The 144,179-nt window shown below is 39.9% G+C and overlaps 1 protein-coding gene across 3 annotated transcripts; it reads right to left on the bottom strand.

The window, feature by feature from the left end:
• Positions 1 to 50,304: 50,304 nt before the first annotated feature.
• On the bottom strand, positions 50,305 to 140,845 carry ppargc1a (peroxisome proliferator-activated receptor gamma, coactivator 1 alpha). 3 transcript variants are annotated; one of them, XM_061913545.1, is made up of 14 exons: positions 140,521 to 140,845; positions 137,603 to 137,782; positions 102,194 to 102,391; positions 98,431 to 98,562; positions 92,208 to 92,499; positions 90,410 to 90,455; positions 90,182 to 90,258; positions 81,242 to 82,301; positions 74,937 to 75,029; positions 70,510 to 70,630; positions 68,447 to 68,568; positions 60,438 to 60,589; positions 53,718 to 53,817; positions 50,305 to 51,268 (listed from the first exon to the last, which is right to left on the bottom strand). In XM_061913545.1, exons 1-14 carry the CDS (start codon positions 140,569 to 140,571, stop codon positions 51,229 to 51,231), a joined length of 2,664 nt encoding a protein of 887 aa, XP_061769529.1. In that variant the 5' UTR covers positions 140,572 to 140,845; the 3' UTR covers positions 50,305 to 51,228. The 3 variants fall into 3 exon arrangements, with proteins under 3 accessions (XP_061769529.1, XP_061769531.1, XP_061769530.1); XM_061913547.1 differs by having other exon boundaries at positions 81,242 to 82,205; XM_061913546.1 differs by having other exon boundaries at positions 102,194 to 102,388.
• Positions 140,846 to 144,179: the final 3,334 nt, after the last annotated feature.

The raw sequence follows: 144,179 nt of genomic DNA, 5'->3' as shown, positions 1-144,179 counted from the left end.
CAATTAATATTGGAGAAGTCACAGTAGAAAGATGCAGTTGGGAAGCTTTAGCCTTTAGCCGCACAAACACATGGTGATTCATTGTTTAAAATTCCTGGAGGTGAAAATTTACTATGGATCAGACCGCGGTCAAGAGAACATGAAACACGACGGAATGTCAACCAGCAGGTTTCGGTGAGAAAATTGTGGTTAAAAAGTCAGTTTTTACCGGAGAAAAGCTGAGCTTGTGCCGTCCTTAGCTGCCGTCGACTTCCCTGAGACATTGGCGTCAAGACACCCGTGGACACACCCCTCCGACTATCAGGTACTATTTAACTCACTAAAACACTAGCAACACAATAGAAAGATAAGGGATTTCCCAGAATTATCTGGGAAATCCCTTATCTTTCTATTGTGTTGCTATTGTGTTTTCTATTGTGTTGCCCAGAATTATCCTCCTCTCTGAGCTGCTACCTTACCGTGGTAGAGGAGTTTGCGTGTCCCAATGATCCTAGGAGCTATGTTGTCTGGGGGTTTTCATGCCCCCTGGTAGGGTCTCCCAAGACAAACAGGTCCTAGGTGAGTGATCAGACAAAGAGCAGCTCAAAGACTTCTATGGAATTACAACGAAATGAACCCAGATTTCCCTCGCCCGGACGTGGGTCACCGGGGCCCCGCTCTGGAGCCAGGCCCGGAGTTGGGGCACGATGGCGAGCGCCTGGTGGTCGGGCCTGTTCCCATGGGGCCCGGCCGGGCACAGCCCGAAGAGGCAACGTGGGTCATCCCTCCAATGGGCTCACCACTCATAGGAGGGGCCATAGAGGTCGGGTGCATTGTGAGCTGGGCGGCAGCCGAAGGCAGGGCACTTGGCGGTCCGATCCTCGGCTACAGAAGCTAGCTCTTGGGACGTGGAACGTCACCTCACTGGGGGGGAAGGAGCCTGAGCTAGTGCGCGAGGTAGAGAAGTTCCGGCTGGATATAGTCGGACTCACCTCGACGCACAGCAAGGGCTCTGGAACCAGTTCTCTCGAGAGGGACTGGACCCTCTTCCACTCTGGCGTTGCCGGCAGTGAGAGGCGACGGGCTGGGGTGGCAATTCTGGTTGCCCCCCGGCTCAAAGCCTGTACGTTTGAGTTCAACCCAGTGGACGAGAGGGTAGCTTCCCTTCGCCTTCGGGTGGGGGGACGGGTCCTGACTGTTGTTTGTGCTTACGCACCAAACAGCAGTTCAGAGTACCCACCCTTTTTGGGTACACTCGAGGGAGTACTGGAAAGTGCTCCTCCGGGTGATTCCCTTGTCCTACTGGGAGACTTCAACGCTCATGTTGGCAACGACAGTGAAACCTGGAGAGGCGTGATTGGGAAGAATGGTCGCCCGGATCTAAACCCGAGTGGTGTTTTGTTATTGGACTTTTGTGCTCGTCACGGATTGTCCATAACAAACACCATGTTCAAACATAAGGGTGTCCATATGTGCACTTGGCACCAGGACACCCTAGGCCGCAGTTCCATGATCGACTTTGTAGTTGTGTCATCGGATTTGCGGCCTCATGTTTTGGACACTCGGGTGAAGAGAGGGGCGGAGCTTTCTACCGATCACCACCTGGTGGTGAGTTGGCTGCGATGGTGGGGGAGGATGCCGGACAGACCTGGCAGGCCCAAGCGCATTGTGAGGGTCTGCTGGGAACGTCTGGCAGAGTCTCCTGTCAGAGAGAGTTTCAATTCACACCTCCGGGAGAACTTTGAACATGTCACGAGGGAGGTGCGGGACATTGAGTCCGAGTGGACCATGTTCCGAACCTCTATTGTCGAGGCGGCTGATTGGAGCTGTGGCCGCAAGGTTGTTGGTGCCTGTCGTGGCGGTAATCCCAGAACCCGTTGGTGGACACCAGCAGTGAGGGATGCCGTCAAGCTGAAGAAGGAGTCCTATCGGGTTCTTTTGGCTCATAGGACTCCGGAGGCAGTGGACGGGTACCGACGGGCCAAGCGGTGTGCAGCTTTAGCGGTCGCGGAGGCAAAAACTCGGACATGGGAAGAGTTCGGGGAAGCCATGGAAAACGACTTCCGGACGGCTTCGAAGCGATTCTGGACCACCATACGGCGCCTCAGGAAGGGGAAGCAGTGCACTATCAACACCGTGTATGGTGCGGATGGTGTTCTGCTGACTTCGACTGCGGATGTTGTGGATCGGTGGAGGGAATACTTCGAAGACCTCCTCAATCCCACCAACACGTCTTTCTTTGAGGAAGCGGTGCCTGGGGAATCTGTAGTGGACTCTCCTATTTCTGGGGCTGAGGTCGCTGAGGTAGTTAAAAAGCTCCTCGGCGGCAAGGCCCCGGGGGTGGATGAGATCCGCCCGGAGTTCCTTAAGGCTCTGGATGCTGTGGGGCTGTCTTGGTTGACAAGACTCTGCAGCATCGCGTGGACATCGGGGGCGGTACCTCTGGATTGGCAGACCGGGGTGGTGGTCCCTCTCTTTAAGAAGGGGGACCGGAGGGTGTGTTCCAACTATCGTGGGATCACACTCCTCAGCCTTCCCGGTAAGGTTTATTCAGGTGTACTGGAGAGGAGGCTTCGCCGGATAGTCGAACCTCGGATTCAGGAGGAACAGTGTGGTTTTCGTCCTGGTCGTGGAACTGTGGACCAGCTCTATACTCTCGGCAGGGTTCTTGAGGGTGCATGGGAGTTTGCCCAACCAGTCTACATGTGCTTTGTGGACTTGGAGAAGGCATTCGACCGTGTCCCTCGGGAAGTCCTGTGGGGAGTGCTCAGAGAGTATGGGGTATCGGAATGTCTTATTGTGGCAGTCCGCTCCCTGTATGATCAGTGTCAGAGCTTGGTCCGCATTGCTGGCAGTAAGTCGGACACGTTTCCAGTGAAGGTTGGACTCCGCCAAGGCTGTCCTTTGTCACCGATTCTGTTCATAACTTTTATGGACAGAATTTCTAGGCGCAGTCAAGGCGTTGAGGGGTTCCGGTTTGGTGGCCACGGGATTAGGTCTCTGCTTTTTGCAGATGATGTAGTCCTGATGGCTTCATCTGGCCGGGATCTTCAGCTCTCACTGGATCGGTTCGCAGCCGAGTGTGAAGCGACCGGAATGAGAATCAGCACCTCCAAGTCCGAGTCCATGGTTCTCGCCCGGAAAAGGGTGGAGTGCCATCTCCGGGTTGGGGAGGAGACCCTTCCCCAAGTGGAGGAGTTCAAGTACCTAGGAGTCTTGTTCACGAGTGGGGGAAGAGTGGATCGTGAGATCGACAGGCGGATCGGTGCGGCGTCTTCAGTAATGCGGACGTTGTATCGATCCGTTGTGGTGAAGAAGGAGCTGAGCCGGAAGGCAAAGCTCTCAATTTACCGGTCGATCTACGTTCCCATCCTCACCTATGGTCATGAGCTTTGGGTCATGACCGAAAGGATAAGATCACGGGTACAAGCGGCCGAAATGAGTTTCCTCCGCCGGGTGGCGGGGCTCTCCCTTAGAGATAGGGTGAGAAGCTCTGCCATCCGGGAGGAGCTCAACGTAAAGCCGCTGCTCCTCCACATCGAGAGGAGCCAGATGAGGTGGTTCGGGCATCTGGTCAGGATGCCACCCGAACGCCTCCCTAGGGATGTGTTTAGGGCACGTCCAGCTGGTAGGAGGCCACGGGGAAGACCCAGGACACGTTGGAAAGACTATGTCTCCCGGCTGGCCTGGGAACGCCTCGGGATCCCCCGGGAAGAGCTAGACGAAGTGGCTGGAGATAGGGAAGTCTGGGCTTCCCTGCTTAGGCTGCTGCCCCCGCGACCCGACCTCGGATAAGCGGAAGATGATGGATGGATGGATGGATGGGATTTCCCAGAATTATCCAACTAAATGTGTCTAAAAACATCGGAATCCGTCCCAATGCAATTGTGTTTGTTTTTGTTTTTTTCCTAGTCCGTCGCTATCAATATCCTCAAACACAAATCTTTCATCCTCGCTCAAATTAAAGGGGAAATTGTCGTTTTTTCGGTCCGAATAGCACTTTTTGTTGAAGGCTCCCATTATAAAAAATGTGAATATGTGAGGAGCCCCCACACTTGCGACGTCATCGTCTGCGACTTCCAGTAGAGGCAGGGCTTTTCTCTTAGCACCGAAAGTTGCAAACTTTATCGTGGATGTTCTCTACTAAATCCTTTCAGCAAAAATATGGCAATATCGCAAAATGATCAAGTATGACACATAGAATGGACCTGCTATCCCCGTTTAAATAAGAAAATCTCATTTCAGTAGGCCTTTAAATGAAACTGAAAAATCAAACTAGAGTCGTCGTAATTGAACCCTTGCAAACCAAAAAGCTTCAAAGGACTGATTAACTCCCGGAATTCGGCATAAAGTCAGAAATGCTGCAGTTTGTTGCGGCTGGTAAAAACTGCAGTGCAAATTGAGTCGATATGCTAGGAGACGCATTAGCATGGCTGGAAGACAGTTTTTATTTTTTGTACCTCGTTCTGGACAAACCAAGCGTGGATGCGGCGCACGTTAAATATTAGCACACCCTGGCTTTAAAAATGGTCGATACAATTCATTGTTTAAGTACGCCTCCGTGACCAACCATTTGTGTGACAAAATACTATTAATATGCTTATGAAGGGCCAAAAGGCATCTTGCAATTTGAATAACAAGCCGCAAATTTAATGTATTCAGCATCTTTGAAGTGAGAGGGTTAGATAAGGATGTTTTAATCATACTGTATGTAAAGAACAGTGAGATAAACTTCTCTGTACTCCTGTTTAGAAACAAACCAGTATCCACACAATGAAGACAATGTTTTGGTTTTATCACTGTTTGTTTACCATCAATCCTTGCAAATTAGCCTTACTCTTGGGCTCTTGTTAGACATTTACATGACATCAACACTCACCTGGCATGCGTTAACTAATGGCATCCAAAAAGATCGCCTCCAGTGTCACATTTGTCTGCTTCCCGGACTGACCCATGCAATCGATGCTTTTCTAAAAATGTTCAGACCAGAGAGGATCAATTGGCATTTTCCTCCCACATGTACACAAATAGGGCCATTGATGCTATTAAGTGCCCTCAGGACGCACTATGCTAATGTTGCTATATCTGCTTCCTTCTTTTACATCTCATAATGCAACATGGAGCTACTTTGATGGAACATAACACCTCAGGCTTTCGCACACACGACACACGCATACATATATATATATATATATATATACATATATATATATATATATATATATATATATATATATATATATATATATATATATATATATATAAAAACTCTGTTTCCATATGAGTTGGGAAATTGTGTTAGATGTAAATATAAACGGAATAAAATGATTTGCAAATCCTATTCAACCCATATTCAGTTGAATATGCTACAAAGACAACATATTTGATGTTCAAACTGATCAACATTTTATTTATTTTTTTTGCAAATAATCATTAACCTTAGAATTTGATGTCAGCAACACGTCACAAAGAAGTTGGGAAAGGTGGCAATAAATACTGATGAAGTTGAGGAATGCTCAAAAAACACTTATATGGAACATCCCACAGGTATGCAGGCTAATTGGGAACAGTTGGGTGCCATGATTGGGTATAAAAGCAGCTTCCATGAAATGCTAAGTAATTCACAAAGAAGGATGGGGTGAGGGGTCACCACTTTGTAAGCAAATTGTCTAACAGTTTTAGAACATTTCTCAATGAGCTATTGCAAGGAATCTAGCGATTTTACCATCTACAGTCCGTAAAATCATCAAAAAGTTCAGGGAATCTGGAGAAATCACTGCACGTGAGCGATGATATTACATACTTTTGATCCCTCAGGCAGTACTGCATCAAAAACAGACATAAGTGTGTAAAGGATATCACCACATGGCAAGTTAAAACTCTACTATGCAAAACTAAACTCATTTATCAATAATATCCTGAAACGCCGCCGGCTTGGCTGGGCCCAAGCTCACCTAAGATGGACTGATGCAAAGTGGAAAGGTGTTCTGTGGTCTGACGAGTCCACATTTCAAATTATATTTGGAAAAATAGGACTTGGTGTCCTCCAGAACAAAGAGGAAAATAACCATTCCGATTGTCATAGGCGCAAAGTTCAAAAGCCAGCATCTGTGATGGTATAGGGGTGTATTAGGGACGACGTGGCGCGGTTGGAGGGTGGCCGTGCGCAACCCGAGGGTCCCTGGTTCAATCCCCACCTAGTACCAACCTCGTCACGTCCGTTGTGTCCTGAGCAAGACACTTCACCCTTGCTCCTGATGGTTTGCTGATTAGCGCCTTGCATGGCAGCTCCCTCCATCAGTGTGTTAATGTGTGTGTGAGTGGGTAAATGTAGGAGTAGTGTCAAAGACCAACATTATCATGGACGCCCCTGCTTATTTCAGCAAGACAAGTGTTACAGCGCTGCTGACTTGTCTCCACCCAAGACGATATCCAGCTGGCCCCACTATGGACTGGACTCTAACACTATGATCTAGATCCACTCGACGGCCATTGCATCGGTTCTCCTCCAAGGTTTCTCATTGTATCCCATTGGGTTGAGTTTTTTCTTGCCGTGATGAAACACTTGAGAGTTAGGGCTGTATAAGTGAACTTTGATTAAATGATGATTGATATATAAAAGGAAGTTTGACTTGATTTGACTATAATCCGCTACTTTTTCCCCACACTTTGAACTGTGCATTTTATACAATACTGCAGCTAATTGGTGGATTTTTTCGTGTTTACAAGCTTCACATGCTGCCAATAAATTTAGCTTCGCCACATCAGACCAATAAAATTGCAGAACAGGTCACGATGGACCAATAAAATTGTTCACATTGAATGATTTGTGAGTGTGTTTTTATTTAGTCAGCCATTTTCCACGTTACGGACTCACCGTTAGTATGGAGAAGTAACTAGGAAATGCAAATGATGCAGCCTCAAAACCGAAGACAGTCGACCCAGCCATCGAAATAGGAAACAGCCGCTGCATGGAAGCAAAATCCACCACCTAGCCCTGAAAAGGCTCAATGCGTAAAATGAGGCCATGTTATAGGCACTGTCTTTTGTTAAATGTGTGACTGAACACAAGCACGTGTATAATTTCATGTTTCATTGTGTACACCTAACGCTTGTCAATGTTTGTACAAAATAAAATGTGTCCAAAAATGTAGGTACGTGTTTCATAGAAGTCATGATCCGTTGCACGGATCATGTTTGTTTAGTTTTTTGACTCCCTCATTTCTTATTTTGTGCACCGCTCGGTTTGTTTTAGTTGCCATGGGTGCAAATTAGTTTCACCTGCCTCTGATTAGTGTTCAGGGCGCTCACCTGCTCCCAGGCACTAATCAGAGAGCTAGTTATTCCTGTTTTTCGCCACACACTGTCTGGCTGTCTTATTTGCTCCCACGCAACAGTTATATCGTCTTTTCCTATGATTCTTGAGCTTAGCTTTGCCTTTTGTTTGCCTGTTTTTATGCTAAGCTTTCGCGCTAGCTATTTCTATAGCTTAGTTGTATTTATTTGGTATCTTGTATAATTGTCTCACCTGCACCTTGCCTCGGCAGTTTCCATATGCGACCACGTCTTTACATTATACTTAGTTTTGGTCTATAGACCAGAAGTTACGGTAGAATTTTTTTTTTTTTTTCCAACATTTTTATGCAACTTCAGTATTTAGTTTTTCATTTTTAACACACAAAAGTTTGTATGATTTCAAACACATAGTTAACATTTTAATTTTGACTATAATAATATATAATAATAGCAACATCATGTTCAGGAAAATGTAATCGATTTCTCATTAAAAGCGCAATTTTCCAAAGATTTTTAGGCCAACTCCAAAGTTTTGTGCAGCTTTACAGGCAAAGTATTTTTTAACCAAACTGAAGTTTTATGTCACTTGACAAAAACAAAAATATTTCACAAGAAACATGTAGAACATTATCAGTGATGTACAGCCTCCTTTACACCAGGGGCCTCTTGTAATAAGAGTGTTGTGGCTTTCCTACTAAAAATACATGTCCTTTCAAATCTAGAAAACATTGTAAGCAAAACATTTTTTTTTTTTTTAATGCACAAGTGTCAAAATTAAGGCCCAGGGGCAAAATCTGGCCCGCAACATTATTTTATGTAGCCTGTGAAAGCCTGGAAATAATGTGCGTTAATAAAATGCTTAATCTTTTCTTACTAAATATATTTTTTATTTCCCTTTGGACATTAAAAATCATGTACTGCATGTAATTGCATATCTTTTAAAATTCCATACTATTAAAATGTAAATATTATATCAGCATGTATTCCAAAAAATATAATTTTTTAAAATAGAGATAGATACCGTACTTAAATATTTGCTTGAGTTATGATTTCAAAACAAATTGTCAATCAAATTGTAGACTGTAAAATTGACAATAGATTTTACAGTTAAATTCCACCGATTGAGTTTTTTTTCCATATACAGTAAGACATTAAAACATTAAAGAACTGGCAGCTCGTTCTTGAATTTTATCGCTAAAAACAGTGGTACTATTTTTCCATTCCATTTATTAAAAATGTTTTATATGCTGTAAAAAAAAACCAAAAAAACACTGCTTTTACTGAAAATTTGGGTGACTGAGCTGCCAGTTTTTAGAGTAAAATTTAAAAAAATGTTTTGCAGCTTATGTAAAACATAAATTAATGTTTATTCATATATTACTCATTGTTAAAAACGGCCCTCTGAAGGCAACCATAACTAGGATGTGGACCTCAATTAAAACGAGTTTGACACCCCTGTTTTAAAGTTTGTGCAGGCACAAATTAAAGCATTTTTTTTTTTGTTTTACACCACAATTAAATTGGAAATGAACACAGGAATTAGCTTGGCAACAAACACAACAACATATACATTGATTTGTGATTATTAGCTTTTTTTCTTATGTTTAGGTCTGTGTCCTAATCTCCACCCTCGCTTCTTAAGGTTGCCACGGACACTAAATGTTTGCACCTGCCTTCAGTTTATTGATTAGTGTCCTCACCTGTTTCTGCCCCTAATCACTCCCCTTTATATTCTGGTGTCTCCAAGCCTTTAGTTGCATTTTCAATGCTCACTTCATGCGACAGCTTGCATTAGTTTTATCATCCTTTGATTCCTGGACAAATATGTTCCGGGGTCAGTGGTTTAGGGGTTAGAGCAGTGGTTCTCAAATGGGGGTACGCGTACCCCTGGGGGTACTTGAAGGTAGTGATGGGTCCGGCAACACCGATACATCGGCACATGGGTCGAGCTCGTAGAGCAAAACCCTGTGCCGGTGTGTGTACCGCTTTTCGAAAGTCACGTGACCGATAATGAGCTTTTTCGGTCACGTGACCGATACGCGAACTGTGTTTATAAGTAAGCGCATCTGTCAACAAGATGCTGCTGCCAACATAATCGCCGCACTTCTATCGTTGGTCATTTGTAATTTATCGTCGTGGGAGATCATTTCCGCCGTGTGGGAATATTTTGATCATATATCGGAAAAAAAGGTATTTGTGTTCATTTGCTTGTTGTTTCATCCTGTTTTCTCAAAGTTTCCAGCATTGTCCCACCCACACAACCATCCGATTGGTTACATTAAAAAGTGGTGACAACCAATCTCTTCGATAGCTCAGCTGGTAGAGTGAAGAACCGAAGTTTTTCATGCTGAGTTCTTTATGGCGCTTGTTCAAATGCAGCTTAAACCCTTTACCTTTTTACCATGAATTTATTAACGTGGACCCCGATTCAAACAAGTTGAAAAACTTATTCGGGTGTCACCATTTAGTGGTCAATTGTACGGAATATGTACTGTACTGTGCTATCTACTAATAAAAGTTTCTATCAATCAATCATGTTCACATTATTTATTGACTATCTAATAAAGATAAAAATATATTTTTATTTAAATGAAGATATGAAATAATCCTGAATGAAATACAATGACTTGGTTTAACGAAGGTTCTGCAGTCCTGGGTTCAATCCCAGGCTCGGGATCTTTCTGTGTGGAGTTTGCATGTTCTCCCCGTGACTGCGTGGGTTCCCTCCGGGTACTCCGGTTTCCTCCCACCTCCAAAGACATGCACCTGGGGATAGGTTGATTGGCAACACTAAATTGGCCCTAGTGTGTGAATGTGAGTGTGAATGTTGTCTGTCTATCTGTGTTGGCCCTGCGATGAGGTGGCGACTTGTCCAGGGTGTACCCCGCCTTCCGCCCGATTGCAGCTGAGATAGGCGCCAGCACCCCCCGCGACCCCAAAAGGGAATAAGCTGTAGACAAATGGATGGATGGATGGGTTTATATTATTGTATATACTAGGTCATAAAATCAGTGTCAGTTGAGTCGGTCCATAGATTGTCTGTAGGGATTTTTAATGTCTAGCAGATGTCAGTATTTAGTGACATAGTATTGACACAGTATCAATACAGTTTTGGAATGTGTCGAAACAATACATAACGCCTCATCAACCCATCACTACTTGAAGGTATGCCAAGGGGTACGTGAGATTTTCTTAAAATATTCTAAAAATAGCAACAATTCAAAAATCCTTTATAAATATATTTATTGAATAATACTTCAACAAAATGTGAATGTAAGTTCATAAACTGTGAAAAGAAATGCAACAATGCAAATTCAGTGTTGACAGCTTTATTTTTTGTGGACATGTTGCATAAATAATGAGGTTAAAGAGTTATTTTTTTGTGAAGCTGATGATATAGTGCTGTGTTTTACTTCTTTATCTCTTTTTTTTCAACCAAAAATGCTTTGCTCTGATTAGGGGGTACTTGAATTTAAAAAAAATGTTCACAGGGGGTACATCACTGAAAAAAGGTTGAGAACTACTTGTTTGGATCGGTAGGTTGTAAGTTCAAACCCTACATATTAAAGACTATACAAATGTGACCCATTACCTATCTGCTTGGCACTCAGCATCAAGGGTTGGAAATGGGGGTTAAATAAACAAAAATGATTCCCGGGCGTGGCCACCGCTGCTGCTCACTGCTCCCTTCACCTCCCGGGGGTGAACAAGGCGATGGGTCGAATGCAGAGGAAAACATTCACTACATCTAGTGTGTGTGTGTGTGTGTGTGTGTGACAATCATTGGTACTTTAACTTAACTTTGATGCTGCTTTTTCATAACTTCCTGTGTTCTCAGCACATAAATCTTTAGTACGTTTTTGCTTTTGTTATTGGAATAAATATCAATTCCCACCTGCTTGTCCTCGGCGTGTATGAGATTCTGACCTCAACGCAACACCCACATCAGACGGACAACTTTTCTGCAGAACTTTGTTGAGGAAAATCCGCCTCGCGTCTCAGGCTTGCTGCTCTGTAAACGAACCCCACCCACTATGCTTCGTGCCTCATCTGCATGGAGCTGCTGTGACATCGTTCCTATGGTTACCGTAGGAACCCGCAAGTCACACAAAAGTACAGATTCTAACCAGCATCTGAATCATTTCTATAGTTTGGAAACCTCCAGCCGGCTGCATTTCAATGTTAATTATATTGTATTATGCCAAGGTAGCCAGGTGACTGCCTTTTTGCTGCTTTGCAGGACCTGTCAGTGGCTTCAAACTTGACACCTCATTGGCTGATTCTGAGACAGGATCAATTGCTTTAGTCTAAGGCTATGTCTACACTAAACCGGATAACCCCTTAAACTAATGATTGTTTAGCCTAAGCCCCTTTTCAGCCACGCTAAACCATTAATTAGGATTGCCCTTCTTGGATAATTTTTTAGACGGGTAAGTTGCACCGTGTATTTCCTGAATCTCCGGCTCTTCGCTTTGTATGGATTCATTAAATTGTTTACAAGCTGTGTTCGGAGAGGAAGTGAAGTCAGAAAGAACACGCCAAAGCCAGCTTCAATACAACCAGAACTAACCACTGGAAATATGGAGGCGAGTCATCCAGACATTCTTCTACATGTACAAACGCTTGTGGAAATCACACATGAATACCTTAAGTGAAGGAAACGTGCGATTGCAGCTATTTCGGATAAAGCACATCTCAGAACTTTCGAATATCCAGGTCAGCTGTGATTCTACTTAACGAAATACCATTTGTCAAAAAAGAGACAACGAGAATGCGGGCTCCCGTGGATGTGATTAAAAAAAAGGTAGCGTGTGCTTTGTATTACCTGGCTGACGAGGGAAGACTATGGAAACCATTGAAAGCATTTGGACTGGCAAAGCAGACTGTATCAGTTATTTTCCGCCATGTCTGTCGCCGACTCAACGTCCAGGTCCAGAGTATATAAAGTCGCCAAAAAGGAATGGACAATGAAGGTGAAGGCAAAAGAGTGAGGAATGTCCTGACCAGATATCTACATCCCTAGATTGATTGATGTAAAATGTTCTGTATCACATTATTTACTTTCTCATGTCCATTAAAGATTTGACTAATTTATGATGGCTCAGGTGTGATTCACTACAATAGGGCCCCACAGCACACTGGATTCCAGTTAATTCCGGTAAAGATACCACAACACTGGATATTGTTCGGATAAATTTTAATCTAAGAATATGCACACAAAGCAACACTGGAGGTGACTATGACGTGTGCATTTCCGCGCATGTGTGCTAGGTTGCTTTGCGCCGGCGGACGGAGAGGGCAGGGGGCCTTAAATGACCATTGTGGGTGTGTGTGTGTGTGTGTGTGGATAAGGTTAGGTGGGATTTACCCTGGATAACCTTAGTGTAGAAGGGGCCTTGATTTATGGGTCTTGCGTTCTAAAGCAGCAAACTTTTCTACGCTGAATTTTAAAGCAGGGGTCTCAGACATAATAAATAAATAACGTCTCGGAGGGCCAATTGCGGCCCGCGAGACGTTGTTTTGCGGCCCCCACCTTAATATGAAAGTTTAATTTTAGTTCGGCCCGCAAGTTTTATATGAATGCCGCTTGACAGCGTTGTGCTATTTGGGTCCAAAATGTCTCTCACCGTTCTGGGTTGCCTACCCCTGCGTTGGTGGAAAAGCTGCAAATGAGTGAAAGCGACAGAGACGTTGTTTTTTCTACATGCCTGGCTGCAGTTACCTGTCCATTAGTAATAACAGTCCCCGAAAACCTGGACCATTTGGTGGCGCATTGGGAGAGTGGCCGTGCGCAACCTGAGGGTCCCTGGTTCAATCCCCACCTAGTACCAACCTTGTCACGTCCGTTGTGTCCTGAGCAAGACACTTCACCTTTGCTCCTGATGGGTGCTGGTCAGGGCCTTGCATGGCAGCTTCCTCCATCAGTGTGTGAATGGGTAAATGTGGAAGTAGTGTCAAAGTGCTTTGAGTACCTTGAAGGTAGAAAAGCGCTATACAAGTACAACCAATTTATTTATTGTTTAATTTGTAATATCTCACACGATGAACACTACATATATTTCTATATTACTAATTGATTGATTGAAACTTTTATTAGTAGATTGCACAGTACAGTACATATTTTGCTGTAGGGAGGAGAAGCGGAACGACACACATTGCGGAAATAGATTTAGATTTAGATTTAGGTTTATTGGTCCCTGTTGGGGAAATTAATTTTCACTGCCGTACATTTATACATATAGACATTACACATCACAAAAATAACAAAAAGACATCATACATGACCAACACATTTACAGGCTTTATCAGACGGGTCGGCTGGGCCTGCTGTTAAGGGCCGCTATAGCACAAGAGTATTGTGCAAATGTAAAAACGTTACAAAAATGATGGTCAAATTTTGCTGTTTTATAAATGACTTACTTTTCCTTAAATAACATTATTCTCCGTGTGTCTGCAAAATACAAATATATTCCACAACCCCAAACATGTCTTTTTCAAACCCTGCAATGAAGAGAAAGGTTTGTGATGAGCAAAGACAATTCCAGCAAAAGTGGGAGATCCAATATTCCTTTGTTGATACCCCAACATGTCTTGTTTGCACAAGGAATACAATTTAAATAACATACAATGACGTATGCAAAATCATTTTTTTAGAAATCTTTTCTTGGGGCTCAGTCTCACCCAGACTCTGCATCCAGTGGCCCCCAGGTAAATTGAGTTTGAGACCCCTGCAAAAAATATTTTTGTACAGTGATTTGTTTTTAACAGGAATTTTGCTCACCAACTTGTATTGAATGAATTTGTCGACATCATTCTGTCCACAAAATTTGAAATGCAAAATATTCAGTTACATGATTCACTGTAAAGAAAAACAACAACTTCAGTAATCAGGACGCAAAATGACTTCCATTGCAAACATTTTAGCGAAATTGTGCAAGCAGACCAGAAAAAAGCCACGGCCCTTTCCTCTTACACGCACACACTATATATATATATATATATATATATATATATATATACAGTCAAGAAAAGAAGTATTTGAACACCCTGCTATTTTGCAAGTTCTCCTACTTAGAAATCATGGAGGGGTCTGACATTTTCACGGTAGGTGCATGTCCACTGTATGAGAGATAACACACACACACTATATTTATTTATATATATATATATATATATATATATATATATATATATATATATATATATATATATATATATATGGGTGTGTGTTTATATATATATATATATATATATATATATATATATATATATGTGTGTGTTTATATATATATATATATATATATATATGTTTATATATATATATATATATATATATATATATATATATATATATATATATATATACACACGTTCAGCCTTGGGATTTTTTTTACTCAAGTAGACGTTGAAGCAATTTTAATCATATAGAAAATACATTAATAATACAGTTTTGTTTTTAATGGAAAAATATCATTATATAATTGTATTGTTTTTTTTTTTGTTTGTTGTTTTTTTTCCCCATTCTGACAGGTGGGGCTCTGCCTCACCTGCCTACCCTGACCACATGTCCCTGAACGCCATCCTTCATCGAAAGCCAAAGGACACACCTGATTGCCAGTCAGGGACAGGTGAGGGAGCCAGCACTGATAAATGGTGGCAAAAAGGAAGAAAATAGGAAATGGAACTCAATTCAAAACGCTTGACAGGAAATAAAACACCAGAAACTAATAATGATTGGTATGAGAGGTTTGGGCAACTTTTAGTCAGTTTTTCATAAGGTATGTTTTCCTCCCAAAAAGTGGGTCTTTAGAGACACATACCTTAAGGAAAACTGCATATTCAGCGAAAAAGTTGGAGCTGTATTCGTCAACAAGAGAATTGAGCAAATGTAAAAACGTTACAAAAATGATGGTCAAATGTTGCTGTTTTATAAATGACTTACTTTTCCTTAAAAAATGGTGATAAAACTCAGAATTTAGCAAACTCAATGACCATCCAGCTTTAGAGCAGGGGTGTCAACCGTAAGGCCCGCGAACAGGTTTTATCCGGCCTGCTGGATGAGTTTGCTAAGTAGAAAAATGAGCCGAAATTTTTGATTGAAAGAAACTTCTGTTCTAAATGTGTCCACTAAATGTTGCAATAGCAATTATTTATATCTTTGTAGATTATGCTACATATATACAAAATAAACCACATGTTAGTTCACCAGTCGAGGAAAATGAGCAAACTGCATAAATAACATCATGTTTTTAAATTTTTATATACAAACCCAGTTTCCATATGAGTTGGGAAATTGTGTTTGATGTAAATATAAACAGAATACAATGATTTGTAAATCCTTTTCAACCAATATTCAATTGAATGCACTACAAAGACAAGATACTTGATGTTCTAACTCAGAAACTTTATTTGTTTTGCAAATAATAACAAACTTAGAATTTCATGACTGCAACACATGCAAAGGTGGTTGGGAAAGGGCATGTTCACCACTGTGTTACATCACCTTTTCTTTTAACAACACTCAATAAACGTTTGGGAACTGAGGAAACTAATTGTTGAAGCTTTGAAAGTGGAATTCTTTCCCATTCTTGTTTTATGTAGAGCTTCAGTCGTTCAACAGTCCGGGGTCTCCGCTGTCGTATTTCTATGGGAGACAGGTCTGGACTGCAGGCGGGCCAGGAAAGTACCCACACTCTTTTTTTTACGAAGACACGTTGTTGTAACACGGGCTTGGCATTGTCTTGCTGAAATAAGCAGGGGTGTCCATGAAAAAGACGGCGCTTAGATGGCAGCATATGTTGTCCAAAACCTCTATGTACCTTTCAGCATTAATGGTGCCTTCACAGATGTGTAAGTTACCCATGCCTTGGGCACTAATGAACCCTATACCATCACAGATGCTGTCTTTTGAACTTTGTGTCAATAACAGTCTGGATGGCTCGCTTCTCCTTTGATCCGGATGACACAATGTCGAATATTTCCAAAAACTATTTGAAATGTGGACTCGTCAGACCACAGAACACTTTTCCACTTTGCATCAGTCCATCTTAGATGATCTCGGGTCCAGATAAGCCGGCACCATTTCTGGATGTTGTTGATAAATGGCTTTCGCTTTGCATAGGAGAGCTTTAACTTGCATTTACAGATGTAACGACAAACTGTATTTTGTGACAGTGGTTTTCTGAAGTGTTCTTGTGCCCATGTGGTGATATCCTCTCTAGATTGATGTCGGTTTTTGATACAGTGCTGAGGGATCGAAGGTCACGGACATTCAATGTTGGTATCCGACCATGCCGCTTACGTGGAGTGACTTCTCCAGATATTCTGAACCTTTTGATGATATTATGGACCGTAGATGTTGAAATCCCTAAATTTCTTGCAATTGCACTTTGAGAAACGTTGATTTTAAACCGTTTGACTATTTGCTCACGCAGTTGTGGACAAAGGTATGTACCTCGCCCCATCCTTTCTTGTCAAAGACTGAGCATTTTTTGGGAAGCTGTTTTTATACCCAATCATGGCACCCACCTGTTCCCAATTAGCCTGTACACCTGTGGGATGTTCCATATAAGTGTTTGATGATAAGCATTCCTGAACTTTATCAGTATTTATTGCCATCTTTCCCAACTTCTTTGTCACATGTTGCTGACATCAAATTCTAAAGTTAATGATTATTTACAAAAAAAAAAATGTTTATCAGTTTGAACATCAAATATGTTGTCTTTGTAGCATATTCAACTGAATATGGGTTGAAAATGATTTGCAAATCATTGTATTCCGTTTATTTCCCAACTCATATGTAAACGGGGTTTGTATTTTTTTTATCTTGATGGATTGAAAATTAACACCAATGAGTTCACTGAACATGATCACATCATTTATTAAAAAAATATGAATAACGACCAATAACGAGAACAGTATTAACCGCAACATTTAAGTGGAAATAACCCCAACAACATTATGATTTGTACATTCTCAGAAAGCGCTTCTTCTATTTTTAAACAAAGAAAACAATCTGAAGTTGTCTTTATTTTTAAGTTATCGTGCCGTGATTTTACCAGTCCGGCCCACTTGGGAGTAGATTTTTCTCCATGTGGTCCCCCGATCTAAAATTAGTTTGACACCCCTGCTCCCGAGGAACCACTGACTTAATTGGCATTGTTTATTATAATGGTTGTACATTGCATGGAAGGTTACTTCTAGGTACATGTTCACTGTTTTTGTTTCCGTTGTGTGCTGTGAAAACATACTGTAGCTGACACACACACACACACATTCACGGTGCAGATATCTGAGCAGCGTACTGGAGGTAGTAAACCAGCATTGAGCAGTAATGTTGCACAGCCTCGGGGGCTTATTAGGAGGCATAAAATCTGTTCGCTGCCTTCATTCATATTCCCCATAAACACACCATGGCGCCACCGCTTCTTTTGCGGGCCAAAACATAAGCCAGTGTTTTGTGCTGCATGATTGATTTGCAAAGTAGGCCGGCGCTGCGAAGACGGCGAGGACTTGCCTCTTCTGTGTGCAAACGCAAATTGCAGTGTCAGATCGCCGCATGGATATTGTTTGTCTGGCACAGACCCAGCGTGGCACCACTCTTTTTGGGGGGGGCCAATTTCTGTCCGCAACTGACGTAATCTGCAAAAAATTGGAGCTAGCGTTGATTAAAGCAGTCAAAGAGGGGACAAAGGACTGGGGACATGGACACTGCCAAAGTGGAAATCATGACCAGTCATGAAAAGCACAACAAAATGCAATTTAAACGCAGAAGAAGGGAAGTACTAGTGAATCTCAAGTGCTCCCAATGACAATTCACAACAGGTTTGGACTACCAACATCACATTCATATTGTTATCGGCGTAATATTCACACTGCAAAAAACAATCCTACAAAACATACAAAAAATATAACAGTTGTTTCCGATTGTTGTCTTAAAGAGGTTTAATTATGATTTTTTTTTTTGTACATATAAAAAACGTCTTTGTGGTTTCCATAACATGTAATGATGGTTATATGTTACAGACCGTTTTCAAGCTGCTTTTTCACAGTCTCTTCAGAATGCTATAGTTATATGTATGTGTGTATATATATTCATATGTATGCATATATGCATGTGTGTGGATATATATACATATATATATAGATACATCTCTTATTTCTATCTTTTTTTACTATTTATATTACCATATTGTATATGCACCTTAGGGAATCTGCTCCAATTTCGTTGTTCTTTGAACCTGTTCACTGCAATAATGACAATAAAAACTCCATTCTATTCTATTCTAAATGCGCCTTTTTCTGATTGATTTAATACTGCATTCCTCAGCGTCAATACTAATAATTGGTTAATATGCAGTATCGTTGGCGGCTTTTGGAAGGTTTTTTTAGAGGGATTTTTGGCCACAATGGACAACTCCCTTTACCTTCATTTTTAGCCATCTCGTACTTGCCGTATAATACAAATCAGAATGCATAAATAAGAGGGACATACGTGTTCCTGTCTTACATAATGATTATGAATGATAGGCAAAACGTGCAGTTCCCCTTTTAAAAGGCCTACAAGGATAAAATAGTACACAATAACAAACTGAATAATTTGCAAAAAGGAGTAATTTCAAAATTAACTTAAAAATTCTTGAGTGTCAGAAATACAATTTTATTTGGATGCCGTCATTATTTGCGTTTTTCGGCATCCTGTAATAGTTAGCATAATGCTCCATAAGTATATTTTCAAGTTGTTAGAGATTAAAGGTCAAAGGTTTGATAGCAAAAACCTGACGACAGCAATCATTACTATAATTGCACAGTGGTAGGGATGAGTATCGTTTACAGTCAATCAATCAATCAATCAATGTTTATTTATATAGCCCTAAATCACAAATGTCTCAAAGGACTGTACAAACCACTACGACTACGACAGCCTCGGAAGAACCCACATAGGGGCAAGGAAAACTCACACCCAGTGGGACGCCAGTGACAATGATGACTGTGAGAAACTTGGAGAGGACCGCATATGTGGGCAACCCTGCAATGAAGAGAAAGGAGACCGAAATCAATGGATGTCGAGCGGGTCTAACATGATACTGTGAAAGTTCAATCCATAGTGGCTCCAACACAGCCGCGAGAGTTCAGTTCAAAGGGGATCCAAGACAGCAGCGAGAGTCCCGTCCACAGGAAACCATCCCAAGTGGAGTCGGATCAGCAGCGTAGAGATGTTCCAACCAATAAACAGGCGAGCGGTCCATCCTGGGTCCCGACGAGCGGTCCATCCTGGGTCCCGACTCTGAACAGCCAGTACTTCATCCATGGTCATCGGACCGGACCCCCTCCACAAGGGAGGGGGGGACAGAGGAGAAAAAGAAAAGAAAATAAGGGGCAGATCAACTGGTCTAAAAAGGAGGTCTATTTAAAGGCTAGAGTATACAAATGAGTTTTAAGGTGAGACTTAAATGCTTCTACTGAAGTAACATCTCGAACTGTTACCGGGAGGGCATTCCAGAGTACTGGAGCCCGGACGGAAAACGCTCTATAGCCCACAGACTTTTTTTGGACTTTGGGAATCACTAATAAGCCGGAGTCCTTTGAACGCAGATTTCTTGCCGGGACATACGGTACAATACAATCGGCAAGATAGGATGGAGCTAGACCATGTAGTATTTTATACGTAAGTAGTAAAACCTTAAAGTCACATCTTAAGTGCACAGGAAGCCAGTGCAGGTGAGCCAGTATAGGCGTAATATGATCAAACTTTCTTGTTCTTGTCAAAAGTCTAGCAGCCGCATTTTGTACCAACTGTAATCTTTTAATGCCAGACATGGGGAGACCCGAAAATAATACGTTACAGTAGTCGAGACGAGACGTAACAAACGCATGGATAATGATCTCCGCGTCGTTTCAACCATTACTAGTATCAAATTAGTTATTTAAAAAGTACCGGAACCTGTTGTTTAAAAATGGATAATGTGCAAATTTTTGTAAAAAAAACTGTCTTATTTTAATGTAATTTAACGGTATTCTATTTAAGTAATTGAAATACTCAGGTACATGAATTAAATGATAGCTAAATAAGACATTCTTAATAAAAAAACACTACTAATTTTAGAAATATTGCATAATTGATTAAAGCTGTCAAGGAGGGGACAAAGGACTGAGGACATGGACACTGCCAAAGTGGAAATCATGGCCAGTAATGAAAAGCACAACAAAATGCAATTTAAACGAGAAGAAGCGAAGTACTCAAGTGCTCCCAATAACAATGCACAACAGGTTTTGACTACCAACATCACATTCAAATTTTCATCAGACATAGAAATCAAACATCAACAAACATAAAAAAAAAGATAACAGTTGTTTCCAATTGTTGCCTTAAAGAGGTTTACTTATGATTGTTTTTGTATATGTCTTCATAACATGTAATGATGGTTATTTTGTCAAAATTTTGCATAGATTGTTTTACAGACCGTTTTCAAGCTGCTTTCAGGCTCTTCAGAATGCACCTTTTGGTGAGAGATCTAACACTGCGTTCCTCAGCGTTGATATTAATACTTGGTTAATATGCAGTATCGTTGGCAGTTTTTGGAAGTTTTTTTTAGAGGGATTTTTGGGCACAATGGACAACTCCCTTTAACTTCTTTGTCAGCCATCTCGTACTTGCCGTATATTACAAATCAAAATGCATGAATAAGAGGGACATATGTGTTCCTGTCTTACATATTGATTGTGAATGATGGGCAACATTTGAAAAAAAAGTGCAGTTCCCCTTTAAAAAGCCTGCAGGGCTAAAATACATAGTATAGAATAACAAACTAAATGAAATAAAACAAATACATTGCAATATGTAATCATTTCAGACAGTTACATTTTTGAGTGTCAGAAATACACATTTTTGGGGCGTTTTTCGGCATTTGCTAATAGTGGCATGAAATAGCATAATATGTTCAAGTTGTAGAGATTAAAAGTCAAAGGTTTAATATTAAAAACCTGACGATAGCAATCGGTACTATAATTGCACAGGTGTAGGGATGAGTATTGTTTATATTTCAACCAATACCAGTACCAAATTGGTACTTTGGAAAGGGTGCCGGAACCTGTAGTTAAAAAAATGGATAGCGTGCAGTTTTTTGTAATAAAACAGTCTTATTTTCATGGAATTGAATGACATTGAATTTGAACGGACTAGTAATTGAAATACTCAATTACATGAAATAAATGATAACCAAATAAGACATTCTAAATAAAAAACTAAAACCCACAAATATTTAGCATAATTATTGCATCAATACACAACATTTAGTGTGCAATAAAGATGCGCGGATAGGCAATTATATCACCCGCAACCGCATCACCAAAGTCGTCATCCACCCGCCGTCCACCCGAACCAACATTTTATCAGAACCGCAACCGCCTGCCACCCGTCCGCTGAAATACATCAGAGGTCAGCCACCTTTACCACTCACAGAGCTAGCGGGGTGTATAAAATAGTCAGGAATTGTCATGGATACAAAGGACTCTGGGTATTTGTTGTGTTGCGTTTATGTTGTGTTACCGGGAGGATGTTCTCCCGAAATGTGTTTGTCAATCTTGTTTGGTGTGGCTTCACAGCGTGGCGCATATCACTAAGAGTGTTAAAATTGTTTATATCACAACCATTAGTGTACTCTGTGTCACCCAGTATGCCTTGCAGTCGTGTGTGTGTCGGTGCGGAAGCGACACACAACATGATGTTGGACAGATAAGCAGATTGTACATGTTGTAGAAGGCGACAAAGTCAATGGCTTCATAGCACGCCCTAATACTTATTATCTGGTTGACTGCCGGCAGTCATTCTAGAGAATATTAACGTTTCCTAATGTCTTCTTCGCTTTGTGACATGGGTCTTAAATGGCTCTTTGAATGACAAAGGATACCGATCCCAGAACCATGTATATCAAATGTCTCCGGATGGTTCAACCGCCACCCGCCCGAATCTAATTAAAATCTATTTTTTCATCATGTCACCCGCCCGACCCGCGGTTTATCCGCGGTCTCCGCGGATGAGAACGCCAGCCGCGCATCTCTAGTGTGAAACAAACATCTTGGTGACCCTTTTTTCTGTGTAGTTGTCACTGTGGAACTGGGTTTCGGTGCCCATCCATACACAGGTGGCAATGTAAATTGTGTGAACCATGTCATGACTCAATGTCCCGGGTCATGTCTTGTTTTGTGTTTTGGTTATTATTCACAGTTTAGTGTTCTGTTTTGTCCTTTGCGCTCCTTCCTCTGTTTACTTTTCTCGTTGTGAGGTGCGCTGATTAGACACTCCCGTTTCTGTTTATTGTTCCCACCTGTCTCCTTAGTTAATCATTCCCCTATTTATTATTTGGTTAACCAGCCTTAGTTGCTGGATCAATGTTCACTAATTGTTGCATTTTTTTGTTTTTGCCACTCTAAAAGACTTTCATGCTGTTTGCCCTTAGCAACTGTTTGTGTTTTGCTTCATGCTAAAATGTTGTGTTTTTTAAGTCTTGCCTTGTGATATTGAAATGTTTATCTGCATGCTGCTCCTGCCGCTACCTGCTTGTTTTTCTGCATCCTTGACAACGCAACCATCGCAGTTATGCGTCCCCACGATCGCAACAAACCAGACCAAAACACTAAGACATACAGTCGTGGTCAAAAGCTTACATACACTCGTAAAAGACATAATGTCATGGCTGGCTTGAGTTTCCAATCATTTTTTATCTCTTTATTTTTTGTGATAGAGTGATTGGACCACATACTAGCACAGAACTTTCCTCCAGAAGGTCTTATTTTTGTCCATGTGAAAATACAAATTGAGCTGTTTGGCCACAATACCCAGCAATATGTTGGAGGAGGAAAGGTGAGGCCTTTAATCCCAGGAACACCATGCCGACCGTTAAGCATGGTATTATGCTCTGGGCCTGTTTTGCTGCCAATGGAACTGTTGCTTTACTGACAGTAAATGGGACAATGAAAAAGGAGGATTACCTCCAAATTCTTCAGGACAACCTAAAATCATCAGCCCGGAGGTTGGATCTTGGGTGCAGTTGGGTGTTCCAACAGGACAATGACCCCAAACACACGTCGAATGTTGTAAAGGAATGACTAAATCAAGCTAGAATTAAGGTTTTAGAATGGCCTTCCCAAAGTCCTGACTTAAACATGTGGACAATGCTGAAGAAACAAGTCCATGTCAGAAAACCAACAAATTTAGCTGAACTCCACCAATTTTAAATAAATAAATGATAAATGGGTTGTACTTGTATAGCGCTTTTCTACCTTCAAGGTACTCAAAGCGCTTTGACACACACACTGATGGAGGGAGCTGCCATGCAAGGCGCTAACCAGCACCCATCAGGAGCAAGGGTGAGGTGTCTTGCTCAGGACACAACGGACATGACGAGGTTGGTACTAGGTGGGGATTGAACCAGGAACCCTCGGGTTGCGCACGGCCACTGCGCCACGCAGTCCCAATTTTTGTCAAGAAAAGTGGTCAAAAATTCAACCAGACGCTTGCCAGAAGCTTGCCAGAAGCTTGTGGATGGCTACCAAAAGCGCCTTATTGCGGTGAAACTTGGCAAGGGACATGTAACCAAAAATTAACATTGCTGTATGTATACTTTTGACCCAGCAAATTTGGTCACATTTTCAGTAGACCCATAATTCATTAAAAAAAACCCGTCATGAATGTTTGAAGTATGTGCTGCAATCACTTTATCGCAAAAAGAAAGAGTTGTAGAAATTATTGGAAACTCAAGACTTCCATGACATCATGTTCTTTACAAGTGTATGTAAACTTTTGACCACGACTGCAGGTGCATCATTTCGGTGCTCAGATTACTAATGTCATTAAAAAATTATGTGAGAAAAGCAGCGTCCCGAAAGAGGCAAGCAGAGTCTGACGCCCTTTTAAAACTTTGACAACATTACCACTTTAATAGCATAGCAGTTCCAAAACTGTATTCAATCTCGCACGTTCCTCCATCGCTCTCGACGCCACACTTACTCATCAACCACCAATCACGCTCTCACGACCAGGTGCAATCACAAACACAGGAATTACGACCATCAAGATTATAACACAAGCAGGCCGTTGCACTAATTTTTATTTTGCTCAATTATTTTGCAACTCTTCCATGTCATTGAACTAATAGACACTGATCATTTAAAATTCCCAAAAGTATGTAGCAGTAGCAATTTCTGCTTGAATTGTGCAGAATGTATACACAAAAAAAAATAAATACAAATGTAGAGATGTCCGATAACGGCTTTTTTGCCGTTATCCGATATTCAGATATTGTCCAACTCTTAATTACCGATACCGATATATACAGTCGTGAAATTAACACATTATTATGCCTAAGTTTGTTGTGATGCTCCACAGGATGCATTAAACAATGTAACAAGGTTTTGAAAAGTAAATCAACTCAAGTTATGGAAAAACAATGCTTTGGAATTTGGGACATGCTCTCCCTGAGAGACCATGAGGAGATTGAGGTGGGTGGGTTTGGTGGAGGGGAAGTAGAGTTAGTGCTGCAAGGGGTTCTGGGTATTTGTTCTGTTGTGTTTATGTTGTTGTGGAGAGGCGGAGCCGACGGTCCGACGGAGCGGAACCAAGAGGGCCCAAAATGGCAATAAGGAGGCAGGTAATGCAAGCGAGCGACAAGGCGGGGCATGCTGGGAGCGATGCCGCAGTCGAGTTCAGGTGCGTGGATCGTGCACCGGTGCACAATTAACATTGCTCCTCACGATGTATAAAAGGGGAGAAGGAGTAGAGATCGGGGCAGAAGGAGGTGGAGAACACGCAGTGCCTGGAGAGCAAGAACGACGGAGACACGGCCGACTAAAGAGCAACACGGATGAGCGAGCAGCGGGAGCGGCGATGGCGCAAAATACTTTCTTTATTGCAAAATAAACAAGAGTCAAACCTGCTGATCGAAAATGTCCTTCCTGGGTGGTCCATTGAACCTGCACGACAGCGAGCAACTGCCATAGTTATGTTACGGTGATCATCAATCAATCAATCAATGTTTATTTATATAGCCCCAAATCACAAATGTCTCAAAGGACTGCACAAATCATTACGACTACAACATCCTCGGAAGAACCCACAGATGTTCTCCCGAAATGTGTTTGTCATTCTTGTTTGTTGTGGGCTCACAGTGTGGCGCATATTTGTAACAGTGTTAAAGTTGTTTTTACGGCCACCCTCAGTGTGACCTGTATGGCTGTTGACCAAGTATGCCTTGCATTCGCTTGTGTGTGTGAAAAGCCATAGATATCATGTGACTGGGCAGGCACGCAAATGCAGTGCTTTTAAGGTTCATTGGCGCTCTGTACTTCGCCCTACGTCCATGTACACCGCTGCGTTTTAAAAAGTCATAAATTGTACTTTTTTTTAAAAACTGATACCGATCATTTTGAAACCAAAACCGATTATTTCAGATATTACATTTTAAAGCATTTATCGGCCGATAATATCGACGTGCCGATATTATTGGAGATCTCTAAAAAAAGTGCACATTTTGTTGTCGTATTGTTAAATTACTTATGATTTTATTTATATTACATTTTTAAAACTACTATTTTGTTCAACTTGCAATTCTGTAAAAATAAACATTTGTATGCTTTCTATTTAATTTCAGTGCTTTTTAAGGAGTTGTTTTAGAAGTAAAGATTTGGCACCGGTAAAACATGTAAACGATGCCATTCAATCCCTGATAGCACTACAATGACAGGCCATTTTTGTGATGTGCATCATCATCAACAGTTAAATGAAACCAAACCAACCACTTTGAAGCATCCCAAGCTGCAATTACGAAATGGCGTGTGGGCTGAGCCTGTCTCGTCCACGGCCTGATGCGCTTTGCTGTTACAATTGGAGCAAGCGGAGACTGTGAGAACATTCATGCCTTGTTAAACATGTGCCCCCACCCCCTCTGGCAGCCAGCAGATACTGTTAGATGACAGATATCAAAGTTTTTTTCTTGGCCCTTCTTGTCACGCAGAAAATGAAATGAAAAGTTTACCTCTTGACAAGCAATGCAGGGAACAAGTTGGCGTCATTCCTGGATGTCGGTGACAGGACGCCATGGGATGCTGCTGCCCCTCGGCCTTGTGGAAGAGCTCCAAACATGGAGGGTTTGACAACTTGGGAAACAAATCACAAACGTGTGGTGCAAATGTTTGAATCAACTATGACAACTAAAGTTGTTGTATACTAGATAAAATTCTGCATTTATAAATTATATTAGAATAGAATAGAATAGAGTTTTATTGTCATTATTGCAATGAACAGGTTCAAAGAACAACGAAATTGGAGCAACTCCTCCTAAGGTGCATTAGCACTTGGTTTGCATTGTCTCAGGGTCACGATGATTGTTACGAGCATAACAAAACTAGCCAATCACGCGATTTAACTAATAAGAAGTAATAGGATAGGATAGGTCTTTATTGTCATTGCACAAGTAAAACGAAACGTGTTTTTCAGCACAAACCTGTTCAAGATTAGACAAACAAACAGAGTACAGGGTAAAGGAACAGGCACACTGATGGGTCGCCATTTTTCTCGCCCCGTAAAAGATGGGGAAAAAAAGCTAAAACGCTGGGGAAGGATGAGTAAAAAAATACAATCTAAGCTGGGCTCCCAAGGGGGCTCAGTCTGGAGTGGGAAAAAACCTCCGTAGCAAAGCCCATATGGGGCGGCATGGCGTAGTGGGTAGCGCGGCCGTGCCAGAAACCTGAGGGTTGCAGGTTCCCTTCCCACCTATTGACATCCAATTCGCTGCCGCTGTGTCCTTGGGCAGGACACTTCACCCTTTCCCCCGGTGCCGCTCACACTGGTGAATGAATGATGAATGAATGATAGGTGGTGGTCGGAGGGGCCGTAGGCGCAAACTGGCAGCCACGCTTCCGTCAGTCTACCCCAGGGCAGCTGTGGCTACAAATGTAGCTTACCACCACCAGGTGTGAATGAATGATGGGTTCCCACTTCTCTGTGAGCGCTTTCAGTATCTAACAATATAAAAGTGCAATATAAATCTAATCCATTATTATTATTATTACTATTATATACATATTACAACATAAATCTCGAGATATTTAGCAACAGAGGGAAGGGAGTGCGGGGTCGTGGTAGTAAGCCGCAACTCTCAGGCGCTGACCATCCTTCCATCCCCCCTATGGGATTTGCGTAGAGGGCGTTGGATTATGGGGTGTGGGGTATGTACAGTATGTGTGTGGCGTATATTTTTGTGGATGCATGTTTTTGTGTAAGCCTGCAGTGTGTCTCTGTTCTGCCGCCTTTATGTTGTGCAGTCGCTAGTCCAAAGTCAACAACAACAGGTGTGTGTCCATGAGAGACAAGAAGGGAGTTTGTTGTGTCTTCGCCGCACTGTCCTTCGGGAGAGTCTTGAAGCCAAGGAAACAATCCAAGTTAGAATGTTTTGTACATGAGTGAAAATAAAATTTGCATTTCACTCTAAATTGTCTATGACTGGTCCTCAATAATTACAATATTAATAATAATAATATTAATGGATTATTTTAACATTGACCAGGGGTCAGCAACACAAAATGTTAAAAGAGACATATTGGGCCAAAAAAAAAAAAAAATAGTCTGTCTGGACTGCAATGAGGTGGCGACTTGTCCAGGGTGTACACAGCCTTCCGCCCGATTGGAGCTGAGATAGGCTCCAGCGCCCCCCATGACCCCAAAGGGAATAAGCGGTAGTAAAATGGATGGATGGATAGTCTGTCTGTAGCTGCAAAAAATGAAAAACCGTATATAAGTCTTAAAATGAAGGCAACACATGACTTAAGTGTATCATAGCCTACTATCAACATGACTGTGTGTTGCAGGCTCAAGCAAAGCTTCGTTGACAGAAATATTGAAATTTTATATTTATTCTACACATTTTAACATTAGAAACCATTAGTAAATCTGAAGCTACACGGGTGAGATAACGTCTGGAAATGGGAATATAGATGTGTGTGTCCAAGTTAAATACTGTCTTCTTTTAATAGACGTATTACAATATTTGCCAAGCTAGGTAACATTTGCTGGGGTCTGGAACAGCATGTCACACAAACAACGTTTTGAAATGCAGCCAATATTGCATACAGGTAATGTGTCATGAGACATGCAAAACTAAATTATACACAAAGAGGATAAAAAAAAGAAAATTAGCTCAAACATACCAACAAATGAGCCATAATGATGCAATATGTACATACAGCTAGCCTAAATAGCCCGATTAGCACTCCAACAAGTCAATAACATTTGTGCATTCGCGCACAGCATAAAATGTTTGGTGGACAAAATGAGATAAAGAAGAAGTGGAAGATTTCACATGTACACAAACTGTTATGTCACAGTCCACACTATGGTGAGTTCAAAAACCGCTGTAATTAGTAGGACAAAACAATGTTTACCAAATACTCTCATCGAAGAAGCAAACACACCAACATATTAAACAGTGGGCTTTCCAACAATTAGGAAGGATTGTGTCATGTTTGTCCTCAAACAAAAAAACATACTAAAACAAAAAAATATATTTGTCCCCCATCTTTTTTCATTTTCAATCATTTTTTTAATATGCTCCAGGGAGCCACTAGGGCGGCGCTAAAGAGCCGTGCATGTGGTTCGCTGACCCCCGACATAGACCTTTTCTCGACACTTAAAGCGCTTTAGAGTGAGAACGGAGAACCTGTAATTCATTCACTCCACATTCACATTTTGATGGTGGTAAGACACATTTGTAGCCACAGCTGGCCTGGGGTAGACTGCCAATTTGAGCCCACAGCCTCTCAGACTACCATCAGGGAGTCCTTCACATTCATACAAAAATGTTAGCGGCACTGGGAGAAAAGTGGGTGAGGTATTTTGTCCCTGGATTCAAACCAGAGAACCTTCAAATTGCTGGATGGCTGCTATACCATATACCAATGGGAGACACACCCTGACCCAAGTGGAGGAGTTAAAGTACCTAGGAGTCTTGTTCACGTGAGATCGACACAAAGAAGGAAGTGACATGTGGATGTCTTCACGGCGACATTTTCATCAAGCACACCAAATGTAATCATAGTCTGGCCTTGTGGAGCCGAGCTAATTGAAGTTTTGTGCTTTCTTTCTGGCGAGTCTTCAGGAACTTGGGCCGCTTGTTGCGGCTGGCTTTGACCGCAGCGTCTTAAGTAATGCGGACGTTGTTCCGATCCGTTGTGGTGAAGAAGGAGCTTAGCCGGAAGGCAAAGCTCTCAATTTACCGTTCAATCTACGTTCCCATCCTCACCTATGGTCATGAGATTTGGGTTATGACAGAAAGGATAAGATCACGGTACAAGCGGCCGAAATGAGTTTCCTCCGCCGGGTGGCGGGGCTCTCCCTTAGAGATAGGGTGAGAAGCTCTGGCATCCGGGAGAAGCTCAAAGTAAAGCCGCTGCTCCTCCACATCGAGAGGAGCCAGATGAGGTGGTTCGGGCATCTGATCAGGATGCCACCCGAACGCCTCCCTAGGGAGGTGTTTAGGGCACGTCCAACCGGTAGGAGGCCACGGGGAAGACCCAGGACACGTTGGGAAGACTATGTCTCCCGGCTGGTCTGGGAACGCCTCGGGAACCCCGGGAGGAGCTGGACGAAGTGGCTGAGGAGATAAAAGTCCGGGCTTCCCTTCTTAGGCTGTTGCCCCCGCGACCCGACCTCGGATAAGCGGAAGAAGATGGATAGATGGATGGAAGACTTACGGAATCATATAATGTCGACTTAAATGATCAGAAGTTGTTTCCATGTAGGGGACTGATCTACTAAGATCCTAAGTAACAAGTGCTAAATAGCGATCAAACCACGGAGAAGTTAGTCACAATAGTTATACATTTCCACCAGTTTGTGGCCCCATTGGAGTCAATATCAACCAATCAATGTTTACTTATATAGCCCTAAATCACAAGTGTCTCAAAGGGCACATCCTCGGCTCAGATCCCACATCAGTACAAGAAAAAACTCAACCCAATGGGATGACAATGAGAAACCTTGGATGGGACCACAGATGTGGGGGACCCCCCCCCCCCCCCCGCCCCCCTTGAGTAGAGTGGATCTAGTATAATATTGTGAAATCAACATGTAGTTATGACTAGACCCTAACCTTTAACCCTTGTATCATTTTGAAAGGGGATCTGATCATATGAAATGGGGTAATGACAGTTTGATGGTTAATGGCGAGGAGCAGTCTTCGCCGCCATGTAATTTAATCATCATGCTAAACATCTTCTCTGCGTTCAGTGTCCCCTGCATGAATGTGAAAGTGATTCAATAAAATACAGGTTCGTGTGGGGTCTGTAATTTGGGGGGGACTTCCTGTCGCCATCGGACTGTCACCAATGAAGGAAGTGACATGTGGATGTCTTCACGGCGACATTTTCCTCAAACACACCAAATGTAATCATAGTCTGGCCTTGTGGAGCCGAGCTAATTGAAGTTTTGTGCTTTCTTTCTGGCGAGTCTTAAAGACTCCGCCCACATTCTAAAGCATACGCTTAAATTGTTCACAATTTATCATCGGTCTTTCATTTTCATCGGTGCTTGTTTGGTCGAAGTCCCAAGGACTAGTTTGTTAAATACGACGCCTGGTTTTACACCAGAATGGTAAATACGAACCAAGACTTATTAAAGAAAACAATTCTAAAGGGTGCTTCCAAATTAATTTTTTTTTTTTTCACATGCAAAATTCAAAAATTTGTCAAGAGTTCCGGATAACCTGGGTTCAAGGCTTCCTATCCAAGGGGGCTAGTCACTGATAACAGACAAACATTTCCCAAGTAGAGCAAAGTAGTAATATGTGTATAGCATGGATTGTAGTCAGCTGAAGGTGTGTCTTAATGAAATTAAACAACTTAACTTTTTGCAACTCAACGCTAACAAAACGGAAATGCTGATTATCGGTCCTGTTAGACACCGACACCTACAAACCCCGTTTCCATATGAGTTGGGAAATTGTGTTAGATGTAAATATAAACGGAATACAATGATTTGCAAATCCTTTTCAACCCATATTCAATTGAATGCACTACAGAGACAAGATATTTGATATTCAAACTCATAAACTTTATTTGTTTTTTGCAAATAATAATTAACTTGGAATTTCATGGCTGCAACACGTGCCAAAGTAGTTGGGAAAGGGCATGTTCACCACTGTGTTACATCACCTTTTCTTTTAACAACACTCAAACGTTTGGGAACTGAGGAAAATAATTGTTGAAGCCTTGAAAGTGGAATTCTTTCCCATTCTTGTTTTATGTAGAGCTTTAGTCGTTCAACAGTCCGGGGTCTCCGCTGTCGTATTTTACGCTTCATAATGCGCAACACATTTTCGATGGGAGACAGGTCTGGACTGCAGGCGGGCCAGGAAAGTACCCGCACTCTTTTTTTAAGAAGCCACTGTGTTGTAACACTTGTCTTGCCAAAATAAGCAGGGGCGTCCATGATAACGTTGCTTGGATGACAACATATGTTGCTCCAAAACCTGCATGTACCTTTCAGCATTAATGGTGCCTTCACAGATGTGTAAGTTACCCATGTCTTGGGCACTAATACACCCCCATACCATTACAGATGCTGGCTTTTGAACTTTGCGCCTATACCAATCCGAATGGTGGATTTCCTCTTTGTTCTGGAGGACACCACGTCCTCTGTTTCCAAATATAATTTGAAATGTGGACTCGTCAGACCACAGAACACCTTTCCACTTTGCATCAGTCCATCTTAGGTGAGCTCGGGCACAGCCAAGCTGGCGGCGTTTCAGGATATTGTTGATAAATGGGTTTGGCTTTGCAGAGTAGAGTTTTAACTCGCGCTTACAGATTTAGCGACCAACTGTAGTTAATGACAGTGGTTTTATGAAGTGTTCCTGAGCCCATGTGGTGATATCCTTTACACACTGATGTAGTTTTTTTTTTTATGAAGTACCGCCTGATGGATCAAAAGTCCGTAATATCATCGCTTACGTGCAGTGATTTCTCCAGATTCTCTGAACTTTTTGATGATTTTACAAACCGTAGATGGTAAAATCCCTAAATTCCTTGCAATAGCTCGTTGAGAAATGTAGTTCTAAAACTGTTCGACAATTTGCTTACAAAGTGGTGACCCTCACCCCATCCTTGTTTGTGAATTACTCAGCATTTCATGGAAGCTGCTTTTATACCCAATCATGGCACCCAACTGTTCCAGATTAGACTGCACACCTGTGGGATGTTCCATATAAGTGTTTGATGAGCATTCCTCAACTTTATCAGTATGTATTGCCACCTTTCCCAACTTCCTGTCACGTGTTGCTGGCATCAAATTCTAAAGTTTATTATTATTTGCAAAAAAAAATTATGTTTATCAGTTTGAACATCAAATATGTTGTCTTTGTAACATATTCACCTGAATATGGGTTGAAAATGATTTGCACATCCTTGTATTCGGTTTATATTTACATCTACCACAATTTCCCAACTCATATGGAAACAGGGTTTGTATTTAATAAACCCACCTTAACATTTGACAACCAAACTGTCAGGTTTGTCACTGACAGTTTATCTTTTGGTTTTTACTCTGTCTTTGTTTCCTGTCAGCGCTCTTATTTTGGTTATTTCCTGCTTTTCTCCCCCTGAGCGCTGTTACCGCTCAGCTGCGGCTGATTGGCACCAGGCCTCACCTGGTGTCAATCAGCTGGCTGCTATTTAAACCTGCTTTGTCCTCCAGTCAGCGCTGGAGTACTGTCGCTACTACTTGTCATCACTACCTGTCATGCTAATACTTGTCGATGTCATTGTCTACTACTTGTCGTTGTTTGCGGTAAGCTGTTCCTGTTTGATAGTTCCTAATAGCTATTTGCTGTTTGCTGTCTCCAAGCTCTTTTGTTTCGTGTTTTCCTGTTAGCTAGATTTTTTTAACCATTAGCTGTTTCCAGTTTTTCTGTTTGCTGGTTCCTGTTTTCAGTTTGGCTATTCCTAGTTCCTGGTTTGTGTCTGCAGGACCTCCAACTCCAACTCTGTCTTTCCTCAGGGAGAGTGCTTATACAGAGTGACAGGTGATTAGATAACAAGGCCCAGGTGGGCCAGCTACGCCTGTCGCTGACTTCGAGGCCGGTCCTGACACAACCTGTTCCGCTGCATGCCCGCAGGCCACGCCCCCTTCCACAAACGTGCTAGCATATTTACTAATGGTAACTTCATTACATTCCGATAGCCTGTACAAATATGCATGAAAACCTCACTAGAGACGTCACACATGGGACGGTTTAGTAAGTATGACTTGTTTTAGTTACATTGTAAACGTAGAAACGTTGCTTGGAGTGATGAATGAAGAATCCATAAAAGTAGAAACGCTATAACGGAATACTTCCGGTTCAAGGAACAAAAAGTACATTTCCAAACGGCAGCACCTGCAGTGAGTGAATTCGCCTAAAAGATGGCGCCATAGCCAGAAATCGCTTTAATGCACAGGCCTACCTGGACTGAAGGCCAGGGGCCTCGCCCAATCAGGGCCCCCCTAAATGCAATGATTGGTATTCATAGCTGTCAATGACAAACAGTTTAGCTTCGTGTAGCGATTATGTACTCTCTCTTTTTCGGCTGTGTCATTTTTTCCTACTCCACATCACCTTGTGAGAGATCAGCATACTACTGTTGAGCTAAAAAACACAGTTTGCCGGATTGTCAGCACTTGAAGTTGACTAGCTTCTATTGCACTCACACAGGCGTGAACAAAATCATTTTAATATAAGTGATATTTTTGCATTGTTGCTGTTCTGTTGAGTGAAATCTTATTTTTTTCCCAAAGTGAGGTTTGGGGAGCAGGGGGCATAGCAGAAACAATAAAACACATTTTCAGTGTCTCTGTCTATATTCTATTAAAACTATTTGGCGAATAAAAAACATTATTGTCACGTCGGGGTTGATTGTTATAGCGCGTATCGTTTTCCCAGGATGCATCCGGAACTCTGGAATCATTGTCTTACCTGTAGAGGTAAGACAATGATTTATTTACCATCAATCCGTCAAGATCCAAAAATACAGAAAAAATTGCAAACAAACACAGGAAAAGTGTGCCGATTGCCTGGGAAGCTAAAGGAATAGCTATCAGGAAGACTTGTCACTCAATCAGAAATCAAACAGTGTACCCACATAACTTGTTGCATAACGCAAGCAAGACAGCCAGACTGAGTGTGGCGAAAAAGCATGAATAAATAGCTCTCTGATTAGTGCCCGGGGGCAGGTGAGCGTCCTGAACACTAATCAGAAGCAGATGAAAATAATTTCCCCCCATGGCAACTAAAACACAAACTCAGGGGTGCTGAAAACAGAATCAATCAATCAATCAATCAATCAATGTTTATTTATATAGCCCTAAATCACAAGTGTCTCAAAGGGCAACGACATCCTCGGTTCAGAGCCCACATAAGGGCAAGAAAAAACTCACAAACCAGTAGGATGTCAATATGAAAGACTATGAGAAACATGCAATGGACGTCGAGTGGGTCTATCATAATATTTTGAAAGTCCAGTCCATAGTAGATCCAACATAAAAGTGAGAGTCCAGTCCATAGTGGGGCCGGATCAAAGATGTCCCCAACCAATGCACAGGCGAGCGGTCCACCCCGGGTCCCGACTCTGAACAGCCAGCACTTCATCAATGGCCACCGGACCTGTGCCCGCTCCTCCCCCCTTCCACAAGGGAGACGGGGGCAGAAAAGAAAGGAAACAGCAGATCAACTTGTCTAAAAAGGGGGGTCTATTTAAAGGCTAGAGTATACAAATGAGTTTTAAGATGGGACTTAAATGCTTCTACTAAACTAAGGGAGTCAAACTAAAATAAAACATGATCCGGGCAACGAATCATGACAATTATGGCCGTGAGCAAAGAAAAATACATCAATTAGCTGGACCATTTTATAGGCCACAGGGTTCAAAGCATGGGAAAATACTATAGTTCGGAAAATACAGTAATACAGTAATCTGGATCATCTTGGTCAATTTGAAATCCAATCCTGTTTATTTGTATAGCACATTTAAACAACATAAATGTTTCCAAAATGCTGCACAACAATATTAAAACCAATATTCAAATATCCTTAGCTCCACCAATGGCTGAATAAAAAATAATAAACAATTTAAAAACAATATAAAAATAAATATTATTAAAAAACAAATTCAAAGGGTAAAATCTTTTTTTTTTAAAACACAGAAAACAGAGGACCACACAACTCACATACTGTTAAAAGCCAAATAATAAAAGTGGGTCTTAAGACGAGACTTAAAACATACTATTTAAGGCTATTTACCCCGCATAAATGTTCCTCTCTTTGTAGGTGGTTAAAAACCATATGGCTTTTGAGTCATTTCCGACTAAAGGTGGCTGAGGTCAATTGTCATAGATCAGAGCTTCAAAATCAATAGGGTGAAAGGGTTCTAGTGAGGGTTCTTATACATGCATCTTCAGTATATTTGCTCAATGTATGTCTGATCATATTGGTGAAGTCAACAGTTGCTAAAATATTCCTTTTTAAAATAATGTATGTCCACAGGGAGTGAGAGCAAGAAAACCTGTTGATTTTATGTACCAACAGAATACAAGTGTTTGAAATGTAATTCATTATAAACCAACCAGCTTTCAAGTAGCTAAGTGGGACATTTTCCTATTAATTACAATTTCCAGCCGATATTTGTTTGTTGCTTTGAAGTGTCAAAATAATAAAGATGTTGCTTGTTTTCCGCAAATTAAGACATGTTTTATTTTTTCCCCTTTCCTGTTTTCTCTGTTTGCCTCTTTTGGGACAAAAATAATGCCTATTAAAAATCGCAACCTCCCCGTGCGACATTCTGCTTGCAACACTTTCTGCCGTTAATGAGTAATAAGGAACAGAAGGAGCGTCTTCGCCGTCTTTCTAAACTGTTCTAAACTTTGGGGACTGCATGTTTTCTGCACTGGATAATTAATGGCTGCAGACAAATGGCTGCTTGATTGAGCGACTCATCCTACTATTTTCAATCACCATCTGCTGCATGGTTCAGCAAAATACCCCTAAAAGAACGTTAATTACCTCGAGTATGCCCGCAACGTATTAATTAGAGTCACGGCAACACAAAGGATTGTCTTAGGGATGATGTCTGTAGGTTTTAGATGGATTAGCATTCAAGAGCCTTGCTGATGGGTTGTTTTGATGCCATACACACGTTTTCATACCTCGCCGACTCCAGGCCAATGACAATGAGCCTTTTTGACCACATGCAAAGATGGGGTCCATGTCTTTGCTTTTCAATATCATTGTTTTTTTTTTTCAATCCACAACAATTAGAACGCGTTGGTAGTTTTCGTTCAACACCCCGACAAATATGCTTAATTCCGTGATAGAAGTAGGTCAGTGGTTCGCCACCTTTTGTCAGTGATGTACTCCCTGTGAATATTTTTTTAATTTAAGTATCCCCTAATCAGAGCAAATCATTTTTGGTAAGTTTATGAACTTACATTCATATTTTGTTGAAGTATTATTCAATAGATATATTCATAAAGGATTTTTGAATTGTTGCTATTTTTAGAGTATTTTAAAAAAATCTCACGTACCCCTTGACACACCTTCAAGTACCCCCAGGGGTACGCTTACCCCCATTTGAGGACCACTAAAGTAGGTCATTAAGAGTTCATTATGCAGTGGCTTGAAGCTTGCGTTTGATGAGCCTTCTTACATAAACATGTGACTTGTGTTTTTGAATGCAGGGGCAAACCTTGAATAATACCACGCTGACCCGGCAATAACACAACCCAGAATATATCAAGATGACCCTTCTTTTTTTATAAACTGTTTAAAAATAAAAAAAGGTTCTAATTATGTCCCGGTTTGCTTATAAAAGCAATAATTCAATTAAAAGTACCACCATATACTTTAAGACAACATTTATTTTTTCATTAGGCCATTGAAAGGTTTTACAAAAAAGATTATTTGATGACTCCAACATCAGTCATCGTCACCATTATCTTGAAATGGGCATAATCATCACAGATGTGTGTGTGCGTGTATTTGTGTGTTCTAGTATTTCTACCCTTCTTGACACATCATGAAGGAAAAGTACCTTCCATATGAGGACCTGTGAACAAGTTAGGACCGAAATCATGGTCCCCATGATCATTGCATCTGATCGAGAATGTCTTATGTTGGTGAAATCTATCAAAATTAGGGTGGTCCCAAAAAGGAGGGATTTTTCAAATTGACTGTGTCGGTTTTAAAAGTGCTCCCCCTCCGGTCAACATATGAAATAACAAGCGTGTGTAAGAATTTGAATTGCACCCCCTTTGGGCAAAATTAATAAAATAAATATGTATAGAGAGACATACTGTAATAACTTGACATAAATAATGAAGATTAAGAACTATCCATCCTTCCATGTTCTACCGCTTGTCCGTTTTGTTGTCGCGGGGGGTGCTGTAGACTATCTCAGCTGCATAAAAAAGTTAATCTTTGAAACTGGACTCACTGGTGACGGTGGCAGAGAAGAGGACTGTTGACAAACTAGTGAGCATCCTGAATGATGCCAGTCACCCTCTGCATAGCGTTATCAGTAGCCAGAGGAGCCTGTTCAGTGCTAGACTGCTTCATCCCAAGTGCAGGACTAATAGACTCAAGAACTCCTTTGTCCCACACGCCATTAGACCGTACAACTCCTCTCTGGGACGGGGGGCGAGGGGTATTAGGATGACAGGGGATGCAAAACATTAACAGTGCAATACGTTTTCATAACATGGTCACTACTGCCTACTTTGTCTTGTTATATTCTTATTTTACTGTTATATTGTTATTCCCATTGTTTTTATTCTTTTTGTAATATTTGTCTATTTTGTTTCCTTTTAAACCCCCATTATTTACTTTTTACTTTTTTTCTTTAAATTGATCTCAACTCTGTACATGGCTGCTGGAATTTTAATTTTCCTGAAGGAACTCTCCTGAAGGAATCAATAAAGTACTATCTATCTATCTATCCATCTATTAGGTTAAAAACTAATCACAACAAATTAAAGGAAAAATGTATTCACTAAAAGCTTAACTTTTTTAAATTTGTTTAGTATGGATGGATAATTAATTATGTAAATACAAATCTTCATATTTTTCGAAAGGGTGGTTCTAATAAGGCAGGCATTTTTCGGAGGTCACAAGAAGAAAACAAATACAAGAGTGTATGTGGGTGTGTTGTATTTCTACCCTTCTTTGTAGTCGTTTTTCACATGTTAAAAATCAATAAAACATAACATTAAATTTATACAACGTTGAACTGTCAACATCAAATTGCTGACATCGAGTGTTCAACGTTTTTCCGCATTATAAGCCGCACTTAAACTCCTTTTTTCCCCTCAAAACTCGACAGTGCGTCTTATAACCCGGTGCGCCTGATGTACGGAATAATTCTGGTTTTGCTTACTGACCTTGAAGCAATTTTATTTGGTACATGGTGTAATAAGTGTGGCCAGTAGATGGCAGTCAAAATTAAGAGATATGTGTAGACTGCAATATGATGGCAATATGACTCAAGTAAACACCAACATTTTATATGTTCCATTGAAAATAGAGAACATTACACAAATGAACTATTAAATCGCACCGCTTGATGGATTTTCGGCGCATTAAACATACAAGTATTATAATGGTGAGTGGATAAGGTAAGACATATTATCTGGTGTTTTTTTTCGCAATATTATGCAAAAGCAACTTTTCTTACCTTCTGGTACATGCTGATCTGTATTTGGGATCTGCATAAATCCTGAAAAAATTGCGCCGTCTGCCTTTTGTAGTCCGTGCCGAAACCGTAGTCAGTAAGTTTCTTTATTTTCTTTACCTTCTTGTTATGGGACATTCATCCTTCTCTGTTGCCATTTTTGATATAAAGTAGTGTAAAGTTCTAACTTAAATCTGTCAGTAAACTCGCCATGAAAGCGCTAAAACATACTGGTATGGTGAATGTACACTATTCACCCAAGGAGCTTGAGTTATTAGAGTTCCGGTCGGACGGTTTTTCAGAGGACACATTTCCGGCGATGTTGTTGTTTCCGGATGAGGAAATGCTGCTACGTTATTGATTTAAGTTAAGTCTGATTGTCTTTTAAACAGTTAGCTCCATCTTTTGACAATTCTTCCACTCCCGTGTTTGCACGCCACACCGCTTGGGACGGCGTGGCGCAGTGGGAAAGTGGCCGTGCGCAACCCGAGAGTCTCTGGTTCAATCCTGACCTAGTACCAACCTATTCACGTCCGTTGTGTCCTGAGCAAGACACCTCACCCTTGCTGCTGATGGGTGCTGGTTAGCGCCTTGCATGGCAGCTCCCTCCATCAGTGTGTGAATGTGTGTGTGAATGGGTAAATCTGGAAGTAGTGTCAAAGCGCTATGAGTACCTTGAAGGTAGAAAAGCGCTATACAAGTACAACCCATTTATCATTTATTTATTTACAACAAATATGATGGAGAAAAGACGCTGCCGAAGGTGATCCACGTAAATAAGACCGCCCGCAAAACGGCGCATCTGCAAGCGACTGTCAGAAAGCAGCTTGAAGATGATCTGTAAAACATAATCAATGCAACATTTTGAGCAAAGAACCACTATAATATGTTATGGAGACCACAAGGAAGTGTTTTCAATTAAGAAAAAAAAAAAAAGAATAACAGGACTCCTTTAATGCGGCCTATAATCCGATGCACCTTATACATGCAAAAAGATAAAAAATAGACCATTCATCGGCAGTGCGCCTTACAGTATAATCCAGTGCCCCCTATGGTGCGGAAAATACGGTACATACCTTCTGTAAATATTTAAATAACATTGAAATTTCAACGTAACTAAGAATCAATGACATTTGAACAATACTACCAGAAGACACGGGGCTAATTTAGCTTCCTCCTCTTCACACTGCTGACCTACGACTGCGCCGCTGAATAAACTATATATATATATATATATATATATATATATATATATATATCTTGATTGGATTATTCAGAGATTTTACCCCACACATACATACTTATATATATATATGTAGGTGTGGGAAAAATCACAAGACTACTTCATCTCTACAGAAGATTTTAATGGAAGCATTCACATACAATGGTTTATATAGGGTACAGAGTGGGTGGGTACAGGCAGGCGTAGGGGCGTGGTGATTGGCTCATGTGTTACCTAGGAGGTGTTTCCGTCTGTGGCGGCATGTTGAAATGATTTCACTGCACTTGTTGAGGGATGATAGATCTGGATGATATATAATAAACAGTTTCTCTTTTAAGCATAGGTTGCATCTTTTATTACCACTGTTGTAAGGTGTGCTGGATGCAAGAATTTGCCATGTTATTGAACATTATTGTCTTTTTGAGGTTCCAAATGTGTTTGCTGAGTTCTGTAGAAGTCCGCAAAGTCTGGTTTCTAAAGGAGGCCTTGTGACCTACGCCTGGCTGTACCCAACCACTCTGTGCCCTATATAAACCATTGTATGTGAATGCTTCCATTAAAATCTCCTGATGATTGAGGGAACCCCTCATGAAACAGTTCTGTAGAGATGAAGTAGTCTTGTGATTTTTCCCACACCTACATATTGCGCTCTACCACAGTATCGAGCACTATTCTCTGGATAATCCAATCAAGACATATATATATATATATATATATATATATATATATATATATATATATATATATATATATATATATATATATATATATATATATATATATAGTATATGAATGTAAAGTATGTATATTATTTATGACAAAATAACTATCTCTTGCTACTAACTATTGTATATCATTTAATGTTAAAGTCATGTCAGTGAATGAATGTTTCTCAAAGACATATTTTGAGTACTTTTGAAGCATAAAACCACTCATAGGGACCTCCGGCTTCAAACCACTTCCTTTGAAATGCCGAAGCTCGCAATCCCGTGCCGTTTTTCGCATATTTGTCGGATCAAGGCGCCATAATGGCTCCGTTCAAGCATTCCTGATGGCTGCAAAAGAGAGAGGAGCTGAGTGCTCTCTCCTTTTATTTTCCATATCCCAGCCCCGCTCTCTTTCGACAGACCCGAACTTGAACCCGCGACTCGCACACAGCGAGCCATCACTCCGTAATAGACGCTTCCACATGGACAGTTATTGTTTGTTTACTACTATTTATGTCAATGTACAGTCTGTGGAAAATGGCTCCATAATATAATCAGTCATCCCCCTGCTGTCCCTTTCTGCCGTCCATCAGGCTAATGACCAGCAGGAATTGTTTGTGCGTCCTTCCCGCCGTAATGAGGCAGTGATCTCATTCTTATGTCTGGAAAATGAAAGAAAAAACATTGTAGTTCCTGGAAAACGGTGCTACTTTTAGTTACAACGACCACTATCAAATTTATTGGCGAAATCTTTTAGTTCAGACTCATACTGCTTCTGATCTGTCCTCCCACTGGTGAGAGACCATTAATGTTGTATCATTTGATACAACATTGTATCAAATTGTTGTTGTACCAGGATGTTGACATTTTAATCGGAGTACCTTCCATTACTTCTGTATTATTACCATAACTTATTATGTTTGTTTTAATACCACGCATTCACGGGGAGGACATGCAAACTCCACACAGAAAGATCCCGAGCCCAGGATTGAACCCTGACTACTCAGGACCTTCGTATTGTGAGGCAGATGCACTAACCCCTCATCCACCGTGAAGCCCGTTGGGAAATTGTGTTAGATGTAAATATAAACAGAATAGAATGATTTGCAAATCATTTTCATCCCATATTAAGTTGAATATGCTACAAAAACAAAATATTTTATGTTCAAACTGATTAACAATTTTTTTTTTGCAAATAATCATTAACTTTAGAAGTTAATGATTATTTGCAAAAAAAAAAATTGTTTGGAAAGGTGGCAATAAATACTGATAAAAGTGAGGAATGCTCATCAAACAAAGTATGGGGTGAGGGTCACCACTTTGTAAGCAAATTGTCGAACAGTTTTAGAACATTTCTCAACGAGCTATTGTAAGGAATTGAGGGTTTCAACATCTACGGTCCGTAAAATCTTCAAAAAGTGAAGAGAATCTGGAGAAATCACTGCACGTAAGCGATATTACCGACTTTTGATCCCTCAGGCTGTACTGCATCAAAAACCGACATCAGTGTGTAAAGGATATCACCACATGGGCTCAGGAACACTTCATAAAACCACTGTCAGTAAGTACAGTTGGTTGCTACAACTGTAAGTGCAAGTTAAAACTCGACTATGCAAAGCCAAACCGATTTTTCAGCAATTTCCTGAAACGCCGCTGGCTTGGCTGTGCCCGAGCTCACCTAAGATGGACTGATGCAAAGTGGAAAGGTGTTCTGTGGTCTGACGAGTCCACATTTCAAATTATATTTGGAAACAGAGGACGTGGTGTCCTCCAGAACAAAGAGGAAAATAACCAGATTGTTATAGGCGCAAAGTTCCAAAGCCAGCGTCTGTGATGGTATGGGGGTGTATTAGTGCCCAAGACATGGGTAACTTACACATCTGTGAAGGCACCATTAATGCTGAAGGGTGCATACAGGTTTTGGAGCAACATATGTTGTCATCCAAGCCACTTTACCATGGACGCCCCTGCTTATTTCAGCAAGACAAGTGTTACAACAGTGTGGCTTCGTAAAAAAAGAGTGTGAGTACTTTCCTGGCCCGCCTGCAGTCCAGACCTGTCTCCCATGTGTGGCGCATTATGAAGCGTAAAATACGACAGTGGAGACACCGGAATGTTGAATGACTAAAGCTCTACATAAAACAAGAATGGGAAATAATTCCACTTTCAAAGCTTCAACAATTAGTTTCTTCAGTTCCCAAACGTTTATTGAGTGTTGTTAAAAGAAAAGGTGATGTAACACAGTGGTGAACATGCCCTTTCCCAACTACTTTGGCACCTGTTGCAGCCATGAAATTCTAAGTTAATTATTATTTGCAAAAAAAAATAAGTTTATGAGTTTGAATATAAAATATCTTGTCTTTGTAGTGCATTCAATTGAATATGGGTTGAAAAGGATTTGCAAACCATTGTTTTCCGTTTATATTTACATCTAACACAATTTCCCAACTCATATGGAAACGGGGTTTGTAGTTGTAGTCAATAAGTTCCTTATTTTTCTCTTTCCTTTTGTTTTGTGGCAGACATGCATGCTAAAATACTCAATTGTTTGGCATTACTAATAAAAAGTAGCGTATATTTCTCTATCTGTAGACTATATGGAAGTGTTAAAAACTACAACACTTCTGACAGGGTGGAGATGCTTTCGAAGGGGGCTTAGCCTGGAGGAGGACTTTGGCACGTAAATAAAACCGCCAACAAAACGGCACATTCCTGAAGAGACGGTCAGAAAGCATCTTAATGGTGGTCTGTAAAACAAAATACATGCAAACATTTTGAGCACAGAACCACCATTACATGTTATGTAGACTACAAGGAACTGTTTAAAATGTGGAAAAACAAATAATAGTATGACCCCTTTAAAGCACCACTACTTGATATGCTTAGATTTGTTTCATTGTATCCATTATTGTATTTACAACCAGCAAAGTATGTAAAAATACTGTCTAAACATCACAAAATGCCACAAATTCAGTCGGCCATTTTGAATATTCTGCTCCGGATATCTTCGGCAATTTCAGTAGATACTACGTCACTGGAGTAACCCTTCTGCACTCCGACGATAGTATCAGATCAGTCATACTAGAAATACCCACAAATTGGAAAGAGATGTGCCGTATATCATTCAGAGTCCCCACAGGTATATATGACAAAAACACATTTGCATGGCTTTGTTATGCATTCGAAATTGTAAATAAATAGCGAACAATTGAGTCAACAGATCGAGCATCCTCTGTACACTCCCTAAAAATACCCAGAAACCGCCAACAATACTCTACTTACGTGTCGTCACCTGAAAATTAACCAAGTAGGAGTGATATTGTTATTACAAGCGCCAATGCAGAAGGACTATTTTAGCGGCAAATTGATAGCCGTGAGCTCATGCTAGCCTACTTGGTTATTGTTGACAAATTTGAGGCGGCGGCTGCTTCTGCTTCGTCTCAAACTTTCTACACCTTTTCTTGAGATTATAATTTATGCATCGCTCACCTGGTAGTAGACAAATGTGGCCATGGACCGAGAGGCTCGTCGACTTTCATATCCCCTGAGATGGTGAAAAAGACGCCAGTAGCTGCAGCTTTTTTGTAATGCTTTGTAACGATTGTCCATGATTCTTCATCCAAACGGAATTATGTGAGCATCCCATCGGTCGGCATCCAAAGGAGAGAGGAATTTATACAGTAAATGTTTTATTATGGTTAGTTTGTATGTTTAGCACCATTCGTACCAATGCTGCTGATCCCACAGCGTCACAATAAAGCTACATCTGCTTAGCACTTGGCTTCTAAAACTTATTGCTCATACTCTTTGAATTCGGGCTCAAAATTATAAGGTTCTGGATGAGAATCTTTTCTCAAACTAATTGTTGTTGGCTCTCACAAAGTCTACTTGATTAGCATTGTTGTTGATGGAGAAGGGCTCTGTGGTTTCTGACGCTACATCATGGATCACGTGACTGGATCCTGATTATCTCTCAAAATGGCTCGGGAATCTCTGTGAGATTGATACTATTTTGAGGAAAACTATTTATCCGCAAACTTTGGAAGTCTTTTGGTTTTATACATCAGACATATATGATATTAGCTTAAATTTATAGGCAGCTTGTTTTTTTATTCTGCTACTTTAGATGGGATGTCTGCAACCTTTTATGCGGATGCCTAGAGGACGCTAACTTTCCAATGTATTTTAAACATTATTGCCTGCTCTTTTCCAGCATGCAATGACATAACTGCACCTTTGCGTAACGCATGCATGCACATTAGAGATAAGTAATTTTTAAGTCAATATATTTAGAAATTGTATTAAAAAAAGACACTGTTAAAATGTATGTTCTGTTACATGAGCTTATAATTTTTGGTGTTGAAAAATGTAACTGAGCAAGCAACTGCCCATTTAAGTGCAATATTTTATAAAAAATGATATACTGTGTATATATAAGATGTAAATATTACATATGTTATATTTTATATTGCTACTATGGTACATGTTTAGTCTACTTAATACCTGCATTATCCTTTTCATCCTTACCCTTTCCATCCTTTGAAACTGAGCTACTGTGTGGAACAATTTCCCTTGTGGATCAATAAAGTTCGTCTAAGTCTAAGTCTAATCTTGGATAAAAGTCTGAATCAAATCTTGGACAGGCTGCTATGCAAAATTAGTATGGCTCTTGCTTTGACAAAGACAGGCTATTAAAAATGTCATGGCAAGCTGCTTTCACTTATTGGATCATTCAAAAATCTGGAAGCTTTTTATTTTGACATGCTTTTGCATAAACAACTGTAAAGCGGTACAATCAAAAAGCAGTACTTTTCTTGTTATTACACAGACAATGTGTTATTAGCTGTAGCCTTATTATTGTTTATACTGATTTTGCTTCTTGCATTGACGTTGAATCAATTAAGTGCTGACATTTTTAAAATCAATATTATACAAGTTACCTTAACCGAGCTAAGAGGAAACAAGTAAACAGCGAAAACGAAAACACCCGAGACTCTACCTTGAATGAAAGATCAAAGAAAAGCACCTGTGTCTAGAAAAGTCCTAGAAAATCACATATTTTAATAACAGTGATAACATCTGAGATGGCGCTTCTGCTTCTATGTCAATCTCCATCGGAATGCCGAGGCTGTTCGAAGACGAGCCACACATGCTCGTAGAGGACCACAATGTAGTCCACAAAACATCTTCCAGTTGTCAATAATACTTCATATAAACGATATGACCTGCCCAGCAACCCAGTTTTCATGTTGTGCTTCAGTATGTCAGAGTACTGTAGCAGCACTGTGCAGTCAGAGACCGTGGTTCTCCCAGGATCTTGCTCGACTGTTGGCAAGACAGACTTTGTTTTTGTATTCCTCGTCTTCTGGTTGCCTCCACACACACTTAACACCATGCTATCTGAACCAATTACGTTTATCTCGGTTTTGTCAGACCACAGGAAACGTTCCAGTTATTCATGTCCTCAGTCTGCTGGTCTGTTCCTGGCTTTCTTGTTTGCCGTTCTGCATCTCATTATCAGGACTCTGGCCATCTTCTTACAGTTTTCGACATCTTTATGTAGAAGTGCAATTTTTTTTTGTGCCATTCTAAGGACGTTCTTTGCCATGTTGAACATCCGGCGACATTTACACTATTAAACAAGCCTTACATTGACTTATTTATGTTGAATAATTTTTTCACTGTTTCCCCATTAAGATATTATAAAGTAAGGGGTACATCATTTTGTGGAAGTAGTGTCTGTGTAGCATTAAAGTTCAACAAAACAATAGTAATAATGAATCAATGGCATTAAATCTCTGAGAAACGGATATAAAAATATAGTCCAGTGACTGTGATGGAAAGAGGGGTGAGATTCTGGGGATGTTTTCATTGTGCCAAAAGGCCAAGAAGAGTGAGACCTCCCTCTGAAATGAAATCTCTCCGGAGGGTCTTAATAAAAAAACCAATCACACACATACTTCCCCTCCTTCAAAGTTTAATGCACATTTTCACATATTTACTCTTGAAAGAAGAGTGCTCCATGGCAGACTGCAATTTTCTTTAAATTCAAATAAATCTTTTAGATATGTATTGAACTGTCTGTAACATATATTGAAACACTAGGCCTTTGCTTCTTTAAGGGGTCAACTGGCTTTTATGTGTCTTTAAGGGGAGCTTCAATTTTTGGGGGGAATTTGGCCTATCACTCACAATCTTCATTAGAGACAAAACATGCGTTTTTTCTTTTTAAAGGATTCTAAAGATTAAAAAAATGCTTGCCTTAAAAGCCCTTTAAAAAACTTTAATATATATATATATATATATATATATATATATATATATAGCCCTGTGATGAGGTGGCGACTTATCCAGGTTGTACCCCGCCTACCGCCCGAATGCAGCTGAGACAGGCGCCAGCAACTCCAAAAGGGACAAGCGGTAGAAATGGATGGATGGATGTGTGTGGATGTGTGTGTGTATATATATATATATATATATATATATAACGCCTCGGGATCCCCCAGGAAGAGCTAAACAAAGTGGCTGGGGAGAGGGAAGTCTGGGTTTCCCTGCTTAGGCTGTTGCCCCCGCGACCCGACCTCGGATAAGCGGAAGATGATGGATGGATGGATATATATATATATATATATATATATATATATATATATATATATATATATATATATATATATATATATATATATATCAGTGATTAAAAATCCCTCATTAATATTATCATTAGACATTTATACATTTTTTTAAAAAAGAACAATAGTGTCACAGTGGCTTACACTTGCATCGCATCTCATAAGCTTGACAACACACTGTGTCCAATGTTTTCACAAAAAGAAAATAAGCCATATTTTCGGTTCGTTTAATAGTTAAAACAAATTTACATTACTCCAATCAGTTGATAAAACATTGTCCTTTACAATTATAACAGATTTTTTTTTTAAAATCTACTTCTCTGCTAGCATGTCAGCAGACGGGTAGATCCTGCTGAAATCCTATGTATTGAATGAATACAGAATAATTTTGAATAGGAAAAATATCGTTTTTGAATCGAGAATCGAGTTGAATCGAAAAAATAGATATATTATGGAATCGCGACCCAAGAATCGACATTGAATCGAATCGTGGGACACCCAAAGATTTGCAGCCCTAATATATATATATATATGTATATATATATATATATATATATATATATATATATATATATACGTATATATATATATATACACACGCATGTATATATTCACACACATATTCATATATACATATACAGTATATGCGTGTATATATGTGTATATATACACATATACAGTATATGTGTGTGTGTGTGTATATATATATATATATATATATATATATATATCCAATTTTTCACGAATTGAACTGAAATATATAAAACTGACTATATATATACAAAATACCAATTCCCCTCAAATAATGTTCACAAATCTGTCTTAGCCTGTGTTATTGAGCATTTCTTATTTACTTAGATAATCCATCCCACCTCACAGGTGTGGCATATGAAGATGCTGATTAAACAGTATGATAATTGCACAGGTGTGCCTTACACTGTCAGCAATAAAAGTCGCTTATGAAATGAACAGTTTTGCTTTACTGGAGTCTTGGGGGGTCAGAAAAGCAGTCAGTATCTGGTGTGACCAACATTTGCCAAATTTTGTGCAAAACAACTCCCTCGTATAGACTTAATCAGGTTGTTGATTGGGTGGCCTGTGGAATGTTGGTCAACTCCTCTTCAATGACTGTGCCATGTTTCTGGATATTGGCAGGAACTGGAACACGCTGTCGTACACGCCGATCCACAGCACCCCAAACATGCTCAATGGGTGACATGTCCGGTGAATATGCTGGCCATGTAAGAACTGGGATATTTTCAGCTTCCAGGGATTGTGTACAGATCCTTGCAACATGGGACCATGCATTATCATGCTGCAACACTAGGTGATGGTCTCAGGTGAATGACACAACAATGGGCCCTCAGGATCTCGTCACGGTATCTCTGTGCATTCAAAATGCTATCAATAAAATAACATACACCTGCCCAAACCATAACCCCACCCCCACCATGGGCCACTCCATTCACAACAATGACATTAGCAAACCATTCTCCCACACACCCTGTTTGCCATCTACCCTGAACAGTGAAAACTGGGAATCATCTGTGAAGACAACACCTCGCCATCGAGTGTGAGCATTTGCTCACTCGGGTTGGCTATGACAATAAACTGCAGTCAGGTCGAGACTCCAATGATGACGACGAGCATGCAGATGAGCTCTCCTGAGATGGTTTCTCAAAGTTTGTGCAGAAATTCTTTAGTTATGCAAACCAATTGTTACAGCAGCTGTCCGCGAGGCTGGTCTCAGACAAACATGGATGTTCACCTGCTGGATGTGGAGGTCCTTGCCTGGTGTGGTCAAACGTGGTCTGCAGTTGTGAGGCCAGTTGGATGTACTGCCAAATTCTCTGAAACACCTTTGGAGATTGCTTATGGTAGACAAATGAACATTCAATTCACGGAAAACTGCTCTCATGGACATCCCTAGCAGTCACCGTGCCGAATGCACGCTGCCTTGAAACTTGCGACATCTGTGTCATTGTGCTGTGTGATAAAACTTCACATTTTAGAGTGGCCTTTTACTGTGTGCAGCCCAAGGCACACCTGTGCAATAATAATGCTTTTCAATCGTTATCTTGACACATATACATATATATATATATATATATATATATATATATATATATATATATATATATATATATATATATATATATATATATATATATATATATAAATAAATATATATATATACATATATATCCATCCATTTTCTACCGCTTATTCCCTTTTGGGGTCGCGGGGGGTGCTGGCGCCTGTCTCAGCTACAATCGGCCGGAAGGCGGGGTACACCCTGGACAAGTCGCCACCTCATCGCAGGGCCAGCACAGATAGACAGACAACATTCACACTCACATTCACACACTAGGGCCAATTTAGTGTTGGCAATCAATCTATCCCCAGGTGCATGTCTTTGGAAGTGGGAGGAAGCCGGAGTACCCGGAGGGAACCCACGCATTCACGGGGAGAACATGCAAACTCCACACAGAAAGATCCCGAGCCTGGATTTGAACCCAGGACTGCAGGACCTTCGTATTGTGAGGCAGACGCACTAACCCCTCTGCCACCGTGAAGCCCTTGTGTATATATATATATATATATATATATATATATATATATATATATACATATATATATACTCTGCTTGTCTTCGTGAAATGCTTCCCTTGGACTTCCGGCTGGCAAAGAGTCAAACTGTGAATGCCAAAGACGGACGGACGGAAACTTTCAAACACATTTTCCCTTTATTGGCATTGTGAGGCGAATGAGAATTGCACATTTAAAAAAAAACAAAAAAACATGAAAATTGACAAGAAAAGTGGAACAAGAAAAGGTAGAACCACAAAAGGCATTGGTAAGAACTTGGCAGAAGGCAACGTGGATAAAACACACACATCTCTCAACACACGCACACACACACACACACAAACATATTGTCCTTCCCAAACAAAACATGGACACCAAAGCAGTGACTTAGTCCTCAAAAGTTCTCAATAGTACAAATTAGAATCTTGATATTGCTACTCTACACCATTTACAAAGCGGTTTTTTTTATTTATTATTAATACATTTATTTAAAGCCAAATCTACACAATGGGTCACGATACCCATAAACACTATACAAGATATCAACAAAAACAACACAAGAACGTTTTCTTCCTCTTTTTCTTAACGTTCTTACGTCTGATGGGAGCCTCATTACTTTCTGAAATATTGAAGTTTTTTTCAAGACCAACTTTGAAAGGTCTTAAAACAGGGGTGAGGAGCTACCATTGGTTGCAATTTTTTTGCGTTGTTACTTTTTGGGACCGTTTTTTAAAATTGCACGACGGGCCCACTTAAATGCACAAGCGTACCATATTTGGCCCAAGCTTAGCAGCTTCCTCACCCCTGACTTTAAAGGGAACAGCAATGTGGTCTTGAATAAGAAACCAAATAAATAAAATAAAAATAAAAATCAGCGCTTAAAATACACTTTTGAAAAATAATTATTGCTTATATATATATATATATATATATATATATATATGCATATATATTCCCCCATTTGTATTATTACCGTGAATGATATTACTATTATTTTTATTATTGTACATCAAATACTTTGTAAAAAATTCAAGAAAAAAAATTGTAAACTTTTGTTTGGCATTCACAGAATCAAACGCGAACAGAGCAATGTGGAAAAAGTCCTGCAAGAAAAAATTAAAAATATTTATTGCTCTTAAGTGAAAGAAGAGGAAACCAAACTGGCACCAAAATGAGACTTGATTGTTCCAGAAAAAAGGCATAGAAGGTTATATTATTCCCCCCCCCACCACCACCACCTCCACCACCACCACCTTCTGTTTGTTTATTGTACACCCTGTCTCGTAATTTTCTTTTGAATAAAATTACAAATAAATAATGACCAACGGCAGTCATAAATATTGCTGATTCCAAAATAAATACATAAAATAAATAGTCCACTTGCTCTCCCTGTTGAATCAATGAGAAACTTATCAAATAAATTGCATATATGTGTTGTACACAGTATATAAACACAATATAATCGTGATTGCTTTGTGTTTTTATAGAAAAAAAAAATTATTAAAAAAATGGGGTATTTTTTCTTTAAACATGATGAAAAGCACAAACTGAACAATTGTTCATGTGCGCCCTCAGAAATAAGCAGCGTGTTCATCTGTTTTGTTGCCTTTTTTGTTTACAATCATCAAATGTCCCAACATCAAAATTCCTGTTTGACAGGAGCGCACTGTTATTTTTTTTAGGATCTACTGCAAAAAGTCAAGAATCTTCAGTGACAACATGTTGCTGCTGTTTTTGGGACGTACTGCAAAAAGTTCAAGATCCTTAATGTGACAGGAGTTCTCTGACTCGCAGTAGGGGCTAAAAACCAGTGCATGATCACCATACTACAGGAGTTGTCTGTTGTTTTTAATGACATTTTGCAAAAACGCTGGTCGAAGATCCTCTATATGACAAGAGTGGTATGACTAGTGTTCTATTTTACATCAGTGAACCTGTAACCATGTGACTACAACCCTTGAGTTAGGAGCGATAAGCCAAATTAACCCGCTTCACACTCTATGCCAATGATGTGTGCACACTCTCTTTTTTATCCTCCAGTTCACGTGTGTACATTTGTAAAGGTGAGGTCACCAAGTATTGAATTGGGTTCTGGTACTGGCCTGGTGTCCAATATAATCTATTTAGTTTTTCTGTTCTGTATTTTGAATTGCCTTATCTTATTGGAAAACATTAGCATGGTTTCTATTATTACTGCTGTATTGTTGAATGTGCTCAAAAAGTAGTGTAAAAAAAATAAAAAAATAAATAAATAAATACAAAAAATATATATATATATATATATATAAACACACATATATACGTATATACACATACATACATATATATATATATATATATATATATACACATACATACACACACACAGATATATGTATATATATATATATGTATGTGTATATAAATATATATATACATATATATGTGTATATAAATATGCATAGGTATATATATATGTACGCATATGTATATGTGTATGCATGTATGTGTATGTATATACATACATACATATATAAATATATATATATATATATATATATATATACACATGAATATATATATATATATATATATGCATATATTTATACATATATATATGCATATGTGCATATATATATAGACATATATATATATATATATACACATGTGTGTATATATATATATATAACCACAGGGGTGCTTAATTTGGCATAATGCTCCAGATTCCAGGGTTGTAATCACATGGTTACATGTTGACGTTTGTTCCTAAAAGTGTGTGTGTATATACATACAAATATGTATAAATGTATTTGTAAACATTCAGTAGGTCCTTCGAAATAGCAGCGCATTCCTGGTATATAAAAGGTATGTTGACTGACTTCTTTGCAGTAGGTCCTTAAAAACAACAAATACCTTCTACAGCATGTGACAGGAGTGCTCTGCTGTTTAAAGGACCTACAGGCGCAAATGTAGGCAAAACATATATTTCAGTTGTGTCATTACTATCGACCGACATTCTGAATTAAGAAAAAATTGACCCCCACATTTGTTTTTTCTTCTTTAAAAAAAGGCTGCGTTTTACAGTGCATAGCTGTAACAAATAAAAACTATTTTCTTATATATATTTATATATGTACATTAAAACAAAAATAAATTTTTTATAGTTATTTGTAGATACATAACTACCTTTTTAAAATGTAGACAATAAGAGATTTCCTTTGTTTGAAAAAAAAAATGTAACAAAGATTTTAAAGGCAAAAAAACAACATACATCTTTTTGAACAAGCTGTTTTCGCCCCCCTTCACCCCAAAGGATTATGGGTTTTGTAATGCTTGGAGAAGATCGTCTTTCATCGTCCCTTTTTGCATCCTCTCAGCAGCGATTGTTCATGTAAACTTCGTAGTAGATTATTTATTCTCCTAGCTCCACAGAGAGTGCACAGACTTCTTAGCGTCTCATCGTCAACGAGAGACGTTGAGGTAATCGCAAAGTCACCCCCAGCCGCCACCGCAACCCCCAGGCGGGCCACCGAAAGGAAGGAACAGAGGCAGGAAGGCAGGCGAGCAGGTTACCTCCTCAGGCTGCCCTGAGCCTCCTGCAGCAAGCTGTCGAAATCCAACAAGTCATACTTGCTTTTGGTGGAGGCCGGATCGAAGTCGTCTGAGTGGGAGTCTACAAGGGAAGAAGGCGGAATGCACTCAGCTTATATTATTTTCTTGCAATGTATATTGTATACGGTAGGACGGCGCGATATAGACAATATCTGATACAAATAATCTAAAGTTGGTCGACGATACAGCTTTTAATACTATCGATATAATGCATGTTGATGACAAATCCTAGCAAGTTTGACCAGGGGCGTCACTAGACCTAATACTGTACTGGGGCACACCTGGGGCACAAATAATTAATGCGAGCGTGCAACGCGCGCAAGCAAAAACATTTTTAGCACTTATTTATCATAAAAAATACATAAATAGGGCTTTAAACTATGAAATCCTATCAGATTATGTTGTATGGATCTTTGATTAACCACCTGAAATTAACTAATGCATTTGACCTACTTGTGCACTTTTTGACTCCAGACTTCTAAACTGCTACTGGTAAAAGCAAAAAGGAAGAGCAATGAATCTTTTTGAAATATTTATTGCAGTAATCATCTGCAAATTTAACATCTACAAAAGTAAAACAAAAAATAAAGCACCTGTACATCTCTGGGTTCTTTTATATTATTTAATTTCCATTTATGGCAATGTGGCTAATCCTATTTCAGATACACTAAACTATAAAATATACACAAAACAATAAAGCCACAGTAGTAGAATAAATGAACAACTGTTGTGTGTCTGTTCAGGGAATCATTTTCTGAGAAGTAAACTGTAACGTGTCGTTTTCATTTTTGCAAAGTGGTCAATCACTCTGGACAGACATGGAAATATTACAGTAACTGTTATATAGTTGACCAGTGGTTCCCAACTGCTGGGTCGTGACATAAAAGTGGATTGTGTGTCATTTTCAGTGAGTCGCAGTCAGATGTGAGCATGAAAAAAAAAAGTTTAGGGAGAAAAAAATCAAATTGTGGCAACAAAACCAGATATTTTTAGCCATTTTTCTAGTGACTATTCGTGAGTATTTTAGCAAAAGGCAAACCGACTAACAAGTTGGAGGAGGACTCAGGACAGACATGGAAATATATATTTTTTAAATCTAAATGGGGCAACAAAACCCGATATTTTCACCCATCTTTCTGAAAACAAATACAGAAATGTTACTATTTTTTCTGGAAACAAAACCAGATGTTTCAGCTGTAGCCATTTTTCTGGTGACAAAACAAGGTTATTTTATTTAAAGTCACACCGATTAACAAGACAAGTCTACTGTGCTATTTTTCTGTGAAATAAACTTGAATGATTTAAAAATTTGGCTCACGACTTGATGATATGGAAAAATGTTTTTCTTCCTGAAGATAAACCATTTGAGAAGCACTCAACTCACACATGCTTACTCCAAATCATCATTGATGCAGAACCAGCAGACAATAACCAACATTATGTTTCATGTTCATTGGAAATTCCCCCGACAGCTCGTACAGCAAATGAATATGTTTGTCTTGATACAAGGAATAACGTTAGCTAACTTAGCATCAACTTAAGACAATGATGTTGCCTAGCTAGCTAGGACTTCACTTACATCTCTCATTCCTCGCTTCTTCTCTGCTGCAGGCGAATAACTTTCTTAAGTCCATCAAGGAGTTACAGTTTGAGTCAAATCAAAATCAAAATATTGTAATTAACAAACTGTTGTTGGCTAACGTTACCTACCTCACGCAGTGATTCGAATCCCCCCCCCCCCTCTCTCTCTCTCAACTGAAGTCTCGATCCACACGTGAATAAATTACCATATTAAGTAGCCATGAGCTCAGTGTTTCGTGGAGTGAATAGAGTAGCGATCAATTACCATACTAAGTAGTATGTGCGCTGTTGTCTGTTATGTCGACTTAAAACTCTGAAGCGTTTTTTTTTATTGGTGAAATTTTTACTGGGGCACTGCAGATCAACAGTGGGGCACGTGCCCCAGTGAAATATGTCTGGCGACGCCCCTGAGTTTGACAGCAACAAGCGAAAAAACACGTCTTCAACGCAATGCAGCATCCTTGCTAGCGTTAAGCGTTCGTCCACAGTGCAAAGTCGCTCCTAAATCAGTAACCTTAGCCTCCATGGCCGCAAGTAAACTGTTTCTTACAAGTATAATCTACAGAGGACGAGAATAGCTAAACATGTTAATAGTGTTGTCCCGATACCAATATTTTGGTACCGGTACCGGTATGTTTCAAAGGGGTTACAGTACCGAATATGATTCATTAGTATCGTGGTACTGTACTAATACTGATATACCGTACAACCCTACATGCTACATTGAACACCGAAAGATATGCTCATCGCAAATTGAATGTAAACAAATATTAACCATGACGGAACCAAGTAGTATACAGTAGTATCAGGACAATAGCACAGTGGTTAGATCGATATTTTTTACTTAACAAAAAATATTTTGTTGTTTTTGTTATTGTTTACAAACTCAGAAAATACGTCCTTGGCTATAGAAGGGCTTTAAGGGCAAACAAACCAAAGGTTTTGTATCTGAGCCAGTATTAGGAAATAAATATAATATGTAATTGATATTCTTACATTGTATTGTGTTTTTGTCTGATTATAATGTTCAAAATAATATTCAAAATATGCATCGTTCAATGATTTTGGACAACTTAGGTATTAGTATTGGTATCAGCCTCAGCCATCCCGGTAAGGTCTATTCGGGTGTACTGGAGAGGAGGCTACGCCGGATAGTCGAACCTCGGATTCAGGAGGAACTGTGTGGTTTTCGTCCTGATCGTGGAACCGTGGATCAACTCAATACTCTCGGCAGAGTATATGGCAGTTTGCCCAACCAGTCTACCTGTGCTTTGTGGACTTGGAGAAGGCATTCAACCATGTCCCTCGGGAAGTCCTGTGGGGAGTGCTCAGAGAGTATGGTGTATTGGACTGTCTGATTGTGGCAGTCTGCTCCCTGTACGTTCAGTGTCAAAGCTTGGTCCGCATTGCCGGCAGTAAGTCGGACCCGTTTCCAGTGAGGGTTGGACTCCGCCAAGGCTGTCCTTTGTCACCGATTCTGTTCATAACTTTTATGGACATAATTTTTAGGCGCAGTCAAGGCGTTGAGGGGATCCGGTTTGGTGGCTGCAGAATTAGGTCCCTGTTTTTTGCAGATGATGTGGTTCTGACGGCTTCATCTGGCCAGGATCTTCAGCTCTCACTAGATCGGTTCGCAGCCGAGTGTGAAGCGACTGGGATGAGAATCAGCACCTCCAAGTCCGAGTCCATGGTTCTAGTTCAGGAAAGGGTGGAGTGCCATCTCCGGGTTGGGGGGGAGACTCTGCCCAAAGTGGAGGAGTTCAAGTACCTCGGAGTCTTGTTCCCGAGTGAGAGAAAGGTAATGCGGACGCTGTATCGATCTGTTGTGGTGAAGAAGGAGCTGAGCTGGAAGGCAGAGCTCTCTATTTACCGGTTGAGCTACGTTCCCATCCTCACCTACGGTCATGAGCTTTGGGTTATGACCGAAAGGACGAGATCACGGGTACAAGCGGCCGAAATGAATTTCCTCCGCCGGTCGGCGGGGCTCTCCCTTAGAGATAGGGTGAGAAGCTCTGCTGACATCCGGGAGGAACTCAAAGTAAAGCCGCTGCTCCTCCACATCGAGAGGAGCCAGATGAGGTGGTTCGGGCATCTGGTCAGGATGCCACCCGAACGCCTCCCTAGGGAGGTGTTTAGGGCACGTCCAACCGGTAGGAGGAGGCCACGGGGAAGACCCAGGACACGTTGGGAAAACTATGTCTCCCGGCTGGCCTGGGAACACCTCGGGATTCCCCGGGAGGAGCTGGATGAAGTGTCTGGGGAGAGGAGCGTCTAGGCTTCCCTACTTAGGCTGCTGCCCCCGCGACCCGACCTCGGATAAGCGACGAAGATGGATGGATGGCATTGGTATCAAACAATAACCATGCGGTTACTTGGTATTAGATTGTCCAAAACTAATGTAAAGTGTCCAAACAACAAGAGAATAAATGCTTTTAACATTTTAACAGAAATATATGTGGAAACCATGTGAACAGTGAACAAGATATTAATAGTAAATTAGCAAGTAGATTAATAATAATCTAAAAAAAATAATGCAATCATATACAACTGCATACTGTATGTTAGCAGCTAAATTAGGAGCCTTTGTAACCCATTTTGTAATTGTTATTATAGATTTTGGCCCATATTGAGCATTCCGAGTATACGGGGGTGCTCGGAAAATAGTATACACATATTTTTTATAGACAAAAGCAAGATTCATTTCACACAATCAACATACTTTCTAACACCAACAGTTATGGTATAAGATATAAGATAGCAGCCCAGTAACAAATTGTGATGCATTTTCTTTTAAAAATGTCTATTTTTATACTGAGATGCCTCTCGTTCTATCTTCCTGTGTCTCGTATGTCCTATTTCTCCTGATCAGGGTGATAATACATAGGCTATCTTATCTCTGCCAACAGACAGCTCCAACAAATGGAGGCCCTAGAGGGACCCCGGGCGGCAGCGCACTGAGAAATTGAACTGACCATGGCAGCCTAGGAGATAGGGGGCGTGATCTACGCTAATGCAATAGCCAGCGGCTGTATTGTGTCACGCCGCGCACCTGGAGGGGATGACCAATACCCCCCTGCTCTATTTAAAACTAATGGACAGGATGCTCGGAAAACAACAGCAACACTCACAAAAATAGACTACTAGACAACACGATCAGAATAACTTCAGCTCGCTAAAATACAAATTCATTAAAACTACAAATGGATGGTGGGCATTATCTAAACTATTACAGTAATACATTATTTTATACCTTAAAACACAAGCAAAATGTTCATGCAAGTCCAAGACACACTACAGTCCATGGTAAGGCTGCTCTGCTGTTTTTAAGGACGTACTGCAGAAGCACTAGTCAGAAATCCTCTTTATTACAGGGTGGCACTGCTGTTTTTGAGAACCTGGTAGTTAAATATTTTCTAAATTCAGGGGGGAGTGGGGGCACTGCTGTTTTGGATAACCTACTACAAACAAAGACTAGCCTAAGATCCTCTATATCAGGCCTGGGCAATTATTTTGACTCGGGGGGGAGGCACCATTTAGAGAAAAAAAAAATATTTTTAGAAACACAAATACAAAACCTCCCAATGATGTCTGATTAAATGCTAAACACGGTATGACAGACCGCCTTAAAAAACGGAATGGTATTAAACAATTTTTTTACTGATTGAGACACAGAAGGTACAGGAAAATAAAGAATGTGGGATTTATAATATTAACTATAAACAATAAAACACTGAATATAGACAAGATATGAACGCCATTAACTATGAAAAATAAAATACAATAAACGATAGAATATATGTAGAATATATTTATATTATTCATATATTAGATATATATATATATACTGTAAATGTTATATATTATTTATCATTATTGTCTATTGTGAGCGAACTGTGGTGCTGAATTTCCCCCAGGGATCAATAAAGTACTTTCTATTCTATTCTAAAAACTGAACATATGAACGTCACACCACCTCTCGATCGATAAGTTTTACAATCAGGCGAAACGCAACAAAAATGCAACTAACAGCAAAATATGAACGCGAAGAGTAAAAAAAACACTTCCAATCTGATATATCACTAAGCTTTAGAACTTGTTGTAAAAATCTCCTTCCTTGGCTGTTCCTGACAACCACATTTCAGGCTGGCGAATCTGGAACCATTCAGTGGAAACACTCCCCACCCACACTGTGAAGTGAATTAGTGAAGTGAATTATATTTATATAGCGCTTTTCTCAAGTGACTCAAAGCGCTTTACATAGTGACACCCAATATCTAAGTTACATTTAAACCAGTGTGGGTGGCACTGGGAGCAGGTGGGTAAAGTGTCTTGCCCAAGGACACAACGGCAGTAACTAGGATGGCACAAGCGGGAATCGAACCTGCAACCCTCAAGTTGCTGGCACGGCCACTCTACCAACCGAGCTATGCCGCTATGCTTGGTGTTCGTCTGAGCTGATGTGACCATAGTAACTAAATAGATTACCATACTAACTAGTATATCATGCAAAAGCGCAGATTCAAACCATTGAAATACTTTGCATAGTTCAAGACTTAATGGTCATTTGTAAACATCATTGCACATCATAATGGCAGCTACGGTTTCCATCTTAAATATCTAAAAAATATATTTGGGAATGGGCGGATTGAAAAGCCTTAATTTGCCCCAGGTCTGGTCTATATGATCAGAGCCTTCTGCTGTTTTTAAGGACGTATTGCAAACAATTCAAGTCAATTGTCCTCTCTATGACTACCTTTTTAAGAAAAACACTTGTCAAAGATTCTCTACATCTCTATGAGATGTCTGCTGTAAAAGGAGTAAAATATTCTCTATATGACAAGAGGCACTCTGCAAAACCACTAGATATAATTCAACTGGCTCCTACAGCTACGACTACAGAAGCTCTGTGGTCTCAAAGTCACCTCTGAACTCCAGCTGATCTTTGCGGATGCCCGGTGGACACGTCCATGTTGCCAACAACATTTTGCATCACTTAGTCGCGCCTTTTATTTCCTCTGTGTTACCTCATCACCAGACCAAATATAACAATACTACATTCAGGGGATTGCTATTGTGAGTCAAAAACACAGCCGTACTTACCCAAGTCAGTGTAATGGGATTTGCCCAACTGCTTTTGTCCGCCGAAGCATAGCTCGAGGCGGGGCTCGTCAGACTGGCGCAAGGTGTGTCCGTTGTCGAGGGCAGTGAGGGCGTCACACATGTAGCGGTATGTGATGAAGCCAAAATTGTCCCTGGGCAAGGAGAGATGAGGGAAATGTTTGATTTTATCATTTAATGTACAAGAATCAAAAAGACGCAAAAGACGATCAATGAAATGTTTCTCTTTCTGAGTCGACTCAAATATAAGACGGCAGGAAGAACTTAACAAGCCTTACTGCACAAGTCAAATTGCAATATTTTTGTCAGGCTTGTGCCTGATAGTTTGGTATTGTTTTAGTTGTTTCTCTGTGTTTGTCTTTATTTCCTGTCAGCACGTTTATTTTGGTTGTTTCCTTCTTGTCTCCCTGAGCGCTGTAGCCCCTCAGATGCAGCTGATTGGCACCTGGCCACACCTCTCCCGTCCAAAGGCAATACCAAGTAACTCAATTTTGGTCAAAACTGAGCTGATAATAATTTTGGAGTTTCTAGGTGATATGCTTTACATTAGTGTATGCGATATTGTAATATGTTCCGTAAGTAAGCTGTTACGCGCATGGCAGGATCTAGCAACTACCACATAACCGCGTAGATACAACAGAAAAACCTAGTATCTCAAGGGACCAATCGGAGCTTCTTTTTTTAGTCGCCTTATTGTCTTTAATGAGACATTTGCACGAATGCGGGCCGACGGTCAACCTGATTATGTGATATTATGGCACGAAGGGATATTTGGAAGATTGGCCCAGGACGTTGCAAGCACCTTCATTAAATGTATTGTTCTTGATTCTTCCCCTTGCATACTCTTTTGGGCAGATAACTGTGGAGGTCAAAATAAAAACTGGACGCTGTAAACGGCTCTTGCCCAATGTGCAAACGCAGAATGGGGCCCACCCGAGATTGTAATAAAATATCTGGAGAAAGGGCACATGTTCATGAGAGCAGCTTCAATCCATGGCTCAATCGGCAAGAAAATGAAAGCTCAAGAAAACATCTATACGTTTGATGACTTTGTAGATCTTTGTAAGACAGCATCAAGATAGATCGGTTTTCTTTTGTTTTCTCAAAATCAGCTAGAAGTGAGTTACTAGGTTTTGCCTTTGGATGGGAGACCTGGTGTCAATCAGCCAGCGGCTGTTTAAACCTGCTTTGCCATCCAGTCTGTGCTGGAGTATTGTCATTGTCATCACTACCTGTCATTAATTCTTGTCCTTGTCGCTGTCGTCATAGCGATAAGCTGTTCCTGATAGCTATTTATAGTTTGCTGTCTCCAAGCTTTGTGTTTTCCTGTTAGCAAGATCCTGTTAGCTGTTAGCTATTTCCAGTTTTTCTGTTTTCTGGTTTCTGTTCCTGGTTTGTTTGTTTGTTTTTTTCTTTATTGTGGACATTAAATTATGTTTTCCTGCACCAAGCCTGGCTTCTCTGCATCTTGGGGTTCGTCACCAACACCTTGTGACAATTTTGTTTTTAAACGGGAAAACATTTTAAGTCTCAGTTTTTGACCGAAATATAAGACAGCCTTGTCTATTTCAATTAAAAAAAAAAAAACAATCAATAAGTGCCCTTCGTTAATAATGTATTAATCCAAATATAAAACAACAGGACACATTTCTCATGGCAGAAGTCAAAACTAGCTCTTTTTTTCTTAAGCGGAGGAAAACATTTTAAGATTACGGTTTTTACCCAAACAGTTCTTGGGGAAAAAAAATAATTTAAACTACAGTGAATCTCAAATTGTGGTACACGGGTTCCATCTAGTGTTACACCAAATAATCACTTAATTAAAAAATCAAACACACTGTTACTGTTCAGTGTGTAATGTTAAAGTGGACAAAATTTTAAATATACTTTTTTAAATATAACATCTACTTTCTTTTAATGAATATTTAGTCTTACTACGCTACTGTATTTTACTTTTGGTCATAATGGTACTTGAGGAGCCAAATGTTTTCTGAGGTGGTACTTGGTGAAAAAAGTTTGAGAACCACACAACTAATCGTTTATTTAAAATGTCAGTGACATAACTGGTAGGTTGTAATAGCAATGATTTATTTGATGACTATGCTTCATTTGACCATTTATCCATTCATCCATCCATTTTTTACCGTTTGTCCCTCTTGTCGCAGGGTCAACATAGAGACAACATTCACACACTTGGGCAAATTTAGGTGCGTGTCTTTGGAGGAATATTTAAAAATTGAGAATGAGTGACAAAAATAAGTTGTTTGAAGCCAAAATGCAATATTTAGCTTTTAAATGCAAGAAACAAATGTTAATTGTATTGTTTTGACCCAAATAAATGACCGACCTTAATACCAATAAAACAACCAACTGTGTGTCAAAATATATATATACATACAACACAGGGCAACATTTTGGACACTCCTTCTCATTTCAATGTGTTTTCTTTATTTCCATGACTATTTACATTGTAGATTGTCAATGAAGGCATCAGAACTATGACACCTGTGAGGTGAAAACCCTTTCAGGTGACTACCTCTTGAGCTCATCGAGAGAATGCCAAGAGTGTGCAAAGCAGTAATCAGAGCAAAGAGTGGCTATTTTGAAGACACTAGTATATAAAAAATGTTATTTCACCTTTTTTTGTTAAGTACATAACTCCACATGTGTTCATTCATTGTTGTGATGCCTTCAGTGACAATCTACACTGTAGATAGTCATGAAAATAAAGAAAAAGCATTGAATGAGGAGGTGTGCCCAAACTTTTGGCCTGTACTGTATATATATTCATCAATACACAACATTGATAACAGTGTGATAAAAATTTAACAATTGCAGTTAACAAAGTGCTTGGATAATGTTGTTTTATTAATACTATTGAATTTGTGTGTGTCCAGAAGAAAAGCTCTGACTTGCAAGGTAAGAATCAGTTTTTTCGCCATTTGTTGATTTGTATGCACATGCGTCTCAAGCCCCGAATGTAAGAAAACCCTTCTTTATATATTCTGTATTTATCTAAGACAAAAATCAAAGACAAATCGCATGTGTAAAAAGTTCGAAACCATCGGGAATAAGATAACACCTCTTTCTTAAAGGCCTACTGAAACCCACTACTACCCACCACGCAGTCTGATAGTTTATATATCAATGATGAAATATTAACATTGCAACACATGCCAATACGGCCGGTTTAGTTTACAAAATTACAATTTTAAATTTCCCGGGAGTTTTTTCTTGAAAACGTCGCGTAATGATGACGTGTACGCGCGACGTCACGGGCTGTTAGGAAATATGAGCGCTGCACACACACACACAGCTAAAAGTCGTCTGCTTTAACGGTATAATTACACAGTATTTTGGAGATCTGTGTTGCTGAATCTTTTGCAATTTGTTCAATTAATATTGGAGAAGTCAAAGTAGAAAGACGGAGTTGGGAAGCTTTAGCCTTTAGCCACACAAAAACACGGTGATTCCTTGTTTAAAATTTCCAGAGGTGAAACTTTACTATGGATCAGAGCGCGGTCAAGCGAACATGGATAACGACCGAATGTCAACCAGCAGGTTTTGTTGAGAAAATTGTGGTTAGAAGTCGCTTCTTACCGGAGAAAAGCTGAGCTTGCCTCGTCCATAAAGCTGCCGTCGACTTCGCTGAGACATTGGCGTCAAGACACCCGTGGACACACACCTCCGACTATCAGGTACTGTTAAACTCACTAAAACACTAGCAACACAATAGAAAGATAAGGGATTTCCCAGAGTTATCCTAGTAAATGTGTCTAAAAACATCAGAATCCGTCCCAATGCAATCGCTTTTTTTTTTACCCCTTTTTTTTTTCCTTTTTTTTTTTCTAGTCCGTTGCTATCAATATCCTCAAACACAAATCTTTCATCCTTGCTCAAATTAATGGGGAAATTGTCGTTTTCTCTGTCCGAATAGCTGTTTTTGTTGGAGGCTCCCATTAAAATCAATGTGAAGATGTGAGGAGCCATCAACATGAGACGTCATCGTCTGCGACTTACGGCAAAGGCAGGGCTTTTCTCTTAGCACCGAAAGTTGCAAACTTTATTGTGGATGTTCTCTACTAAATCCTTTCAGCAAAAATATGGCAATATCGTGAAATGATCAAGTATGACACATAGAATGGACCTGCTATCCCCGTTTAAATAAGAAAATCTCATTTCAGTAGGCCTTTAAGACTCATGTTTGGACAAAGAGAATCAATGAAAATTATAATACACATTTATAGTATGTACTGGATATACTTTGGCATCTACCAGGATTTATGTCACTACATATCGCACGCCACAAGTAGATGGAAATAATAATTAATCCTACTTTATTTTATGGTTCATTAAACCAAATAGTAATATCGTACCGGCGCTGTCTTTTTCGGCTGGAGTTTAGCAGCTAATCCAATTTTGTGGAAAGTGGAAAGTTTCTGCATTCATTTTTCAGACATCGAAGCAGGCAGCGGGTCATGGGACAAGAAAGAGGCTCCAGGTCGTGGCCAATAGTTTTACAGCCTGAAGCAGAGGGAAAGGAGGGGCCATGCAGGCAAAGAACTAGAAATGCCCACATAGGTACAGTACTTCAGGCAGACTGTGATGTCACACTGTATCGACTGTTCAAAATAAGACTGCAAAACACGGCGTTCAAAGACATCCAAAAGCTGCTCAGTGGCCTTGTGGTTAGAAGGTCCGCCCTGAGATCGGTAGTTTGTGAGTTCAAACCCCGGCCGAGTCATACCAAAGATTATAAAAATGGCTGCCATTACCTCCCTGCTTGGCACTCAGCATCATGGGTTGGAATTGGGGGTTGAATCACCACTGCTGCTCACTGCTCCCTTCACCTCCCAGGGCATGGAACAAATGGGATGGGTCGAATGCAGAGACTAATTTCACCACACCTCATGTGTGTGTGACTATCAGTAGTACATTAACTAACTTTAAATGCATGAACCTCATCATTGGATGCGTTGGCATTGTTTATCGAAAGTATCCAACATTGTAACAACATCAGAAAATCTTAATAGGTCTGCTTTAAGACCACAAACTAGTGTGTGACAGGAAGATAAGCTCTGACTTACTTGGGGAGAAGCGCATCCTGTTGGTTGGTGGGTACAGACAATATATCTCTAGACCCCCTAATGTAAGAGAATGGTCCTTAATTTTAGATTTTTTTTGCTCAGTAGCAAAGAACGATGTCTTTTATTTTGGTCAAAGCAGTCTTTCTGTATTCATAAAATCTCCCTTACCCATCGTCTCTTAAATTGATGGCACATTCTTTAATCTCGCCAAAGAACCTCATCATTTGATGCTTTGCCATTGCTTATCGCCAGTATCCAACATTGTAACAACATCAGAAAAGAGACAAATCTTAACAGGTCTGCTTTAAGAAAACAAACTAGTGCGTGACAAGAAGATAAACTCTGACTCACTTGGGGAAAAGTGCACCCTGTTGGTTCTCCCGTCCAAAACCAGAACCTAGTAACTCACTTCTAGAGATACCCTTGAGATCATGGCCTGCTCTACGCACGGGCAAGAGCGGGCAGAGCCCCCTTAAATAAATGTTTTGCCCCCTCAAATCAAAATTTGAGAAAGCAAATTTGAATAAACTCACAAAATTACTACATTATAAGTTGACAAAATTATCTGCACTAGCGGAAAAATCCGCCGAAAAAGGGACACACACGATATAGTAGTGTCGGCTTCCCTCTCATCCCTCCCTCCGCTGTGCGTGTATTCAACATTCCACAGGCTGAGCAGCAGACACACACCCGCACACACCCCTCAGCCCTCAGTAAACATCCAATCACTTGCAGTATGAAAGTAAAAGAAAAGGAAAAGTTGTCTACATGTATCATATACTTGTTAGGATGGGTGTATTTGTGTAGTCTTATCCGTCATAAACACGTTTATCGTCGCGGACTTTCGTTTCTACGGAGTTCCGTTTTTTTTTTTACAACTTGACGAGAGCAGTGACAGCAGAGGCTCTGAGCAGCAGTGGTTTGGAAGGCAGAGAGCTTCCACTGTCCCTGTAACAAGCTATAAGTAATTTATGATGCTGTTAATGATGGTAAAAATGAAACATAAGGTATATATCCTGCTTAGCAGTCCTCCTCTGCTGTCCTCTGTTCAGAGCGGAGTCCCTAGCAACGGCCCGTTTTACTTAACAACGGTCTGGCAATCGACTGCTGGAATTCTTTTTCTGTTGTTTTTCTTGTAATTCTACATAGTCAACCTTTAATTTTTCAATCTACATTTTGTAATAAACAAATTATAAGTTTCATTTGATTAGACCAAGACACCTAAAAACAAAAACACTGCCATTTTCATCAATTTACAAGCAAGTGGGCAACACACATACATTGGAGTGAATGCATTTTGTGCCCAGATGAGTGCCCATGTTTTGTCTTATAAATTAGTTTGAGATTCTTTTTTATCATTATTCATTAGACTACCTTTCAGTTTTGTAAATATTGACTGTAGTGTGTGAAGTCCTACTTTGGGTCAAAATGTATTTGAGAGTTAGGCCATCCAGTTAGGATAAACGTTATGTTGTTGGTTGATAAAATCTGGATGAAGGATGTTTTATTTTATTTTATTCATTTATTTTTATTTTTATTTTTATTTTGCAGTTTCCCCTCCTGAGGGATTGCCACCTTATTGTGGTCAGGGGGTTTGCGTGCCTCAGTGACCATAAGAGCTATACCAGCAGGAGCTTAGTTTTCAGGTGGGACAACCAAGTTGGACAGGTTTGAAGGTAGAGAGAGGCCTGACAAAGTGCAATCCACTAATCCAGGTTGGGGTTGGACACATAGCTAAAGACCCATTTCAATGAAGAAAGCATCGTTACTATAAGCACAGAAAAAAAGTGCTGGAGTATGATGTGTACACATGATGCCCCCTTCACATTTCTGACTGCCCCCTCATATAAGCATGCCTAGAACCGCCCCTGCTTGAGATACTAGGTTTTTCTGTTGTATCTACGCGGTTATGTGGTAGTTGGTAGGTCCTGCCATGCGCGTAACAGCTTACTTATGGAACAAATTACAATATCGCATACACTAATGTAAAGCATGTCACCTAGTATCTCCAAAATTATTATCAGCTCAGTTTTGACCAGAATTGAGTTACTGGGTTTTGCCTTTGGACAGGAGGGTTGGTGGGACATACTATATATCTCTAGACCAAATGTAAGAGAACCATCCTTTTTTTAGACGTTTTGTTCAGTGGCAAAGAATGGCTTCTTTTACTTTGGTCAAAACAATCAAGTTTTTCTGTATTTCTAAAATCTCCCTTACCTATTGTCTCTCAAGTTGATGACGCATTCCTCAACCCTCATTCCTCAATCCTCAAAAAGAACCTCATTTGATGCTTTGCCATTGTTTATCGCAAGTATCCAACATTCAAACAACATCACAAATGAGAACAATCTTAATATGTCTGCTTTAAGAAAACAAACTGGTGTGTGACAGGAAGATAAGCTCTGGCTCACTTGGGGAGAAGCACCCTCTTTTGGTTGGTGGGTACATACTATATCCGGACCCCCAAATGTAAGAGACCCGTCCTTTTTTTAGATTTTTTTTTGCTTCGTGGCAAAGAATGGCTTATTTTATGTTGGTCAAAACAGTCAAGTTTTTCTGTATTCCTAAAATCTCCCTAACCTATTGTCTCTCAAATTGATGGCACATTCCTCAATCTCACCAAAGAACCTCATCATTTCATACCTTGCCTTTGTTAATCGCAAGTATCCAACATTGTAACAACATCAGAAACGAGAACAATCTTAAAAGGTCTGCTTTAAGAAAATAAACTAGTGTGTGACAGGAAGATAAACTCTGACCCTATTGGTTGGTGGGCACATACTGTGTCTGGACCCCCAAGTAAGAGAACAGTCCTTTTTTTCAGACTTTTGGTTCAGTGGCAAAGAATAGGGCCTTTTATTAGGGTTAAAACAGTCTTTCCGTATCCCAAAAAATCTCCCTTACCCATCGTCTCTCAAGTTGATGGCACATTCCTCAATCTCGCCAAAGAACTCAAAGCGGTGCTTCAGCTCGGCGCGGGTGCAGTCGGACCTGAGTCGTCTCACGTACACCACCCGTCTCTCGTCCTGAAAAAGACACCAGATTAAAACGGCAGCCATTATTTTCCTCCCCCGTCTCATGGACTCGCCTGGGCCCGCTACCCGCGGACGTCTTCCGTGATCGGTCGGCCTGCTCGGCGAAATCTGATGGAGGGAAGCGCCTGCGGTCTCCCGCGAGGGGCTGCAATCCCTCTACCTCTTGGGACAACACGCCAACCAGGGGCGGGGCACTGATTTTTATCAAATGATGTGACGTCTTCCTCCCGGTCTAAAAATAAAGCTTTGAGGTGACTCAGCGACACAGGCAGTCTCTAAGGTACTTTTAGCAAAATCTTAGCCTTTTTTAAAGGGGTCCAGGGGGTATTACTTTAACCTCAATAGCACAATATAGAATAATTAAGCAACATCCACTAATCATTTTCTAAAGCCTTGAGGTATATCATTTACTTATTCCAGATGGTAAGTTCCGCCTTGACAGTTCTGCTGACATATGCAAACGGGGTGTCACCTATGACCCCCAGAAACTTTTTTACACTCCATGCTTCTGTTTTCAAGGACCTACCACAAAAATGAATTACTAATAAGGACCTGTTGTAAATTGCTAGTCAAAGATTCTATATGTAAGAAAAGCTCTTATCGTTTTAGGTATGCAAATGAGCCTTGTAAATATAAATTATTTGCCGATTCCTACCCTTTCTTTTTTGGCTTCTGTCCAGAGTTGTGGACAAGGAAACGCTGAACGAAGACTTTTACTTGCTGACAACTGATAAAGAGGCAAAATCTTATTTGACTGCCCCCCCGAGGGCTGCCTGTGAGTGGGAGAGAGAGAGCGAGAGAGAGGCGGCCAGACGGAGGACGGAGACAATTTTTCCCGTCTCGCAAGTCTTTGTTTGACAGTGTCGGTACTAATTGTTTGTCTGCGCGCCGGGCCAAGTTTCAACGAGGACGGAATTGTTTCATGCGGTCCCAATATGGACGGACTGGGTCGTAGAGGCGTTGGGTAAGAATGGCAGCATCAGCACCAACGGAAGACCATTCTAGCCAAATATTTCCTGTGGGACGGGAGCGGCGATGGGGAAACTACTTGCAAAATGTGGATAAACTAAGCTACAAATGACTCTGGATGAATTGTAGCGAGCTACATGGCAAAAGTAGCTTGCTACATCAACATCCATTTTCTACCGCTTGTCCCTTTGGGGATCCCAGGGGGTGCTGGAGCCTATCTCAGCTGCATTCGGGCAGGTCGCCACCTCATTGCAGAGACGATATTCACATTCACATTCACACACTAAGGACAATTTAGTGTTGCCAATCAACAGAAAGATCCAGAGCCCGGGACTGAACCCAGGACTACTCAGGACCTTCGATTTGTGAGGCACATATATGTGCCACCGTGCTGCCCGCTACATCAACACTACACTCATTAGCTCCACTGACCTAACCTGACTCTCGCCAGATCCTTCTTGTAGTTTGCTGAGCTCCACACAAGGATTTGGGACTTCTCAATAGGAGATGTATTTCAGAAGGATTGTAAAAAAAAAACTGACTTAAAATAGTCATATTTTGTAGCTCCAGACAAATTTATTTTTTGTATTTTTGGTCCAATATGGCTCTTTCGACGTTTGGGTTGCCGACCACTGTCCTAACCTTAGACAGTCGTGAATCATCAATTGTAAACAAACCCATCATTAGGGATTTTGTACGTATTTCTTGTCCCACTTTGGATTTGCAGTCCATTTTCCTTCTTTGTAGCTTTTAACTTGGATGTAAGCTACCTCGTTAAACGGGACTGAAAATAGCTAAACTCCTGGAAACGCTAATGGTTGAAAAACGAACGACGCAGTGAAATGTAGTTAAACTACGCAGCGTCGCTACTTGTAGTGTTCTGCTGTTTTTTAAGAAGCAAAGGGATGCTAACCTCTTCTAATTTGACTGACACATGTTTTCGCTCACACACAAATTACTCACAATAGCTTTTTGGTGTTGCCTGTCCCTCTGCTCGGCCCTTTCGAACTCCCGCTTCTCAAAGTCCCGTCGGTACTCCTCCCTCTTCAGTCGGTCGTGCTGATAGTCCTCGTAGCTGTCGTACCTTGAGGATGGACGGGGGACAACACACGGATGTTTTTACAGCCAAGTCCTAAAGGGACCAGCATTTGTCAGCAAAACTTCACATGCCATTACGTTGTGCACAGGAAGTGCAACATCGACTGATGAATGACTCTCAGCCTTGTCAGGTGTCATTAGGACACATGAGTGCCAAATCAGCTGGGAGCTCAGAGACGGTCTCACGCTACTTTAACCACAACTGACACCCCCACTCAAAATTCGGTGCTGTTTTTACTGAATTTCAAACGTGTCAAAAATGATGACATAACAAATATGTTTTTAAAATACTGTAGATTAAGATCAGGATTAAACTCTGTCCAAACTACATCCCAGAAATCACAATTTTAACAATAAGATTGGTATGTGGTATATACCCTCTTGTGGGCGACAACAAAACCAATGTTGATGACCATGAGTTACGCTTGGAAGTGGCCAGAGAACATCATAGAATAGAATAGAAAGTACTTTAATGATCTCTGGGGGAAATTCAGCACCACAGTTTGCTCACAATAAACAATAAACACATATATTTTCAATGTATATTAAAGTTAAAGTTCCAATGATTGTCACACAAACACTAGGTGTGGTGAAACTTGTCCTCTGCATTCGACCCATCCCTATGTTCACCCCCTGGGAGGTGAGGGGAGCAGTGAGCAGCAGAGTGGGCCGCGCTCGGGAATCATTTGGTGATTTAACCCCCAATTCCAACCCTTGATGCTGAGTGCCAAGCAGGGAGTCTTTGGTCTTTGTAGTCTTTGGTATGACTCGGCCGGGATTTGAACTCACAACCTCCCAGTCTCAGGGCGGACACTCTAACCCAGGGGTAGAGAACCTATGGCTCTCGAGCCAGATGTGGCTCTTTTGATGACTGCATCCGGCTCTCAGATAAATCTTAGCTAACAATGCTTAACACGATAAGTAATGAATAATTCCGCTGGTAATCACAGTATTAAAAATAATGTTCATATTAGAAAAACATTCTCATGCATTTTAATCCAACCATCCGTTTCTACCGCACCTGTTCAAAATGTCGCATTAATGGTAAGAAGTATTATATTTATTGTTGGTTAACTTTAGAATAACAATGTTGTTAAAAAGAATAAGAGACTTATTATACATCAAAAATGTTGGTCTTACTTACAAATTAACGCATTTAGTTGTATTCAATGTTAAGAAATATTATGTGGCTCTCATGGAAATACATTTTGAAATATTTGGCTTTCATGGCTCTCTCAGCCCAAAAGGTTCCCGACCCCTGCTCTAACCACAAGACCGCTGAGTTAGTATATCATCAATATATATAATTAAATAAATAAAAAAAAAAAATAAAAAAAAAATCCTACTAATGGTATAAACTAACTATAACCAACCAACTAAATCAACACACAGTCACACATAAACACTTGTCCTGCTCATTGAACCTTTTTGGACACTATTAAATGGGTTCATGCGTTAAATATAATTTTAAAATTACAAATGTATAAATCCATTTAAGTGCATGGTGGGTCATATACAAAAACACTTCCTCCTCACGTTCCCATATGTGGCACATTATAGCTGCTTGGTAATTCCGATTGATTTCAAAACTTTAAGGAGGTTGTCAGGTAAATAAACAAGGCACGAGTCAAACTTTCACATACTCTAAATATTCAACGGTTTATCGTTTATACTTCATATTGCATTGTCGTCAGGGTCTGATGTGGGAGGGTGTTGTTATAGCCTGCTTTAATTAATGCAAAAATGTTTGTACAAGTTATTGTTGTTACGTCAAAATCAACGCTCTGCTGTGTGGCAAAAAAAGCGTCGTGATGTGTGTATTTCTGTATGCATATCTGTGTGTGTGCACGCGCATCCTAGTAACAGCGTAATGGCAATTTACCCTCGAAAATATGGCTTTAACGCAGGTTGTACTGTATTCTTACATATTTGGTACATTTACCTCCTCAAATTGGTATTAAATTAATATGCAGACTCACAGTATTGCATTCGCAGATTACGTGTAAAAACAGCTGTGTAAATCTGATCAGAGATCACTGTTGGAATAAATAATAATAATAAAAAAACAAGTCAAGTTAGTATAGTGATTTCGATATAACATTTAATTAGATGCTTATGTAATTACATTACACATATATTTTTTATCTCTATAAGTACTGTAACTTCAGAACTGTATACACATATTATACTGCATATACATTTTATATATATATATATATATATATATATATATATATAAACTCCCCTGAAGAGCAGGGAAACCTGCGAAACAGGCTTGTAGGGATGAAATAGCCTGTTTGATGATTTTAGGTTGTCCTGAAGAATTTGGAGGTAATCCTCCTTTTTCATTGTCCCATTTAAAGCACCAGTTCCTTTGGCAGCAAAACAGGCCCAGAGCATAACACTACCACCACCATGCTTGACGGTAGGGTGGTGCTCCTTAATTCCTTGATTAAACACCTCACCTTTTCTCCTCCAAAAATATTGGTGGGTATTGTGGCAAAACAATTGAATTTTTGTTTCATCTGACCACAGAACTTTCCTCTAGGAGGTCTTATCTTTGTCAATGTGATGTCAGATGAAACAAAAATTGAGCAGATTAGCCACAATACCCAGCAATATGTTTGGAGGAGAAAAGGTGAGGACAATAATCCCAAGAACACCAATCCTACCATCAAGCATGGTGGTGGTAGTGTTATGCTCTGGGCCTGTTTTGCTGCCAATGTAACTGGTGCTTTAAATTGTTCAGGACAACCTAAAATCATCAGCCCGGAGGTTGGGTCTTGGTCCCAGTTGGGTGTTCCAACAGCACAATGACCCTAAACACACATCAAAAGTGGTAAAGGAATGGCTAAATCGGGCTAGAATTAAGGTTTTAGAATGGCCTTCCCAAAGTCCTGACTTACACGTGTGGACAATGCTGAAGAAACAAGTCCATTACAGAAAACCAACAAATTTAGCTGAACTGCACCAATTTTGTCAAAAATTCAACTGAAAGCTAGCCAGAAACTAGTGGATGGCTACCAAAAGCGCCTTATTGGAGTGAAACTTGCCAAGTAACCAGATATTAACATTGCTGTATGTATACTTTTGACCAAGCAGATTTGGTCACATTTTCAGCAGACCCATAATACATTTATAAAAGAACCAAACTTCACGAATGTTTGTTTTGTGACCAATATATATGTGCTCCAATCACTCTATCCCAAAAAATAATAGTTGTAGAAGGTATTGGAAACTCAAGACAGCCATGGCATTGTGTTCTTTACTTGCATGTAAACTTTTGATCGCGACTGTGTACATATATATATATATATATATATATATATATATATATATATATATATATATGTACACAGTCGCGATCAAAAGTTTACATGCATGTAAAGAACACAATATATATATATATATATATATATATATATAGATATATACATATACAGTATATATATATATATATAAAGATATATATATATATACATACATATATATATATATATATATATATATATATATATATATATATATATATATAAATGTGTGTATATATATACAAACCCCGTTTTCATATGAGTTGGGAAATTGTGTTAGATGTAAATATAAACGGAATATGTGTGTATATATTTTGTTACTTTACATAAAGTCAGCTTTTGGCCCCCAGCCAAATCTTTTTAGCACGATGCCGCCCCCAAGTCAAAAACGTTGAGACACCCCTGCTCTGTATAAAGGAGAGCTTTGCTGTTTTTAACGCGCTACTGCAAAAATGCTAGTCAACTTTATTTTGTGATAGGACTGCTCCGCTGTTTGAAAATATGTACTGATTGTCATAAGTCTGGAAAGACCTATAGAGCTCCCCTGGCCAAAAATATTTTTTTTTTACCAAATGCCACTTATAATTTGAAAAAGTGAACAAAGCCACAGTTATGACTTGAACGCCTGTATTATGTTTTACTAATACTTTTTTAGCTCTTAACTTATCTTTACTTGTATTTCTATGTTTATCTAACCTCTGTTGTTATTGTGTCTATTATACTTTTTTATATATGTCAAGGTTTGTATTTTAGTGCTGTCCATCTCCCGTGTTGATGAGCCAAAGACAATTTTCCTTCTCAGTGGGCAATAAAGATTTTATTCTAAAGCTTTATTATAGGATGAGTGCGCTGTTGTTTTTTATGATTCTTGTCGCGTCCAACTTTAGACCTGAATCTGCTCTAGATTTGTCCTGTGGGCCACCGGTTGAATATCCTTGGCTTAGTATATATTGTTGAGTACAAAATAAGTGAAACGCTCACCTTGGCCTGCGACAGAGAGGAGACTGAGACTGAGGCCGGGGGCTCTTTTGGCTTCTGGAACGAAAACTGCTGAAGTCATTGCTGTGACGAGACCTGCGGGGGAGATAAAGACAGCTGATGTTAAAATAGTCCCACCTTTTGTTGGAGACCAGTTACATTTTCGAGCAGAATGTCACCTTCCTTTGACTATTCATGCATGTGCTGTTGGTGCCGCACTAACTGCAGGGCAAATAACGTCACGCTTCGTGATGCTTCATTATTGAAGCCCTGCAAAGGGACTTGAATTATGGAAGAACAGACGCAAAAGGATCGGCGCAGCATCTCAAAGTGGGATTTTAAGAAAACATCAAGCTTTCAGTTCCTGTGGCCTCCCCCCCCAAACTTCAGCCCGCAATGTCGTATTTTTCAAAGAGGTTGTTGGGCCTGTGATTGAATGTCGTAAAACTCTTATGTGAGCGAGTTAGCTTTGAGTTGCAAGCAAAACAGACTAACAGAATCAAAGTGATTCTGCGGAGTAAACTGACCTTTAGGTAATCTGCCAAACAAACCGCACCGAGGAACTAACTTCATTCAATCAAAGATCCTCTCGGTGACAGAAGTGCTCAGCTGTCCACAAGGGCCTATCGCAAAAACTCTACTCAAAGAGCCTCTAGATCAGAGGTCCCCAACCTTATTTGCACCACAGCCCGGTTTAATGGAGGCATTATTTTCACGGACTGGCCTTCCACATGTGGCGGATGAATACATATATAGCAAGTAAGTGCATGAAAAATGAATGCATGAAAAAAGTCACCATAACGTTGAATTAGTGGAAGCCCCTGGACTTTTACCTTTGCAAAAAAGCTCTCCATAGACTTTGGTTTTGTACTCATTTTTGCTAGTATTGAGCTTTTTTTGGCTTTAGTATCTGATGGGTTATATGTGATACATCACATTCAAGGACAAGAACATAGATATATAATAAAGCTTGATATATATGCCATTAGTTACAATAGATTTCTGTCTATTTCCATTCTAAAAGTTATGTATTCATATTCTGTGCAATATTTCATACATAAATACTAGGGGTGTGGGAAAAAATCGAATCGAATACGTTGTGCGATTCAGAATCGATTGTCATTTTTTAAAAATCGATTTTTTTTTTCTCAATGAATCCAACAAACCACTACACAGCAATACCATAACAATGCAATCCAATTCCAAAACCAAACCTGACCCAGCAACACTCAGAACTGCAATAAACAGAGCAATTGAGAGGAGACACAGAACAAACCAAAAGTAGTAAAACAAAAATGAATATAATCAACAACAGTATCAATATTAGTTATTATTCAAGCATAGCAGTGATTAAAAATCCCTCATTGACATTATCATTAGACATTTATAAAAAAAAAAAAAAAACGAACAATAGTGTCACAGTGGCTTACACTTGCATCGAATCTCATAAGCTTGACAACACACTGTGTCCAATATTTTCACAAAGATAAAATAAGTCATATTTTTGGTTCGTTTGATAGTTAAAACAAATTTACATTATTGCAATCAGTTGATAAAACATTGTCCTTTACAATTATTAAAGCTTTTTTTTTTTTTTTAAATCTACTACTCTGCTTGCATTTCAGCAGACTGGGGTAGATCCTGCTGAAATCCTATGTAATGAATGAATACAGAATCGTTTTGAATAGGAAAAATATCGTTTTTGAATCGAGAATCGAATTGAAAAAAATCAATATATTATCGAATCGTGACCCCAAGAATCGATATTGAATCGAATCGTGGGACACCCAAAGTTTCACAGTCCTAATAAATACACTAATGTTAGCTGTTTTTGCTCCAATTTTCCATGCGTGAATTCATCTGTTATTGCTAAGTACTTGTGTAATAGGACGACGTGCAATAAAACCAGAACTTTAACTTACTAAGCCAAAGGAGATGTGTATTTTCTTCCTTCAGCGACAATTATTATATGCAATTATTGATCACGTCTCCATTTAACTACCGTATTTTTTGGAGTATAAGTCACTCCGGAGTATACGACGTACTTGCCGAAAATGCATAATAAAGAAGGAAAAAAACATATATAAGTCACACTGGAGTATAAGTCGCATTTTTGGGGGAAATTTATTTGATAAAACCCAACACCAAGAATATAAATTTGAAAGGCAATTTAAAATAAAGAAAGAATAGTGAACAACAGGCTAAATAAGTGTATGTTATATGACGCATAAATAACCAACTGAGAAGGTGCCTGGTATGTTAACGTAACATATTATGGTAAGAGTCATTCAAATAACTATAACATATAGAACATGTTATATGTTTACCAAACAATCTGTCACTCCTAATCGCTAAATCCCATGAAATCTTATACGTCTAGTTTCTTACGTGAATGAGCTAAATAATATTATTTGATATTTTATAGTAAAGTGTTAATAATTTCACACATAAGTTGCTCCTGAGTATAAGTCGCACCCCCGGCCAAACTATGAAACAAACTGTGACTTATAGTCCGAAAAATACGGTACTATCGTCACTTTGTTTCTGATCTGCCTAATCTTAGGTCGTGGACTGCAGATGGAAACTAGCTTTTTATTATGATTTTGCACATTTACATTGTATTTGTTAATATGTTGCATTGTCCCATGTAAGAAAGATGTAACACATATAGCAAATGGCGACTTCCTATCAGGAGTTTTATAATACATCTATGAACAATCTAATTGGTGTGTCTGGTGGGACTGGCCAAAGTTAAGTACATTGCAAAAACTGAAATCTAAGTAAGATTCAATATCTCAAATAAGGGTGATATTTGCTTATTTTTTGTATGATAAGATAATTATTCTCACTGAGCAAATGTTATATTAGTGCTGTACTTGTTTTAAGGGTTTTGGTCCTAAATTATCTCAGTAAAATATTACAGCTTGTAGCTAAGATTGTATGACCTATATTGAGTAAACTACAATATCAACTGTTGCAAAGATGTGTCATCAACACTCACAAGTATAAAACAACTTTTTTTAAAGTAATAATTTCTTACTTCAAGCATGAAAAAAAAAATCCTGATGCCGAGCGCATATCATTATGTCAAGATAATGGCACTAGCATTTACTTAAGTTAAGAATATTTTTCAACATACTGAGAAAAAAAGTCTCAGATTTATTTTTTCTATCAAGAAAAGTGCACTTGTTATTTGTTAGAATATACTTATTTTAAGGTATTTTTAGGTTCATTGAGGTTAGCTAATTGTAATTGTTTTGGAAAGTCTTGACAAGCCAAATGTTCTTGTTCTATTGGCAGATAATTTTGCTTGGTTCAAATAAAATGCCCCAATTTTTTGTATTTTTTTTTCTTGTTTTTGAACACTGACTTTTCCCTAGTGGGTGAATGTGAGTGTGAATGTTGTCTGTCTGTCTGTGTTGGCCCTGTGACGAGGTGGAGACTTGTCAAGGGTCTACCCCGCCTTCCGCCCGAAATGCAGCTGAGATAGGCACCAGCACCCCCCGCGACCCCGAAAGGGACAAAGCGGTAGAAATGGATGGCTGGATGGAGGGACTTTTTGCAGTGTAGGAGAAAATGCGGTCATTTATAAATTATTTAATGCCTCTGTGCAGCCTGGTAGCAAATGTGTCACGGATCGGTCCCGGACCGGTGGTTGGGGACCACTGCTCTCGATGACAGGAGCGTTGGGCTGTTTTATAAGAATCTACTCCAAAAACACGAGTCAAAGATTATCCATACCAGTGGTCCCCAACCACCGGCTCGATTGGTACCAAGCCGCAGAAGAATTGTTTATATTTTCATTTATTTTTTTTTTTTATTAAATCAACATAAAAACTCAAGATACACTTACGATTAGTGCACCAACCCACAAAAACTTCCTTTTTTCGTGACAAAAAAATAATAAAATACAAATCCCCCCGCCCCCCGCCAGGCCGAAAGAAAAATTACCAAGCGTTGACCGGTCCGCAGCTACAAAAAGGTTGGGGACCACTGATCTATACAACAGGAATGTTCTGTTCTATTTTTAAGGACCTACTGCAAAAAAAACTAGTCAAATGTTCTTTGCTTTCTGTTGACTAAGTTAATTTACTACTCGACCCTGCAGAAGCCTTCCAGCCCTGATCAAAGGGAACCATGGGAAATGAAGTTCCCACTCTGATGACAGGAGTCTGCTTTGAAATGAGATTTAAAGACGCATTCCCACAGCCGGGGTTTGGCTTTCATCTCCTGGGATGTGAAAAAAAATGAAGAAAAGAGGAGCTTGTTGTAAAAAAAACAAAAAAAAACAACAGCTGCCGCTTAAAACAATAACCCCGGCATCAAACGAATAAAGGCAGCATCAGAAGGGACAGAATATTAGGAAGACACTTTGGAGGGATAAAAGTGTTCCAACAGGATATTCCCTTTTGTTGCTATAGCACTATTTTCCTTAGAGATACGCGCCTGATAACTCTTCCTCAGGTTGCTGTTCATATTCTTGTATTAAAAAACTGTAGTGACCCAAATTTTGGATGCTATTTTAGACCCACCTAAACATTTTTAAAATTATGATGGGTCATCATATTTTTCGTGTTAAAGAGATTTAGATTTCATAAATAAATTAAAACAGCACTCAGAGTCCAGGACCTCCACCAGGCCCCATCTTCCAATACTAAAGAATCCTTCAAACCATCCTGAATCCAGGTGGTGATCCTGATCACCCCAAAAATCGAATCACTGGATTCCTGTCTCACTTTTGACATTTCCTGGATATGATGGTAAAATAAGCTTAGTGAACACTCTTGACCAGGGGTCCCCAAACTACAGCCCGCGGCCAGTGGGAAGTCCCAAGTAAAAAAATAAAAATAAAAGTTATTTACTTTAATTATTAATTTTTATTTTTTTGAATCTGTCCTTTGTAATCCATTTTACTCTTGTTACTCTCGGTGTCTCCTAGCCGCTCAGGCAAATCATATTGTCAAAAAATGCAATTTCTCATAGATAATGTGATATTAGCGGCAAGTGCGAGCTCTTTCAGTCAATTACTGCGCGAGAAATATATATATATATATGTATATATATATATATATATATATATATATATATATATATATATATACTATAAAAACAGTACCACTTTTTAGGTTTTCTTTTGTTTGATTTTTATTGTAGCAACATGGTGGTTAATGTTTTGGAGACTTGTGTATGCGTGTGCATGTCAATATATGTATATATATATATATATATATATATATATATATATATATATATATATATATATATATATATATATATATATATATATATATATATATATATATATATATATATATATATATATATATATATATATATATATATATATATATATATATATATATATCCTACTCAGTGGCCTAGTGGTTAGAGTGTCCGCCCTGAGATCGGTAGGTCGTGAGTTCAAATCGGCCGAGTCATATCAAAGACTATAAAAATGGGACCCATTACCTCCCTGCTTGGCACTCAGCATTAAAGGTTGGAATTAGGGGTTAAATCACCATAAATGATTCCCGGGCGCGGCACCGCTGCTGCCCACTGCTCCCCTCACCTCCCAGGGGGTGATCAAGCAGAGAATAATTTTGACACATCTAGTATGTGTGTGACAATCATTGGTACTTACTTACTTATTATATATATATATATATATATATATATATATATATATATATATATATATATATATATATACAGCCCCCGGGTCAAAAAGTTTGGGGACCCCTGCTCTTCACAGTCATCCCCTTTTTTTGTCTCCGTGGGTGGAGGCGGAACAGCTAACAAGAAGTAGCATGTCAATCCACTGTTTATTTAATTCTAACACGAACATAAAGTAATATACTGTAATCGATCCAGATCACCCCAAAATGTAATCACTTATTTCTTAGCGCAATTCTGACATTTTATCAAAGTTTTATCAAAACCACAACTCCGTTCAAAATCTGTAATTGTCCACAAATGGATTTTGGAAAAACAAGATTTATTTTATATTCATGGTTTTTTTTAAACATATATATTTGAATATTGCAGTTTTGTCTCCTTTTGTCTATTTTTCACAAAAAAGCTCTTTTCATCTTGTCATCAGGGTGGTCTTATGTTCAGAGTTGTTTATATTCAGAGTGCTTTTTTTACAGGTGGTCTTATATTTAAGGCTATCTTAGGTATGTAGTATGTGCAGTACTTGAGCAAAAGATGAAGAAGTCAAGTGTTTCTCAAGTTGACCCAGTCGGATGTTTTTATCCAACTTAGCTCATGGGTTTCAGGCAGAGAAAGTGGACTGGAAGACCACTTACCAGGAGGTAGGGTGTCTATCAGGTGAGCTGGACAGCGAGCGTCTTCGGTGGCGCCAAGAAGAGCCGCGGGATCCAGAGCTAGACCGAGAACGGGAGCGCGAGCCAGCGCCGCTCCATCGGAGAGACCCGCCGGGCAACAACAGCAGGGAGGACGGCAGCGGAGACGGGGTGCTTCGGGAGGGGGAGCAGCTCAATGGTGGAGAACAGGACGGGGAGCAGTCAAAGAGGAGGTCCAAAGGGGTGCCCTCCCACGGGTAAAGAAACCGACTCTCTTGGCCTACACCCAAATCCAGCTCATCATGCAGGGACAGAAGTCCTGAACCAGGTAGCCTATGGGAATCGCCATCCTCAATAGACTGCGGGGACGCAGCCGTCTCTGCTTCACCGGCACTGGACAGGGCTTTCAAGGGGAGCCCAAAGTGCTTGTTGAGTTCTGCTCGGATCTCCAGGTCATACAGAAACTTCCGGTTGACGGCATATGAGGGGTCCTGGCACTGAGAGGTCGGGGTCGGCGATTCCTTCCTTAATACTTCATTTTCTACAGCAGTGGAGACCAAACTAGAAGAACCAGTAGATGAAGAGTGTGGCGTGGTGTCCTTAAATCCAAAATCACCTATAAGCCCAGGAGCAGCCGGGCAACACCGGGTCTGAGCCTCTGTGGGGGCGCAGGGGGCCGTGGTACCGTCCTTCTTAACACTAGCCGACGCCTGGCAATAGTCATGGTCGCTGTACCCTCGGGAGGAACCTGGCTTGTTTCCACCAGCACTGCAGCGACGCTCTTCCGGTCCGCTCCCTGCCACTCGCTGCTGTGTGGCAGAGTAAGGGAGGACGGTGGACGCTTTGCTCAGCTGGGCGTACAGCTCAGTCTGTTCAGGACCCTTCCTGGCAATGCCACCACCTGAGGCGCTGGGGGCCACGGCACCCGGGCCTGACTCGCCCAGCCTTGCTTTTTTGTACGCCGAAGCTGAGGAGACACATGAGGACAACTTGGTTTTGAGCGATGCTTTGAAAAGATTCTCTGGACTGTCTTTGTATGGGGGTGTGGTAGGTGGTGTCAGACCTGGACAGAGGACATGAGACACAGCATAAGAAGTCAACAACAACAACAACAACAAAAAAAACGGGCCTCAAATATACCACATTCCTTCACAAATTGGGTTTATGGAGAGGCCTGATTAAAATCTGCACTTTCACTATGATTAATCCTGATCTCTCTTTTATTACAATCTTGACAGATTCATGTAATGCATGAAGGAACTTAATATGCTGGTGTTGTAACACGGATGGTTTGTCAGCAACCTCCCCACCTCACCCACCCTGTGACCTTGAAAACAGCCCTCTTAGGTAGGAAAAATAACACGGGAAAAACCACATGTAAGTAAGAATAAGTGTTTAAGGTCAAGTGCAAAGCTGCTAGTGTAAACATATATGATACAGGAGGGGATCTGACCTACATTTACAACTTATTAGACCTACTGTGTGTATAAGTTTGACACGTTCTTGTGCAATTGTATATCATGCGGTGGGTGTGTTTTTAACTTATACCCATATGGTTTAATTTCTATAGCACTCTTAAATATTAAGAAGGGTCGATCCTCACAACAGCAGAGGTCTTCAATGTTTTCTAGACCAAGAACCCCCAAACTGATGTAGAGTGGGAGCCGGAACCCCCGACTTGTGTATCTTGTATAAAATAGTGTTTTAAAATAATCTGGTCTGAGAGGGACATTGTGTTGGTGCAATATTCACCCATTCCTCTCCAGGTGCACTGCAAAAAGTCAGTGTTCAAAAACAAGAAAAAAAAAATACAAAAATTAGTTGTATTTTATTTGAACTAAGAAAAATTATCTGCCAATAGAACAAGAAAATCCGGCTTGTCAAGACTTTCTAAAACAAGTAAAATTATCTAACCTCAATGAACCCAAAAATACCTGAAAATAAGTATATTCTTACTAATAAGTGCACTTATCTTGGTAGAAAAAAAACAACTAGACCTTCATGCTCAAAATGTTAAAAAATATTCTTAAATTACATAAATACTAATGCCATTATCGTGACATCAGCATCATGATTTTTTTTGTTCATACTTGAAGTAGGAAATGATTACTTTAAAAAAGTAGTTTTATACTTGAGTGTTGATGACACAGCTTTGCATCAATTTCAAGCATGTTTTACTTAATATAGGTCATAAAATCTCAGCAACAAACTGTAATATCTTACTGAGATCATTTACGACCAAAACCCTAATAACAGGTAAAACACTAACATAAAATCTGCTCATCCATCCATACACTTTCTATCGCTTATTCCGCTTAGTGGGAATAATTATCTTATCAGACAGAAAATAAGCAAATATGACTCTTATTTGAGATATTTAATCCCACTTAGATTTCAGTTTTTGCAGTGTAGTCCTTGGGTTATAAACGAGTTGCGTTCCTTGAATTTTTTTCAATGTCGAGTTTTATAGTGTAAGTCAGATCTTTATATATCTAAAACGTAAACAAAATCACTCCTAAGTCACTCACAGTGTGCAGAAAACAAATGAAGGATGTTTACATTACACAAATGAAATGACTAAACACACAAATTAAATGAAAAAAAAAATAATAAAGAGAACTACTTCTTGTCTCTCTCCCCGTGACGTCTGTAACCCGTTGTTGTCTTTCAGGCGTTTCTACCATCGGAAATTTGGCCCAGGTTTGCCAACCTTCATTACATTATTACTTTAGATCAGACCTGGGCAAATTAAGGCCCGTTAAGCTTTTTAATCTGGCCCGCCGGACATTCCCAAATAATTATCTTAGATCTTTAAGATGGAAAGTGTAGCTGCCATTTTGATGTGCAGTGATGTTTTCAAATTACCGTAAGACTTGAACTATACAAAGTATTTCTATGGTTGCAATCTGCACTTTTGCATGATATACTAGTAACTATGGTCATCTAATTAGTTATTATAGTAATCTAAAAGTCACAGCAACTCAGGCGAGGCACCGAACAGTGTGGGAGGGGAGCCTTTCCACAGACTGTTTCCTGAGCGGTCAGTCAAAAATGCGGGTGTCTGACACAGACGCAATAGGAGATTTTTACAACAAAGTTTTTAAGATTAGTGATAAATCAGATATATTAGATTTTAGTTTTTTTCATATTTGGCTGTTTGTTGTATTTTCGTTGCGTTTCGCTTGATTGTAAAATATGTTTATCGAAAGGGAGTGTGACGTTCATATATTGTCAATATTCAGTGTTTTATCAATCATAGTTAATATTGTAAATCCCACATTCTTTATTTTCATGTACATTCTGGGTGTCTCATTCAGTAAAAAAAAATACAATTTCATTCCGAATTTTAAGGCGGTCTGTCATACCGTTTTTAGCTTTCAATCAGACATTATTGTGAGGTTTTGTATTAGTGTTCCTAAAAATCAGATACACTGGCCCCCGGAAACATTTTTTTCTCTAAATTTGGCCCCCCCGAGTCAAAATAATGGCCCAGGTGTCAGGGTTGCCCCTGAGAGTTTGTCTAGGCTTTAGTTTTTTCTTTTGCATTTGTCTGTTTCCTGTGTTTAGTATTTCCTGTCTTTTAGTTCCTGTTAAGTGCTCTTAATTTTTCAGCTTCCTGTCTTGTTCCCTGAGTGCTGTGTTCCTCCTCAGTGTGTTTAGTATTTCCTGTCCTTAGTTCCTGTCTAGTGCTCTTATTTTGTCAGCTTCCTGTCTTGTTCCCTGAGTGCTGTGTTCCCCTTTAGCTGCGGCTGATTGGCACCTGTTGCCAATCAGCCGGCTCCTATTTGTACCTCCTTTGTCTTGTGTCAGTTGCTGGATCATTGTATTGTCATTCGGACTTGTCGTTGCCACATGTCGCTCTTGTCGTTCCTGTAGTGTCGTACCTTGTCTTTGCAGCGTAGCGGTAAGCTATATTCGGTTGATATTTGTAGCTTACTGTTTTTTGTTCCCTGCTTCCGTTTTATTTTTCATTATACAAGTACGACTTCTGTTTGCCTGTTCGCTACCCGCTAGCTTCCACGCTAAGCTCCTGTTCGTTATTTTCTAGCTCCCAGCCTAGCTCCTTTTGTTTAATTATCCGTCTTGTGCGCGCTTTGTGTTAGTACCCTTTTGTTTGTTCTTGTTCTATTATTTATATTAAAATCATGTTTGCTCACTCCATGCCTGCCTCCATCTCTGCATCTTGGGGTTCAACAACAAATAACTGAGACACCAGGCCTGCTTTAGATTAGACCAATATAATTTTGCCTCAATTTCCACTTTAAGCATGAGTGTAAAGTGTGTGAAGAATGCACTACCAACCTGATAAGTCCGAAAGAGAAAGACATTATACAATTTTCAGCTCACAGACGGTACCGGGTGGTTGTTTGAGCACACTGCAGCTAGTCTTGGATAGTCCCATTTCTTAAAGCTTCAGTCATGCACAAGATTCTCACAGGGATGTGGCAAAATTACAGTGGTACCTAGTGTATCCTTTCTTTATTGGCTATCATAGTCAAGAAATTGGAAACAAATGTGCGCCTACTGTTGGTGGCCGTTTATCTTCTCTGAACTTTTTATGTTGTTCATTTTCATTTTCATGGCCCGCTGCTGCATGAGGGGCATAATGAAGGCCATAAAGTTAACTAAAAAGTGATGTTATTGTCAGTGCAGTAACTGACTGGCTGCCTCAATTCACACATAGACCATGTTGCAATAATGTACTTAAAAACATCCAAAACTGTAAAAAAAAAATAAAGAATACATAGGAAATAAATAGTTAAAAAATATGATTAAAAAATAAAACTAATCAACCAACAATTTCACAACACCCTGCAGTACCTCTGAGGGTCATGGACCCCTGTTAAAGACTAATGCTCTATACGACAAGAGTGCTCTTGAGTTTTAGGGATCTGCTGCAAAACTGCTAGTCAAAGGTCTTCAAAGTGTTAATTCCTCCTGAGTTTTGAAGTAAAGCTCTGCTTTCACTCATTTTGGGTGCAAAAGATCAGCTTCCGTCCTTTGGCTGCAGTTTACGTATGACCATCCCAAGGTCAACTGGCTGTCTTTTAGCCTGGTAGATTTCAGTTCAGTCCCAGTGTTAGGTATTTATTTACCAGCTGTGGAAATGACTCACTTTGTGTGCACATTGTACTGTCAGGGAAGGAAATCTGTAACAAATCCTTCCAGCTTGACGGAGACCTATTGCTCGTTTAACCCTTTTGGTACCTCTTCAGCCAGTTAATATTTCCAATGCATTTTGGCTGGACAAGCTTAACTTTCTTATGCAGTGCAAAATTTGGGATTGAATAATCGCTGGAAATTCGTTAGTGCAGGTTAGGGTTGTTGATCACAAGTGAAAGTGGTCCTGATAAGAGTAAAATTCCACTACAACGGTGTAACTGATAACGATGTGGGCTTTTCCACCTTTAGTCAGCACAAATGGAACTTTCCATTAATCCAATTTGATGATGAAATGACTTCCCCTGAGTCATCACATGACGCTTTTTGTGATAGATTACTCTTAAAAACCTTTGCTTTACTTCTTCTGCTGTTCTACCCCCCCCAGCGGTGACATGATGAGTGTCCATCCATCACTGTTGAGTTTGACTGAGGGACACACATTTATCTAATTCTGATTTATTCTGCCCTCGCACGTTAATGGGTTCTAGTTTATGACCCGACGTGAGCTTTTGTTTTTCGGGACAGATGGCGCTTGGTTCATTGTGTTCAAATGGACCTTCTTCAGGCGTTTGTTGGGCATCATTTATACACCGCCTATATCTAGTGTCTACACTTGCATGACATCAGGAATTCCTAACACAGCCCGGCTTATTTATTCCATCCGAGCCGCCTCCACCGACGCCGGATTTGATGCTAAGAGCTGTCATTTGGTGCAATTCGGGAGCGAGCGAGGAATGGAATGTGTTACAAGAAAGGTAAAGAAGACGGGGAGAGCGTAGGTGTGTCGGAGTGACATAGCGGAGAGGCTGCGGTTTGTTGTGTTGGGAATCTAAGCAAGGAAAAGAGAGTAATGGTGACGATGTGTGAGTGCATTAACAATGCTATAAAGTGGGCTCATCTCAGGACTTGCCATATAACTGCCATCTGTCTGCTTGTAAATCTGCAAAGGGGAGGTGCAGGCCGTCAGCAGGAGGATATCTGAGAGGAATGACAATCTATTTGCCCCTTGTTCTAGGGCTAGTCAACTGGCGGCACACAGCCCAAATACTGACCAGCTATGACAGATGACAGTGGTCACCAATCTTTTCGGGCCCAAGATCCCTGGTCCCAGCCAAAAACCAAAGCAAGATATATATATATATATATATACATATATATATATGTATATATATATATATATATATATATATATATATATATATATATATATAGCCTGCTCATCAGTGAAAATCCCCTGACAAAACAGGCTTGTAGGGATAAAATAGCCTCTGTGTTTTTTTTCCTGACCTATAGTATGCATGTATATATATATATATATATATATATATATATATATATATACATATATATATATATATATATATATATACATGCATATATATATATATATATATATATATATATATATATATATATACAGGGTATCTGCAGGTTTCAGCAAGTCAAATTTCAGACTTTTTAAGACCTTTTTAATGCCACATTGAATGAAATTAAAGACCGAAAAAAATAATTAAAAATCTATAAATATAAGCGATGGTTGGGGATCCCACTGTACTACAACCTCAATGACAATCAGTCAAGTTTAATTTTTGTATGTTTATTAATAAACAAACTGATAAGCACCACTCTGCCAAACAGCTTATCAAAAATCTTGAGAGAGCCAAAAACTTTGACATCCAAAACAAACAAACCAACACCAATGCCAGTAAAAACATAAAAAACCGAGGTGAGGGTAAACCTTTTTTTACATTTGGTCAATAATACTGCAATAATAGTGCAAAACAGTATTATAACATCAACAACAAAACACTGAACACACACTCAAATTAGCCACAGTTGAGCTTCAGCTGGCTGTTCTCATTCACGAGTTCTGCCTCAATTTTTTTCAGCTCACTCATGTTTTCTTTGTATCTCTTGAAGAGATACAAAGAAAAAATGAGTGAGCTGAAATCACTCACTTTTACTCATAGACGTGCCGTAACTTTACTCAAAGACGTGCCCCGAAAAAAACCAAAAAAAAAACTGGCCCGACAATTTAAGATCATTGAGTACTGAATTTAAGACCATTTTAGGAATGTAATACTTTATTTAAGACTTTTAAGGATCCGCGGAAACCCTGTATATATATATATATATATATATATATATATATATATATATATATATATATATACATATATATATATATATACATATATATATATATATATATATACCCTGCATCAGGGTATGAGCAGGGTATAATATATAAATATTGGGAACACTAAATTGGCCCTACTGTGTGAATGTGAGTGTGAATGTTGTCTGTCTATCTGTGTTGGCCCTGCGATGAGATAGCGACTTGTCCAGGGTGTACACCGCCTTCCACCCGAATGCAGCTGAGATAGGCTACAGCGACCTCCCGCGACCCCATAGAGGGACAAGCGGTAGAAAATAAATGAATATATATATATATATATATATATATATATACCCAATAATGCAAATAAATTGATGGATGTGTGTGTATATATATATATATATATATATATATACACACACATCCATCAATTTATTTGCATTATTGGGTTTTTCAACAGATACAGCATCAATAGCCATATTCCCATGGTCGAGCCACTCCTGAACTCTAGACAACGGAAGTTCCCTCAGTCAGTAATGGTTTGGGGAGCCATGTCAGCTGCTGGTTTTGGTCCACTGTGTTTCATCAAGTCCAGAGTCAATGCAGCTGTATACATGCTTCCATCTGTTGTAAAGCTCTATGGAGATGATGATTTAATTTTTACAGTATGATCTGGCACCTGCTCACAGTGCCAAAACCAGCAGTAACTGGTGTACTGACCATGGCCTTACTGTCCTCGATTGGCCTGCCAACTATCCATCCATCCATTTTCTACCGCTTATTCCCTTTTGGGGTCGCGGGGGGCGCTGGCGCCTATCTCAGCTACAATCGGGCCAACTATCCTGACCTAAACCCCATTGAGAATTTGTGGGGTATTGTGAAGTAGAAGCTGAAAGACACCAGACCCAATAATGCAAATGAGCTGAAGGCCACTTTTGAAGCATCCTGGGCATCCATAACAACTCAGCAATACCACAGGCCGATTGCCTCCATGCCACGCCGCATGGATGGAGTAAGCCATGCAAAAGGTTTCCCAACCAAGTACTGAGTGCATTAATTGACATTTTCAAATGTTGGATTTTGTTTTGCTGTTATACATCTTTTTTTTTACTTGGTCTGAGGAAATACTCAAATTTTTTGAGAAAGGATTTTTGAGTTTTCTTAAGTTGTATGCCATAATCAGCAATATTAAAATAATAAAAGGCTTGCAATATTTCAGTTGATGTGTAATGAATCCAGAATGTATGGCATGTTCTTGTTTTTAGTTGCATTACGGAAAATAAAGGACTTTATCACAATATTCAATTTTTCTGAGACAGTCCTGTACATATATATATATATTTTTTTTTTTTTGTTGTATTTTAGCCCTGGGTTCGATCCCTGGGCTCAGGGCTCAGGGTCTTTCTGCGTGAAGTTTGCATGTTCTCCTTTCTCTCTTTGACTATTGATTGTAACATAGGCTAGCTCTATTGTCATTTTGAGGAACTTTACAAGTGTATTTGCAGTATATCATTAAAAACAAGAAAGTAGTCCTATCATACAGGGAATATTTGACAAGATGGCTGTCGTAAATAATCTTTCCTGGACATCATATTCAATCCTTTGCCACATGAATGTTCTCCTAAAGCTGATCTCTTGAGATGCAAAGAGTGTCTTCTTACCTGGGGTTCCAGCAATCGCCACACCTAATGTGCACTCAATGGTTTTGTTCTCAAACGATGAAGATCTCTTGTGGTCACTGCAAGACAAAAAAATAAGACCAAAATTAGTCATGTTAGTCACATGAAGACGTTAAAAGTGATGTGAAAAGACGTGGAAATGAGTAACAAATAATGCCTCAGCTTGGATTTTTTTCTCTTCTATACTGTCTCTTTCTAGTATGCACTTACTTTGGAGACTCTGGGGTCAAAGGAAGTGGCAAGGTGGTTGGTTTGGCTGCAGAACACAAAAGGGCATGGGTAATTATTGATCTAAGAGCTGCAACATTAAAAATACCAAATAAAAATGCACTAAAAATGATGACAAAATCCAAAACCCCCAACCCTGGTTAGCCTTCCTATTGTCTTTTTGTCTCTTTTGGTTGACCCCATTGTATCTTATAGACTCTATGAGGCAGAATGAGGTGATGTCACAGGTGTCCAGATACAGACATAGCTTGGGATGGGACATAGAGACGACGCCACGGACAAGACACATGACGGCGGGTAAGACCTTCTCCACCAACAAAATCATCATCATCCAGCATGCACCACCAACAAAGAGAGGAAGGGGATGGAAAGTTAGCCTTTTTGGAGTGGGTCCAGAGAATTCCTGTCTTATAGAAGATCTGACTGAAAAAAAGCACCATGCTCATATGAAATTCAGCATTTTGACTTGGGTTTTTTGCAGTCGATCCTTAAAAAAACAGAAGAATGGGTCTGTCATATACTGTACCTAATTTTTGAGCAATTATTTTGCAGTCGGTCCTTGAAGACGGCAGGATGATCCTTTAAATGGAGGATCTTTGACTGGGTGTCTTTGCCGTAGCTCCCTAAAACCAGCAGAATTATTCTATAGAAGATTTTTGAGGAGTGTTTTTGCAGTTGCTCAATAAAAACAGCAGAGCACTCCTGTTTTATAGACGATCTTAGGCTAGCATTTTTTTAAATTGGTCTGTCGTATAATGGAGGGTCTTTATCTTGCGTGTTTTACAACTAGTCCTTCAAAAAAGCAGAGCGCTCCTGTCGAGGATGTGAAAATCTGTGGGTCACAGGTGTCCAGATACAGACATTCAGTGCTCTGCTTGAGACACCTGGGGATGGGACAAAGACGGAGACAAGACACATGACGGCAGGTGAGGCTCCTTCCACCAACAAAAAACAAAAAAAATCATCAAGCATGCAGCAACAGCAAGGACAGAAAGGGTAAAGAAGATAAGAAAGGAGAGTCAAGGAAGCTTGTGCAGTTGCCCGAGGCTTTGGCCCAACTTGTGGAACGTGGCTCTCAAGACTAAAGACAGACAACAACACACTAACCCCAATTTGACGGGAGGGATATTAGAATTTGGTCCAGTTAGTGGAAAAAGTGGTTAGGAGGAGAAGCAGCAGTAGCAAAGATAAAGGCCAGCGGGGGGGATGCAGTCATGATTACCTAACAACAGGTGGTCTGCGTGGTCTGGGCGCTGCCTGTGTTTCATGCGGGCGGGGGCGGGCTCTGCAATGCTAGTATCTGGGAAGCTTGGCGGGCGGCCCATGACATCATCATCAGCATCATCATCATGGTCAACATCCTCCCCATGGCCTCCCTGGCTTAGACTCTTGAGAGGCTCAGGGGACTTAGGCGGGGCTCGGTACTGAGCAGGCCTGTCGGTGAGCAGCCGGCTAAGTAAAGGGTGCCCCGGCTTCTCGTCCCGTTTCCTAATGGTGACGGTGACGCGCCTACGCTGCCTCTTATCTCGAGGGGCGCCTACAGCCTCTCGGCAACGCTCACAGCTGTGACTCACCTCTCGGGGAGGGAGGGAATAAGAATGCATATACCTAATAAACCTAGCGGCACAGGCCAGCCGGTCAGTGTCGCCCGGCCGCCTCCCTTCTTCGCCGATGTAGCTTCCTTGGCCACCCTCCGACTCATCAACATCCTGAGAGCAACGCTGCCACTTCCCAGCCCCAACACCAGCCACACTACACTGGCCTGCAGGCCGGCGCTCACCTCGCTGCGGCGGATGCTGCTGATGCTGCTGAGCTGGCACGGCGGACTTCTTCTTGGAGGACGAGGAGGAGGAAACGGAGGAAAGTGAGGAGAATGAGGAGGTGGACGACGAGGATGGCGAGGAGGACGAAGAGGAGGCACAGTGGCCGCCCTTTACGTCGCTGGCTTTAGTGTGGAGGAGGATGTCGTCGGTGGCTGTTAAGTACTTTAACAGCTCGGTGCAAGGCCGCCTCAAAGAGCGACTCTGCTGGCCGGAGACCCCCCTCGTTTTGCTGCTCCAGTGGCTCTCTGTCTGCACAAAAGGAGAAAAGGTAGAAGGAGCCATGTTTATAGTTTATCCGAATGATGTGACAGCGTATTTTCAAAGGAAACTGATAAAAGAGGAGAAAAGTATCATTTACGGGGATAATGATTTTTGAAATAGGTAAAGTAAGAAATGTATTTTAGTTTTAGGAGTTAAATGGTGGAACAAGCTCAGTGATGAGCTGAAGACATGTAGTTCTTTGTTAAGGTTTAAGTAAACCTTGAAAGGTGAAATACCGTATTTTTCGCACTATAAGTAGCAGTTTTTTTCATAGTTTGGCCGGGGGTGCGACTTATACTCAAGAGCGACTTATGTGTGAAATTATTAACACATTATCGTAAAATATCAAATAATATTATGTAACTCATTCACGTAAGAGATTAGAAGTATAAGATTTCATTGGATTTAGCAATTAGGAGTGACAGATTGTTTGATAAACGTATAGCATGTTCTTTATGTTATAGGTATTTGAATGACTCTTACCATAATATGTTACGTTAACATACCAGGCACGTTCTCAGTTGGTTATTTATGCGTCATATAATGCAGTGGTCCCCAACCACCGGGCCGCGGATCAATTGGTACATGGCCGCACAAGAAATTAAAGAAAAAAAAAATATATATATATATACATATATATATGTATATATTATTATTATTATTTTTAATTTTTTTTAAATTGACATAAAAAACACCAAATATATTTGATTATATATCAATATAGATCAATACAGTCTGCAGGGATACAGTTCGTAAGCACACATGATTGTATTTCTTTTTGAAAATAAAGTGCTGCCGTCAATGGAGAGCCCTGGTTAATTTCTGCAAAATAATTTTACAACATGTACTTTGATATTCAGTACGTTGACATGCACTATATATATATATATATATATATATATATATATATATATATATATATATATATATATATATATATATGTATATATACATATATATATACATACATATATATATATATAAATATATATATATATATATATATATATATATGTATATATACATATATATATATACATATATATATATATATATATATGTATATATACATATATATATACATACATATATATATATATATAAATATATATATATATATATATATATATATATATGTATATATACATATATATATATATATACATATATATATATATATATATATATCTATATATATATATACATATATATATATATATATATATGTATATATATATATATATATATATACATATATATATATATACATATATATATGTATATATATATATATATATATATATATATATATATATATATACATATATATATATATATATATATATGTATATGTATATATATATATATATATATATATATATATATATATATATATATATATATATATATATATATATATATATATATATATATATATATATATATATATATATATATATGTATGTATGTATGTATGTATGTATGTACAGATATATGCAGTCATGGTCAGAAGTTTACATACACTTGTAAAGAACATAATGTCATGGCTGTCTTGAGTTTCCAATAATTTCTACAACTCTTATTTTTTTGTGATAGAGTGATTGGAGCACATACTTGTTTGTCACAAAAAACATTCATGGAGTTTGGTTCTTTTATGGATATATTATGGGCCTACTGAAAATGTGACCTAATCTGCTTGGTCAAAAGTATACATACAGCAATGTTAACAGCATATTGCAATGGGAAGTAGTAGTTATCGTTTATATCGGGAGCTCGAGAGATATTGGCTTTATCTTCTAAGCATGTAGCATGATCTTCTTCTATTTACATTCCTACATAGATAAACAAGCTGAACTGACCACCATCCCGACCAATTGTACGAAAGGGAAACACAGCAAATGTCCAACAGTCGTTAGAGAAAGACTATGTAAACTGGGACTTCACATGCAGATGTAAAATTAGACAACAAGCTAGTATTTGAGAAATCACACTAATTTAGTGCATGGAAACATACTGATTGTGAAGCAGAAACTGGACCACATGGCAGATTTCGAACTTGACAAGGAGCCTCATCTCTACTCGTGGAGCAAATCAAAGCTGGGCCGGACATAACCGAGGTCTTAAACCCTGTGCTATCGAGTGACTCGATTGGGCTTTAACCTTGGTAGTCAGCACACTCGCCTCGAAATACTCAAGAGAAAGAGTACACAACCGCTGCACTTGCTCTATTTTTTCTTTCTTATTGCATTTTGCCGCTTTGTTAAATTTTTCGTATAAATGCTCGTCCGGCTTGCATTCTATTGATACGCAACTGATGTCGTTGGTGGACGGTCGATGACGATTTTACTCAAAATGCACTTGAAGGCAAGTGAATTTGCACGTCACGGAGTGAAATGTGAAACTGAAAATGAAGCCAGTCAAATAGCACAATGTTTTATTCAGTATTTTACACCAACTACCGTATTTCCTTGAATTGCCGCCGGGGCGCTAATTAATTTAAAACCTCTTCTCACTCCTGCGCTTATCAAAGGCATGCGGTAAAAGTAAGCATGCGGTAATTATTCTAAAACCTATTCTCACTCCGGCACTTACCAAAGAAATGCAGTAAATATTTGAGTGTGACGTAAGCTTGGACCTTAAATCCTATTGAATAGCTCTTAATCTTCTTCCCTTTATGCGATTTCAAATTACCGGTATTGAAATCAGCCTCCTCCATTTTGAAAATGATGACAGGGGAAGTGTCACTCGTGACGTCACAAGTTTGACCAGGCGGTAATACTAAGCATGCGCTAATTATTTTGCGAAGCGAGTTTGACCCGGCGCATACTATATGCCCTGCGGCAATTCAAGAAAATAGTGTATATGTCTATAGTCGGGTCTTGTAAAGTGTTAAGCAACCATGACTAATTTTGACTGGGTCAACCTATAACCCAACATACGTACAGCTTTTTTATTAATAGTGATTAGAATAAAACTGTTTGTATGATCGGAGCTCCTCCAGGCCCTAGTCATGGGAGAGTACCGCCCTCCCTACCCTGGAACCGGTCGAGGGGCCCGTCTCCGCCATGTTCGCGCTCTGGGTAGGTCACAACTAGCGCTTCTATCAAAGCCCCCTACGACCCTTCCCACCACAATCTCAAGATGACAAGTGCCCTGCTGAGGCCAAGTATGTCTCCTCCAGACCTGAATCAAAATCCTTCAAGCAGAAGGAAAAAGGGTGGAGGAGTGCAAGGTGTCTAATAGGGTTGTACGTTATACCGGTACTGGTATAGTATCGCGGTACTAATGAATCAAAAACAGTACTATACTCTGCTTGAAAAGTACCGGTTCCCGGGCATGACGGCGCGTCGTCACGTCATGACATTGCTGAGTTTACGAGCAGAGGAGCATGTTCGGCAGCGCACAATCACGGAGTACTTACAAACAGACACAGTGTGTGGACAGAAAAGGGAGAACGGATGCATTTTGGTTTAAAAACTGACGATAAAGATGAAGTTATAACACTGGAAGGCCATCAGGAAGAGGTGCTTTAGGACATGGATAGCTAGCTAGCGGCGAACGACCATTTTCAGTCAGCAGTGGTTTAGCTACTTCTAACTTACTAATCCTTGCATCCATGGTGATGAATAAAGTGAGTTTCTTACCTGCAGGACGAGGAATAGCTGAATATGTAGGAGGATTACGATAGCAAACCGCTAACAGCAGGCTAGTACCCTGAATGTAAACAAATGCCATGGGTGCATCTACACCTGACATTCACTGTAATGATACCAAGTACAATAGCGTATCTGGTCGATACTACTATAGTTACATGGACATTTTTCATCGTCACATAATCTTTTTTCCTTTATTTAAAATTCATAGGGTTTATAAACTCAGGAAATACGTCCCTGGACACATGAGGACTTTGAATATGACCAATGCATGATCCTGAAACTACTGGATATCAGATTGAAACCTACATTTCTGGTATCATCCAAACCTAATGTAAAGTATCAAACAAGAGAAGAATAAGTGATTATTCAATTTTAACAGATGTGTAGATAGAACATGTTAAACGAGAAAGTAAGCAGATATTATCAGTATCAGCCTTTGTTTGTTTACTTACTACTAAAAGACAAGTTGTCCTGTATGTTCACTATTTTATTTAAAGGCCTACTGAAACCCACTACTACCCACCACGCAGTCTGATAGTTTATATATCAATGATGAAATATTAACATTGCAACACATGCCAACACGGCCTATTTAGTTTACGAAATTAAAATTTTAAATTTCACTGGAGTTTCTTCTTCGAAACGTCGTGTAATGATGACGTGTACGCAAGACGTCATGGGTTTTTAAGAAGTATGAGCGCTGCGCACACACACAGCTAAATGTCATCTGCTTTAACGGCATAATTATACAGTATTTTGGACATCTGTGTTGCTGAATCTTTTGCAATTTGTACAATTAATATTGGAGAAGTCACAGTAGAAAGATGGAGTTGAGAAGCTTTAGCCTTTAGCCACAGAAACACACGGTGATTCATTGTTTAAAATTCCTGGAGGTAAAACATTCCTATGGATCAGAGCGCGGTCAAGAGAACATGGATCCCGACCAAATGTCAACCAGCAGGTTTCGGTGAGAAAATTGTGGTTAAAAAGTCAGTTTTTACCGGAGAAAAGCTGAGCTTGTGCCGTCCATAGCTGTCGTCGACTCCCCTGAGACACTGCGCGTCAACACACCCGTGGAGACACCCTTCCAACTATCAGGTACTATTAAACACACTAAAACACTAACAACACAATAGAAAGATAAGGGATTTCCCAGAATTAACCTAGGAAATGTCTCTAAAAACATCGGAATCCGTCCCAATGCAATCACGTTTTTTTGTTTTTTTCTAGTCCGTCGCTATCAATATCCTCAAACACGAACCTTTCATCCTCGCTCAAATTAATGGGGTAATTGTCTTTTTCTCGGTCCGAATAGCACTTTTTGTTGGAGGCTCCCATTATAAACAATGTGAATATGTGAGGAGCCATCAAACATGTGATGTCATCGTCTGCGACTTCTGGTAGAGCAGCAGGGCTTTTGTCTTAGCACCGAAAGTTGCGAACTTTATTGTGGATCTTCTCTACTAAATCCTTTCAGCAAAAATATGGCAATATCGCGAAATGATCAAGTATGACACATAGAATGGACCTGCTATCTCCGTTTAAATAAGAAAATCTCATTTCAGTAGGCCTTTAAGGACATAATTGTTCTTTGATTACAACAAAAAACATACGTTTAATGTACTGTAAGATTTGTTGTTAAAATAAAGGCAATAATGCAATTTTTTGTGGTTCACCTTAGTCGGAATAGTACGGAAAATAATTAACATACATTTTGGTACCGGTACTAAAATCTTGGTATCGGGACGACACAGTTTTATTCTAATCACTATTATTAACATTTTGGACGCAATTTGGATAGTTGTGAGGTGTTACCAGATGTTTAGACAATAATATGTTCACACTGTTGTCGCACCCAAATGACTACTTTGGGTCATAGGCTTTTGATTGGTCAGAAGAGCGTTCACTAGAGCAACTCGGTGAAGCATAGTCCTAATTGCACTGTTTTGCAACGTAAAAACAAATTTTCAAAATAAGAGAAAATGAAGTAGCCCGTTTAAAGATGTAATTATTCCGACAGCAGCGTCGTCCGAAGGCGTCGTCGTGACCATACGTTTTTCTTTTAACGGTCCGTCATAGCAAGACGGTGGCGGCGCTAATGAGAAGAATGCTGCCGCCGTGTCTGCGAAAGCCCAACAGCAATAAGGCCTGTTTTCATTACGCCCCTCTGGGATGCGAAGCTGTAGTTTAGGCTACCGAAACAATAAAATTACGACAGCAGTGCAGAGCGGGGGAAGATTAACTAACATAAAAATGTGCGTACCTTGACGACGGCAGGTGGTGGTCTGATGCGGTGGTTGTTGTTGCTGCCGGCTGCATGGTTCTGCGCCTTGCTACCTGTGTATTGATTGTAGCCCAGCTGGGTGTTGGCGGGCGCCAAGAGGAGCTTCTTCAGCTGGGGAGAGACGGCACAATCAGCACGGACTATCAAAATGGACATTATGGACTTTTTATTTATCCAAGTTAAACGAAACTTAAAAAATTGGTGAGAATTTTGGCATGACTTTGCAAATCACGGAAATGTAACCAGACTATTGTAATGTCTACGGCACAGATGTGGCCCGCCACTTCATTTTATTTGGCCCTAGAATATGTACCTATAAACCAGTGGTTCTCAACCTTTTTTCAGTGATGTACCCCCTGTGAACATTTTTTTAATTCAAGTACCCCCTAATCAGAGCATTTTTGGTTGAAAAAAGGAGATAAAGAAGTAAAATACAGCACTATGTCATCAGTTTCTGATTTATTAAATTGTATAACGGTGCATCCATCCATCCATTTTCCACCTCTTATTCCCTTTCGGGGTCGCGGGGGGCGCTGGCGCCTATCTCAGCTACAATCGGGCGGAAGGCAGGGTACACCCTGGACAAGTCGCCACCTCATCGCAGGGCCAACACAGATAGACAGACAACATTCACACTCACATTCACACACTAGGGCCAATTTAGTGTTGTCAATCAACCTATCCCCAGGTGCATGTCTTTGGAAGTGGGAGGAAGCCGGAGTACCCGGAGGGAGCCCACGCATTCACGGGGAGAACATGCAAACTCCACACAGAAAGATCCCGAGCCTGGATTTGAACCCAGGACTGCAGGAACTTCGTATTGTGAGGCAGACGCACTAACCCCTCTTTCACCGTGAAGCCTGGTGCAATATTGCTGATTTGTAGTGGTATTTTTTAACTATTTGGAAAAAAAAAAAAAGTAAAAACTTGTTGAAAAATAAAGAAGGGATTCACTTATAAATAAAGATTTCTACACATAGAAGTAATCATCAAATTTTTGAATTGTTGCTATTTTTTGTAATATTTTGTAAAAATCTCACTTACCTCTTGGCATACCTTCAAGTACCCCCAGCGGTGCGCGTACCCCCATTTGAGAACCACTGCTATAAACTAGTGCAACTTTTCTTACTAAATGTATTCTTTATTTCTATTTTGGGACAAAAAAAAATTATCTACTCCACGTAATCGCAAATCATGTTGTCTAATTATGCAAAAAATATATTTTCAAACTATTTGTTTTCATATAAATAATTATTAATAATACTGATTTCAATGTAAGTTGTCTATCAAATTGTGCTATTTAAAAGTGTAAAATTGTGAAATTTACTGTGGTTTTTACAGCATTTTTCTCTAAATGAAAAAAACTTTACTTTTTTACTGTAATAAACCGTGGTGCTATTTTGGCATTTCCAGTAATAAACCAAAAAATCTACAGTTGTTGATTTACTGTAAAAAAAAAAAAAAAAAAAAAAAAATGTTAAAGTAAAATTGAAGGTTTTTTTTATTTAGAGTAAAAAAAAAAAATAATGTAAATTTTACAATAAAATTCAAAAGCCTGGAAATAATATGTATCAAAGTACTGTAACTTTTCTTACTAAATGTATTACTTATTTGTATTGTGGGAGAAAAAAAATATATATATATATGTACTCCTTGTAATCTCAAATTATGTTAATTTAAATATCGTCAAATTACACAAAAATCTATTTTCTAACCATTTTTTGAATAGAAATAAATACTTATAATGATTTCAAAGCAAGTTATCCATCAAATTGTGCCATGTAAAAGTAGCAATAGATTTCAATATAAAATTGTGAAATTTACTGTGGTTTTTACCGCATTTTTCTCTAAATGAAAAAAACTGTACTTTTTTTTACTGTAATAAACTGTGGTGTTGTTTTGGCATTTACAGTAATACACCGAAAAATCTACAGTTGTTGATTTACAGTAAAAAACTGACAAACTAGCAGCTCAGGTGCAAACATGTTTTTTTACTGTAAAACAAATGGTAACATGGGGAACATATTCTTTAATTAGTTGCTTATTAAAGTAACAAAGACTTAATTTAGAGTTATTTGGAAACTAGGGGAACATATAAGGGTTAGGGTTAGGGTTACCAATAAGCAGTAATTCTGAAGTTATTGAGGGAATACTCTTAGTGAAAAGCTTACTGGTTGTATAATAAGGCCATGCTGAATAACGCATTAATAAGTACTTAATAATGACTAATTAAGAGCCAATATGTAAGCAACTAATTAATGGTGAAGATGCGTTTCCCATACTAAAGTGTTACCAAAAAAACTAATGTAAATTTTACAATAAAAATCTGGCAACTGAGCTGCCTTTTTTTTTTTTAACCGTAAAAACAGCAGTACTGTTGTTCCATTTACAGCAATGTACATAAAATTTTGAGGTGAAATTAGGGCTGGGTGATATATATATCGCGGGTTTGTCTCTGTGCGATATAGAAAATGACTATATCGTTATATTCGAGTATACGTTCTCACGCAGTTGCTTTTAGCTACTGGCATTACACTACAGGCTTTTATCACTCTTTCTTGTCACTCCTTCTCACAGACAAGTGCACCTTCTTACATACATCACACACTGTCGTTTCATATGCCCTCGCATGAGAGGTAGCAGCATGGGTAACATTAGCTGTGATGCTACCGGAGTGGTGCAAGTGGTAATACGAGAGAAATAAGGTGCCAATCTGGTAATAAATGAAGGAAGAATTAATTTCTTAAGAAAAACAGCACGGGATCCATCGTCTGGCGGTGGTTTGGCTTCAAGCGGGAAGATGTCGAACAAGTGTGCGGCAAAAGCGTTAAAGTAGCACCTACTAATAATTTGTAGCATCATTTGAAAAGTCCCCCGCTAAAGAATGAAGACCGCTTGAAACTGCATGTCAACATCTCCATTCGGTGCCATACCCACGAAATGCCGAAGCAACCATTTCCAGATCGTATGAAAAAAATAGCCAACAACAGAATTCAATAACGTCCGTAGTAACCTACCACATAGCAAAAGACATACACTATTTGATTTCCTGTTACGCAGATAATTTTTATATGACAGTTATTGAAATATCTTGTGTGACATCATGCACAAAAGTGCACTTTATCTGTTTTAAACTATTGTAGTGTCTTTCTGTACAAAAAGTGCACTTTAATTTAGTGGTGTTTTGATATGTCATCTTAGTGACATTATGCAAAAGGTGCACCAATAGCTTGTTTTGAAATGACGTGAATGTTTGTGCCACTGCTTAATAACTTTTTAATAAATACAGTTTTGGTAAATTTACTCAATTGTGGTTTCCCTCTCTGCATGAAATGTAATATGAGCATATTTTAATGCAGAATGTTTTAATGTAGACACATAGAATCATCATACTGCTGTGATTATATGCATCAAGTGTTCATTTGTTTTTACATTTTAGTTTTGAAAAAAATCTACTAATAAAATGCATTACAAATTGTATAATAATAGTATTCACTGTTAGAAACGGCCCTCTGGAGCCAAACATAACTGCGATGTGGCCCCCAGTGAAAACGACTTTGACACCTATGGTGAATAAAAAACAAAGTAGCGGTATCAGAGTTTTCAGGGCGGGAGGCAGTAGGTGTCCTAGCTGGTCCACCAATATCAAATTGGCTAAACATGTTCTCTTTCTTACAAGCCACATTTTGAGGCTGGTCACTCCAGGTGCAGCTGTTACAGACGGTTGCTTTAAAGTGATTACCAGAGAGGGTTCCTCGGGCTCCTCTGGAGTAGCGGGCAGGTCTTCCGGGGAGGAGGGACAGCTCTGGTCACTGGCATTGGTCACGTCCCCGTCTGCCAGAGCCTCGAATGAAGGCAGGCCGTCCTCATCCACCGGGATGCTGTCCAGGGTCTCTGTAAGCACTGCCAGCAAGTTGGCCTCATTTTCTTCATCTATCTTCTTAGCAGGCGTGAAAAAAAAAAACAGTAGACAGACAGAAACATAGAGAGAGAAAGAAAATAGGACATTTTAGTCTGGAAGTTGTAAATCTTTTCCTCCAAGGGAAGTAAAAGTGGTGGGTGGTTGCATGCAAGTTTTGCCTAAAACCCCCCTCACCCACCCAAACACACACACACACGCACTCACACACACACACACGCACACACACACACACACACACACACACACACACACACACACACGCACACACACACTCCCTCCCGAGTGAGTCAAGCCTGTCAGTCATATTTTAAAAAATGCAGCTTAACGGGACCAAAATAATATCGTCTCCCAGAAAAGCCATTAGCCAGGCTGACAAGCGAGCAAGTATCTAGGGTAGGCAGGGATGTTTTCAAAGGGAGTTTGTGGGCAAACAATGACGCCCGGTTCAAATCTACGCCGACAAAATGTTTGCCAGCAATCCTCCAGATACGGGAGAATTAGCGCGCTGCTAATGCCGAATAAAGGCGCCGTATTTTAAAGATGTTAATGACAGGCGGGGAGTTTCATACAAGGGGGCCATGAAATAAACAAACAAATGCCACATATGAAGGTGAATGCGGACTGAAAAGCTTTTTGGAGGGTAAGCTGCATATATATATTGCAGTGAAAGCTGAAAAAAAGGCTTCTGTACGCTCCTGTGACAAATGATCTTTGACTTGGTTCTTGTCTCTACGACCATTCATTTATACAACCTGAGCTTTGACTAAGGATTTTCATCTAACTCGTAGGATTTTGCCCGTAGCCAACGATCAGTCGCATCTATGGCGTCATGTTTTCTTTGAAGAGCAAAGCTTATTCAACCTGACTCTCGCCAGATCCTTGTAGTTCCCTGAGGACACAAGAATCTGGGAATTCTCAATAGGAGAAGTATTTCAGAAGGCGGGCCTGGTAAACAAACCAAAAAAAATAATTGTATGTGGAGATGTCCGATAATTTCGGACTGCCGATATTATGGGCCGATAAATGCTTTAAAATGTAATATCGGAAATTATCGGTATCGAAGGTCCTGAGTAGTCCAGAGTTCAATCCCAGGCTCGGGATCTTTCTGTATGGAGTTTGCATGTTCTTCCCGTGACTGCGTGGGTTCCGTCCAGGTACTACGGCTTCCTCCCACCTCCAAAGACATGCACCTGGGGATGGGTTGATTGGCAACATTAACTTGGCCCTAGTGTTTGAATATGAGTGTGAATGTTGTCTGTCTCTCTGTGTTGGCCCTGCGATGAGGTGGCGACTTGTCCAGGATGTACACCGCCTTCCGCCCGATTGTAGCTGATATAGGCTCCAGCGCCCCCCGTGACCCCGAAGGAAATAAGCGGTAGAAAATGAATGGTTGGATGAATGGTTTCAAAAAGTAAATTACTTTTTTAAAACGCCGCTGTACGAAGTGGTACACGGAGGTAGGGAGATGTACAGAGCGCCAATAAACCATAAAGGCACTGCCTTTGCGTGCCGTCCCAATCACATAATATCTACGGCTTTTGACACACACAAGTGAATGCAAGGCATATTTGGTCAACAGCCATACAGGTCACACTGAAGGTGGTCGTAAAAACAACTTTAACACTGTTACAAATATGTGCCACACTGTGAACCCACACCAAACAAGAATGACAAACATATTTCGAGAGAACATCCGCACCGTAACACAACATGAACACAACATAAAAAATACCCAGAACCCCTTGCAGCACTAACTCTTACGGGACGCTACAATATACATCCCCCGCCACCCCCTACCCACTCACCTCAACCCCGCCCACCTCAACCTCCTCATGCTCTCTCAGGAAGAGCGTGTCCCACATTCCAAGCTGCTGTTTTGAGGCATGTTAAAAAAAAAAAAGAACTTTGTGACTTCAATAATAAATATGGCAGTGCCATGTTGGCATTTTTTTCCATAGCTTGAGTTGATTTATTTTGGAAAACCTTGTTACATTGTTTAATGCATCCAGTGGGGCATCACAACAAAATTAGGTATAATAATGTGTTAATTCCACGACTGTATATATTGGTATCGGTTGATATCGGAATCGGTAATTAAGAGTTAAGACAATATCGGAATATCGGATATCGACAAAAAAGCCATTATCGGACATCTGTAATTGTATGTGATTGGATAAACCACTTGTCCATTATCTTGAATGACGCAGTACTTCAACCACTCACAACCCGTGACGCTGATGAGAGGAGCGACGCTGGGAAATCCAAAACGGAACAGCCGACATATAGGATCACGACAGAGCGAAAAGTTCTCGCTTCATCTTTTAAAGAATTAATATTCGATAGATTCGACAAAGCAGTTGCAATAGCAGAGTCAATGTCAGCACACGACTCCTCGCTGCGTGCCGCCGTTGTTGTTTGAATCAAACGGTCGCTTCGGTGTTACGTCACATCTATGAAATCCCGCCCGGCGATCCTGATTAGTTCATTATTTTATTCCTGTCTTGAAGGAGTTTGCATTGCCCTCGAGCCCAGATCCTTGTGTGGAGCTCAGCGAACTAAAATGATATGGCGAGAGTCAGGCTAAAAAGGTTATTGGGCTCTCCACAAAAAAACGGATTCTGAAGATATGTAGTACTATACACTGGTCAATAGGTGTCAGTAACATCCCATGGATGTAGAAACACTAATCTTATTTTCGGATGATCAAACTTGACTACCCATAGCACAGGTGTCAAACCCAAGGCCTGCGGGCCACATCGTGAAGCAAACGCCTGGAAACAATGTGTGTCAATCAATCATGCATCTTTCTTACTTAATGTATTCGTTCTTTCAATTTTGACCAAAATTGCATGTCTTAACTGTAACATTATCTGATGGTACAACACTCATCAACATATATTTCAAAATATTTTTGTTAAATAGGATTACATACTTAAATGCCTGCCTGTACCGTGACTTGCGATTTAAAAGAATGTTATCCATCCATGTGTATCTTATTTAAAATAATAATACATACAAAAGCAATTGTGTAATATCATAATGAGGTAGTTATACAATAATTTTCATATATTTACTGGGGTGTCAACGTTAACGCATGGGATTAATAAAAATAAATGATTCCGGTATTAAATATGAATGAAGATTAATCACTTCCGGTTTACGGTTTAACCCTGTGATTGAGATGAGAGGTGGCCAATTTCTTTTCAAAACAGAAATTTAGATAAGACTGAGGTAACTTGTTAGTATTGCAGCAAAAACATAATTATCGGCGAACATCAACTTCAAAATGCTATCTTAAAGCGAAATACGTACTCGAAGATGGTAACAATAGCATGAATGCTACATCCACAACAAACAGAGCACACTATGCTGGTGATTTAGCTGCGTCATTGTCGTCAACAAAAGTGCTCCAGGTAAATTAAACGTATGCCTTTGCTAAGCGGACAGCCACTGAATGTAAACAACATAACATCTGTGAAGACCAAGTCCTGCAAGAAGATGTCATTCACATCACCACAGCTGATCTTTCGTACAATACCTTGGAGAGGCACAACGGCAGCAAAGATGAACCAACAGTTCAACACAAACAGGAGCATCAATTTGCAACTTCATGCAGAATGTAAATTTATGTTGTTTACTGGAAAACATTGGACATCTGTAAGTAATCACAACGAGCTGGGATCGCATTGTGCCAAAAATTAAAATCGGCATTCATAAAGATGTGTGTTTAAAACATCTGGTTAACTAAATAATGAATAATTGTACCTCGTTTGCAATAGTATTTTGAATACTTTCAAAATGTGCACTTAATTCTTACTTATCTTATTGTCGCCAATTTTTCAGAATCAGAATCAGAAATACGTTATTAATCCCCGAGGGGAAATTTAAATTTTGAGGAAATCATAGTCTTGCAGTCCAGTAAAACATTTAAAAAACATTTGTGTATATCAGTTGGACGACAAAATTGCATTTGCATCCAAATATTGGGGTATTTTCTTTATGTTGCCACTAATAACCCGTGATTAATCATGGTTAATCAATCACAGTTGTAGAGTGTGATGAATCTGAATCAAAAGTAATCACTTGATAGCCCTAATACCGTATTTCCTTGAATTGCCGCCGGGGCGCTAATTAATTTAAAACCCCTTCTCACTCCTGCGCTTACCAAAAGCATGCAGTAAAAGTAAGCATGTGCTAATTATTTTAAAACCTCTTCTCACTCCGGCACTTACCAAAGGCATGCAGTAAAAATTTTAGTGTAATGTAAGCTCGGACCTTAAATCCTACTGAATAGCTCTTAATCTTCTTTCATTTATGCAATTTTAAATTACCGGTATTGAAATCAGCTTCCTCCATTTTGAAAATGATGACAGGGGAAGTGTCACTCGTGACGTCACGAGTTTGACCAGGCGGTAATACTAAGCATGCGCTGATTATTTTGCGAAGCGAGTTTGACCCGGCAGTAATTCAAGGCAGGCGCATACTATATGCCCTGCGGCAATTTTAGGAAATACGGTATTTTCTTTTACAAACTAAATGAAAATGGTCCATCGTAGAAGAGCCCCCCAACACACCCGCTGCGATACTCAACTTGTCTCCGATGATTCGACTGCGAGGTTAATAGTCAACACAAACGGCCGAATGGCCGAGTATTCTAAGGCAGTGGTCCCCAACCTTTTTGTATCCGCAGACCGGTCAACGCTTAATAGTTTGTCCCGCGGCCCGGGTGGTGGGGTGATCTTTTTTTTATTATTTTTTTTTTTGGGGGATCTTTTTTGTCATGAAAAAGGGACGTTTTTGTTATGAAAAAGGGAGTTTTTTGTGGTTGGTGTACTAATTGTAAGTGTATATTGTGTTTTTTATGTTGATTTAATAAAAAATAAAAAAATAAAACATTTTTTATTTTTTATTTCATTTATCTGTTTATTTATTTTCTTAATAAAAATGAATACAAAATTATTCTGTGGCCCGGTGGTTGGGGACCACTGTTCTAAGGCACCTTTAGCTCTTAGCATTGCCTTTTAAATGCCTGCTCCTCTGGTGAAGCTGCCCTCTAATTGGCTGCTTTAGGACAACAAATTGATGCATAACTGCCAAAACAAAATCAAACTATTGTTTCCTAGCAGAAAATACCCATCGACAGTGTTTTTTCAAAGGGGAAAAACATGTCATTATGTTTCCCCTGACAAAATGTCAGCGTCCGCCACCGGTTATTTTCCCAACTCCCTCCCCCCACCCCCTCCAATTTTCATTTAGCAGACGTCTCAGATGTTCAGTTAGCTAGCTAACAGTGAGGAAAATGTTAATGGGATGCTCAGTGAGTAACAACATGAGCACTCTGTCATTATTAGAAAATGATGAAGGGGACATATTTCACAGAGATAACGCCACATACGAAGACTGGGGGTTGGAAATACGAGGGGGCGACGCCACCCTGGCAAAGCAAAAACGTCCTGGCAGGATATTGCTCTGTATGAGGTGTCATGCTGTTTAATTACTTGTAAGGAGCTTTAAATCCAACGCACTGGAACGGTGTGCAACCCCCCCATACACACACACACACACACCTCAAACATTATTACCTGGCGACTAAGCGGGAGAGAGGGGAGGCAAGTGGGGCGGGGGTGCTCAGCAGTTATTAGATGCTTTTTAGGCCTAATTCACGTGAGAGATTAAAAGTAGGATCATAAATGAGTCTTTAATGAGCCATCTGTTTTGGGCTGACCTCAACCCCCACCAACAAGCAATGTAGAGGAAAATATTCTACCAATGTTGGCATGAAGGAGTCTAGTGACTTAAGTGACCAACCAATCACTTGTGTTGCCTGTAAATATACAAGGTATGTAGAGTGTTGAATCAACAAACATTGCCGAATTCCTTGGTTATCTGTGGAACGATTGACATGCAGATCGACCAATGTTCCTTTTAGCATTAGTAATGTCCGAACAATGACTGCTCATATGTGTAAAGATGCGTCAATGTTTGTACAACAAATGATTTCAACACAGGTCCAATAACTGGTGCTAATTTACTGACATGTAGCTAGGGCTGGGTGATATTGACTTTTATTAATATCTCGATATCTTCATGCCATATCGTGATATACGATATATATCTCGATATGTTGCCTAAGCCTTGAATGAACACTTGATGCATATAATCACAGCAGTATGATGATTCTATGTGTCTACATTAAAACATTCTTCTTCATACTGCATTAAAGGCCTACTGAAACCCACTACTACCCACCACGCAGTCTGATAGTTTATATATCAATGATGAAATATTAACATTGCAACACATGCCAATACGGCCTTTTTAGTTTACTAAATTGCAATTTTAAATTTCCCGGGAGTTTCTTCTTGAAAATGTCGCGTAATGATGACGTGTACGCGTAGGAAATATGAGCGCTGCACACACACACAGCTAAAAGTCGTCTGCTTTAACGGCATAATTACACAGTATTTTGGAGATCTGTGTTGCTGAATCTTTTGCAATTTGTTCAATTAATATTGGAGAAGTCAAAGTAGAAAGATGGAGCTGCGAAGCTTTAGCCTTTAGCCACACAAACACACGGTGATTCCTAGTTTAAAATTCCCGGAGGTGAAACTTTACTATGGATCACAGCGGTCAAGCGAACATGGATCCCGACCGAATGCCAACCAGCAGGTTTCGGTGAGAAAATTGTGGTTAAAAAGTCGCTTCTTACCGGAGATCAGCTGAGCTTGCCCCGTCCATAAAGCTGCCGTCGACTTCCGTGAGACATTGGCGTGAAGATACCCGTGGACATACACCTCCGACTATCAGGTACTGTTAAACTCACTAAAACACTAGCAACACAATAGAAAGATAAGGGATTTCCCAGAATGATCCTAGTAAATGTGTCTAAAAACATCTGAATCTGTCCCAATGCAATTTTTTTTTCTCTAGTCCGTCGCTATCAATATCCTCAAACACAAATCTTTCGTCCTCGCTCAAATTAATAGAGAAATTGTCGTTTTCTCGGTCCGAACAGCTCTTTTTGTTGGAGGCTCCCATTAAAAACAATGTGAAGATGTGAGGAGCCATCAAAATGTGACGTCATCGTCTGCGACTTCCGGGAAAGGCAGGGCTTTTCTGTTAGCGACCAAAAGTTGCGAACTTTATTGTGGATGTTCTCTACTAAATCCTTTCAGCAAAAATATGGCAATATCGCGAAATGATCAAGTATGACACATAGAATGGACCTGCTATCCCCGTTTAAATAAGAAAATCTCATTTTAGTAGGCCTTTAATATATGCTCATTTTAAACTTTCATGCACAACTAAGTCAATTGACCAAAACTGTATTTATAAAATACTCGTTATTCTCTCGTGGGTGACTTTTTAAATGAAAGAACAAATTAGTAATGCTGCTACCTTTTGTAGCAACACTTCTGCTGCATACTTTGCATATTGCTGTTGTCTGCTGAATATCTTCCCGCTTGAAGCCAAACCACTGCCAGATGATGGACCTCCTGCGTTTTTTTGGGGGGGCATTAATTGTTCTTCCTCCATTTGTGATCAGTTTCGTACCTTGTCTCTCCTGTAATGTCACTGGCACCCGCACAACCTGCATCAGCTAACGTAGCCATGTTGCTACCTCTCTGCTCGGCGATAGCGTATGACGCTACACACGTGACAGTGTGTGACGTATGTAAGAAGGTGGGCTTGTTTTATGTCTCTGTGAGAAGGAGAGACGAGAAGGAGTGAGAAACGCTTGTAGTGTAATGCCAGCAGCTAAAAGCAACTGCATGAGAACGTTTACTCGAATTTTACGATATAGTCATTTTCTATATCGCGGAGAGGCAAACCCGCTATGTATCACTTATATCGATATATCGCCCAGCCCTACATGTAGCTCGACCAATGTTGCCACGAAAATATGAGTCCTACCAATAACTGGTGTAGTGCGCACTGATCCTGATATTTAAACTGACCAATCTTTGCATGGCGATGGAATCACACGAACAACCAATAATGGAGCATGTGAGGACCGAAGGAGTTGCATGTTTGAGGAACGAGTGGTTTATCAACGTGTAATCGTTTAGATGCAAACTGACTAATGTTAGGTCCAGTTCCCGACCAACGACTGTTATGTTTGCTCATGGACATGTTTGTTAATGGCTGACGAGTAGGCTGATATTGGAAGTACTATTTGATATGTAGACTGACCAATCTATGCACAATGAATGACCTGTACAAAAGCTGGTGGTACTGTACATGTAAGGACTGACATTTCAATTAACCAAAGTTCATCAAACGGCAGTCATATGTCTGAACAATTCCAGCAAATGACCAATAGCTGGTGCAAATGATTGACCTGTAGACCAGCCAATGTTTGCATGAATCTGCCCAATAACTGACCAATAACTAGTGCTACGTGTAATGATTAGCATGTAGACTGTATAGCCTGGCTAAAGAAGAGACTAACTGTCGCAGTATGGCAAGTCGACTGAAAGAAGTTTGCATGATGACAAATTCACATGCCCAATCAATGAGCGATGCAGCTTGTCCTGAATGACATATACCAGTCAATGTTTGCATGAATAATTATTCAAATGACTTACCAACAACTGGTGCTACATTTAATGCTTGACTGGTGCATTGTGTCTTAACTGAAATGTAAACTGACCAATGTTTTCATGAACAATCAGCGCAATGACTGGCCAATAACAAGGCCTTCCACTTAAAAACACAGGATCCCTTAGTGAAGCGAAGTAAAATATATTTATATAGCGCCTTTTCTCTAGTGACTCGAAGCACTTTTACATAGTGAAACCCAATACCTAAGTTACATTTAAACCAGTGTGGGTGGCACTGGTGTCGTGTTCTGTGGTCACGTTTTGTTTAGTTATGTTCTGTTTGGGTTTTGGACTCTTTGTGCACTCTTGTTTGTTTTGTCACCATGACGACCAATTAGTTCACCTGATTCATTTGGACTCACGCACCTGATTTGTTTAGGACTCATGCACCTGTGTTAATCATATCACCATTATTTAAGCCTGTAGTTACCAGGTAGTCGGCCTGGCGACATCACTCTTGATAGTCTTGATACCCCAGACTCCATGCTCGTTTTTTAACGTCACAGTGAGTGTTTTCATTTTTATGTCCATAGTTCTGCCTTTGAGCTAGTTTTTGTTTTCTTAGCCAAGTTTGTTCTCCGCCTTGTGCGCGCCTTTTGTTTTTTCCTTTTTGAGTAAAATTAATTTATGTCGTTACCTTCACACCTATGGTCATGAGCTTTGGGTCATGACCGAAAGGACAAGATGACGGGTACAAGCAGCCGAAATGAGTTTCCTCCGCCGGGTGGCAGGGCTCTCCCTTAGAGATAGGGTGAGAAGCTCTGCCATCCGGGAGGAGCTCAAAGTAAAGCCGCTGCTCCTCCACATCGAGAAGAGCCAGTTGAGGTGGCTCGGGCATCTGGTCAGGATGCCAGCCGAACGCCTCCCTAGGGAGGTGTTTAGGGCACATCCAACCGGTAGGAGGCCACGGGGAAGACCCAGGACACGTTGGGAAGACTATGTCTCCCGGCTGGCCTGGGAACACCTCGAGATCCCCCGGGAAGAGCTAGACGAAGTGGCTGAGGAGAGTTATGTCTGGGCTTCCCTGCTTAGGCGGCTGCCCCCACGACCCAACCTCGGATGAGCGGAAGAAGATGGATGGATGGACCTTCACGCCTTGTCCAGTCCAGTCGCTTTGCACCACGGGAAAACAAACCACACCATAGTCCATGTCTTGACAAGAACACAACAGCAGTGACTAGGATGGCGAAAGCAGGGATTGAACCTGGAACCCTCAAGTTGCTGGCACGGCCACTCTACCAACCGAGCTATACCGCCACATACATTTTCAAGATATCCTAAATAAGCGTCAACTAACAGGAGAAGCTTGATGCAAATGGCAAGGGAGGCTTCCCATCACTTCCACTGATGACTACTGAACTATGGAGAGGAAAATGGTTGCACAAAGAACAAAGACAAAGTGTGGTGGTGGCTGTGGAATCCACAATCCCGCTTAATGGACCTCACCAAATTAAAGATTGTTCAACAATGCTGGGCTAATTGTGGGGATCACAATATATTAACCCGGTTCCTATGCTAAAGGGTGTCATTCTGTGGTTGTTTTATTCCAAATGCTTCAATTAGCCATAAAACATGCTGGCAAGTGCTTGCGAGAGCTCCTCCTCCCGCCTGTCCTACCTCCTTCACCCCTGCATTCCAGCAAAGAAAGGCACATGTTCATTATGAGGTGAGGTCCTTTTGTTATCAGGAAAGGTTTTCTTTCAGATTGCACTTGCCATTACCTATTTTATTGAGTTCTGCACTTCCCCATTGTGTCCCAGCAGATACTATTCACAAGACCGATAACTGGAAGAAAGGTGAAAAGAGCTGCTTTAAACAAACACCAAAAGTTCAAATTAAATGTCTTAATTGCCAGAAACCAAACAAAGGTAAACTGTTTTTTGGACAGGGAACACTGCTTCATTTGTATGTAAAAAAGGAACCTAAAGAAGCAAAATATGTAGAAAATTAAGTGGGTCATCTGAAGTTAATTATTGCTTCAGCCGAAACTGCACCATGGCAGCTTTAAGTTACACTAATTATTAATCAGAGTTTTCCTATTACAGTACTGTAAAAAAAATAATAAAATACCATTAGTCAAAGATCCTCTATGTCAGTGGTTCCCAAATGGGGGTACATGAGATTTTTTTTTAAATATTCTAAAAATAACAATAATTAAAAAAATATTTATAAAAATATTTTTTGAATAATACTTCAACAAAATATGAATGTAAGTTCATAAACCGTGAAAATAAATGCAGCAATGCAATATTCAGTGTTGACAGCTAGATTTTTTGATGTTAAAGATTTCTTTTTTTGTGAAGAAATGTTTAGAATTAGTTCATGAATCCAGATGGATCTCTATTACAATCCCCAAAGAGGGCACTTTAAGTTGATGATTACTTCTATGTGTAGAAATCTTTATTTGTATTTGAATCACTTGTTTATTTTTCAACAAGTTTTTTGTCATGATCTGTGGTCTGGATCATGTTTTTTTATTTTCAATCCAAGGCTCCTTCGGTTCCTGTTTTTTGTGCACCCTTGTTTGTTTTAGTTACCATGGTTACTTATTATTTCCACCTGCCTCTGATTAGTGTTCACCCACTCACCTGCTGCCTGAGCACTAATCAGAGGCATTATTTAAACCTGCTTTGCCCTCTAGTGAGTGCTGGAGTATTGTTTGCTGTGTGCTGCGGACTGCCTTTTTTTTTTTTTTTTTTTAAAGCTGAGAGCTATTCCTTGTATCCAGACTCCGGTCCAGGTTTGCTGTTTCCTGCTTTCTGGTTTGTGTTTTCCTTGACTTTTTTTTTTTTTAACATTAAAACCATGTTTTCATTTTCCAAACCTGTCATTTCTGCATCTCGGGGTTCGTCACCACCACATCGTGACAGTTTTTAGTTATTTTTATATCTTTTTTTCCAAATAGTTCAAGAAAGACCACTACAAATGAGCAATATTTTGCACTGTTATACAATTTAATACATCAGAAACTGATGAAATAGTGCTGCATTTTACTTAATCTCTTTTTTCAACCAAAAATGTTTTGCTCTGATTAGGGGCTTCTTGAATTTAAAAAAAAAAATGTTCGTAGGGGGTACATCAGTGAAAAAAGGTTGAGAACCACTGCTCTATGTGACAGGAGTGGTCTGCTGTTTTTATGGACTTACTGTTTGACTGCTGTGCATAGCATTTTTGCATTTGGTACAAACCATAAAACTAAATGTTAAACCTCTATCCTGTCTAGCAGACGCTGCTATTAGCTTTAATAAATAGCTGCCAACCGGCTCTTGTTATCGTCAGAAGTTGCTCCCATTGCAATCGTTTGACTGGTGGTGCTACCGCGACTTTGCAATAATCCATTAGTCCTGTTCGGAATTCACCACTCGGAAGTCTCCTTGTTAAAACACGAGAGCTATGCGGGTGAATTGACATTAGGCGAGCGCACGCTGGCTATTTATATGCCAGATGTCTGTCTGGGTTTAGAAGGCCATGCGAGTAATACATCACAGAGGAAATGGTTTGACCCATCAATGATGTGTGTGTGTGTGTGTGTAGGGATGATATATCTCCTGGGAACCATTGGAAACTGTTAGAATGCTATCACATGAGCTGACGTGGGGGACAAGAGAGGGAAAGTGAAAGTGAGAAGAGGCGCTATATAAATATATATGTGAACGTATAGATGTGTGCGTTGTAGCACATCCTGGCCACATCCGATAGAGATGCCTACTCTTGGGATGTGAGCGAGGATGTTCTTCCTTCTTCCCGTTAGAGATGGCATCACCCTGTTGCCACTGCTGAACTCGCTTACAGTACATCTGCAAGTGTAGCTTGTGTAGAAGCTTCGACTATTCAAACAAAAGTGTTCAAGAGATTAAACCGGGGCCAGCCTTGAACCCAAGCTAAAGTTTACCAACCAATTACTGGGCAATTAGACAACCCAATGTTTCAATCAGTGAATACAACAAATAAATAATAATAAAAAATAATAAAAGCCGCTGCCTGACCAGGGCTCAGAGACTCCCCCAACCCCCACTAAGGGATGTTTTCACTGCTGGACTCTAAAAAGAGGTTCCGCAGCCTCCGTAGCAAAACCTCCAGGTTCTGTAACAGCTTCTTCCCTCAGGTCATAAGACGCTTGAACGCATCACAATAATCCCCTCAATTCCCTCCCAAAACGGAATAACTCACTGGAATAAAAAGACAATATAACATACATCCATAAAAGTGGATGCATATGCAAAAGTGCAATATATCGATCTGTACAGTAATCTATTTATTTATATCTGCACCTTATTGCTCTTTTGTCCCGCACTACAACAAGCTAATGCAACAAAATGTCGTTATTATCTGTACTGTAAAGTTCCCATTTGAATGATAATAAAATGAAGTATAAGTCTAAGTGTTTAAGTCATGACTGACATGCAGACTGACCAATTTTTGGATGTGTCTAACTACTGACCAAACACTTACTACATTTGCATTCACTAAATTACCGTATTTTTCGGACTATAAGTCGCAGTTTTTTTCATAGTTTGGCCGGGGGTGTGACTTATACTCAGGGGCGACTTATGTGTGAAATTATTAACACATTACCATACAATAACAAATTATATTATTTGGCTCATTCACGTAAGAGACTAGACGTATAAGATTTCATCGGATTTTGCGATTAAGAGTGACAGATTGTTTGTTAAACGTATAGCATTTTCTATATGTTATAGTTCTTTGAATGACTCTTACCATAATATGTTACGTTAACATACCAGGCACGTTCACTATTCTTTATTTTAAATTGCCTATTTTTTGTGTTGGGTTTTATCAAATAAATTTACCCAAAAATTGCGACTTATATATGTTTTTTCTCTTCTTTATTATACATTTTCGGCAGGTGCAATTTATACTCCGGAGCGACTCATACTCCGAAAAATACGGTACTTAGGTTTCTTGAATATATATTTTTTTGAATTGATGTTTTTATTCTTTTGGGGTTTTTTGTATTTTCACACCTTCACGCGTGAACTGCAAGTGTCCATGCACCTTCATTAACGTGACTATTGGTCATTAGCCGTGTGCCTGTCACTAGGGGGCGCTTATTTCCTTATTTCGGTTGACCTATGACTTCACACTAACCTCTGTGGCTCCTTACATGTTAACAGCGAGGACAACGTGGTGCGGTTTGGGAGAGAGGCTGTGCCAGCAACCTAAAGGTTCCTGGTTCAATCCCCAGCTTCTACCCACCTAGTCACCTCCGTTGTGTCCTTGAGCAAGACACTTCCCCCTTGCTCCTGATGGGTTGTGGTTAGCGCCTTGCATGACATCTCCCGCCATCAGTGTGTAAAGGTGTGTGTGAATGGGTGAATGTGGAAATAGTGTCAACGCGCTTGGAGTACCTTGAAGATAGAAAAGCTCTACACAGGTATAACCCGTTTACCATAACCTAGCTCTGTGGTATATGATTTCAGCTGTAATATTTGAAATGATCTCAGATTAAGCTACTAACATTACGCTACTATCAGGAATGTATCTGAGCGGATGTAGTTCCGAAGCAAAGAAAAAACATTTTTTTAAATATTTTTTTGGAAACTAAATTTCTGAATGTCTCGGAGTTCATTCATAATGCTCTTTGATTGAAGGAGTTTTAAACCCGAAGGAAAAGACTGTTCGTGCCCCGGGCAATACTGTTCCAAATAGAGGGCTATAGCTCGATTGGTAGAGTGGTCGTGCAAGCAACTTGAGAATTCCAGGTTCGATCCCTGCTTCTGCCAACCTAGTCACTGCCGTTGTGTCCTTGAGCAAGACACTTTACCCACCTGCTCCCAGTGCCACCCACACTGGTTTAAAAGTGTGACTTAGATATTGGGTTTCACTATGTAAAGCGCTTTAAGTCACTAGAGAAAAGCGCTATATAAATTGAAATCACTTCACTTCACAAATGAAGGTTGCTATTGTTCTGGACTATCTTGCTTGTTGTGTGTAATACAGAGTTATTCTTAATCACACTTTATTTGCATTGTAATACATATACCTGCTTCACTCTCTTCCATCTCATTCGTATTTCCTTTGGGAGTCTGAATTAAGGCATCTTCCATTTCCTTAGCTACCTTCTTCAATAAATCTCTGCTTCTTTTTTCCTACAGTCGATGCACTTTAAAAAGTTCTGTTATTTTAACCTGTGAACCAACAGACTACTCTTCATTACAATTGTCGCTACGTTTTTATTGAATGGTATCTGATTCCGGGTTGTACCCCGCGCGTTGAGACCGGCGCATGTGCGATATGAAGGGTCCCCTCCGGCGCACACACCTCCTTGAGCAGACCTGGGCAAATTAAGGCCTGGGGGCCACATGCGGCCCGCTGAGCTTTCAAATCTGACCCACCGGACATCCCTAAATAATTTTTAAAGATTTTTATGATGGAAAGTGTAGCTGCCATTACGATGTGCAGTCATGTTTTTTAATGATCGTAAGTCCTCAACCATACAAAGTATTTCAATGGTTGGAATCTGCGCTAATGGATGATATACCAGTTACTATGGTTATCTAATTAGTTACTATGGTCATCTAATTAGTTACTATGGTAATCTAAGTAACAGCAGCTCTGACGAGGCACCAAGCAGTGTGGGCGGGAAGCGTTTCCACAGAAGAGGAAGAAGATTTTCACAACAAATTTCTAAAGCTTAGTGATACATAGAATAGAATAGAATAGAATAGAAAGTACTTTATTGATCCCTGGGGGAAATTCAGCAAATATTAGATGTATCAGATTGTAGGTGGGTTTATTTGGTACCCTTTCGCGTTCATTTTTTACTGTTTGTTGCATTTTTGTTGCCTTTCACTTGACTGTAAAATATGCCGATCGAAAGGGGGTGTGACGTTCATATTTTGTCAATATTCAGTGTTTTATCGTTCATATAAAAATGTAAAATACCATTATGTTTTCTAAGGCAGTCTGTCATAACGTTTTTAGCATTCAGTCAGACATTATTGTGAGGTTTTGTATTAGTGTTCCTAAAAATTAGATATACGGTCCCCCAGACACATTTGCTTCTCTCAATGTGGCCCCCGAGTTACAATAACTCCCCAGGCCTGCCCTTGAGAGATCTGGTTTCCAATCACGTAATCCAGGTGACCAATAAATTACTGGTGCTGCTTTGCCTAATTGACATAATTGACTGGTCAATGCCTGGATTTGTCCACCCACTGAACAAACACTCGTGCAACACCCAATGACTGACATGTAGACTGACCAAATTACTTGACTGATTAATCACTGGTGCTATCTACTAATCGAAGTGTGGATGTGATTAACCAATAACCAAACACTGGTGCAACAAACATTGATTAACATGACCAATGTTTGTAAAATGACTCATTTGCATGACCGACCAATTACTGGTGCTGCTTTGCCATATTGATCAATGCTTACATTTGTTATGAGATGGCGACTTGTCCAGGGTGTACACCGCCTTCCGCCCGATTGTAGCTGAGATAGGCGTCAGCGCCCCCCGCGACTCCAAAAGGGAATAAGCGGTAGAAAATGGATGGATGGATGTTTACCCACATTGATGCAACATGCATTGATTGACATGCAGACTGGCCAATGTTTGCAAAAAGAGTCATTCTCATTGGAGCTAATGATTGAAATACAAACAGGCCAATGAGGGCGGAATTATTTGTCGTCTTTGTTTTTGGACTAGCAAAAAGACCAGAAAGTACTCCAGTTAGCGATGGAGGACGCCACCTTTGAGGCCCCGCAAGCCCATCAATAGTTGGCGGGGTTTGTCTTTTTGTCCTCGGAAGGACGCTCTAAACACATTGTGGACATCATTGTCGCTGCATGCTCAGGAAGATATACCGGGGCAGGGGGCAATATCAGAGACGAATGGTAATTGAAATGACACAATCGTTTTTTGGGGGGGAAATGCAGGCATTTGATGCGGCGGCGAAAGAAGGTCAATGCATTTAATTTGCACTCAATGGCGGCGTGACAGGGAAACACCTGAAAGCACACGATCTTATCACAGCCTCACAGGCACCGCCACTTAGCCGCCGGCTAAAAGCTATTTGCTGATTAGCAAATAAACGCATTATCTTTTTACCTTCACTTCTGCGTGTGCGCCTGGAAGCAGGTAGAGGAGAGTCTCTTCTTCCCCCTCGGTCATGACTTTGCAGGCAAGCTATTTTTATTATTTTCTTGTGTACTTTCATGTGCCATATGGGCCGTACTTTACTGGCGTTTACGCGGCGTTCATCTTTACAAGTGAGGAGAACAAAGCTGCATCTTTGGAGAACGCATGCGGACACAAATATCGGGACACTTGCAAAAGAAGCGGTGCCACGATTGCTTTTCAAAGATCATCGACGTGACAGGAGTGCTCGTGCAAAAGGAACACCATTTGTCAAAGATCCTCTATTTCACCCGTGCTCCGCTAGTTTTAAGGGTCTACTGCATAGTAGTTGCTATTGATTAAAGCTAATCACAGCCTCTGCTGGCTGGGATGGAGGTTTAACATTTACATTTATGACCTGGAACGCTGTCAGATGCTCAAGTGGGAATCTGAATGTATAGCTTTATGTCGTCACATGGCCCACAATCACCCTTCTCGCCATCTCAGGGAATTCATGCTTTAATGAGCAGGGGTGCTGGAGCCTATCCCAGCTGCACTCGGGTGGAAGGCAGGGTAAGTCGCCGCCTCATCCCAGGGCCAGATAGACAGACAACATTCACCCTCATATTCACACACTAAGGCCAATTTAGTGTGACCAATCAATTTATTCCCAGGTGCATGTCTTTGGAGGAATTCCATCCATCCCTTTTCTACCGCTTGTCCCTTTTGGGGTCGCGGGGGGTCGCTGTAGCCTATCTCAGCTGCGTTAGGGCGGAAGGCGGTGTACACCCTGGACAAGTCGCAACCTCATCGCAGGGCCAACACAGAAAGACAGACAACATTCACACTCATATTCACACACTAAGACCAATTTAGTGTTGCCAATCAATTTATTCCCAGGTGCATGTCTTTGGAGGAATTAAAACCTGTAATTCACTTCACAGCGAAAGTAAGATACTGCCTTGCGGCTTCCATCAGTCAGTTTACCCCTGGCTGAAATGTATCTTCTTCGATGACCACAAAAATAGTCATTTATTCATATACCAGTTAGGGTATAACTGGAGAAAAAGTGGGTGAATAGTAATTAATTGGATAGAGGATGTTGAGTTTGGGTTGAGTTGAGTTGAGTTTGTGTTTATTTAGAACATGCATGAATACAGCATGATACATCACAATTTCCAGTTTCTCTATTCAACATGTTCAAAAGGGAGTAGGAAAAAGCAGAGGTTATTTAAGCCTACCCCTTGCTAAATCTTTAGTTCACTTCCCGTCCTCAATTCATTCACGATATACTCCATAAGTAACAACAATAAAAATAAACACAAATAACAATTAGTGAAGTAAGTTATATTTCATATGGTGAGATAAATAAGATTATCTAGAAATGAATGGATGGATGAAATAAATTCAGAATGCTACTTCTACATATATCAAACCTGGGACGGTTTAGTGATTATGAATTATTTCAGTTATTTTGTAAAACTTTCAAACGTTGGAGTGATGAACGAAGAATCCTTTTGAGCAGAAAACGCCAAGGACAGTTTTATTTCCGGTTCAAGGCATGAAACATTGATTGAAAACCAATCTGCAGTGAGCGAGCTTGCCCAAAAGATGGCACCTTAGCACTTATAATAACACATCTTTTCGGTTTTCTGTGTTGGTGTGATATGAAAACTGTATGTTGAATACAAAACACTATGGCCGTTAGCAAAGAAAAATCAAGAAATTAGCCACACCGTTTTAAAAGCCGCAGGGTCGAAAGCATTGGACAAAATAGTCTGGAACAGGGGTCACCAACGCGGTGCTCGCGGGCACCAGGTAGCCCGTAAGGACCAGATGAGTCGCCCGCTGGCCTGTTCTAAAAATAGCTGAAATAGCAGCACTTACCAGTGAGCTGCCTCTATTTTTTTAATTGTATTTATTTACTAGCAAGCTGGTCTCGCTTTGCTCGACATTTTCAATTCTAAGAGACACAAAACTCAAATAGAATTTGAAAATCCAAGTACATATTTTAAAGACTTGGTCTTCACTTGTTTAAATAAATTCATTTATTTTTTTACTTTGCTTCTTATAACTTTCAGAAAGACAATTTTAGAGAAAAAATACAACCTTAAAAATGGTTTTAGGATTTTTAAACACAAATACCCTTTTGCCTTTTTCCTGACGATTTAAAATTTAAAGCCCACCAGGCTGCACCAAACTTTTGGTGCCTTGTAGACACAGAAAAGTACAGTGGTGTATGCGCAGCAGCTATGAAGGTTGCAAGCCTGTTTGGTTTGACTTATATTTGTGAATCAGCCTTTTCTGACATGAACTTCATCAAGAACAAACACAGAACACGACTCACTGATGCACATCTGCAAGACTCACTCAGAGTTGCAGTGTCAAGTTACACAACAAAGTACAACAGCAATGCCAGGCTTCCCACTAACTGACAAAAAAACAAATAACAGATTTGGTGTCCAGTTCAAAGTGTGACATGATTTATTTAAAAATTTGAGAGTTGACTTTTGTATTTTACATGAGTTATTATTTGTACAAACATGGTGCAAAGTAATTCATGATTTGTTAAAGAGTGTTAGTGGCTAGCTAGTTAAAATGGGATATTGTGATTTTAAAAGACTGTCTTAGAAGTGATCATTTGAAAATGTTCAATTTGAAAAATGTGCACTTACAGAAAATATTAAAGTAAAGTGTTTCATATTGATATTTATCTGTTTCTATATATATTTATTGTGAGAAATCATTAAGATGATCAGTGTTTCCACAAAGATAAATATCATTAATTATTAATAATTAAATATAGTTAAAGGTAAATTGAGCAAATTGGCTATTTCTGGCAATTTATTTAAGTGTGTAGCCCTTCGCATTAATCAGTACCCAAAAAGTAGCTCTTGGTTCCAAAAAGGTCTGGAAAATACAGCGAGTCAATTAAGACAACAATACCAATTAAAGGCACAGGGTGTATTTGCCTTTTTTGATTAGAGCCAGTAGCTTAAGTATTTTACTTTTTGGCAATTTTTCACATTTTATTAACAGTGAGTCTGGGAATGGGTTTGCGCAATGATGACCAATTTGGGTTTTGACTTGGTATATTTTGCAGCTAAACCAGTTAAGATCCACTGATACAGAGTCTTATGCCGGGTGTGTAGTAATAACCAACACGAACGCGTTACTTTCCCGTCAGCATCTTTATTCCCGTACCTGTATTTACCGAAATGACATTCTTCTTCTCTCCTCACCTCGCAGCATCTCCTCCGTCTGACTCACTACGCCTCCTAGAGGCTGTACAATGTAACTGGGATAATTGTATGGTTAACTCAATGCAGTAGTGAACACAACAGAGAGGATCTTTGCAACGGGTTTTTAAAAAAACGGCTTCTTCAGGTGATAAACATGAGATGGAGCTGTCTGATCCGCCATGGCTTGGTCATCCGCTTGCCTACCTTAGGTCCTCAAGGCCAAGGATTTGTTTCAAGTGGGGAAGAGGAAGAGGAAGGGGCTTTGGTCCAAAACAATAGTCTCTTTTGGTAGTGTATGGAAGAAGAGCATCTTTTGATCTGCTTGGCTGCCATGCGCTATCGCTGTCTCTTACACACACATACAGAACACACACATACAGAACACACACTTTCTCTCACACTTGCACACACACACACACACAAACACGTGGTGGTCCCAGTGGGATGCTGCGGCTGATTGCTTTGGTGATCCTGCCCAGCTGATCCCAAATCCCCCAGTAGAGCTCTTCCACCACCACTGTCCACAGGTGCATTTGTGTGTAATTGAAACTTACAATACACGGATCCAATAGTGGTATTTTCTAGTCACTGTTTGTGTGTGTGTGTGTGCGTGCGTGCATATGTGTGTGTGTGTTTGGGTGGTGGTGATGTCTATTTTTAGCCAAACGGGGTAATCTCAGCTAAGAGCCTTTCAGGGCTGTTTCACGTTAACCTGGCCAAAACACTAAGCCAATAATCCAACCCTCCCCCAGACTCTCTCTCACGCACACACACACACACGCACACACACACACACACACACACACACACACACACACACACACACAAACACACACACATGTTGCCATGATGCCACGCGATAGCGCCAACACTGCTTGTATTATTTAACAGTGCCGGAGTCCCCACTAGCACGAAACATGGAGAAAAATAGTAGCTGTTTTGCATCCTAACAAATAGTATAGTCAATATTGAGGCTCGGATAGGTAAATACGAGTTTATCCAGGGTTAAGATAAGGAATCCTGTGAAAATTTTCACTGGATTTGCAAATGAAATGAGCTCCGTTATACACACGGAGGCCGGGATTACGTAGCATAAGGCCAGTGACATACAGAATAAACACATGCAAACACTGAGGAATCTGTGGTGGGTTTTTTCTTACAAACCTGTCTAGGTATGAGGTGAAACAATTTAAATCCAATAGGTGTTATAGTGCCGTTCTTGTTCCTGCTTACATGGTTTATGTAATCCTGTCTGCCCCTACCCCAGGAGTCATACCAAAGACTGTAAAAATGGGACCCATTGCCTCCCTTCTTGGCACTCATCATCAGAGGTCGGAATTGGGGGTTAAATCACCAAAATGATTCCCGAGCATGGCCACTGTTGCTCACAGCTCCCCTCTCCTCCCAGGGGGTGGAGAAAAGGGGTGGGTGAAATGCAGAGGTTACTTTCACCACACCGAGGGTGTGTTTGACTATCAGTAGTACTTTAACTTTATGACTGAGCTCACTGGTAACTAGTAGCCAGGAACAGGATCAAGATCTGTGTTCCTGCTCAGCTGTTTTAAAGGGGAACATTATCACCAGACCTATGTAAGAGTCAATATATACCTTGATGTTGCAGAAAAAAGACCATATATTTTTCTAACCGATTTCCGAACTCTCAATGGGTGAATTTTGGCGAAATAAACACCTTTCTGTTTATGGCTCTCAGAGCGATGACGTCAGTACGTGTGACGCTGCCGAGGTAAGAAAGGCGCCATTTTCATTTTTTCAAACATACAAACACCAGGTCTCAGCTCTGTTATTTTCCGTTTTTTCGACTAATTTCTGAAACCTTGGAGACATCATGCCTCGTCGGTGTGTTGTCAAAGGGTGTAACAACACTAACAGGGAAGGATTCAAGTTGCACCACTGGCCCAAAGATGCGAAAGTGTCTGCCGCCAGACCCCCATTGAATGTGCCCGAGTGTCTCCACATTTTACCGGCAATGACAGACATGGCACAGAGATGTATGGATAACCTGCAGATGCATTTGCAACGATAAAGTCAACGAAATCACAAAGGTAAGTTTTCTTGATGTTGTTGACTTATGTGCTAATCAAACATATTTGGTCGTGGCGTGACTGCCAGCTAATCGATGCTAACATGCTATTTAGGCTAGCTATATGTACATTTGAAACTATATTACTTTTCCTTCCACCCACATTTAAAGCGAAAAAAACACTTACCAATCGACGGATTTAAGTTGCTCCAATGTCACAAGATGCGAAAGTCCTAATCGTTTGGTCCGCACATTTTACCGGCGATGCTAACGCAGCTATTCAACCATGCAATGGGCCACTTCATTAGGTACACCCATGCTATGGCCGAATAGCGTCAATAGCTATTCGCTCAATAGCTTCAGTTTCTTCTTCAACTTCATGTTCGCTATCTGCCTCCATACTCCAACCATCCGTTTCAATACATGCGTAATCTGTTGAATCGCTTAAGCCGCTGAAATCCGAGTCTGAATCCAAGCTAATGTCGCTATATCTTACTGTGCTATTTGCCATCGTTTGTTTACATTGGCAGCACTGTATGATGTCACACTAGGAAAATAGACAGTGGCTTCGAGAGAGTGAAAATCAAGCACTTTAAAGCTTTTCTTAAGGATATTCCAGGACGGGTGAAATTTTGAAAAAAACTTCAAGAAATAAAATAAGCCACTGAGAACTGATTTTTATTGGTTTTAACCCTTTTGAAATTGTGATAATGTTCCCCTTTTAAAGGACGGACTGCAAAAACAGGATCACAGATCCTCTCTATCAAGGATTTTTTTTTTTTGGCCTTCCAAAGGATGGCTTCCTAAATTACCCTATTTTTCGGACCATAAGCCGCATTGGATCTATCAGTTCTATTTTCATACAAAAAACGAACAGGATTATGAGGCCCATTAAATGGGTCATATAATGATTTTTCTTCTGACATTTAAAGCACTTTCTTCTTCTTCTTGTAAGCATGGTTCCTTGGTCAAAATGTTGCATGAATTGTGTTCAACAGATCATCTCTAGCAGCTTTTTTCGACCGTCTATCTTTATGATTTGTCGTTTTGTGGGCGGTTTTATTCAAGTGGCTCCACTTCGACAGCGTCTTCTAGCCGTCATCTTTTTTTTACCGGTATTGTTTTAGCGTTTCCATGGCAAGTCTACTGACAGATATAAGTTAGAAATGCACACTACTTTATATCAGAAATGGCAACAGCTGACGATGCATGCCCCAAAACTAGAGGATAGTGAAAAAGAAGGAGCTTACTGACTGCGGCACAATCTACAATGGTGGCCGCGTGCAAATTTTCTAAACTTATGCAGATCCCAAATACACATCAGTCGATTCCAATGGTAAGAAAAGCCAGATAATATGTCTCCTATGACAGTAGGTGCCATTTTGGGGTCATTATACACACACCATAATAATACCAATAGGTTGAAGCACAGTACGTCTGACTAAAGTAGCCGTAATGCTTCGCGTTCCATCAAGCGGTGCGGCTTCGTAGATTACCAATGTTCTACTAAGACATTTTGACAGATTTTTCAAAGCTGTTTGTACTGTTCTATTTTCTCAATGAAACATTAAAGTTTTGGTGTTGCTTGCTTACCCGTATTTGCCAGTGTCATTTATTGAAATGGCGTCAACCTGCAGTCCACACATATTTATTATGCATGACTGCCATCCACTGGTAACACTTATCATTACACCATGTACCACATAAATTTGCTTCAAGGTCGGTAAGCAAACCAGAATTAATACACACTGGATTATAAGGTGCACAGTCGATTTTTGACAAATTGTAAGGATTTTAAGTGCATATAGTCCAAAAATACTTGAATACGGATCTCTTTCAAACCAACACAATTTCTAATGGCATGTCTGCAAGGCCAACTGGTTGCCATGTATTGAACCTGATAACCATGGTGCTGCAGTACACTTAAAACCCCTGTGATTTCCCTGTGCCCCATTGGCACATTTTTATTTTGGACTTTCAAAAAATTGGGCACCCCTGCTCAATGATATAAATCAGTGTATTTCAACCTTTTTTGAGCCCTAGCACATATTTTTCATTGAAAAAATCCCGAGGCACACCAACGGCAGAAAACAAAAAAATTCATCTTATTGACAATAAAAAGTCGTTCTAACAATTATGGATTAGAATTCAAACCATAACCAAGCATAAATCACTATAGCTCATGTTTTAAAGTAGGTGTACTGTCACGACCTGTCACATCAAGCCGTAATTTATTTTGAAGTTTTTGGTGTTTTCCTGTGTGTAGTGTTTTAGTTCTTGTCTTGCGCTTCTTTTTTAGGTGTTTTTTCCTGTTTTGTTGGTATTTTCCTGTAGCAGTTTCATGTCTTCCTTGAAGGCTATTCCCTGCACCTGCTTTGTTTTCGCAATCAAAACTATTTAATTTGTGCGGATGCTATCCTTCTTTGTGGGGACATTGTTGATTGTCATGTCATGTACGGATGTACTTTGTGGACGCCGTCTGCTCCACATGCTGTAAGTCTTTGCTGTCGTCCAGCATTCTGTTTTTGTTTACTTTGCAGCCAGTTTAGGTTTAAATTCATTTTACATAACCATCCCTTAGCTTCAATGGCTTTTTTCACCTTTTGTTTATTTTTGGTTGAAGCATTAGATACATGTTTACCTGCACACTGCCTCCCGCTGTCGTCTGCATATTGTGATCACGACAAACATCTACAAAGCAATTAGACACCTGCTGCCACCTACTGATATGGAAAAGTATAACATGGTTACTCTGCCGATCTCTAGACAGTGCAGACAATCAACAACGGCACATTTTCAGATTATAATTACTGGTTTGCAAAAAATATTTTTAACCCAATTAGGTGAAATTACATAATCTCCCACGACAAACCAGACTGTATCTCATGGCACAGTAGGCACAGTGGTTGAAAAACACTGTTATAAATGCTCTGCTGTTGAAAGACCCCTTGCTAAAGACACAAGTCCAAATAATTTCTATGCGACAAGAGCCCTTTGCGGTCAATGCTCGTCAGAAATCCTGTGTAACCAAAGCCCTCGCACTGAGTATGCAGAAAACAACAGAGGATTTCCTCCGAGTAGACAGCCCAAACAGTGTCTCAGCATGATGAACGTATGGACTGAGTATTCTACTGAGGCTCACAGCGAGAATATTACAATCCATACACTCTTTTCGCAGGAGCGGTGAACTGGTGTGGGTGGTGTTTTCTCCAATGTCAGCATTAATTTGCAAAAGAAAAAAAAATGCTTAGCGGGGTGCAGGGACAACAAGAGTATATGCCGTGTGTGATCTTATGATAATTACTTATTCCCTTGTTCCCGGGGTAACCGATCAATCTAACCCCTTAGAAAGATGCACAAAACGTCCCCGATGCCTTCAGCAGAATGAAGGCCGTCAGACTGCATGAGCGACAGCGCTCGGCGACGCGTGATCGCATGCTTGCAGAATGTCCACGCACACTATCTTGGTAAGGCTCTAAAGCCTTGGCATTTGCTTTTACTAGCTGTAAAGCCCACAACCTTTTACTTCCAATCTGTAGGCTTTGATTTGGGCTGGCATGAAGCCCAAACCTCGCCTTCTTTACCCATCTGTCCTCCTGTCTTTCTGTCTGCCTCGTCACGGACACGAGTGCAGGGACACTGGCTATGACAAGAATGTGTTCCGGCACTAAGCAGCCAGCTGGGCTGGACTGGGATTACTACCATTTTTCCTCTAATTTCAATGATATAAATTGTAAAACCAAAAGAATCAGCTGCGAGAGAAACCATTGAGATCTCTGTACCTCTTCCTAGACACTTGTTGCTAGGTAGACCTCACATGGCTCAGTCATAATTGCCCAAATAACAACATTGCCTTATGACTCCAAACTAAACCACCAGTACACCTGAACACAAGACAAGAAACTGATATGACTCTATAATAGCTGCCCGACGTTAAAATTATCATACACTGTTGGTACTGCAATGAGATGGCGACTTGTCCAGGGTACACCCTGCCTTCTGCCCGAGTGCAGCTGTGGTAATCTCCAGGCTCACCGTGCCCTTGGACTAGTGGTATAAAATGAATGGATGGATTGATGGAACGGCTTAACAAATCCACACTGCAAAAACTGAAATCTAAGTAAGATGAAATATCTCAAATAAGGGTGATATTTGCTTGTTTTATGTCTGATAAGATAATTATTCTCACTAGGCAGATTTTATGTTAGAGTGTTTTTCTTGTTTTAAGGGTGTTGGTCCTAAATGATCTCAGTAAGATATTACAGGTTGTAGCTGAGATGTCATGACCTATATTGAGTAAAACATGCTTGAAACTAAAATATCAACTGTTGCAAAGCTGTGTCAACAACACCCACAAGTATAAAAGTACTTTTTTAAAGTAATAATTTCTTTCTTTATGTCAAGATAATGCCACTAGCATTTACTTAATTTAGGAATTTTTTTCAACATATTGAGCAAAAAGGTCTCTTTTTTTTTCTACCAAGAAAAGTGCACTTGTTATTAGTGAGAATATACTTATTTTTAGGTATTTTTGATTCATTGAGGTTAGCTAATTTTACTTGTTTTGGAAAGTCTTGACAAGCCAAATTTTCTTGTTCTATTGGCAGATAATTTTGCTTGGTTCAAGTAAAATACCCCTCATTTTCGTATTTTTTTCCTTGTTTTTGAAGACTGACTTTTTGCAGTGCAGGACCCAAAGTCAGCAGGATTAGGAACGTAGACCAATATAACTGCTCTTGATTCTTGTTGGAACGTCATAGGCTCAATACCAGTTAAACTCGGCTGTTTGAACAACTAACTAACCATCGGGAGTGATGTGAGTAAGGAACAGGAATGGAGTAGAACATAATTAAAACCGATTCTTGTTCCTTTTGTTGACAAGCAGAACACTTGCGGCTCAATCATCACGATACAACTGCCAGTAAGCTTTGATAATGGACTGACTCAAAGAGTAGCAGGAACAGGAACAGACACCAACATGTTACTAGTGTTTCTGATGTAACCCAACATTAAATAACTAATCAGTGAGTTTGTAGGAATAGGAACATAGATCCATTGGTGTTCTTCACAAAACAGCATGTTACTTTCTTCTCTACACGGCCATCTCATCTGTTCTCTGTTACGTCTTTATTTTGACTTTGTGAAATAATTTAGAGTACAAAGTTGTTGCTTTCTGTAATGAAAGTTTGTGAAATGTCACTGTGGAGGAGCAATCAAATTAGTCGGCTACTTTTGAGTATTGACACCACTGTTGCTGAGCAGAGTTCATAGGGTTCAGTTACTGCTGCCCAACAATTGAATTGTCAAGCTTCGACTAACTAGACCAAACAGAAACTGGGCAGGAAGAAGAACGTAGATTAACAAAATTATTTTTGGTTCTTGTTCCAGTTGTTGAGTTGAGTTGAGTTGAGTTTGAGTTTATTTCGAACATGCAAGCATACAACATGATACATCACAATGTCCAGTTTCTCTTTTCAACATGTTCGAAAAGGAGTAGGAAGAAGCAATGCTTATTTAATCCTACTCCTTTTCTTCTACATAACAGTTGCTAAAACTTTTGTTCACTTCCTGTTCTCAATGTATTCACAATATACTCCGTGAGTAATCACAATAAAAAATAAATAAATAAATTATTGGTGAAGTAAGTTTTATTCCATATGATGAGATAAGAAAGATTATTTTGAGAATGAAAGAATGAATGGGTGAATAAATTCAGAATGTTTATCATGGTTCTTCTTTTTTGTACTTTGTAAACACTTTAAGTTTTAAGAGTTTCTTGAAGTGGATCATATTAGTACATTGTTTGATTGCTTTGCTTAATCCATTCCATAATTTAATTCCACATACTGATATACTGAAGGTCTTAAGTGTTGTACGTGCGTACAAATGTTTTAAATTACATTTTTCTCTAAGATTATATTTCTCTTCTTTTGTTGAGAGGAATTGTTGTATATTCTTGGGTAGCAGGTTATAATTTGCTTTGTGTATAATTTTTAGCTGTTTGCAATTTCACTATGTTGTGGGATTTCAGTATCTTTGATTCAATAAATAAAGGCTTTGTATGTTCTCTATATCCAACATTATGTAATATTCTAACTGATCTTTTTTGTAACACTTTTAGTGAATGAGGTGTACTTTTGTAATTATTTCCCCATATTTCTACACAGTAACTCAGATATGGTAACACTAGTAAGCAGTAGAGAATATAAAGTGATTTTTGGTGTACAACATATTTGACTTTATTCATTATTGACGTGTTTCTTGCTACTTTATGTTGTATATTTTTTACATGAGATTTCCAGTTCAATTTATCATCAATCATTATGCCTAAAATGTTGGTTTCATTTACTCTTTCAATTTCTCTTCTAGCATTATTTTAGTTTTACTGAGATTCAATGATAGTCTGTTTTTGTTAAACCATTTTTTTAATGTGTTAATTTCTTCTGTTATTATTTGTATTATCGTCTGTGTGTTCTCTCCTGAACAAAACGCTGTGGTATCATCCGCAAATAATACTAACTTTAAATCTCTTGTAACTTTACAAATGTCATTTATATGGAGATTGAATAGTTTAGGTCCTAGTATTGATCCCTGACGTACACTACAGGATATATTTAGCGTTGTAGAAGTGTGTTCGCCTAGCTTCACGTATTGTTTCCTGTTCGTTAAATAACTTCTTATCCAGTTAAAGACTAACCCTCTGATGCCATATTGTTCTATTTTTTTTATTAAAATATTGTGATTAATTGTGTCAAATGCTTTAGTTAGATCCATAAACACTGCTGCCGCACATTTTTTACTATCTATTGCATTGGTAATTTCTTCTGTAATTTCAATCAAAGCCATTGAAGTTGAAACATTAGCTCTGTATCCATTTTGGTTCTCTTCGAGTATTCTATTTTTGTTTATGAAACTCTCTAATCTGTTATTGAACAGTTTTTCAATGATTTTAGAAAATTGTGGAAGTAAAGAAACAGATCTATATTTTGTAAATAGATGTTTGTCTCCAGTCTTGTAAATTGGTGCAACTTTATCTAATTTAATTTTGTTTGGAAATGTACCTGTTTGAAATGATAGGTTACGAATATACATTAATGGAGATCTCTTCAATAACCTTTTTTATCGTTTCCATATCAATTCCGTTACAATCAGTTGATGTCTTGGATTTAAATTTTTTCACGATTGCAACTATTTCCTCCTGTGTCACATTACTGAGGAACATGGAGTTGGGATTTCGCTCTTTGATATCATTATAGTCCTCAATTGAAACTGGGTCGGGAATCCTTTCTTCCAATTTTGGTCCAATAGTTACAAAGTAATTATTAAAGCTTTCAACTACTTCCTTTATGTTGTCATTATGTTTATTTCCGTCTAAGAAGTATTGTTGCAAGGAATAAAGCATGGAGCCCGATGATAGCTGCCCAGACTCTAAATTACGGTACACTCTATTTGGAGGATTAGCTAGTTCTAAAATGAGTCTACAGCAGGGGTCACCAACCTTTTTGAAACCAAGAGCTACTTCTTGGGTACTGATTATTGCGAAGGGCTACCAGTTTGATACACACTTAAATAAATTGCCAGAAATAGCCATTTTGCTCAATATATATATATATAAAAGGGTATAAATGGGAATAAATGATGAAAAAAACACTTGAACTTTTTAAAAGAGGAAAAACACGAAAAAAAATGAAAATTAAATTTTGAAACATAGTTTATCTTCAATTTTGACTCTTTAAAATTCAAAATTCAACCGAAAAAAAAAGAAGAGAAAAACTAGCTAATTCGAATCTTTTTGAAAAAATTAAAAAAAGAATTTATGGAACATCATTAGTAATTTTTCCTGATCAAGATTAATTTTAGAATTTTGATGACATGTTTTAAATAGGTTAAAATCCAATCTGCACTTTGTTATAATACAAAACACATTGGACAAGGCTATATTTCAAGCATTATTTCTTCTAGATTTTCCAGAACAAAAATTTTAAATGAAATTCAAAAGACTTTGAAATAAGATTTAAATTTGATTTTACAGATTTTCTATATTTGCCAGAAATTTTGGGGGGAATTTTAATCATAATAAGTTTGAAGAAATATTTCACAAATATTATTCGTCGAAAAAACATAAATTAAAATGAAGAGTTAAATTACCGTATTTCCTTGAATTGCCGCAGGGCATATAGTATGCGCCTGGCTTGAATTACTGCCGGGTCAAACTCGCTTTGCAAAATAATTAGCGCATGCTTAGTATTACTCGTAAAGTCACAAGTGACACTTCCCCTGTCATCATTTTCAAAATGGAGGACGCTGATTTTAATACCGGTAATTTGAAATCGCATAAAGGGAAGAAGATTAAGAGCTATTCAGTAGGATTTAAGGTCCAAGCTTACATCACACTCCAATTTTTACTGCATGCCTTTGGTAAGTGCCAGAGTGAGAAGAGGTTTTAAAATGATAAGCGCATGCTTACTTTTACCGCATGCCTTTGGTAAGCGCAGGAGTGAGAAGAGGTTTTAAATTAATTAGCGCCCCGGCGGCAATTCAAGGAAATACGGTAAAATGTATTTATTATTCTTTACAATAAAATACTTGAACATTGATTTAAATTGTCAGGAAAGAAGAGAGAGGAATTTAAAAGGTAAAAAGGTATATGTGTTTAAAAATCTTAAAATCATTTTTAAGGTAGTATTTTTTCTCAAAAATTGTCTTTCTGAAAGTCATAACAAGCAAAGTAAAAAAATAAATGAATTTATTTAAACAAGTGAAAACCAAGTCTTTAAAATGTTTTCTTGGATTTTCAAATTCTATTTGAGTTTTGTCTCTCTTAGAATTAAAAATGTCAAGCAAAGCGAGACCAGCTTGCTAGTAAATGAATAAAATGTAATAAATAGAGGCAGCTCACTGGTAAGTGCTGCTATTTGAGCTATTTTTAGAACAGGCCAGCGGGCGACTCATCTGGTCCTTACGGCCTACCTGGTGCCTGCGGGCACCGCGTTGGTGACCCCTGGTCTACAGGAACAGGAATGTAGTCAAACAAAATTAGCAGTGATTATTGTACCCTTAAGAGTTCAAACATATCACCCCGAAGACAAAATTGCTAAAAGATGACATACAATGAGGAACTTCAGACAAAAATCCCACTATAACAAGAAAAGTTTTTGTTTTGTATTAAATATGGATAGATATAATAGAGGTGGGAAACTTTGGGCAACTAACGATTGGATTACGATTAGGTTTAAGGAGCTACGATTCGATTAAAAATCAATTATTGATCCATCTTTAATTTATGTATATTGATGCAGTTTTACATTTTTTTGTTTAACTAAATAAGTGTATATTACTTACATGTTTTAAAACAGTGCATTTATAATAAGAATTAATTCCCACATTTATTGAATTAATAGAAATGTGTGCAAAACTGGATCATATGCTCTAAGTTAAGTTAGGTGCCCTAAAATAAGTGCCCATTAAGTGCCCAAATAAGTGCCATCAAGTGCCCTAAAATAAAGGAGCTGTGAGGTGGCTCGCTGCAGTCAGAACAATTTTAGAACTGTCTGCAATACTTTATTACCAAAAAATAAAGTAATTATCGATCGTTGAAGTTTACCCTAGTTTTTTTCATAGTTTGGCCAGGGGTGCGACTTACACACAAGAGCAACTTATGTGTGAAATTATTAAAACATTACCGTAAATATCAAATAATATTATTTAGCTCATTCACGTAAGAAACTAGATGTATAAGATTTCAAGGGATTTATCGATTAGGAGTGACAGATTGTTTGGTAAACGTATAGCATGTTCTATATGTTATAGTTATTTGAATGACTCTGAGGTGCCTGGTATGTTAACATACCAGGCACCTCTCAGTTGGTTATTTATGTGTCATCTAACGTACACTTATTCAGCCTGTTGTTCACTATTCTTTATTTATTTTAAATTGCCTTAAAAATGTCTATTCTTGGTGTTGGGTTTAACAAATAAATTTCCCAAAAAAATGCTATTCATACTCCAGTGCGACTCATATATGTTTTTTCCTTCTTTATTATGCATTTTCGGCAGGTGCGCCTTATACTCCGGAGCGATTTATACTCCGAAAAATGCGGAACTAACCGATTTTGGAATCGTCCATGTCCGAATTGCAATGCATCTTATTTCCCCTACCTCTAATCATTAGCATTAACAACCTCTACTGGATTGTTGGCATACAAATGCAAAGATGGCCAAAACATAAGAATATCCCCTTTTCCTGGTTGATTGATTGATTGATCAATTAAAAGGTGTGTCCCGATGCTTATGTCCACACACCCCATTCCAGTGACGTGCACCACTGTCAATCAAAAGGTTGAAGCCGGCCCTGAAACCCAAGTCGAGATCTGGCAGGTTAAAATGACATCGGGTCAATGCTGCCATGCTGTTATTTTTGGCAGTACATCAGGAACTTTATTGCAGCGAACGCCCCCCTTAACAACCGACGCCCGAAATAGAGCGCCGACATTCGCGGTCAGTCCTCCTTTTTTTTTGTTTTTAGAAGGGGTTCTACATGCTTTATATTTTGTGTGAGGAGACAATTGGGGATGGTGATATAGGCCAGCCAGGGGACAGTTTGGGATGAAGCACACTGCAGGGTGGCGGCCATGTTTCTCAGGGCAAGCCTCCCCCTCGCTTGAATGCATTAATAAAGATGACAATCAGGCTTTTTATCGTGGTGACGTGCATTGATTGCCTGCTTCTTTAGCCTTGTGCAGAGGCTAATTAGGAAATACATCCGCAGCCGCCCCATCCGCTACAGCTGCCCCCCACCCCCATCCCCCACCCCGGAGCATTCTAATCCTTTGCCAAGAGCCAAACTTTCCCCTGTCAGATTAAAAGGGATTAACCGGGTCCTACTGTATGAAGAACTGGCCACTTCATATGGTGACTTTAAACTTTTCCAAGATGGGGGGAGGATGTGTGCAGCGTACCACCCCGAACACACACACACACACACACACACACACATGCACACACCACTGCTAAGCGTGACACAATAGCTGCTGGCCCAAAACATCACTATGCGTCGCCGGCAGTGTATAATATTCATGCAGAACACGTGCGCAGGATTTGAGGAGACACGTGCAAACACATGATGCTTCTTTTCACCCCTGGAGAACACGTCAGGGGGTCGAAATAGGGGTACAGTCAATATTTAAGGGGCTAAAGGCTGACTGATAAGTGCAAAACTAATGCCTTTGAGTATGTCAATAAACCCTCCCCAAGAAAATATATTATAAAACTGATGGAAAAAAATGTTTCTTTGCTGAATATTAAAATAATTTGACGGCCGGTCTAATGTTATTCATGTACCATATCTGCACCAAGTGGCACCAGTTGACCTCATAGGACTAATAACCTTTGATACACATAATTGTATCCCAGTAACGACACAATGAAGTGTTGGCTTTGACTCGTCGGTATTTTTATCCTTGCATATCACTGTTAGGCTGGCAGACGGTCACACCAGTGACCACTTAGACCACTCTGTGCGGAGGGGGTGATGTTAGAGGTGAGTTTTTGTGGAGGTTAAACACCGAAAAGAATTCCGTCTGTTATCAGACGGCGAACGTGAGCGAGCACATGACACAGACTGCCAACGGGTGACATTTTAGCCCCCTTGAGGCGAGGCCACGGCGTCCAATCCCCTGTCTTTCTTCCTTTGCTGGTCTATCTTCGACGCTGATAACTACTTCTAATGAACTCATGGCGGGGGTGGGGAGTTGTGGGGGAGAACGAGACTGATGGCTTTATGGCCGCAAGGCTGGATCATCGACCTTGTTGGGCGGACTCCACAGAAAAAGCGGATAAGATGAAAAGTTTTACAATCTATTCAGACGTGCTTTTTTTACGACGTGAAGTCCACAGTTTGCCTTCAGATGTGGGCCGCGTAAACACGTTCGATAAGCAAGCCCACCACTGTCAGGACCCATTAAAGGGGGCAAAGGTCCTGCCGGGCCAGTCGGGAGTGCTTTGCTGTTTTTAAAAGGACCCAGCAGTTCGTCAAAGATCCTCTACATCAGTGTTTTTTGACCTTTTTTGAGCCAAGGCACATTTTTTTGCGTTTAAAACATCCGGAGGCCCACCACCAGCAGAAATTTTTACAAAACGAAACTCAGTTGACAGTAAAAAGTCGTTGTCGCAATTGTTGGACATGACTTTAAAACATAACCAACCATGCATCACTATAGCTCTTGTCTCAAAATAGGTGTACAGTCACCACCTGTCACGTCACGCCGTGACTAATTTTTAGTATAGTTCAAATTTCCCATGTGTAGTGTCTTAGTTCTGTCTTGCGCTCCTATTTTGGTGTCGTTTTCTCTTTTTTTGTTTTTTCCGGTAGCAGTTTCCTGTCTTCTTTTTGAGCGATATTTCCCACATCTACTTTGTTTTAGCAATCGAGAATGTTTCAGTTGCTTTTATCCTTCTTTGTGAGGACATTGTTGATTGTCGTGTCATGTTGGGATGTACTTTGTGGACGCCGTCTTTGCTCCACAGTAAGTCTTTGCTGTTGTCCAGCATTCCGTTTTTGTTTACTTTGTAGCCATTTCAGTTGTAGTTTCATTCTGCATAGCCTTCCCTAAGCTTCAATGCCTTTTCTTGGGCGCACTCAAATTTTGGTTATTTTTGGTTTATACATTAGACACCTTTTTACCTGCACGCTGCTTCTCGCTGTTTACGACATCTACAAAGCATTTAGCTACAGGCTGCCACCTACTAATATGGAAGAGTATTACACAGTTGCTCTGACAAGCTCAAGGCAGCACCGACATTCAACAACAACACATCATTTGCAGACTATAATTACTGGTTTGCAAAAAATATTTTTTACCCAAATATGTGAAATTAGATAATCTCCCACGGCACACCAGACTGTATCTGGCGGCACACTAGTAGTTGAAAAACACTGCTCTATGTGACAGGAGGACTCTGATGATGAAAAAATCCTATTTAAAGATCCTCTATGTGATTGGACCAATCTGCTGTTTTTAAGCACCTGCAGCAAAGCCGATACATACAGCAGTGTCCTGAGGTTTTAATATCTTGCTGCAAAAACACTTTATATGAAATAAGTGCTTTGTTGTTGCAGCAAAAACACTAGTCTGGACCCAAATAAGGGGACAAAGGTCCTGCTGGGCTTATCAGACGTTCCCTTATCTTGCTAACCCTCTTTCTGCTGTGTTTTGTTAGCAGGATGCTCATGCAGTGGTAGTAACAGTGACCTACCTCAAAAAGATTGGAGGCCTCGTTGCCATACTGAGCGGAAATGATCTCCGATTGGTCGCTGTACCACTTGAGGCCGCCCAGGAAGCCATCAGCGTCCAGGTCGCTGACGTCCAGCTCGGAGAGGTCAAGTTCGGGTAAGTCCGGGCAGAGGGGCTGGTCTTCGCCAACCAAGGCAGCACACTGTGGGGGGGACAGAAGAAGACTTGTTACTATAAACGAGGGTGTGTGTTGTGAAAATAAACAGAAAGCAGCAAGAGAAATGTGTGTGTGTGTGTGTGTGTGTGTGGTTGTGTGTCTTTCTCAATTGACGCATGTCCATACTCTTGCATGGTGTGTTTGCACTTACAAGTACGGTAAAAGGCAGTAAGTGCACTCAAAAAGACCGAAGAAATGGTACAATGGACCCCTTTCCACCCTCAATAGTCACCATCATGGCTGCGAAGCGGAAGAGGAGGGACTAACTTGAAAAAACGGAGGCTAATTGGACTATGTACACAGTATACTTAATGAAGTGCACTGATTTGAGACACAGCCTATGTCTCTGCTGGTTTTCGTTAGACGACTGAAGTATCATTTAACTCTTAAGATAATCAAGGGGCATGTGTCATTGATGGGTTTTTTAAGGAATTTTGACTCTGTTGAGTGAATTACAGTTCATAAATATTTATTTGTGAAATATTTTAACAAATCTATTTTCCTTGAATCAAACTAAAATGGCCATGCCACACAAAAATGTGTATTACACGAAACAATTGGTTCATTTAAAATGCAATTTTTACGTTTTTGACGAACGTAAACAATACGGAAATAAACAATTACTTTTTTTTTTTTTTTTTTTTCATATCATCCACAGGAGGGTCTAACGTTTTCCCATTCCAATCATCCAACAAAAAAATATCAGCTTTTACTGTTTTCTGAAAGGGTGCCTTGCTAGACTGAAATGATAATTGTCTTTTGCGATGGATGTTTGGAATGATGTACATGGAAAGCGAATGATGTGGTTCTTTTGAGATATAAAAAAGAGTTGATCGGTGTCACTGGTCTTCAAATGGTTAAAACTGCAATATTAAAATTAGTACCTGACATATGCATTTAAGGCTGAGGTAGTTTTGAAAGATTGACTTGTTTAATATGCGGGGAAAAAAAAAAAATCATATTTTTGAAAGCGGGGCAGCACGGTGAAACAGGGGTTAGTGTATATGCCTGAAAATACGAAGGTCCTGAGTAGTCCTGGGTTCAATCCCGGGATCGTTCTGTGTGGAGTTAACATTTTCTCCCCGTGACTGCGTGGGTTCCTTCCGGGTACTCCGGCTTCCTCCCACCTCCAAAGACATGCACCTGGGGATAGGTTGATTGGCAACACTAAATTGGCCCTAGTGTGTGAATGTGAGTGTGAATGTTGTGTGTCTATCTGTGTTGGCCCTGCGATGAGGTGGCGGCTTGTTCAGGGTGTACCCCGCCTTCCGCCCGAATGCAGCTGAGATAGCCTCCAGCAATCCCCGCAAACCCCAAAAGGGACAAGCAGTAGAAAATGGATGGATGGATGGATATTTTCTGCCATGGGGTGGCGACTCGTTCAGGGTGTACGCCGCCTTCCGCCCAAATGCAGCTGAAATGGGCTCCAGCGACCCCCCGCGACCCCAAAAGGTACAAGCGGTAGAAATGGATGGATGGATGGATACTTTTAAAGCAGTTTTGGAGAAGCACGCTTTTTTTTTTTGACCTGTTGTTTTTTAATCTGACACACACAAAAAATCAACACATGAAAATAAATTTTGCTGCCAATCAATGAAAAGTCTTGAGACCTGTAGTATTTATCATCAATTGATGTATAGTGTGTTACAAATGGAGAACAGGATGTGAACAAATGTGTTAGTAATTTGAAATGGGGTATGATTAAATAAGTTTCTTTTTGTACATGCTGTATAGAGAAATTGGAAATATGTGAAATATGTGCTGTATGATCACTGTAACTGTATGCATGTTTGAAATAAACTTACCAATAATAATAATTGCAAAAAAATAGTGCTTCAAATGTATGGAAATTATGTTGGGACTTTTTTTCTGTAAAAAAAAAAAAAAGTGGAGTACTGTAAATCACGAACCTATAATTATTTAATTTGTAGAATTCAAGCTGAAATACATGTTTTACAAGTGGGGAAAAAGTTCATGCATGGTATTTTTACAGCAATTTAGGAAACCATAAAAGGACAGCTCTGCTGTTTTTAGGAACCCACTGCAACAACACAAGTCATAGATCGTCTATATGACAGAAGCGCTGTGCGGGTTTTAAGAACGCACTGCAAAAACACATTAGTCCAAGATCTTTTACATGCATCTTCTGTTTTGGCAGACCTTTCTGCAAAAACACTATTCAGGACCCAAATGGGGACTGTGGGGATTATCAGGCATCCCCTTATGTTGGAATAATAATTCACAAAAAGACAATAAGGCCAATAATAGAGAATTTTAAGCAGTATGGTGCAACACATTTATAGTTTTTGCACCACTCCACTCTGGAGGAAAAAAAACATCTGCAGAGGTAATAAATGATGTGAATGCAGATGGAGCGACTATGAGTGAGATAACGTGCACATTGAGTGGTAGCTGATTGAATTTACGCACTGATGACTCGCACAAAGCAAAAATAAAACTAATCACTAATTCATCAGAATCACCGCGTCCGTGGTACCTGAACGCAACACTAACGCACAATCCGACTGCGAGCCAAGGGGGTCTTCCCCGTAAGCATGGACATGGAGGTTATCTAAAAAAAAAAAGCAGATAGTTGTCCTATTGCGCATCCAAATGTCTCCTCTTTACGCATCCGCTAGTGCGGCTCCAAAAAAAAAAAAAAAAAGAAAGCGACAAGAGACAAGTCCGGCACAAACAAACAAAAAAAAAGAACGATGTCTCACCTCTAATTCTCTCCACACCGAGTCCTGCTGGTTACACCTGTCCCACGCCATCCAGCTACTGAATGACGCTTCGGAAAAAGGACAACAACAACAAAAAAATCCAACCTCCGTGCACACGCTGCAAACAACACGCGTAAAATGACACCAAAAAATAAAAAAGGATTCAAGTAAAAAAAAAAAAAAAAAGAAAAAAAAAAGAGAGAGACAAATCCACGCACGCTTTAGTTCCCCACTGGCGAGGCAAAACTGCAGCTCCCCTCTCCGAGAATGAACCGAGGGCACCTGTCTTCTTACAACTGCTTTCTATCACATGACAAAGCTATTAAAAGTAGGCTCGGGGAGTGACTAGCAACCTCCGCGAAGCCCGTGACGCGCACGCAGCAGGCGGAGTCTGCAGGCATGCATGCGGGCTTTGCATGCACACATACGTAGGAAGAGGGGGGGGGGGGGGCATCCACGGTTTGACAGAACATGGGTGCACTTTTAACGCGTGCAAAACGGCAAAAAAAAAAAAAAATACAAAATCGTTTCAAAGCATTATAAAGTGCATCCAAACACACGAGGTGGAATACATAAAACCAAGTCTGCAAGTGGAAAGAGTTTAAAACATCGACATTCCTGTAAAAAATGTATCCAAAAACAGCCGAGCTGGATATACTAACTCAGTGAAAATGGGTTAAAGCAGATCTTGGCAAATTAAGGCCCGTTAAAGGGGAACATTATCACCAGACCTATGCAAGAGTCAATATATACCTTGATGTTGCAGAAAAAAGACCATGTATTTTTTTAGCCAATTTCCGAACTCTAAATGGGTGAATTTTGGTAAATTAAATGCCTTTCTGTTTATCGGTCTTTTAGCGATGATGTCAGAACGTGACGTCACCGAAGTAATACACCCGCCATTTTCATTTTCACATTACAAACACCGGGTCTCAGCTCTGTTATTTTCCGTTTTTTCGACTATTTTTTGGAATCTCGGAGACATCATGCCTCGTCGGTGTGTTGTCGGAGGGTGTAACAACACTAACAGGGAGAGATTCAAGTTGCACCACTGGCAAGAAATCTGCCGCCAGACCTTCATTGAATGTGCCAGAGTGTCTTCACATTTTACCAGCGATGCTAAGACAGACATGGCACAGCGATGTATGGATAACCTGCAGATGCATTTGCAATGATAAAGTCAACGAAATCACAAAGGTGAGTTTTGTTGAGGCCCTGCGATGAGGTGGCGACTTGTCCAGGGTGTACCCTGCCTTCCGCCCGATTGTAGCTGAGATAGGCGCCAGCGCCCCCCGCGACCCCGAAAGGGAATAAGCGGTAGAAAATGGATGGATGGATGGAGTTTTGTTGATGTTGTTGACTTATGTGCTAATCAGACATATTTGGTCGCAGCATAACTGCCAGCTAATCGATGCTAACATGCTATGCTAATCGATCCTAACATGCTATTTACGCTAGCTGTATGTACATTTGAAACTAGATACCCACATTTAATGCGAAACAAACACTTACCAATCAACGGATTTAAGTTGCTCCAGTGTCACAAGATACGAAAGTCCTGATCGTTTGGTCTGCACATTTTACCGGCGATGCTAATAAGGCAGCCATGCTGTGGGCCACTTCATTAGGTACATCCATTTTATGGCCGAATAGCGTCAATAGCTATTCGCTCAATAGCTTCAATTTCTTCTTCAATTTCGTTTTCGCTATCTGCCTCCATACTCCAACCATCTGTTTCAATACATGCGTAATCTGTTGAATTGCTTAAGCCGCTGAAATCCGAGTCTGAATCCGAGCTAATGTCACTATATCTTGCTGTGGTAACCGGCATTGTTTGTTTGTATTGGCAGCACTGTATGACGTCACAGGGAAATGGACAGTCGCATCGCAAATAGGGAAAATCAAGAACTTTAAAGCTTTTTTTAGGGATATTCCGGGAGGTGTAAAATTTTGTAAAAAACTTCGAAAAATCAAACAAGCCACTGGGAACTGATTTTTATTGTTTTTAACCCTTTTGAAATTGTGATAATGTTCCCCTGTAAGCTTTTCAATCTGGCCCGCCGGACATTCCCAAATAATTGTTTTAGGTCAGTGGTTCTTAACCTGGGGGTTCGGTGAGTCGGCCTCAGGGGTTCGGCGGAGGTCAAAACACACCCGACTCATCGTCTAAATAAAAACTTCTCCCTATCGGCGTATTACGGATACGGCAACAGCAGAAGTCACACTGATTTGCAGGTGTGTAATTTGTTGTGGGTTTATGCACTGTGTCGGTTTTGTCCTTTGAACAAGGTGATGTTCATGCACGGTTCATTTTGTGCAACAGTAAAAAAGCCTGGTAACACTTAAGTATTGGGAACATCCATCCATCCATTTTTTACCGCTTATTCCCTTTTGGGGTCACGGGGGGCGCTGGCGCCTATCTCAGCTACAATCGGGCGGAAGGCGGGGTACACCCTGGACAAGTCGCCACCTCATCGCAGGGCCAACACAGATACAGACAACATTCACACTCACATTCAAACACTAGGGCCAATTTAGTGTTGCCAATCAACCTATCCCCAGGTGCATGTCTTTGGAAGTGGGAGGAAGCCGGAGTACCTGGAAGGAACCCACGCATCCACGGGGAGAACATGCAAACCACACAGAAAGATCACGAGCCTGGGATTGAACCCAGGACTGCAGGAACATATTCACCATTAATTAGTTGCTTATTAACATGCAAATTAGTAATATATTGGCTCTTAACTAATCATTATTAAGTACTTATTATTGCCTTCTTCAGCATGGCCTTATTATAACCTTAACCCTCTAAACCTGGCCCTAACCCTTTTAAATTAAGTCTGGGTTACTTAGAATATGTTTCCCATACTAAAGTGTTACCAAAAACATATAACTTTGTCTTGAATTTGAAAAAAAACTAAATTTTATTTTTCACTAAAGAAGGGTTTGGTGAATGTGTTATGAAACTGGTGGGGTTCGGTACCTCCAACAAGGTTAAGAACTACTGTTTTAGATGTTTAAGATGTAAAGTGTAGCTGCCATTATGATGTGCACTGATCTTTTCTAATGACCGTAAGGCCTCAACTATAGTAAGTCTTTCAATGGTTGGAATCTGCACTTTTGGATGATATACCAGTTGCTATGGTAATCTAATTAGTTACTACAGTAATCTAATTAGTTACAATGGTCATCTAATTCAGTGGTTCTCAACCTTTTTTCAGTGATGTACCCCCTGTGAACATTTTTTTAATTCAAGTACCCCCTAATCAGAGCAAAGCATTTTTGGTTGAAAAAAATAGATAAAGAAGTAAAATACAGCACTATATCATCAGTTTCTGATATATTAACTTGTATAACAGTGCAAAATATTGCTCATTTGTAGTGGTCTTTCTTGAATTATTTGGAAAAAAAGATATATAAAAATAACTAAAACTTGTTGAAAAATATCAATCAATCAATCAATAATTATTTATATAGCCCTAAATCACTAGTGTCTCAAAGGGCTGCACAAACCACCACACAAACCACAACGACATCCTTGGTAGAGGCCACATAAGGGCAAGGAAAACTCACACCCAGTGGGACGTCGGTGACAATGATGACTATGAGAAACCTTGGAGAGGACTGCATATGTGGGTGGGCAACCCCGCCCCCCTGCC

This window comes from Nerophis ophidion, linkage group LG10, assembly GCF_033978795.1.
Source record: "Nerophis ophidion isolate RoL-2023_Sa linkage group LG10, RoL_Noph_v1.0, whole genome shotgun sequence".
In the NCBI taxonomy this organism is placed as follows: Eukaryota; Metazoa; Chordata; class Actinopteri; order Syngnathiformes; family Syngnathidae; genus Nerophis; species Nerophis ophidion.
The sequence above is the reverse complement of the archived record's forward strand: the minus strand, read 5'-3'. Positions and strand labels throughout refer to the sequence as shown.

Excerpts from the sequence above, each read along its gene's own strand:
- ppargc1a (XM_061913545.1), bottom strand. The coding sequence starts at position 140,571 with ATGGCGTGGGACAGGTGTAACCAGCAGGACTCGGTGTGGAGAGAATTA. Across the intron at positions 98,563-102,193 it reads AGCCCGAGGAACCCTCTCTG|CTGAAGAAGCTCCTCTTGGC; the intron begins GTAATCACTTTA and ends GTCTCTCCCCAG. Across the intron at positions 60,590-68,446 it reads ATCAACTTGAGAGACGATGG|GGACAATTTTGGCTTCATCA; the intron begins GTAAGGGAGATT and ends CTCCTTGCCCAG.